Below are 112,415 nucleotides of genomic sequence, written 5' to 3' on the forward strand. Positions count from 1 at the left end.
TTTTTTATTATTATGTAATTGTAGAATATATTTTTTAATAAAATAAATCATGTACAGTAGTACATAATTAACCATTTGTGCATTATACAGTGTCCAAGTCCTGCTTTTTTTTTTTTTTAACCCTGCAGCGTCCTCTGCTGTACACAAGTTGAGTTATCATTCTCCTGTAAACGAGCTTCTCCGATAATATAATCGCTCTGATTACCTGTGTTGTTGTCACCTGTGTTGTTTATCACTGTCTGCGTGAGTAATTTAAGCCCATAAAGGCAAACAACACAACGGTAACAATGGTGACAACAACAAAAATGTTACCCGGCATTTTTAGTTCTCTAAACAGGAGCACCACATCCGGTCCGGCTGTCAAATGTGTCCGCCACTGGCGCGTCTCGTGGATTACTCTTTGAATGTTGGTCGTGCGTGTTTTTTCGTTGGCGCTTAAATTAACAAAAAATAGATATTTTCTGGTAACGAGTGAAGCAGCAAGTGTGTCACGAAAGGTATTCTCGCGGTTTAGCTGCTTTAGTTCGCCCGTGCACTTTGCTAAAGGAGAAACGCGCTACATGTCAAGTGAGCCGAAGAGACTCTGCACCGAAAACATGACCGTTACAAAGATCGGAACCCACAACGGGACCTTCCACTGCGACGAGGTTCTGGCTTGTTTCTTCCTCCGGCAGCTACCCGAGTACTCGGTGGGTGCAGCACGCTGCAGATTGATGGAAACATGTTTGGGGTTATTGCTAACTCCATGCTGTGCGTTTAATTTTTTAATGTAATCACTGTGCTCATCGTTACTAGCTAGATAGAATTTAAATCCTCCCAGGAAGCCCTCACCGTAAGGATAAAGCCACATCTGCATTTTAGGAAAAAACAATTAATCTTGTAATCTTCTGTTGATGGATCCAGTGTTATGCAAAAAAAAAAAAAAAAAAAAAAACACACCAAAAGGGGGCGCTGTGTGTAAACGGATAGCAAAAACGATTACAGCATAAGCCGTTGTATGGTGAATATGTCACACATTTCAGTGTTATGGTCTGAAACTGAAAATACAGTTTTTGTGTGTGTGTATAGCCAGCTTTGCAGAGCATTTGAGTGAATTTTTTAAATAATAGTTAATCTCAACCTAATGGCACCTTTTGTCTCTAAATGGTACAATACTTAATATGGGTGATAAAATAATATTGATCAGATACAATACTGATCAGAGATTTGCTGCACTGCCCTAATAAAATCTGTGACCAAACCCAGGTTATAACCTGTCGTAGCTGTACCGTTGTTTTGTGGCACTGTATTGTTTATATTTGTAATTTTTATAATTTATATTAGTAACATAAATACCATATTTGATTACCTCTGCACGTCTGTGATTTATGCGTAGTTTAACAGAAACATTTTGATGACATATCTGAATTGACATATACTTTATACAGTCAAAGCTTAAAGGTTGGACCTCCAAACACAGTGCTGGGCTTCTATGGTCTAATTTTTCATGTGTTTTTTTTCTTTTCCCTCTGATGAGATTGTTGTAATGGTCTTTTAACAGGTATCAATCAGAAAGCATTAAATCAACTTCAGATGGTGAAAAATGCAGCAGCCTGACTTCTTAGAAGAACCAGGAACACTGAACATATTACGCCACTCTTAATGACTCTACATTGGCAGGCCATTACTTCTAGAACTGATTTTCAGATTATAGTCATTACTTTTAAAGCCCTTAATGACCTGGGCCCAGAATATATACTAAAACTACTGTTCCCGTACCAAACACCAAGCAGCCTCAGATGCTCAGGCAGAAACGTGTTAACTGTTCCCACCTCACATTTGAAGACTAAAGGTGATCGAGGGTTTGCTCTTTGGTCTCTTTAGTTGTTGAATGACAGTATCTTCTGCTCTCTGTCTTCATTAGTGTCTTCTTTTAAATCCTTGTTTTTAAAAAATAAATTTGATATAAAATGAGATTGTGTATGTTTTTCTTTCGATATTCTTTTATCATCCTGTTCTTTTAGATTTGCTAATTTGACGTTTTTCATTACATTTCGAGTCTTATATGCCTTAATATTTATTTATTTGTAATTTCTTTTTAATTTCATGCTAGTTTGTTTTTTTTATCCTGTGTTTCTGGAAAGTAAAGTGTTATACAAGTAAACAAATAATAAAATAATTATTATTATTAATTTATTTTGACATATATTTCTTTCTGTTTGTTGCACAGGATGGAGAAATCGTTCGCACCAGGGACCCTGCACAGCTGGCGGAGTGTGACATTGTTGTGGACGTTGGGGGAGAGTTTGACCCAAAGAGGCACCGCTATGACCACCATCAGAGGTGCAGTTCTGGCAGTAAGCTGCTGAAAAGAGAGAAATTTATAGCTGTAGATTTCTAAAATATTATGTACTCTGAACTAAGACTGGGGGAGAGATTAATCTTCACTGTTCATCAACAGTAAGGGTCAGGATCATATCACAGATTAATTTTATGCCAGCTGAAAAATTGCATTTCAAGTTTAAGATTAAACTCTTGTTTAGTCCCAAGTGCTGAAAAAAACTCGGTGTTGCATTTTATTACATAAACAAATGTTGTTAGAAACATTATGGCCCAATCAGATTAGTGGTGTGACGATATCGGCCAAAATGAGCTATTCATGTTTTCTGTCTGTATCGGTAGTTTTAAGGATCAATAAAAGAAAGTTTTAAAAGGTAAAGAAGATACAGGAGAAACACCACTCAGCCATGTTATGAGTGTTGATGTTACATAGTTTTTCCAACAGAGGGAAAACTCTATTTCCCTGTCGGCCACTCTGTTTAGGTTTTATTTTTCTAAAAGTAAAAACGGCTGACATATCAGATTATTGGATTTTGAAATTGCCAAATATTGGTATCAGACTTAACAATCCTATATCGGCCAGACTCTAATATACGTATGTACCAATGGAAGGAAGCGTAATCTTTAAAGTCTCCAGTCACTTCCAAGCACTGAGGTGCACCATCTCCAGCAAGCCAAAATAATTTATTGGAATTATTACGCCTGGATTTTTCCCGCTTTAACATCGTCAACGTACAGCCTTTGGGATTTCTTTTCATTATCTGAGCTCTAATGATGAGGAACTACATTTCTGGGTGGCTTCTGCTCTGACATCTTTGAAGCACCCTGATTGCATGAATCATAAAGTAACAGGCTCTGTTTTTTGTGTAGAATTTCTTCCTGATGATTGCATTCACTCGACGTCTCATCACGTTGAGTAATCAGCCTATTCCAGGTGTCTTGTCAGCTTAATGTCCTGATGATAATCAGCCATAGCTTTTATGACCACTGCGATAAAGATATGCCAGGGCTCTCTTCCTCGCAGGCGGTTAGTGATAATTAGCGCTCCTTGAATTGAACGCCCCCCTGCTGTCGGTTCACGAGGCACAGAGGCTGCAGCAGTGCTGTCGGGGCCACAGGAGGCTGTGGCTGTCACTCACATGCCCGGATGGGGGGCAAGATGGTTGTGATGGCACAGATGAATGTAAGTGGGCTGGGTGCGACAGGAAGTTAGAGAAGGAGCTGGCGAGAACAACTGTAGTCCTCATTTCAATTTCACTTCTTTAAAAACAGTGACAGCATACAGATTGAGCTGACAGCAGTACCAATGAATCACAGACACATTCTGTCAAATAAAATAGCATCCAATTACAAGAGTGCAAGTCATTAAAGGACCTGTGGTTATTTGAGAATATAATTGATGTCCTAAATTATATACAAATATATTTACAATTATCAAATGACTACTAATCAGAAAATGTTTAAAAATACATTTTATAAATTTGAAGGCTAAAAAATACTTTAAAAAAAAAAGTTTCTTCAGTAGAGAAAAGTAATAAAGCACACCCAATTAAATTATTAAGATTGGTTGCTTATGCTCGACTCACTCACTGCTTTAACTTAACCAATAATTGTAAGTGAGTAAACATATTTTTCAGCGATGACAAACATGCTCAGCATTTTGCAGCATGTCATAAACAGCAAAAGGAAAACCTGTTTTTGCAGATTTGACTGCTGCTCTCACTAAATTTGGGTCTTTAACAATGTAGAAAAAATGATTTTTGGATACTGCAGCTTTCCTGCTCCCATGTATTTATTACATATTTTCAGTGCATTATAACAGCGGTCCCCAACCTTTTTTGCGCCAATGACCGGTTTAATGCCAAACAATATTTTCACGGACCAGCCTTTAATGTGTCGCGGATAAATACAACAAAATAAAATGAAACGACCAGGACAAAAACTGGTATTTGGTAGTTTGTAAATATAGTCATAAATGCAAATTCACAATGTAATTGTATAACTTTATTAGCACCATTCTTTGGAAATGTGCCAACAAAATTGAAAGTAACATCCTCCTCTCTGCCCTTTAACGCTCTCCGGTTGCTATGGTAACACGTAAATATATTTTACAAAATAAGACACACAACTACAACACTGGAAAAGACCCAGGGAAACCCTGAAAACCCCGGGGGTTGGAGACCACTGCATTATAATGTAACCAAATGTTGATCAGTTATTTAATATTTGGGATTGATCTACTGTAATAATGTCTGCATTTGGGTCTAAATATGAATATCAGTAATGGTGGTGGCATGGTGGTTAGCACTGTCACCTCACAGCAAGGTCTTAGTTTCAAATCCACCAGCAAGCTGAGGCTTTCTAGAATAGAATAGAAAAGCCCTTTATTGTAATTCTACAATAGATTGGCAGCCTGTTCAGGCTGTACTCTGTACGTACTAATGTATAAAAACATTGCTGTTGCTCTATGTGAGTTGGAATAAGCTGCAGTCCAACTGTGACCCTGAATTCAATAAGTGGAAGAAAATGAATGAATTTATGGACAATAATGGTACAAATGTATGGAGTCATTGGTGCTTGGCTCTCAAAAGTACAATAATTTTTAAATTAAATCACTGTTACTGCAATACACTGAGTTGACTTAACAACTCTTGCTGAACTCATTTGATTGGAAAAGTGTAATCAGCAATGCCCCATAGATCATTTAGTGTCTGAAGCTCTCTGAGACTTATAAAACTATTGAGTCTGTTCTATTATTTGTTTACAGTTGGCTATAAATGAAAATGCATTTCCTTGTTTATTATCTGCCTTTCAAAAAAGAACGTAAACATTGTTTTATTTATTTGCTGTGATGAAAAATATGACTAAACGATTTTCTTTTACTGTAAAGATTCTTCTTGTTTGTTTGAGGTTACCAACATAAAATAAGATGGTGAACAAGATGCACTACGAGGAGTCAATAGTCCTTTAAATGTTGGATGACCAAATTACCACTGAACTAAATAAGTACAAAGCAGGGTCGCTGTGTTATGTGCAGTGAATTAAACTTGAATGGCTCCAGTAGGCCTGGCCCTTTTTGTCACGCTTTTTAATAATAAAAATATCTTTTAAAGCCCACGAATGGGCAAAATTTGCTCTTAGACATTATCTCTCTTCCCAGTCCTCATTTTCCATCAGGTATTATACCGCACAGGAAAGTGGGAAATTACCAAGTAATAGTATTCTTTTTAAACAGTGTTTGAGCTGAGTCACTACATTTCTTGCTGTATTTTCATGTGTTTGTGAATTCTAGTTATGCACAGAAACAATCCCAAAAATAAGTACATCTTGGTGTTCAATGACATGGATAACTTAAAAAAGGGAGCATCCAGCAGATTTGAAAAGAAGTGGACAAATCAAACCACACCAACACCAAACAGCTCTGTAAGTCTTTCTCTCATCTGACTTTCCACAATTCAAGAGCGTCACTGCTCCTGCTGTAGCATTGGTCAGAATTCATCCTTGTACAAGCTGTAAAGTCAAGGTAATATCTGGCATTTTATGGACATTTTTCCATGTTCATAAGAATTGCTGCTCCTACAGTAATGGCATTAATTCTCATTATTTTGTACAATACAGCCAATCAGTGACAAGAAAACTCTCCACTTTCCTTGTGTACTTCACACATTACAGTAACCTGTGAATTTAGATGGAGGAGAAGCTGGATGAGCTGCTACGCACTGACGTTCTGCTTCTGTTATTATTATCAGGAATATATGGAAAATAATCGCATCAAAGTAAAATGAAAACAAATCTCTTTAATGTGTTTTCTTCCTGGAGAGGCTGGTTTAAAGTCTTTTTTTGTGAAAGCAGGGTGAGGTGCTGCTCTCTCCAGCGTGTTGCACAGATAAGGTGTGTGTGTGTCACAAAAATGAGCTGAGCAGTTAGTAAAAAAGACAACTCTAACATGAGTAAATCAAAGTCCTTTGATTTCACTCTGTAGCTGCAGATAACAATTGTCTGATTACATATTCAACATATTACATATCTGAATATGAAAGATATTTCTGTTTCTTTTGGGTTAGCGGGAGAAAGCATTCAGGCTGGAAAATGTAATGAGGCACTTTTAATCCAAGTCTCCATATATCCTGTTTGTCTGAGGAAATTTTTAATCTCATTAGGTTGTGTGTATTAAGTCCTGATTAAGCAATTTTGTTGGAAGCGAGAGAATTAGATGCACATTGTGAACTGAAAGCCTTTGTCTTTCGAGTCTGCATCAGTCTCTGACACTGCCCAAATACAAAAATACATCATTTAGATGCCCCTTCCAGTTTGAGATGATCTGAATGACCGTTTTTGTTAAAAATATCCACCACAGGAGGCAAAACTTAGAGACATTTTGAATCTTTATCAAAACATCTCCAAGTTTCTACAGTAATCAAAGTCATTACCCTAAAGAAAAAGAGAGAAATTCACTAATAAGGTCTGAGTTAAGTTAATCTAAAAGTATTTTGAGTTAATGTCCTGTAGTGAGTGTTTTGTAGACACCAATCACATTTGGGGTAAAACATGGTTGTAATAAGGCATTGAGCCTACTTTGGAGTCGGTTTGTAGTCCAGCTCCTGGAGGTATCAGTGACAAATTCATCTGCATAATTCTGAATAAGTAAATTTCCTCTAATGACAGAGAGAGAGATCAGCAACATTAAGTGGTGCAGCTGGTGCAGTATGTGAAGCACACTATATGTTAATTATGTTTAAATAAAACTTAATTTATGCCTAAATATCACCAGTGCTCAGCTGAACTGTCCCATTTTAACGCAGCGAGATGTCGCTTGATTTTGACTTCACACAAACAGTTTGATGACTTTTTCTTCATAAGTGTTTTTTCTTTTAGCCGTTCTTCATTTCAGATTGTCATTTTCTCTCTCTCTCATTCACTTCCATTTTATGATCATCAGCATAGAAATGCCTCTGCACGGCCAATTAGCCCTTTAATGGCTGTGATTACCCCCTACTTCCCTAGTATGTCACTCATTCATTTGACGGTCGGTTTTCCGCTGTGCTGCTGCCCAAGCATCCTAATTAAGCCTGAATTAAATGACCAGCAGTGACTCTGTGCTGGAGCCCACCCATCTCAGCACGTGTCTGAGAGACCTCCAGTGGTTATGTGAGCTCACACTTACAAACCAGTGCTTATGGGTGCGTTATTATTGATAATTTCAAGCACATGGCTAGATGCAGCATTTTGCTGAAGAGGAGAAAAAAATATTAATTATTTGTTATGAGCAGAAAAAAAATAGATTGAAAGTCCAGCGATTGGCCTTTAGAATGAAATATGAATATCACAATTTTTTTAAAATAAATAATCCGTTCTTCTCTTGCTACACAGTATATATGGTAAAGTGTTAAAGGGCAAACACTAATAAACACATTTTCTTCCTGTTGTTCAGGACTTTTTCAGACACCTTCAACAGCCTCTGTCCAGAGAAGCCATGGGTGACCAAGCTCAGCTCTGCCGGCCTCGTGTACCTGCACTTCGGTCGTCGAGTGCTGTCGCAGCTCACGCAGCTGAAGGAGGACGACAGGCAGCTGGAAGTGCTCTATGACAAGGTGAGAGGAAAAGATGACAGATTTATAGCAGGCAGTGGATTTCTACTGATTGTGTGTTTATTCGCAAAATAAACACTCCATTGAAAAGGTGTTTTCCACTGGCCCACTTGCACCAAAAGAAACATTTTCTCAGCTGGTGAGTGGAACCTGAACATTGTTAATTTCACGATAAAGCTGGAAGTGGGAGATTACAAAAATCTATTAAGTGGGCAAGCTTGTCAATTACAAAATTATAATAAAAAATAAGGGACACAGCATCCTAATTAGGCGTGCATTTTGCTTTTCAGAAGAATTGTGCAGATTGCATCCTTAAATCCTTCCAAACTGTCCTATTCTACAAAAACAACAGGGTTGGATGCGTTCTTCATCTTCTGTCGGTTATTTTGAAAACTAAAGACAGAAGGGAAAACGGGATGGATATGCTTGTGAATGAACCCTTTAGCCTCGAATCAAAGAGATCATCTGCTCTAAGCTAAATCTTAAGAGAATTGTGATTTAGAAAATGTTATCAAAATGTTACAAAATGTTATCATTTGACTATTTGGCCAGATCATCCATTTCTACACGTACATATGCCAGTGTTTTTAGTTTATTTTTGGACTTCCTCTAATCCACACAAGCTCAGATATATGCATAAACTGACTTAAATATTTTAATAGGTGGTGCTGAAGGTTCTACAGTGTCAAGTTAAAAGACAGTGCCAAAGGCTTTTAAATTAGTGATTGACTACAACTTCTCTATGTCAGTAAAAAGATGATTTGTTTGACAGCACTCATTGGTTTCACCAATACTCGGAATAAGGCGAAAGTTCGAGGAACTCAATGAGGCTCTAAGAAATAGAATTATAGATTTTGGGAAAGCCTCTTTGGAACCATTTCTAAACAAGATCATCAGTTCAACCACATCCAAGTTATTTGGATATGTCACCACTTTGCCAAGGTCTGGAAAAAGATCCAATCCATCAGCCTTAAATGAATGGAAATTGGTTAGGATTAGGGATGGGTACCGGTGTCCGGTGCCATGATGGCACCGGTTCTGACATAAACGGTAGTAACCAGACTGAAAAGCAGCGCACAGTGCTTTATTTCGATGCTTTTTTTTTCCTGAGCCAATTCTAGCCAATCATTTTACGTTTCCGAGGATAGTAGGCGGGGCCAGGTACGTACGTTCTTTCAGAGCAGAGCTACAGATTAAAATGTCCAAGGCGAAGCGGTCAAAAGTCTGGCTGTACTTCACAGCAAAAGATGCAAACTCAGCAGCCTGCAACAAGTGCTTTAAGCTGATACTGTGATACTGTCAAAGGAGGTAACACCTCAAATCTGATGAAACACCTGGCGACGCATAGGTTTTTTTTTAAAGCTGAGAAATTTGCCGTGTTTGATAGCTTGCTGCGAGACCTCACACCGTGCACATCTACTGCGGGTGTGGTCCCTGTTAGTAGCGGACCCGGAGTTAGCAACATCCCCCAAAAGAGTAGAGTCCTGGCCCCTAGCCCTGTCAGCGTAGCAGAAATGATGACGGATGATGATGGCAGCAGCAGCCGTTCTCCTCTGCGTGAGTAGCTTCATGTTGTTCGTGTGTAATTTACGTTGAGTACGCTAACCACGTTATTACATTAATGCATGTAAGGTGAACTAGCAAACACCGTCGTAGTTACATGCGGCTGTCTTCTTGTTTGATGGCAGATACTCCCTTCACCCTGGCCAAAAAGGCTAAAATGACCAAAGAAAAGTGGAAAACAGTTAAACATGAGAGGTTTTTGGACAAAGTTTGTGTCATTGTTTAAGCACTGCTTCCAGCCAAAGTGAGACCATATATGCCCTATAGCTGCAGAAAAGGCTAACATTGTTATCTTTTACAAAAAAACCAGCTGAACATGAGAGGTTTTTGGACAAAGTTTGTGTTCTCCATTCTTTAAGCACCGGTTTGAGCACCGTTTAAGCACCGGCACCATTTCAAAAGTACCGGTTTGGCACCGGTATCGGATAAAACCTAAACGATACCCATCCCTAGTTAGGATGTTCAGAAATAACCCAGGAATCACCAAGGCTCAAGTCTGGCATGATCTGGAAAAATTTGGAACACCAGTGTCACTGTGAAGTGCATTTTACAAGATGCTAACCAGGAAAGAAACCCTGCTCCAACACAGACCTTCAAACTCGACTGAAATTTGTAGCTTCCTACATGGGCGAGCCAGATGCCTTCTCGAGCAAAGTTTTATGGTCAGACAAGACAAAGATTGATCTATCTGGCAACAATGACAAAAGGAATGCATTGAGGTGTAAAGGTGAGGGTTGAAAAACCTGAGAACACTGTGCCATCTGTCAAGCATGGTGGTGGTAGCATCATGCTCTGGGTCGTTTGTTGCCGGAGGTTTTGGTACATTACACAATGTGGATAGAAACATGAATAAGGAATAAATTGAAATTCTTCAGCACCACCTCAACTCAACAGCCAAAAAGTTAAAACTTGGATACAGTTAAGTGCTGTGGTTTTGGAAAGGCTAAAGCAGGCTAATCTGACCTCGAGCCTATTGACAGTTGGCAGACTACGCTGGGTCCGTGCCAGGAAACCAGACAGTTTATATGAAATCTACTGATTCTGCCAAGACTGGACATTTAACCAGATATTAGTGGAAGTGTGTTCATATATTTGACCCTGTGTGTATTTGTAGTACAATCATTCCACAGTGGAAAAAGAACAGTTCACAGAAATGATCAAATTCTCCAAATTACCATTTATACCCATGAAACTTCTGACCACAACTGTAGACTTAAAAGCACAAACTAGGACACTTTTTGGGATTTGCCTTCATCCCACAGTTGGCAGTAGAGTGTGAACAGATATAAAAGGACACGACAGGACACGACAAAGTCTTTTAGCCAGATTTAAACAGAGTTCAGTTTCTTGCGTTTTAGACAGCTTGGCCAGCAGGAGTCCTTGGCATCCATTGTGTCTTAATGGTCAGGCACATTAAGCCAGCCAAATCTTGGGTCACCATAAATATTAGCACTATTAACTCATAATATCATTTTTCTTTTGATGTGTCAGTTTGTTTAAAGCCCCGAGTAATCCTTTTACTCATGGCTCGGGCTCTATGTATTTTAGGATGTTGCATGTCATGTCCTTAGCCAGTTCCGACAAACTAAACATGGAGTTTTGCCTCAGAGCTTAGCTCCACTGATAAGTCACTTGTAAAATGTCAACTCTTGCATGAATGACCTTCCAGTGAAGTTGAATTTTTATCATTAAATATGGCTGTTCCAGTTTATCTGCTCCTACAGTATTTTCAGGGATTTGTGAAGTAGCAGCTTTTTTCTACTTTCATTTAGGTTTCATATTTTCTGTAACTACACATATCCCGTGGGTTTTTAACCATGACATTGTAATTCCTTTCCATGCATTTTTCTTGAAAAAGCCCTGTCTTATTTATTTATTTTTTTACTACTCTGATTTTATGCTTGGAATAAGTGTAAACATGAAACAGCTGATTCTGATGCCATAACAGATTGACAACCTCTGCCGCCATGTGCCTCTACCATGTGCTTACAGCTGTATGAGAACTTTGTGGAGGAGGTGGATGCTGTTGACAACGGCATCTCACAGTATGACGGGGAGTCCCGGTACAGCATCTCCACCACGCTGAGCGCACGTGTCTCACACCTGAATCCACGCTGGAACAGCACAGATCAGGATACTGAGGTGAGTACATGTGAGTGCAACTGTACTGTATACCAAGACAGAAGGTGGCTTTGGCATGTGTGTGACTTCGCATCTCTTATATGGGATTAATTATAGTTATTATTATTTGTTTATCATTGCTTGGATTTCCACAGCAAAGCTCACAGTTTCTCAGCCTAATTCAGTAAAATGAGCTAATATAAGACTGTATAACGGTGGCATGCAGACAAGTCAGCATCTTTCTCTTCACTTTAATGTCCTCAGAACAGTTATCTTTTATAATACACTAGGGCTGCACGATTTTGCAAAAAATGAGAATCACGATTTTTTTGCTTAGAATTGAGATCACGATTCTCTCACGATTTTCTTTTCCAGTATAAATATTTATTGCACTTATTAACTGCACATCAACTTCGTAACAGTTGAAACTGAACATAAAAACAATAAATAAACAAAAAAAACAATAAATGCCTCACATTTTGTCGTTGCCGCAAAATGTTGTACTGCTTGAAATTCCGTCTCCACCGTTGCTCGACACTGCGTGTATAGAGCAGGTAGTGCAACAATAGAAAAATAGCTGCGGGACGGCACTGTGTAGCGTTTGTCTAGGGCAGGGGTCAGCAACCTTTAACACCCAAAGAGCCATTTGGACGCGATTTCCACACGAAAGAAAACTCTGGGAGCCGCAAATACTTTTTGACATCTAAAATGAACATAACACTGTACATATTGGGTTTTTTTTACCCTTATGTTTTGTGTGAACAACTAAGGTGTGTTGCTTAAATGCATGAAGTGCTACAGAGAAAATTACATTTTATTTATGTAATTAACACATTTTGAACTTTGCAAAATTCCGCCTAAGTATGTATTTTACCTGATTAATATGTGTGGCGCGGCGTAGACTGCAGCGCTGCTGCAGGGGAGGCGGACGCACCTTAGCGGTACCGGCAATCACGCCTCGCCGCCTTAATGTCTGTGCCACCTATGCTGTTGTGTTGGTGTGTGTTGGGCTGCGAGCTTTAACACCGGCTGTATGCGTAAAGCAACCGTGTGTGAAAAGTGGTCAATAAAAAGATGCTGAAAAGCGTGTTCATGGAAACACATAGTCGGGTCTGCCGTGATATGTTTACAATGGGACTTCGCTCCTGAACCTCTGCGCACAGCGTCTGCTGTACGATCAGGGCTGTCTGAAGTCACTTTCATCTTTACGCACGACTGTAAGCTGTCGTCTGTGAGGCGTGAAGCGTGTTTGTTTTTGGAGAACAGCTGCTGACATAATGTGGATCCGAAGATCCATAATTGGCCTACCTGGGGTTGAAAGTCTCCCACGCCATTTTGGCGGGTATATTGGCTTCCGCAAGTGTGACGCTTATTTTGATCGATCAAAAACTAATAGAATATAATTTTATATTTATATTTCAATATCACAATAATCTTCCAATTTAGAACTACAAGTTAAAAAAGAACTAACATAAATAAAATAGACTTTAGCTAATTACTTACAAAAATTATTTATTTCCCCAAACCACGCGGAGCCGTAGAAGGACTAAAGATCCGCATGCGGCTCCGGAGCCGCAGGTTGCCGACCCCTGGTCTAGGGTGTTGATCATTTTCCTAAATCCCTCGTTTTGCACAGTGTTGATGGGAGCCATATCTTTGGTCAGGTGATAAGTTATAGCCTCCGTAATTTCTTTGTGCCTGCGGGAGTTCGACGTGTATAGGGAAGCGCTGTATAAGGTTCCCGTTATTGATGTTTGGGTGGTTGATCAGGACGGATTTTCTCCTGTCACTTTCTCGTCATCCCTGACGTGTTCTCCGTTGTTTCTTTCCTGCCAATTTGAGCATCACACGGCACAGCTTCTGTATCACGTGGTATAAGGCTCCGCCCTTGTCATTTGTTGAGCAGGAAGAGTGAGCGCTTGTTTTCATGCAGGTTATGTCCCGGATCAAAATGCGGTACAATCGTCGTCGTCTTTCTTTCTTTCTTTTTTTTTTTAAATCGTTGTCATTTGGAAATGAGATCGCACGTAAGTATGAATCGAGATCGCGATTTTCTAACGATTAATCGTGCAGCCCTATAATACACAAAATGTCTCTCTGTCTGTTTCTTTGTCCTCGATCTCCTCTCAGACCATCAGGAGATGAGCGAACAAAATTAGCACGCAGGTACATCTTAGGTCCCTGAAGGTTCTTAGCTACATCAGGCATTACGATGTCATCATGTTGCCTAACAGCTACCCAGCAACGTGATAAAATTAGCCTTTTTAAAAAAAAATTCAAATAATTATTAGATTTTGCATTTTATAACAAACACAAAAATACAAAAAAATAAAATAAAATAAAAAAACTGAAAAATGGAGGTTTTAACATCTGTTGCAATAAGCTGGAACGTCCAAGTCAGGTAGACACGCAGGTGCAAAAATGGTCCCATTGTTCCACCGAAGCTTCAGTCGCATGATGTAACCTTCCCAACATCTTTTCTCAAGCAACGTTCCCAATCCTTCTTTCTTTCCACATTTTAAGCGTTGGAGTATGGGAGTCCTTCCAATATTCCAAAATGACATGGGCACATGTTACCAATGCAGCGCTTAACACTCTAAACTGATGTTTGTTTAACTGTGGCATGTCTCCTTTGTCTCCTAGTAGACATAATTTAGGTGATCTGGGCAAGTTACAAGGTATCCATGCCTGCATATAATTCAATACAGTGTTCCAAACTGGAAAAACCAGCTGGCATTCCCAGAGGGCATGTATCAAAGTACCTTTAGCTTGGTGGCATTTCGAACATGGGTCATCTCTACCACCACCTTTTTTATACAGCTTTGAAGGGTTATAATAATATCTATAAAGAATTTTGTATTCTGGTTTCCCTAATGTATAATCCATTATTCGACATTATAGAATCCCACGTATCTTCATCCAGTGTAGACCCTAAATCCCTTTCCCATATTGTTTTCATAAAATGAACCAGTTTTAGCATTTATCCACCTATAAAGCATTATTGTGGGTCCATTGTGGTTTTACAGTTTTGCCTAATGTGGAAAAGATCACTGGTTCAATCACATTCACTTGTTCGAGTTGACACAAATCCCTTTAGCACTGCTTCAGAGAGCGATTCTGGTTAAAAGAAGTTATAAAAAATACATGCTAAATCAAACACGCTGCCCACTGTAAAGAAGCATCAGAAAGTAGTTTTTATGCACCTAAAACACCTTATAATGCCTTCCTATCATTTTAATTTCACAGTCTCATTTATATCCGCAATAGCTGAATTATGCATGATGCTTTACGATGCCATCACAGTGCCCATCAGCTACCTAGAAGTTTGCTAAAATTACCTGTTTTTAACCTCTGTGCACTTAGAACATCCTACAATAACATCTGATTTATATCCACAAAAACTTCAGTTATACATCATATATTATGATGGCATCAGGTTGCCTAGCAATCACCTAGCAACGTGCTGAAATGACCTGTTTTTTTGCCTTTTTACACTGACAAGACCTTATGAAAGCATCCTATCATTTATTGACACAAAAGCTTAATTATATGTGATATATTATAATGTCATCATGTCGCCTAGCAACCACCTAGCAATGGGGGTAAAATGACCCCACTGCAAAAAGCATCACAGCCCACAATATGAACAGGCCAATGATGATGCTGCAGCATTGGCATGTACTGGCACACACCTGTTTATGACCTCAGTTGATCTGTAGAGTATTAACCTTTTAATCAATAAAATGCAAGAGGTCAAAAAACCCAAACAAAAACACGATACAGACGATTTTCATATTGGACAAACCTGAGCATGGAGTATTTTTTTTTCCATGAAAAATTGCTAATGTTTTACTATTAATCAAAAAATGGTAGTTCATTTTGTAATTGATGATTAGTTATCTCAGCCTACTGATTTGCAGCATCATCTCAGATCCACAATATTAGAAAATTTAAGCAAAGATAATTAGTACAAACTAACAAAAGAGAACTTAAAAAATGTAAATAATTATCCAAATGCAAACATACAACAATAAAATGAAACATGCATACTTTGCAACATGGATTAATTGCGATTTTAACAGACAGCTGTTCCACAGTAGTGCACCAGTATAAAAAAAAAGAATAAATTTAATCATCACACACAGTGAGCAACCTGTGGTGAAGCAAAACTACAAAATAGGCTAAGAGGGCCGTGGTAAACAGGTGCAGTGTAGTGCAATCAGTGCTCAGAGGTCAGTGTGAGAGCTGTGCAGGACCAACAGAGGCTCAGGAATGGCTTGGTGTGGATTTTCTGTCTCTCATCAGTGCAGCATGGGAATCAGCACCTGTTTCCTGCACACTCAGCCACAGCCTAGATATGCATATATGTTGACTGTGCTAACATTTTTTTTCTTAAGTAACCTGCTTGTTTCTTCTTCTTTTTTTCACATTCCACTTCACATGATTATAATTCATGTCCTCCAAACACTGCAGGCGAAGCCATATCTGTGAAATGGGAAACTGAGAAAGATTTGAACTGGAAAATGTTTGGTAGACAACTTAATGGTAGAGTGACCTGTTGAACTCTCTGCACTGGCTGCTGATGGTAATTGAAAAACCTGATGGATTTTCATCTCCTCCAGCCATGACTGTTAATACTCAGGTCCAATGCAGCCCCCTCAAACAGATGCATACAGATTGTGCATGACATACCGCGCTCTTGTGTGTGTGTGTGTGTGTGTGTGTGTGTGTGTGTGTGTGTGTGTGTGTGTGTGTGCACGCGTGTGCATGAGTTTGTGTGTGAGATATCTGTGCTGGGCTTTCTTTCACATGCTCCTCTTGGGCTTCTGCTCGTGAAACTATGCGAGAGTGAAATCAGGCTGTGGTTTGGGCTGCAGGGATCAGCAGGGAGGTAGTAAGACAAGACTTTATCACCCACATTTTGTCTGGTACACAGTCTCACGTAAAGTAGTTGATGTCAAACTGATGCTGTAGTAGTGATGAAAGAAGCTAAATGATCAAAAGAATGTTGAGTTCAGCCGAGTTCTTTCTCTGTTAAAGTGACATCAGTGTTTTAAGTCTAGCCAGCTGTCAAAAAACCAACATGTCTTTATTCTCACATATTTTAATCTCTATTTTATCCTTAGGAGGGTTTCAAGAAGGCACTGAAGATGGTTGGGGAGGAGTTCCTGGACCGTCTGGATTTCTACAAGTCCTCCTGGCTGCCAGCTCGTGAAGTCGTGGAGGAAGCTGTTAAGAAGAGGCATCAGGTGCGAAACGCTGCCCATTCTGTTTGATTCTGTTTTCTTTATTTGCACCAGCAGCAGTGGGCCTCTAACTTCTCTCATGGTTATCTGGTTCACGGGGGCAGTAGTCTTTGCAGAGATGCCCAGATGTCCCTCTCCCCTTCCACCTCCTCCTGCTCTTCCAGGGGGACACTGAGGTGTTAACAAACCATCCAAGAGATGTAATCTCTCCCTGGTCTGCCCTGGGCCCTCCTCCGGACTTTCCTGGAACACCTCACCTGGGAGAGATTCAGGAGGCATCCTTTAATGTGGAGGAGTAGCAGCTCTACTTGCCACTCTAATGACAAAAATCACCCCATCTCTAAGGCTGAGCCCACCACCATATGGAGAAAGCTCATTTCCACTGCTTATATTCACAATCTAGTCTTTTTTCAGTCACCACCCAGAGCTCGTAACCATAGGTGAGGGTGGCAATGTAGATCAGCTTCGCATTAACTGCTGACACCACACCAATCCATCTGTCGATCCCCCGCTCCTCTCTCTCCTCACTCATGAATAAGACTCCTCAACTTGGGGCAGCAGCCCATCCCTGACCTGGAATGGGCACTCCGCCCTTTTCCGACTGAGAACCGTGGCCTCGAACTTTGAGGTTCTAATTTTTATCCCAGCATTTCATACTTGGCTGAATTGGCTGTGAGTGATGATGTTTTTTTTGTTTTTGTTTAAGCCACTGGCCATTAAAACCAATGTGGTGACTCTTGTTTTCCCTGAGACACCAACTATGGTTTAAATAAACTAAATAATTATGGCTTTGAAGCTTAACAGCAAAAAAGATCTAAACACAGACCAGACAAAAAAGACAAAAGCAGATGTAGGACACCTGATCTGTTAGCCCAAGATGAGAAACTCACTGCAGAATTTCATATTTGAGTATTTTTAATAAAAATATGTGAATAAAGAAGTTTCTGTTTTGTGCTCATTACATCTAATTTAATTTCTTTAATTGCTTTTTATTAAATTCTGATTCTGAGAATTTTCTGTCTTGTTTTGAAAACTGTAAATATTATTAAAAATGATGAGAGTATCAGGACTATTATTGTTCAGTTGAAGGAGAAATTTATCTCTTATAAAAGAAGCATAAGTTACGGCAAAAATGAGTTTAAAATGCTCCTGATTTTCTTTTACAGTGAAGCTTTCCACATACACAGGCTTCTGTGTCTGTCCTTGATTTTTGCACATTAGTCACATGTGTTACATCAGTTCTATTCTTGTTTCCAGATAGATCCCAGTGGAGAGGTACTGCTTTTTTCCCAGGGTGGATGTCCTTGGAAGGAGCATTTGTTTGCCTTAGAGAAGGAGCTCCACGTGGAGACGCCCATTAAGTTTGTCCTTTACCCAGACCAGAATGGGCAGTGGAGGGTCCAGTGTGTCCCTGCTGGGCTCAACACTTTCCAGAACAGGTAAATTTAAAATTTTAAGGTTATCTTTCAGTAAAACGTTACTGAAGGCCATTTGAGGATCGTTTTTTCAGCTTTATAGTGAGTAGCATTCAGTCGATGAGTTCCTTTAGCAGAAGTCGAGCATGCATAACTCGCAGGGGTTTTGTGAAACTGAGTCACGCACAATACATTTTTCCACACTGGATGTTTTTTTTTTAACACAATGACAGCTTCAGAGTTTTCCACGTGTTGCATTGAGTTGAGCTCCGGTGACAGAGACAAACCATGGTCTATGATTTAACTTTCATGCTTATTGGACCGTGTGACAGCCGCTCACAGAGGGCTGACGTGTTATCCGGTGAGAGAGTGACTCCTACAAGGATACAAATACTTGTTTATAGAATGAAGAAGATACTTTATTTAAGCCGAAGATTTTGTTCCCGAAGCGCTCTCCCAGGAACTTAAAAAACTATAAACACAACTAAGCACACCTGCACAGCCCTCCCACTCAGGTGCTTCTTGTGTGTTTTCCTGCTCTTAATTATACCCAGTGCTTCAATACAGCAGACTGAAAGATATAAAGCACATGCCAGTTTGACTGGTAGGAGAGAGGCTTTGATTTCAAGATTTTTTTTTGAGCATGAATCAAAGTGAGATGCTCTGTTGAGCAACAAAGCCCCTTTGATTTTCTGCTTCTATGCTTTTGTAATATGAATACCATTTAGGCCACTCAACAGCTTAGAGATGTGCTCAGTCACTGTCAGTTGTGCCTGACATATATGTACATGCCTTCCCTTTTCTGTCCTTTTGCACCAGTTTTATTGGATGGGCGATGTGGTCACCAAACTTTAAGAACACGATAAGTCCAGAACGAAGTGACGTGGGATTTTCAAGTTGGTATCATAGGTGCATGATGATGCATCATAGGTGCATCTACTACGAGGCTGAGTGGTCACACTGGCAGCTGGTGGTATTTTTGCTGTTGTGATAAGCAGCATTTCAACATACTTTAGCAATAAAGATGACCCAACTCCTCAAACCTAGCACTTAAATGAGAGTGCTAGGCTTATTAAACCATGTTAGAGTTCCTGTCAGGTCACTCACTAATGACAGTGATAACAATACCACACCCCCTGTGTGAAATTTTAAAGTTGATTAGCACCTATTGTCTGTGCTTCTTATCTCTGGAGGGGAAAGTGTTTACCCAAAGAGCTTCTCGCACACCGACCTACAATGCTGTTCTAATAATGTCACTAGTGTGCCCACTGGAGTTCTGTAGTGGGTGTGTTGTGCCCTAAATGCCAGAATGTAGCACACATAATCATCAAAGTATGGCAAACACTAGGCTGATCCTGGACGTTATCCAGATATTCGTCTTTATAGCTGCTTGGTGCCGTATAGTTGCAGTGTCCGTGTTTCCCAGAGTCGTGTTAAATATGTTCATAATCACTAAAACCTGTTTCCAGGTACTAACAGAGACATTAGGGACAAAAACTCTCCTGGTGCAGAAAATCTTTCCAGCATTGATGTTCCCTCCCTGTTTCGTTTACTTGACACGAGCTGCTGGATATTGATCTGTGCTTTTAAAGTGGTAGCCCTAAGTGGTCAGCATGTGCACTTAAGAAGCAGTGACTTAGGTGGAAGAGCACTGGAAGCGATTTACGCTTTACAAAGCTGTGAAGATGAGCAGTTTTGCCTAGGGGATAGATCCTAGCATGTGGGTTTGTCTTTGATCTTGTTTCCCAGTCTGTTTGTTAAACTCGCATCTTGTTACGGCTTGTATTTGTCTGGTAACAGAGCAATATGCAAAACATGTTGGCAGAGTATTTTACAAGATTATATCAACTGTAGTTAAATAATTAAAAGTTTATTTATTCTTGATGTGCTCTCTGCAGCGGGTTTGTGTATCTGTGCATGTGTGTGACTGAAGAAGGATCACCTGTAACACTGCTGTATTCCATTAAATTAAAATTAAATTTTAAATTCAGTTTTATGAATATAAACCACAACAACAGTCACCTCAATGGGCTTTATATTGTTAGGTACCATATTAGACAGAAAACAATAATATAATCCGTTATGAGCAGGTACTTGGTGACAGTAGGAAGAAAAAACACCCTTTTAACAGGAAGAACCCTCCAGCAGGACCAGGTTCAGGGAGGGGCAGCCGTCAGCCACGACTGGTTGGGGGTGAGGAAGAGAGCCAGCCATCTCAGAAATTATATGTACACATAACTCATCCCTGTTCATCGGGACGTAGCGTTTCGTCACTCATCCAGGTGACTTCTTTGACCTCAGCTGACTGCAGGTTTCCACAACCCTAAAAAACAGTGCAGAACAGAACTTCCACCACCATGAGGTCAGTTTCACGATCATTAACACGATATTTGTCATGATCACTGACCAATGGCTACAAGTACCATTTACAGAGAGCCGGTGAATGGCTGCAGTCACACCATTGCAACTTACGTTGTAGTGATGTCATAGCAACCCTTTGCCCCCCCTCTCGATTCGACACGGTCATTCATTTTCATGTAAATGGCCTCCTTGACTTCCTGCTGTCCCTGTGACAAGGTGCGAAAAAAGTTTGTCCCACTAAAACAGAATCAATTTCCTCAGATTGACTGACCATGAACGAGCAACACACATATCACTCAGTTATTATTGTTAACAATACACATAATGCCTAAGAAATTAAAATAGGTTTTTTTTTTAACAAAAACTTTATTGTAATTGACTCTTAAACATTTTGTCAATGGAAGAACAAGTAAAAAGCCCTGTTTAAATTAAATAAAGCTTTATAAACTTAATGCGAATAAAAGTAAATACAAGGAAAAAATTATGAATAAATAAGAAACTACAAGTGTTTATGGCACAAGTGGTCGAGGGGAAAGGAAGGACAGGTGAGATTTCTCTTTACCTGTTATGAGAATTATTCATCTTAAGCTCCAAGAATCAGTCACAGAACAGAGCAGGCAGCTTGATTTGCGCACCGTGTGAGGTGTGTGAGAAATTTGCCAGTTGGACGTATAGAAGTGTATCAGCTGATATGAGTTGGCGTTATGTTCAGCTGGTCCGCCAGCATCATAGCTGAGCTTGACTTCACTGTCTGTCTGAATTAGCGCCGTGCTCAATATTTTTTTTTCTTTTTTTCATTTAACGCGTCTGATGATTTTGGGCAGCGGTTTCATCTACGTCAGATACAATTTTATCCAGAAAACAAACTCAGCAGGAAAGCTAGACCACTTCCATTACTGAAAGCATTTTGTGGTTACAGAAGTTTCACTAATCGAACACATCGTCTAATGAGTTAGGAAATTTGTGCAAAGTGAACACAATCTGCTTTTTAATCCTCTAAAATTGGTAAATCCTCTTAGACGTCAGATCGAGTTATATCAGCTACGAAATGTTTAAATTGTGTTATAAATTGAGCACTGACCTTTGTGACAACGACTAAAAGCTATGTGTGAGTTTTGAGGTGGTTGCTTGTGGAGAACGGAAGAAGAATTGGGGGTTGTTGTCTAGATTAAGACTCTTTCTTTCCTTCTAAGTGTGAGCTGCTGATAGAGTTTTTGTCTGATTCCAGTTTTCTTTCTAAATACTTTAAGTGACAAACAAAAATAAACTTTTCTTCTATGCAGAATATTAATTTATTAATTAAAGAAGTTATTAACTGTAGGAAATTACAGGATTTCGCTCCCTTAAAAAAGCACAAACTGTAGATCACTAAACACATTTTCCTCTGGAGCGATGAATCAGGATTGGCGGTTGCCAGGATTGCTTGTCTGACTGCATTGTGCCAAGTGTACAGTTGTGGTGGAGTGGGATTATGGTGTGGGGTTGTTTTTCAGGAGTTGAAGTCGCCCCCTTAATTCCAGTAAAAGAAACTCTCCATGCTTCAGCATAGCAAGACATTTTGGACAATTTCATGCTCCCAGCTTTGTGGGAACAGTGTGGGAATGACCTCTTCCTGTTCCAACATGACTGCACACAAGGTCCATAAAGACATGGCTGAACGAGTTTGGTGTGGAAGAGCTCGACTGGCCTGCACAGAGTCCTGACCTCAGCAAGCCAGATGGGAACATCATATTAAACCCTGAGAATTAAGAATAATATGTTGTTGAAATTCATGTCTGTGAAGGCAAGTGAGTGAATACATTTTCTAGTATGTTTATAACGTGTCTAGATAACAGGATATTAACCCTGCTTTTACCCACTTTGATCCTTTGCTTATACCGAGGCTCACACTGAGGCGGCTGGTTGGTTTGGAGCTTTAGCCACTTTTGCTTTGTTAGCTTCTTTAAAATGTCCGTGTTTTGCTGGGTGGAGATGATTTAAGTGTCTGACTGGTTTTGTTGGTACAAACACTTTCATGCTGGTCTCCCTGTGGTTTAGTTTGGCCAGTTTTTCAGTCGTTACTCATAGTAAAGTGTTTCCACACTAATGTTAGAGATTGGCTTTACGTGTGCTTGTGCACATGCATGAAACGCCGCAGTTCATAATCGGATGACCAGCTGTCACCAGTCTTGACTAAACACAGTGAAATCGACTGATTCTGGTCCCTGGACGATTGATCGCTGCTTCTCTAGCAGTAACTTAATATGTATCTCTGATACTGCATTTGAGAGTGAATAGTAAATTGATGCTGAGACTGATGTTATGAGATAAAATTAGAAATGTGCCTCTGACAGTGAGAGCTACATTAAAGAGGAACAACATAAATACACTAAATGGTTGTTGCTAAATAAATTGTGCTTATAAATAGTATCAAAAACAAGTTGTGAATTTAAGGGAAAAAGCAGAAATCGTACCAGTCACATGATCTTTCTGGTCCTCCACGCAGTAGCTCTCCTGGTTTTGTGACATCTGTTACATGTCTTTCTCTTTGTTGTCATGTGTGGGGTTTTTTTTTCTTGTGTGGTCTCAGGTATCTCTCACTGTGAAGCCCACCTGACCTCTGTTTCCACATGTCTTGTTACCTCCAGCAGTATGTGGCCTTGTGCGTTTATTTTTGGTTTGACGGGGCTCGTTGTTGACTGCTTGAGAATAGTAGGGGACCTTCTGAACACATCATTCCTACAGAGACAGGAAGACGCTGGAATAGCTTTTTGATTCACTCCTGGTCTGACCAGTGCCCACTCTCACCCCTTTCCTCCTCTTTTCTCTTGACTATCCCATTAGTGGGTTTTTTGTGCTTCTTGCTCTTTTTGTGCAGAGTATTTCTGTCTCAGTCCTATAATCACACTCCTCCATTTCGTCACTCCCCCCCCCCTATTTGTCTTGCTCTTTTCCCATTAATCCCTTTTCTCCCCTCCTCCACCTCCTCCTCCGCCTCCACGTCCTCTTCTATCTCTCCCTCCTCCGCCCTCTGCCCTATCTCGCTGTCTCACCTTTCACACCTTCCGCCCCTCCCTCGCCTGGTCCCTCAGTTAGACTTTTTTCCACTTTGCTCCAGAATCTCATCAGGCGGCCGCGCTTTCAAAGACTGAAAAGAAAAGACACCTGTTTGTAGTCGCGGAGCACTTCAAAGATTTAATTTAATGCAAATATGCTGGTTGGTGTGGCGCTACATGGGAACAATAGCTTGTGTGAGGGATAAAAACGTAGCTCCAGATGGCTCTTTCTATGGGTGGCCTGCTTTCTCCCAGCGGGCTTGTGCCGACTCTGCAGAAGGGGTGTTGTTATCGCCTGTGTCCCTGCTACTGCACCTGGGGGGAAAGGGTCTATTTTTATCAGCATCGTATTGCAAAGTAAATGTGAGCTGGGAGAAGGAAGAGGGGAGTGAAAGCAGCCCTTGCTTGGAAATGTGCTGTATAGGATGATACTGTAGGTTGACAGCAGAATGAGCTGAGCCAGAAACGTATACCTCTATTTCAGGAAATACACACTGGCGGCTGCCACATTTACCCGCTGTACTGTGGTATTGGAGGTGAACCTGATGGTTGTTACTTGATGTCTTTATCCTTTCTACTTCATCTGATTGTTATTTTGGTCGATAGTTTAGTCGATAAAGCGCCAGAAAATAATGACGGATGTCCTCCACAATCAGCCGTCTCCTGGTGATCTCCTTGGATTGTCTGAAAGATGAACATATGAGCAAAAGGGCAAGACAAACAAAAAAACAAAACCCAGACTGTATGACATTTTTGCTTGAAAAATAATTAAAATGAGCTAGTCATTTGTAATCATGTATATAATTCTGAGTTAAAGCAGTGATGTCAGGTATAAAATGACAGTGGATCACATGAGAAGATGCCTGTGGAGAAAAAATGGGAATAATTCCATTTAATTTGTCTTCAAGCAGAGAAATTTTGCATATTTTTTTCCTGCTCTTGTGATATCGTTTGGCTTATTTACAGTGTGGAAGGGAAAAATGTGTGTAATGTGTAAGATCTGTGGTCAGAATTTGGTGCATGTTATTTGTAAGTAAAGGTGCAGAAAAATTTAGCACTTCAGCTTCTACAGAAGTGCCTTTTGTTCTGTTCTCAGGAACCAGAAGGTTCACACTTTTGTTCATATCGCTGAAAACATGCAGTAATGAAGTCTCGAGGATGTGTCTCCGACTCTAAAGTAACATTTTTGTAATGAAACACTAATTGCCACGATCTGTCTCAGTTGAGGTCTTAGGGGGTCTTCTCTCATGAGACGCTAATTTGTTAATTGTGGATTTATTTTTAGACCGGTCATCTTGCAAGCGAAAGCTTCCTGGCCTATTGTAACAACAACAGCCGCCCCCTCCTACTCCTTCCCTCATTACCAGCCCTGTTGACCTTTCCTCGGAGCTCATTTTCCAGCCGCACTGTGCAGCTATCGATTGGTTGATTCTTTAATGGGGATTATAGGTTTGCCATGCTTGCCTCTCCAGGTAGTCCTGTGGCAGTCTTATTAGGGATAAAAGGTTTGACATAATGGAGTCGACATGCAAATCATTCTCATCATTATGGATGTTATAGAAAAATGGCAGTTAATGCTCAAAGTAAAGAGAACAAGAGAAAACACTTTGCTCGCTTCAAACTGATGCACTGTTTGACAACCGTGTCACTTTATTTCTGACAAGTTCGACCGTGCTGTTCCATAATTCATCAAGTTTGCCATAAAGAGAAAGACGAGCCAAAGGTTTGTTTGATATTTTTGATTAAATCCGAAGCTTTTAGGGAATTTCGGCATTTTAAAAAGCATTTAAAGTCTATTCCAGAAGCAGGCGGCAGGTGAAAGGTGAACAATGAAGTGCTTAATTAGGCCTAAATCGAAATGAAACATTGCTAAATATAACAGTCCTCTGAGGAGAGCAGGGGTCTGAGATAATGGAGATAATAACCCCGTCAAGGAAAGAGTGATATAAACGCACGCGCTAGATAACAGGTAAGGTGTGATTGGCGAGGCTGTAGAAAGATGTATGCTACCTGCGGTAGGTGGTAAATGAGCTGTTCTACATTTTTATGAATTTTCTCTGCGTGCTCCATCCAGACACGTTTTCGAGGTCGGCTCGTAAACCATCGCAGAGCCAATCTTTCCCCCACTTTGCGAGATTGCCTTTTGACTCCACTCCGCTACCATAGGGCTCTCCAGTCGCTGCACTGAGGTGTGATTTTCCACATTGCTGGAGGAGAATAAAGCTGATTGTTGTTTTTTTTTTATTTTATTGGTCTATTTGCGGGTGCTCATTATAGTGGTGCTATGTGCAAGAGTGGCTGCACATAGCACCACTACCCCGGGTCCCTGCAGGCATGAAAGCTGAAAGGATGAGAGTAATCCAAGTGTTTGTGCAAAAACATTCAGAAATTATGAAAGAAATGAGTGACAATCAACTAATATATATATATATATATATATATATATATATATATATATATATATATATATATATATATATATATATATATATATATATATATATATATATATATATATATATATATATATATATATATATATATATATATATATATATATATATATATATATATATATATATATATATATATATATATATATATATATATATATATATATATATATATATATATATATATATATATATATATATATATATATATATATATATATATATATATATATATATATATATATATATATATATATATATATATATATATATATATATATATATATATATATATATATATATATATATATATATATATATATATATATATATATATATATATATATATATATATATATATATATATATATATATATATATATATATATATATATATATATATATATATATATATATATATATATATATATATATATATATATATATATATATATATATATATATATATATATATATATATATATATATATATATATATATATATATATATATATATATATATATATATATATATATATATATATATATATATATATATATATATATATATATATATATATATATATATATATATATATATATATATATATATATATATATATATATATATATATATATATATATATATATATATATATATATATATTATAAATGCATTTTTCTGAGCTTTTGCTGATTAATATTCTAGTATTACTGAATATTTTTGTCTTCATGCTTTCAGTCAGTTTATATATAGGACTTTGTTAAAGCTCAAGTTCACGTTCATATTTCTTGTTTTGTGAAACTAGTTGTCCATAGCAGATTTTCACTTTAGTACCATATGAGCCACAGAGAATTTGAAAAGTTTGAGAAGTGCAAATATATTTTGTTTTTGTCTGTAAAACGACTTTGGTAATCAAGCACTCTGTTTTGATTTTTTCCCCTAAACTCCAGAGTTTGCTGTTTTTCATAATGTGCAGTACATTTTGTTTTTGCAAAACTAATGCGCAACATGAAGTGATCAGCAGACCACAGAGTGTCCATCTGTAAACCTGCCCTTCTGTGCTCCTGTCCCAGGCTGTCGCTGCCAGAAGAGTGGCGTGGTGTTCGGGATGAAGCGCTGTCAGAGCTCAGCGGGATAAAGGGCTGCATCTTTGTTCACGCCGGAGGCTTTATTGGCGGGAACAAGACCCAGGAAGGAGCCCTGGAGATGGCCCGCAGGACCCTGCAGGCCGCCGCCCAGTCCCCGGCAAACGGAAACAGCTGACTTCATTAACATGTTGTTTAGTGATATACCAACGCAGACTCTGGGCTCTGAGTCATCGTGCTGACTCGTAATATCCTTCTTCTCTCTGCTTTTTCTTATAAATGTCTGTTCTGAAGTTCTTTTGAAATAAAAGACTGATTTGACATATTTTTGGTCTTTGGTAAATAATTGAGCATTGGCTTGAATCCGACAATAAACCTGCTGTTTTCCCAGTGTCTTGGCTGTCACTCGCGCCCCATAATATGCTGCCATCTGACCGAGCAAAACCAGCATCTTCAAAGCCTGAGAATACCACGGCCTTACCTTTCAGTCGCTGATTTATAGAGACACCTGGACTATGGTTGCACCTTTCATTTCCAGCGTGCTGACATTAACTGTAGCACTACAAAGAGATACAGAGGCCACTTCCTTTGGCTCCGAGATCAAAGCGTCAGTAATAAGGCCTGATTAATTTGGATAAATTAAATTTCCAAACGCCACAAAGAGGTGCTCCGCGTGGCAGGAAGCCTCGTGACAGGGTTACCAGGACTGGGACGAGTCATGCAGTCAATTTCCCTGTAATAAAGTCTGTGGATGTGGCTTAAATTTTCTCATCATTACACCAGATTTCCTCCCCCTTTTGCTACCTGTTACTCCTTATTGCATTCTCCACGAGTCTGACCTTCTGCTGCTCTTCGTCTACATAACGCACCGCTCTGATTTTATTGCTGTGCATTTTATTTCCATCAGCGCTGGTGTCATTGTGCAAATGCCACTGCGGTGAAAAATAAAATGGACACGTTACAGCTGTAAATGTTGCTCGGCTTCATTTCTTTCTCCTCATTTGCCTTTCGTTGCATTCAGACTATTAATTCTTAAATCCAGTTCATTTTCTCCTAACACGCTCTTGCTTTGATTTTTTTTGACAAACATTAGACCTCCCCCATCTAATGTCAAGAAAACAAGCTCGCACAGACAGCATGTGCTCATAATAATAAACCTCATGGTGTATCATCTAATCTATATCTGCTCTCAACTTTCAGCTGCTGAATTATTGTTTACCATTTGGCTGAGAGTGCACTAACAATATGTAATGGCTTTGGAAATGTGCGCTTCCTCTTGCAACTTCTTTTGCACGCTACCTTTGTCTCAGAAGCACACAGATACACGTTTTAGTGTTATTACTCTGCTCTCTATTGTGCTGGTCCTGAGCCAAGGTCTCAATCCAATCCATACACATTTGTCACAGCCTTTTATAGTCACATGGTATTGTAATCCCTGCCAACTGATGCTGTATTGTTTTGGGAGATGTAGAAGATAACCCCTTTTCACAGCTTGCTTCACTCAAAGGAGCAGGACACAGCAAAGGTGCATTCATCACAGTGGCAGAATTGGAGACTCTGAGAGAAGCATCAGATTGAAAGGAGGAAAGAACTGATGTGTAGCCTAATATGCATTGATTTGAGCTTCACAGTCTCCACTTTACCCTTGCATGCACAGTTTCGGGCTTATTCATGGTCAAGTGCACTTGCCTGATTGCTGTGCACAGGAAATCACAGGGTGTTCTGTGACTATATTCTAAATGTTTAGTGTCCTCAAAAGCTCTGCCTTGCATTTTAGCCTATGCGCTGGTTTCGCTGCTACAGAACAAACGGGCTGCAAGTCTTTTGCTGTCACCCAAAGCACCTACAAAGCAACATTTTTTAATACTTTGTTTTGTCAGCAGGGATGATTTTTCATCTGTGTGGTAGTTTTTAACAACACAGCAGCAGACCAGATCTTTGTGTTAGTCCTCGGTCGTAAGCATTTTTAAGACGACTCCAGCACTACCGAGTCCCACTTGGCCACGCTGTGGAAAAATGGCTACTGAGAGCCTCAGCAGAACACCTGCCCCCAGCCTGACCTGTTGTTAGTGGATTTAATCCCGAGAGAATGACAGGCTAGTTACAAGAAATGCTCCACTGCTTTTTCTTTTCTCTCGCTCCCCCTCCTCTCCCTCTCTATACCTAATGGAGAGGTATAGCCACATGTGGGTTTTATTTTTTTGCCCTTTCTTTTCACAACACAGATAAAAGACAAAAACACGGACTGTGTGCACAGAAAGAACTAGATTTTTGTTTCTGGCTGGCAGATCTTTTCCACTGCCTCTTTGTGTTTACAAATTTGTGTGGTTCGCTCAGTTTTCCCCTCTGAGGACAACACCCAAGCAAACAGATGATGCCAAACTGTTTCACTTGACTGCAGTGATGGTTTTCCTTGGAGTTCATATTGTCAGTATTGTCATCATTGCGCTGCTCAGAGGCATGCGCATCCTTTAAAAGAGCTTCATCCGATATTGTGCAAATAGACCCTCCATAGCCTTCTCCCCATGTGGTACAGCTTTTATTTTTCTTCCTGCAAATTGAACTTCGCACCCAACATTATGCTATTCACTCCCAGTTCAGGGAGCAAAAATAGACAATGTGCAATACTTTTTTTTCTTTCTTTTTTGAGCAGGAGATTTTTCTATCTGCCACCATGTGCTTTCTCATTATGCACCCCTTTGTCCCTTGTTTTCTATCTGGAAAACCCACAAAACTCAGCCTGTCTGGCAAACATGGAAACAATCACCCATCAAGGGCAAAACATTCACAAGTATTCAGCTGGAATGTGGGGGCAAAAAAAGGCATTATACTTGCAGCGTTCTGTATTTGTCAGGAGTGGAAATGTCATAGATTTAGCAGGAGCGGGACGGGCTGTAGAGGCAGAGGAGGGATACGAGGTGCCATCATGGCTGTCAGACCCATCCTTTCCCCCCTGAGGGCTCTGCTGTACATGGGCAGATATTCTTGCTGCTTACAGTAGAAAATCAGAGACGGAGCAGGTCACTCATCCCGAGAGTGCGTCTGCTCTCCGCATACATACATACTCTCTGTTTTCTGCTGTTTTGTCTCCCGGTCTGATGGTGTTTCCATGTCATCTATATGGAAATTCAAAATGTCAAGGCTGCCATGTGTTCTGCTGCTCCTTTGTAGGTCCATGCTTATGTTTCCCTGCGTGTCCAAGTCAGTCTTCATTTTCAGCTTGATCCACTCTCTGTGTCTGCACACTGTGACAAATGAAGTCTCTTTCTACTTGACCTCCACTACTAAGCGTGGACAAAACAGGAGTGATTAGAGGAATCGCATTTTCCCCTTAATGCTGTTTTCCTTTCAGCTCTATCAGTCAGGACTCCTGTTTATCTAACTGTGAACAGCTGCAGGTACGACTCCAGCCTGACAGCTTTTGTAAATAGCCCGCACAGCTTTGCGGGCGATATAGCCTATTTATTATTTCGCATGCTATATCAAACAATGATTAGGCTCTTTTTTTTTTCTTTTTTTTTTGCTTACTTAAAATGAATAAATAAATAAATTAGTAATCTATCTGTAACTGTGCGCATGGCTGGGTTTCATCTGATTCTGCTGGAAAAATGGTTGGAAGAATCTAATTATATCTATAGGTTAATTAAGTTAACCAGCGTCTTCTCAGAAAGCTGAGATTGATTCCAGCTCTAGTAAGGGAAAGAAGAAGTGGAGGGCACACCTCCAGTGTTTGTTTTCGTCCCACGCGCGCACACGCACACACATATACAAGCACGCACGCGCGCACAAGCGGATACAGAGAGAGGGAGGGAGGGAGTTTGCCCCACATCTTTATCGCTATAACTACCCTCCACTAGTGAGACAGTCAGTGACGGAGCCTTCCGCAGGGGACAGACCGCCACGCGCTCTCAGGTGATTCTGTCTTTCTTTTTCTGCCTTTTTGGGAAATTTGTCAACTCTGAGGAAGAGGATGATGATGATGTTCATCCAGTCTGTGGGAAGAAAAACTACAAACGGAGTCTAAATAAAACACATCCTCACCCGCCGCGTGGATCCAAACTTCACCAGAAACGGTTTTACAGGTGAGTTTATTTATTTTTACTTGGAGAAACGAGCCCCAACATTCAGATCCTTCGCGAATTTGTCTTTTTTTTTTTTTTTTTTTTTTTTTTAAAGAAATGCATTAACTTTAGCTTAATAAGGCAAGCGGAGAAAAAAAAAACTGCACATAAAATCTAAGTAACTTAATTTTATCGCACAAAAGTTTCAAAATGATACAGAAAAATCACATTTAGTGTCACCAAACGGAAAGCGCTGTTTTGTGGACGCCCTTTGCTTCGGGTAGACTAGTTGACCTGTTTCACGCAGATTAATGTCATCTAAAGTCTGCATGAAATTTCACCAACATCGTTATCATGTCGGTGCAGGTTCATTTTTATCAAAAACTATGTTGAGTGCAGGGAATTCAGAGAACGTCTCTTATATTTCGGATTAAATGCCTTTTAAAATTAGGAAGGGATATTAGAAAAAAATAATAATTGGAAACTGCAGTCACCAGCTGTAACCACAGCTGTATTTGCTTTGGGAGTCTCCCCACCCCGGTCTTTCTCAATCCCATTCTTATTAATGCAGCAGATGATTATTTTTGCTAATTGGGGATTTGCATGCATCTGCATTCAGTATGTTAATAACGGACCGTTGTGTGTGCTGAGCCAAATCCTCTGCACAGTTTATAAGGCACAGAGGGCAGCTTGATGGACATCAGAGGGCTGTCACCCAGTCACCTTCAGGCATATCATCCAAATCTAGGCCGCTTGAGTCTGGGGTTGGAACCCTCAGCCCTGCTGTCAGGACAATGGAGACACATGACAGTTTTTATTCTATTATGAAAACGGGGAGAAAGCAGAGGGTGCTTGACATTTTAAGAGGATAGTCTTTTAATCAAATTCAAGGAGTGTTTTGTGATTTCTATCTGGGAACAAGAACATCATATGTCCATGCTTGTGTCAACAAAACGAGAACAGGCTGCACTCACACCACCTACAGACCCGTCTGGATTTATTTATTTGTTTTAAAGTAAGGAAAGCAGATTGGGGAAAAAACCCCAAACATATGCAGAGTCCCAGTTGGTTTTACTCATGTTGCTTTTTTTAAACTTTTGCCTCTAAACTGTGGGAGAAGCGAGCAGATGCTAACACCCAGACTGCTGCTGGGTTATTTTTTTCCAGCCCTGTCACTTATTGACACTGTGGGACTCGGGCAGGATTAATGTTCGTGCCGTTAATAGTGCAGCAGGCAATGCTTGGGCTTATCGATCCAACCCCTTTCTAACCTCCATCCTACAATACACATCCCCTCTACCTCACCCTTGGAATATGATTAAGGGGATATGGCATCATGGGGAAATAAATACAGGGATAAATGAGATGAACATGTATTGATGGGTGTAATGTAATGCTTTCCTTCTCATCTTAAACTTGTTATTCTGGAGGAGCACAACAGGAGAGGAATGGGAGGGTTTAAGATGATCTTTTATAATGATTTACGTCCCTTTAATGCAGAAGTACAAGAGAGGATTTTAACCCTATTAGATCAGTTAAACCATCATTACGGCTTGGACTGTGATTGTTAAGGGAATCGCTGCAATAAAACTTGCTGATGGCTCCGCTGAAAGTCCAGTTTCATTTCAGAGTTATTAACAAACATTTCTCTTCGATATGCATGACAAGGGGTGATTTTCTAGCATAGAAACTGTCCTCTTACATGTTTGGGTCCATTTGTATTACATGCCTCTCCATACAGGAGGGCTTTCGTTGAATAAGCCGCGTTTAAGCTCATTCACTGTCTGTCTCTTTAGCCACTGACCTTTTTTCTGCCCCTCCTCCCAAAACATCATAATCTCCCCTTGTGAGCATTTGTTGTGATTGCATGTGTTTGCAGATTAAGTAAAGAGAGAGAGAGTCTTCATTTTCAAACTGACCTCTTTTCTCTCAATCTGTCAGATTCTCCCGGCGCAACAGTGTGCGGCTAACTGGGAACTGGTGTGTGTCAGGAGGCTATGGTGAGGCCATGTGCACGGGCTGGTGTGAGGCGAGATGTAACAGCCTCAGTGGAGGAAGACGTAAAGGACTGGATCTTCACTCATGGCTGCGTGTGTCACTCCTGTTCTTGGCTCTGTGGGGCCAAGTGTTCCCACAGTGCCCGGACAGCTGCCACTGTGCCTGGGACACGGCCACGGTGTTGTGCTCGGATGCCGGGCTGCGGGAGATCCCAGAGGGGATCCCACCAGAAACTGTCTCCCTCCACCTGGAGCGCAATTACATACGGAACATCCCAGAGAGTGCCTTCAATAACCTGGTCCGCTTGCGGGACCTTTACCTGTCCCACAACCGCATCGACTCGCTTGCCTCGGGGGCCCTGCAACATCTCGGGCCCGAGCTACGCCTGCTGGACCTCTCACATAACCAGCTGAGGCACGCCAGCAAGGAGGAGTTTGGTTCCACTCGTGCAAAGACACGTCTTTACCACAATCCCTGGCACTGTGACTGCACACTCCAGGAGCTGATGGAGACTCTGAACCTGGAGCCTGAGACAGTGAATGGGATAATATGTGAGAGCTCTGTGCGGGGGGTGGGCGAGGGGAGCAGGTGGGAGGACCCGGGGTCGCTGGGCGAGCACGCAGGCCAACCACTGGTTAAACTGCTGGACTCTGGGGTGAATTTCTGCAGTCTGCAGAGGAAGACCACTGATGTAGCCATGCTGGTGACCATGTTTGTGTGGTTCTTCATGGTCATTGTGTATGTAGTGTACTATGTGAGGCAGAACCAAGCTGAGGCTCGCAGACATTTGGAGTACCTGAAGAGTTTACCCAGCCCACGCAAGACCCCTACTGAGACAGATACTCTCAGTACTGGTTTCTAAACTCCTGCTCAGCTGAAATTTAAATGAAAATGCCATTTTTACCAACCTTGACTTTGAAATTCTGTGTGGAAAACCAGCAGTGGAAGATGCACACAGAGGAAACGCAGCTCCTGAACACCCCACAAATGTCTTCATGTTTCCTTTCCCATCATATTTTTTGCTATTTGTGGATAAAACAAATACTTGTTTAGTCATCCCACCATCTCTACTGAGAGAAAATTGAAAAATCCCTAAAAATGCAAAATAAAAGTGTGACATGTAAGACATTTTCTTGCACACCCTCTTTTATCCTCCCACCATGCTTCATACTGTGTTCTTTTATCTTAAATTAAGCTTTAATTAGGAGTCGTTGACCAACTGACCCTTAATGAACTACTGAAAGGCACTAATCAGCTGGAGTGTGTTTATCAGGTCGAGGACAGTGTGCAAACGCTAATGTGTGTCGTCCTATAATTGCTTGTCTAATTTGTGTGCGTACGTGTGCACGTGTATTTTTGTGCATTGCTGTGGCCGTTTTTACGTTGATATTATTGATTTTGCACAGATATTATTTAAGCCTTTTTCAATATATCAGCACTGAGCCAGTGTTTATGTATCAGTGGAAAACCTCTGATCTAAATTTTCTCTAAGGAATCCATTAGAGCTGGAGGTGAACTATTCTGTGTCCGTTTAGTATACATACCCAGTATCGCCTGGTACACCGAGAGTCCAAATCAATTTAGAAAACGATTATTAATACACATATTTATCCAGAGAGGAGCTGGTAGAAAACCTCAAGTCCTGATTTTTTGGGGCTGCATTTCTTTTTCTTTTCCACAACCATATCCCACTCGATTTTCTTTTAAAAGGCAGTGTGAAAATAAGTAAAACACTTTGATAATAAATTGCTTTGATTAGAACACGACAGATTAATGCTATTCCTGTAGGTGTACCGCAGGTGCACTGACTCCTCAGCCTAGCTTTTTGCACGCATGCCGAACAAACCCTGCCTGGATAAACATCCGCATTTCACCCAGTATCACATGAATTAATTGAATTCAGATTTACTGTGGTAATATGTTAGCATTCTGTGAGGAGAGGGTGTGCAATGTGATTTAATAAATCTGGATTTGTCATCCTTCACTGTTGCATTAGAGACTGTAAAAGGCCCTATTTTCAGTTTGCTAGTCAACATCTTTAAAACGTGTCTCCATACTGGAGTGTGGGATCATTAATGGGGAAAAGTAAGCTTGTTATTTACGGCATAATTTTAGCTTTCACTCTCATTGTATTCAAACACACACACAAAAAAAGATTTTGGAAACAAGGGCAACAGTGCAACCCAGTCAGCAATGATTTCTTTTGAATGGTTTAATGGGAACAGCTAGTATAACATGTTTTTATAGGTATGCGAGCCAATTTTTAATAATTATGACTTAAAAAAATCTCTTTGGACCAAATACCTGTTGGTCCATTCTAAAACTAAGTTATGGTTATGGTTATGATAAACTAATACCAGTATGTTAGCACTGTCATTGTGAGGATGTTGGTAGGATTTAGCTCAGAGCACTGTGCTGAGGGGCCATACAGTGTCATAGAGCTGCTAGCATGGCTTCTTTTTTCATGTATCATCAGTATGTGATTGATTAAAGTGTACAAATGTCTATGTGGTCATTATATACAATAAAATATTACTAATCTTATCTAAAAGCTGGGCTGGTAAAGTGGGAAGAGCCGAGGCACATGCTGGAATAGGTCAACATTTAATGTGTTATATTAATAAGTGTGGTTTGTGTACTTTGGACTCACAAAGAGAGAGGCTGGTTCAAGTCTGCGTTGTTCCCACGCTGTCAGAACTAGAGTCAGTTATTGATATCGTTACGATCTGTGTGTGAAACCGGTCCTGTTGGTAAACCGCAGGCAAGAAGAAGACGAGAATAAAACGGAGGACGCTCGTTATGTGACTTAAAAAGCAAAACTGCCTGTGAATAAACTGTATGTGTAATCTTACATACTCTGAATATTTCTTGAACGTTAGCTGTTTGTCATAAATCTTACATCTAGTGTTGATGTGCCTGAGCTCAGTTTCATATCTTTATAATCAATATAATGCTCCTGGTCTCTCCAGTGATGATTGTAACAACCCCAAAAATCAAAAAGCAAGTTTTTTTCTGTAGGTTTTTATTATTATTATTATTGATGATGATGTATTTCCATCCCAGTGATTTATTTTCTTGTCTGTTTGTTCACCCAAAAATATCCAAACAAGGGTAAAGTCATATTGGAAAGTATTACATTAAATAATAAATGAGCTATGAAAAGCGATGTTGGGGGAAAAACAGAAAAAAAATATATATACAAATAAAACAAACATTGCTCTACTTTGTTTATAGAAATGCTTCTTGATTTATTTCTACTGAAGATAAAAAAAATGCAATTAGAAGAATAGAAATGAAGTACAGAAAGAGAAATCACAGTATGAGCTGATCGTAGTTGGCAGTGTTTCCCATTTCTACTTTACCGTGCATGAAAAGTGAAGGAAACGATTGGAAAACCATCACAGGTAAGTTTTTTTTCATCATCAGTCAAGGCAAAATTAAACCATATCCATCACTGCTCTTCCCTGGAAATACATCCAGATATTGGCAAAGAAAGAAAAAATGGAAGCAGGGCAGATATGTTACGTTGTGTCTTTTTAATTTATGTTTTAACTGTTTTTTTTAAGGACGAGATATTTCATCACCGGGGAGAACAAAACGGAACATAAATAAAACGCAACTTCAGCCTGTGACTTGGTTTTGTCTTTTATTTCCAATTTACATTAATTAAAACGTAACAAAAACAAGTCATGATCATAATAATATAATAATGCTATTATTATTAATAATAATATTATTATTATTAATAATATTATTATGAATAATAAAAAATATACACAACCTCACACAAATGGACCCTCTGGCTGGCTGTAGGACCGGAACAACAAAGTCAAACACGCTTTACATTGTGAGTGCGTACGCCGAAGCAGAGGGCGCGTGCTGTGAGAGGAGACTGAAGGCAGGAAGCAGAGAGGGATGAAGGTCACAGCAGGTGGGGGGCAGCAGACTGGGCTTTAATAACCAAATTTTCAAATCTTCAACATGTTGGTCAGACAGACGTAAAGATTTGGGGTGGAAAAGGCCTCAGTTTCAACTTGTCAAGATCTTTTTTTTTTAGCGTGAGGTAGCTTTAACATACCAAAACAAATGTTAGGAAAAGAAAAAGAAAACAATTTTTAAAGAAATGAACATGACTTGATTGTAAAACTTCACGAGGGGGCCATATTTGTTTATGTACGAAGGCTCGAAGCAAAGAGGGGGGCGAAGCCGGGACTTTTATCACCCTGAAATCCAAAATCCTGGGCGACATGCTCTCTCTGAGAAACTGTATATATATGTATACACACATATACATATATATACATATATACAGGTCACTAAATGTGAGTATCTGGCTGATAAAAAATACAAACTGTTTTACAACAATAGCACCATTGATTTTATTTATAATACACAGTAACTTTTGACACACTGTGGCAGTAGAAATAGGAACACCTGCACTTTCTTTGCAGCTTGATTGTTGTTGTTTTATTCTTTAGTGGATAATGTACAGGAGCGATGGGATGGTTAGAAAAGAGGAGGAAGTACGAGAGAAAGTTGGTGGAAATTATTTGTGTGTAAGCCACTTTTCAATACTTAGCAACAAACTCAGTCCTGTCACACCAGGGACCCCAACCTAGACAATAAATAAATAACACCAACACATTGTTCTCTCTCCCATTCCTACGTATGCTCCTGTACTCTCCTCATACTTCCTCCTTCTTGTTCGCGAATATGCAATAGATTAGTTGGCAGGGAAGGGGTGGAGGTGGGGAGGTAGCATTTTTGGGGAAAACGGGGAGTCCGTGGTTTGGGGTGGGCAGGGGCGAGCTGGAGGCAATGCTGGATGAATCACAAATGACAGGTGCTGGTGCCATTCAGTGCAGATATCCTATGGAGTTCAACTTGGAAAAGCACTTTCTACTAAGAAAAAAAGTCCCATTTAAAAAAAAAGTGTCTTGATTTTTCTTTTTTTCTCTTCCTCGCCTCCTTTATCTGAGGTGTGCTCCTCTTTCATGTTATTTTCTTTTTCAAATCTCCACTTCTTTTTTCTCAATAATTTGATCCCTCGTTCTTTACAAGAAGCAGACCGCCCCAACATCGACTCCAAACTCCTGGTCTGCTCCACCGATATCCATGGGTGCAATGTCTAAGATGGGCAGACGAGAGGTCTTCTGTGATCTGTATTCAATCACCGTCTTGCCCCATCTTCCTGTGTGTCTCTGTAGAGAGTGAAAACGACAGGTGCAAACAGCTGTTAAACAACCTCTAACTACTCCAGAACTTGAGAGAATGCAATTGGTTTGGTGAGTGGACACATGGCGGCAAGAGAATTTGTGTGAGCTTTATTGTTCTCTCAGCCACTTTTAACATCCCTCATTATGGTTTTACGATTCACTGACAGTGTGGGTGTAACGTATATGGATGTCAACCGTATTGCCGGTCTTACCGTGCAGCCATCTTCCAACACGGCGTAAGTGAAACGGCTGTTGCCCTCGGCTCTGATCTCCACATCATTGGAGCCCTGCAGCAGCATGGCCTTCTTCAGGTTTCCTGTCGCGCCGTCCATGTAGGCCACGCTGTTCTTACAGTGGTAGGTGATGTTTTGAGAAGCCTCAGTGGACAGCAGTCTCAGGAACGTCATCTGAATGGCGGCGGTGTTGGGCGCCAGGCTGTCATCGCCATAGTTAAACTGCATTGCATAGGAATTCAAGGAAGGGAAAGTTAGAATAACAGTTGTTGTTGTTGCAATTGTTTTTATGGTTCAGTTTATACGCATGTGTGTTTTTTTTACTGGTTGTTGAGATGATGTTTCAGATTTTTAAAACCTTACATACAGGGGCTTTAAGAGGGAGTCATTGATTTTATGTCCTCGCTCAGCCAAATGTGCTTTTGATTCTTCTGCTAAAGTTATTTATAAGGTTTCTTCTTGAGACCAAGATGCTTTTTAACTTCGCTTTAAGTAACATAGACTTAAGAGAAAACGATGGAAAAGGCACTGCTCATCGTGCAGCAGAATCCATAGACGTGTCAATCAATGATCAATATTTATGCTGAACTGCCAACCTGCCTCCACTGTTTTCATATCACTGACTTTTTAAAATAGTTTAACATGTGCATAGCAGTGAATCCGCTTCCCGTTTCACAGGCATAGAGAATTTAAAAATGTTGATGCAACTTACGTGGAATCCTCCATTCATGCTCTCTCCGAACCAGACATGTTTGGGGACCGTGCTCTTGCTGGTCCACCAGTTCTTGCGAGGGATGCTGGAAGGCTTGGGGTGGACGCAGGACTCCCCTGTCTCCATGTTGCAGAAGACCTTAATAGCATCTACAGTGCAGCCTTGATTGGGATCAATCCAGTACTCTCCTGCAGATGGAAAAAGATAGGAACATGGGAGCACATCATTCCCGGTCTTTGGTAAATTAAAAATCTGATAATACTTGGAAATTTATTTTCTAATGTTTTAGCAATTTTGTTTTTCTAATATTGAAAAAACAGGCTAAACCAGCTCAATCCAAACACTCCCCTACTAATAGCTAATACAAACCTTGACTTTACTAAATTGAGATGGCAAAAAATTCCTGTCTGCTTTCTAATCTCACCCCAATTTAACCAATTCCCCTCGGTGTCACTCACCGCTCTTCCAGTCAGGGTGGCACAGTTTCAGGTCTCTGCAGGTGCGAGCAGGGTTTTTCTTGGATCCCTCAGGGCTGCGGATGTTCTCAATCTGGTTGTTGAGAGATTTGAGAGTGGCGTCGACCTCAGCATCATGCTGTCGGAGATTTCCAGAAGCCTGGTCGGCTCTCATGTACCTGAGAGGATCGGGGCCTTTCTCAGTCTGACCCAGACCAGCGAAGGCAGACATATCGATGCCAGGGCCCGGGGGACCAGGAGGACCAGGGGGTCCGGGGTTTCCAGGAGGACCCTGAGAGAAAAGAATAAAGACGGGAGGGTTATATACTTCTTTTTGTTGTTGTTGAGTCTTGCAATCATTGCACTGCTGGATTATTTTGCCCTTTTCTGTCAAACTCGTCAAGCCTCTCTTCCAGATGGGTTCAGGAAATCCTCTACAATCTGTTCTTGTATCTCATTTCTATTAACTTGTCTGAGACTTCACTCCCACTTTCAGCATCCACGTAGTAAGCGAGTCGTTCATTTCCACTCATACTCACATTTAATTTGACCTTTGCTGAATTTTCCCTCACTGTTTTCCAGTCCATTAATTGCCACTTAATTTGTCCATTTCTTGTTGCAGTGCACCTACAATTCCTGCTTCAATATGAAATTATGAAATGCAGACACGGATAGTTTCTGCAACTCCTACACGATAAGTGTGCCGTCCTTACAGACTGACTTTATGGCTTCTACTTATATCTTTAATAACCTGGCATAATAACAAAAAACAAACATTAAAAAAACTTATTTCATTTATATCCACTTAATTTTGCCCCATTTAGACTTTATGTTTCTGCCTTTTTATAATATTTTGCTGCTACTCTGTGTTCCAATCATTAAAAATGTGTCCTTAATTTATGTAATGGTTTTGATTTAAATTTGAACCCCCCCCTAATAATAGTGGTATTTCTTTTCCGACAGGGACAGAGAGGAAGGATCATCTGACATGACTTTGTGATGTAAATCAGCAAATAATGTTCTACAAACTTGTGCAAGTGTTCAACTCACATCCCACAACAAAACACCTCAGATCTCGCACTCATGATGTCATGAGGTCGTGACAGTCTTGCACAGTTTCCAATTTTGTCACATTCTTGTTTTTTCAATTCTTGAAAACAACTTTGGCATTCTCATATATTTAACACAAATCTGTTTTTTGCAGAATGTAGCAAAAAGTTATAAAAAAACTATTATAGATATGTGATGGAACAAATTTACATTTTTTTAAAAAGAGAAACGTGAATTTAATGAGCACAAAAAAGCACTCACAGCAGGACCGGTCTCTCCACTGCGACCACGGGGTCCAGGGGGTCCAATGGGTCCAGGCAGACCATTTGTACCGTCTTTTCCAGCAGGGCCAACGGGTCCAGGTGGTCCCTGCAGAGACAGTTTGAGACGTTAAGGTCTGAAGATGAAGCATTTAAAGAAGCTATTGGTTTTTCAAAGTGACTGCCACTTTTTATTACAGTTGAGTATTTGTACTCACACGTTGTCCAGCAGGTCCAGCAGGTCCAGTAGCACCCTGGTCTCCAGGTTGACCCTAAAGTAGAAGAAATACAGTAAATACCTGAGGAATGATGACAAGAAAACTGCACTACAGCAAAGGCATGAATTAGTTGAAATGACTGAGCTGGTGTACAACAAAATTCAGGAGGCAGACGTATGTTTACAGGCAGAGAGTGATGCTTACTGGAGGTCCGGGGAGACCCTGCAGACCAGTGAAGCCTCGGTGTCCCTTCTGTCCTCTTTCACCAGCCTCTCCTGCCTCCCCTTTGTCACCACGGGGTCCTTGGGGCCCCTGAGAACAAAGTGTGGTTATATGTGTGTGAATTTCAAGACTTAATTTAAGCCTTGTGGCTAAACCAATTTTTTTTGTTTATTCAGGTCAGAAATTATTCAAGACTTGGCATGCAGCTTTGTTTCTCTTCAGAACGAAACATACAGGCATTCCTCGGGCACCAGCAGGTCCTGAAGATCCAGCAGGTCCTTGTGGACCCTGAAACACAAAAGAAACAAAAGGAATTATGGACCATACGAACACAGTGTTCACATTTTTGAAATAACGGTTATTCTAACTATTAATAATCTGCTAGTAGAAATTTCATTAATAATTACAGTAAGTTTCATTTTCAAGATTTAGCAATTTGTCTTCTCTCTGTACTTGTCATTGTATACCGGCTGTGTACCTCCTTGTTCAACAACATGCTTGTATACCAGTCAAATATGTCTGCGTTTAGGAAGCAAACTGTGATAAAACAGTCTACAATTGTTAACATAGTACACTGACTGAATGTTATGTAAATGAGAAAAGCAAGCACAGAGTTTAATTTTCCTCTTAGACCACAGGTCAGTCAGGGATAAAACACTTGAGACATACTCCTCAGCACTCGCTATCAGACAATATGCTAATTTCCAGCGGAGAAAAATCCACCTTTTATAAATCTCATAAGGCCAAACAAACTTTGCTCTTCAGCTGCAGCCTTTTTAGGAACATCCTATTTTAATTTAGCTTGTCTTGGAGGTAATACTCACAGGCTCTCCTCTGTCTCCCTGTTTGCCAGTGGGACCAACTGGGCCATTAGCACCAGGAGCGCCCGGAGCACCAGGAGCACCAGCAGGACCAGTGTTACCACGCTCACCCTGCAGTGGGAGAGCACAACAGTCAGGGATTTACATGTAATGTAACATAACTCAATTACTGCTACCTAAGCACAAGGTTTGATATAAGATGTTAGAACCAGATGGTAAAAACAAAACTTTAATGCACATATACTGTATAAATACATTTTTATAAAACTGTGCACTCAGAATAAAGCTGCTCAAAATACAGAAGTCCAAAACGTTGCGCAGATACCTCTACGATGAATCATTTGTCGCAGCAGACGAAGAAAAAACTGAGTGAATATGATTGTTTTTTAGAAAACTATTGCATGTGATTGTATATTACAGGAGGCTGAATGTATAAAAGCATCTCATCAGGCTTCCAGCTGCAGATTTGCTTTGCTTCACGCTGCTGCTGTTGTGCAGTCTTATGCCACTATCGTGCTATACTGATTTGAATGTTTCCAAAATATCAATAAGGGTATTAAAAATTGGATGATAAGACCCAGACTTGCTTCTCACCTTATTTCCAGGAGAACCATCTCTACCGGGAGGTCCATCAGATCCAGGGGTGCCCTGTCAGATAATGGAACCAAATCAAATGTTAATAGTTTCCACCAAACCAGATGTCCCCTTAACTGAATACAGATCAGCTGCATAATTAACCCTGCTCCAATGAGGTGCAATATTAATGCGGTGTAAACGCAATGCAAATGTAAACATGACACAAACGGCAGTGCATAGTGACGGACTTCACCTGTCGGTCTTCAACAAGGAAGGAAAACAGCTGAGAGCCCTAATGTTACAGATATGAATCTAAATCCACACATGCTGCATGCTAGCTATTCCCTGACCTCTCTGCCAGGCTCTCCAGCAGGTCCAGTCAGTCCAGGTGGTCCAACAGGTCCAGGGGGTCCACGGTCTCCAGGACCACCAGAAGCTCCTTGTTTTCCAGGCTCACCCTGAGGAGAAATGAGAAGACTAGTTATTACTGTTATTATTACTTATTTAGTCAGATTATTCCCCTACGCAGAATATAACATGTTTGATGCATGCTGTCATTTTATGTTAAAAGCTCAGCTTTTGCTTTTGCTGTAAAATGAGAAAAAAAGAAACAATTCTGGGGTCTTGTGGATATAGAAATAATGTCAAATTTAATTTGAATATGATTCTGGTCAGTAGTCAGTGTCCTTCTTGTTGACCAATGGCAGCTTTGTGAATGAGCAGGGAGGATTAACTGAGCTTATAAAGTTCCTCGTAGGCCATCTTAAAATCCTGTCAAGACGGTCAAACTTTAGGTTCATTATGTAGAATTGGGATAAAAGTGTACATTTTGGGGCATTTGTACATCGTATGCTTGTGCATATCCCTACAGTATATATCAACATTTATAAATCATTCATAAATATTATCCTCAGTTTAAAAAAAAAAGAGTAACTGAATCCACAGTTCGACTTCACTTCCGCTACTAAAATCATTTTCTCTGCTTGAAACATTCCTGGGTGACTTTCCTGGCATCACTACTGTTTCCTTGGCATCCCTTTCATGCGTACGGATGAATAATTGATGGTGAGGACATGCCCACTGAGATGTTGTAAGTAGGGGACAAGCTCATGTCACGTATCTAATAGTGTGAGACGCAAGAAGGGGAGGCTTCTTGTCACATGTCATCTTGTGCATCAGATAGACTCACATGGAGAGCAGCCCTAGCTCATGTGAGATTCGATTTGACTGTGACCCAATTAGGGCAGCAGAATGACAGTAGAGCCTATCTGAAGGTTTTGCACATTCACTCGTACTAAGTGACAAAACAGTAGGCACTCTGCTCTTAAGGCGTCTTCCTGAATATTTATTTTACCACCCTGTTTCTGAAAAAGTTGGGAGGCTGTGAGAAATGTTAAGCGGAATGAAGGATTTTGAAATGTTTTGCAGGCATGAATGCACTGCACAAAAACAGAATGGAAAGTACTGCATTCTGTTTTTAAGAGATTTGTAGTTACATTTGTTTACATTTTTGTTTTTAAATTGACAGATATTAAGTTGCTTCCAGCAATGATATGGGAACGTCTCAATGTGAGTAACTACAGACACACAAGTGGAAGAAATTCAAATAAGAAAAACATTTCAAATCTCTGCGCTCCAACTTTACTGGATTAGAGTTTAACCCCCCCCCAAAACTATTACATAATTACATCACCAACTATTTTCAACACTGATTTCTCTGTAAGTTGTTTTCTTGATCAATCAATTAATGTCAAAATGTCAAAATGCAAAAAAAAAATAAAAAAAAATAAAAATAAAAATCAATGGGTAAGAAAACAACCTTCGTTGTTTATCATGAAGCATAGAAAATGACTTATATTACATTATATATCACAAATACTCATATCACAAATTATTTTGCTTATGTCTCATGACCAATACATGAGCTGATATTGTAATTTTATTTCAGCTCTATTACTGTGAATTAAATGTCTACATAACATTTCTACAAAATAGATAACAAACAATTTAAATTTGTAGCGTTTGACTCTTGGGAATTATGAGGATCATATTTTAGGATTTATTCTGACATGAACAGACTAAATAATGTGTCGTTTTATTAAACTAAATAACTGACAGACAATTTGCAAGTTGAATTTTTTGGGTGGGTGAGTGGGTATATTACTTACAGAAGGTCCAGGCAGACCCGGGAAACCTCTCTCGCCACGCTGTCCAGGGAGACCAACAATACCGCGCTGACCAGCCAATCCCTGAGGACCTGAAGGACCAGGTGGGCCCTGAGAGGAGAAAAGTGGCAGAGCGGTGGTGATATTGATTTTTACTATCATTATTATTATTTTGGGTAGGTATGGATTAATTTAACAACTCTTAACAAACAATTTTGATCAAAGGTATCAACAACCAAGAAAATCAGCTGAGAATAATCAAGAGATCTTACAGTTTATAAATTGAACTTCTAGTTAAAACAAATCTGAAAAACCTAAACCTAATCGATAAAAAAAACATCACCCAAACTAAAAAGTGCACAAATACTAAAATGAGTAAATACATCGGTATAAAATTACAAACTAAACAATGTAATATAATATAAATAGGTTCAAGCACCTTCCATTCTGGTATCCCATAGACTCTAATATATCTGCATTTAGGAATAAATAATTTTGGCCACCGGGATAACAGGATGTCACATAAAGAGGTGACTGTGTCTTCAAAGTATTGTTTAACAGAAAGAAAAATACATGATTGATAGTTAGGTGAGAGGACTGATGGCGCTCTAATTTCTTTCCTTTTAATGAAGTTAGAGTGAGCAGCCTTTCTTGGAGGACAGCTAATAAAACACTCAGCCACTTTATAAGGCACGCCTGTTCCACTGATTGTTAGCGCAAATCTAATCATCCAATTATGTGGCAGCAAATCAGTGGCTTTAGGCATGCAGACATGGTAAAGAAGATCTGCTGAAGTTCAAACTGAGGGTCAGAATGGGGAAGTAAGGGGATTTAACTCTTTTCCTCTTGAATGCGTAGTAGGGGTAATATCCCTTGTATATTTCAGGCCTGCTGATGGAGAAGCAGAAGACCACGCTGGGTGCTGATCCCGTCAGCTAAGAACGGGAAACCTAAGCTGGGATTCACACAGGCTCACCTAACTGGTCAGTGGAAAGCTGGAAAGACGATGTCTAATGAGTGTCTGCTGTGACATTCAGAACTAGGTTCAGGATAAATAACATGAATGCATAAATGGTGTAAGTTGTGCATTGTTTAAATGCCACAGCCTGCCTGTGTATTGTTGCTGACCATGTCTTCATGTCCCTTTATGACCACAGTGTACAGAAGGAGGATGAAACATGTCACAAAGCTCAAACTGGTTTCTTGAACATGAGAATAAATTCACTTTTCTCTGATGGCATCCATAGTCATCAGATTTTAATCCAATAGAGCAGCTTTGATTTGGGCTTTTTGTAGACAAAAGGGGGGTCTAACCCAGCAGCAGCAAGTTGTACCTAATTAAGTGGCAGGTGAGTGTGCACAGTTCATTTAACACATACAGACATGCAACAAAAAGCCAGGAGGTTATGCAGGGCACTATTTCTTGCAGGTTTTGTGATGTGTGATGAATTTTTGAGGCATCACTTTTGTTTGCTGACAAACACTCAATACGGTTCAATACAATGCAAAGCAAAGATGTGTTTGTGTCCTATGATTTATCTCTTCTGTCATTTCCTACACATGGGATTTTATTCCCAGCAGTGTTGCACTTTTCAGTGTCAGTCTCTCCATCACCTCTCCTCATCGCCACAGCTTACTCTTTCACATGTCCTCTCCCTGAAAACATGTCCACTATAAACAACTCACTCCAAGTGACAACTGAGCGCCCAGTTCAGCTGACAAAGACTTTGATGTACTGATTCATGGTTCAAGGCTGAAAATCTGTAATCTATAGGTTGGACGGAGTCTCGGCACAGCATCTATCTTGATGTTTAACTAAGCTATCGTCTGTGATATGTATAGTATGGTATGTCATTGTTTTGACAGGACTTGTCACGTGTTTGTAACGGGCGCGTGCATGCAGCTCTGGGGGTAGGCAAAGTAAAAGCCTGGGCTCCTGTCATCAGTCTGTCACTGGCCTGTGCTGCCCTGTGCTGTCAGATGTCTCGGTCTGCTATTACAGCCAGTGATGGACACTGACAGCTCTGTGCAGTAATGGAGAGTGTTTCCATTACTGATAAAATTGGCTCTTTGGGCTGACAGAGCCACACAAACGCCGACAGACGTGCAGAAAACAAACACATCTGATCATTTTCTACTCCCCAGAGTAGCTCTAACGACCGCCTAAATATGGTCCACTGAAGAGGTTTCAAGTATTACAAAGTAAAAAGGAGTTGCAGGTGATGCCAGGTAGTGTCTTGAGTGTTTTATGATGGAATCTGATTGTAGAATGAGAAACTCACAGGTGGACCATCCTCTCCAGCATCTCCCTTCTCTCCGGAAGCTCCAGCGGGACCACGAAGCCCAGCATCACCCTGTCTGCCTGGAGGTCCACCATCTCCCCTCACGCCTTTGGGTCCATCTTTACCGGGAGGACCAGCAGGACCAGGAGGTCCAGGATTACCCTGAGAAGTGTGGAGAGGAGGACACATAAATATAAATCATTACTGAAACATATGGGGTTTTTTTGTATTTTAACTCTCCAGTGATGATATGTACAGCTCTACATGACTTCAAATAATGCATAGACTGTATATTAGTACCCTTATAGGGTTAGCCTGTTTTCTCACAATATGTTTCTTTGCAGCATGTCTGCAGAAAATCTAAGCAAACACCTACAGACACACTGTGGTGAAGTGTGGAGGTGTTGAAACAGCAAAGGTAAGCACTTTATAGGTGCAAATTACAAGGTTTCCTATGACACAAAGAAGTCAGGCGGCATTAGAAAACACATCCCTGTATCTGTTTCACAACAGTTTCTCTTGCTTATAAAACACAAATTAAACCAACTGTTCTTTTTTCCCACACCTGTGATAGATGTAGTTTTATTTTTATCTTATCTTATCTTATATATAAATTATATCAACTACAGTTATACACCAGCAAATATAATCAAGATTTATGTTTTCTGGCTCGGTTTGGGAACCCAGTAAACCATGGATGCCCCATCACAGGTCAATAGATGGTTGATGAGCATGAAAATATAGCTTTTGCAGACTTTATTCAAAGCCATGTAAACATCAACAGGAGTTTCTGGAACTATGGGGTAATTCACCACCATATTTAAAATGCTAAATAGGGAATATATTCAGCAGAAGTACACGATAATCGTCAACTTACAGAAAACACTTTATGTTTGGTTTTCCTTTAATTTTTCATTTGCTTTTATCATAATTTTAGTTTTGGTAACACCACTACATGTGTAAAGCTGCACATGGAGTCAGTTTGATGGAGGGTTTAGTTATCAGGACGCTGAACTTACATTGGGGCCAGGGGGTCCAACTCGGCCGGCAGCTCCAGGGAAACCAGTGGCACCCTAACAGAGACAGACGTATTTAGACAGGGTCACAAATAAAATCAAAAAAATAATGCTTCCTGCACATGTTACTATGAGACAAGAGTAAAATAATTTAAAAGTGAGACTCTTTAGTACAGATAAAAGTCACTTACAGGAGGTCCCTGAGCACCACGAGCACCTTTAGGTCCAGAAACACCTGTGGGACCCTGAAATGAACATATTCTGTGTTACACTGACATTTGTTGTGTTTTATAGTAGGTTGTTTCTGTCAGCTAGTTTCTTATTCTGCCTTATGTAGCACAATCACCACCAACGGTTGCTGTCACTTGTATTTGATGTAAACTCCACCATGCATGTTTAACAGAGAGAGAGGTATAAATGAATGTTTTGCTGATTTGTGCATACATAACAGTTTCTCTTCTTATAGGAAAAACTGTCACTCAGTGCCTGTCGTACTGTTATATAAAGCTTTTGATTAATAAGAAAAACCGGGATACAAACATCCAGGGTTTTTGTGCAAGCCCTCATTATTTTGGGTTTAGAAAACATATTTATAGTGAAATAATACATGTAGTGACACTTACAGCGGGTCCAGGGGCTCCAGATGGTCCTTGGGGTCCAGGAGCACCAGCATCTCCCTTCTGTCCAGGTTCTCCCTGCTCTCCCTTGGTTCCAGGCTGACCGTCAGCACCCTGAAAGCAAAAGACAGAAACAGCTGTTGATATACATCAAAGGAAAAAAAGTGAAAGGCCTATATCTTAGTAATCAAAGATTTTTTTAATGGTCTTACACAATTACCTAAAATTAATTTTTTAAAGGCTCATTCCACCAATTTTACACATCGAGTTCTGTTTACCTGCTAACACTGCATCACATTGTCTGTGGTTATAACAGATTTTGTAACATGTAACCTGTGTGGAGCTATTAGCATACATTAAATGATTTGTTAAATTGGGGGTTAAAAGATCTACCGTTTAGCTTGAGTTCAACTAAAAAATATAAGATGACATATCTTTTCCTCTGCTACTTCAGTTGTCTTTTGTGCAGCTGCAATACCAAACTGCTCGAGCACCCCATTTATGATGGAGAAGTACATCAAATTATGCACAAATCTCTGTTTTTAAATCCCAATCAAGTCAGGCCATTGAGTTTATGACTCTCTTCTACAAGTGCTACTGGTGCAGCATTAAGCCTCATTGTGCCCACAGCGTCTGTGTTACATACACTTTAAAGTGGACCTATTATATTTCTTTTTTACAGCTCTCAGTATAAAACATGACCAAAGGTTCAAATGATGCAGTCAGTGAATAGTAATGCCCAAAAGCTCAGGCCTTAATCTGCTCTAAATACTCAATTTCATGCAGTTTTTTCTCTTTTGAAGATGTGGGTCATGTAGGCATGTAGCTCTGGGTGGGACCACATAAGCCCCACCTGCATTTCAAATCTTCTGTCTTACTGGGACAGCCAATTAGAAGACAGCTAGCTTAAAGGAAGGAGAGCTGTGGTGTTAGACCAGCGGTCCCCAACCTTTTTTGCGCCATGGACTGGTTTATGTCTGACAATATTTTCACGGACCGGCCTTTAAGGTGTTACGGATAAATACAACAAAATAAAACCAGTACCGGTACCAAAAAAAAAGAAGATTCATTCATAAAACACGGGAAAAGACCCAGAGAAACCGAGTTAACGATAAAAACGATACAAAAAATAACGCTTAAAACCGATAAAAACCCTGAAAACTATAAATTTCACACCCGAGCCTCAACTCTCGCGGCTCGGTACCAAACGACTCATGGACCAGTGCCGGTCCGTGGCCCGGGGGTTGGGGACCGCTGTTTTAGACAGAAGATCAACTGAACTTGAGCTGCATTGAGAAAGGATAAAATAACAGCTGCTCTAGGAGAGTCCAAGAATAAAAATACTGGGGTAGGATATGAGATATAATTACACGCCAACTTCAAAACTTTTAATTGCAGCTCCTAATGTACAGTGATAACATGTTACAGTCTGTGTGCTCTGAAACAAATAGTATTTAGATACCTTGTAATGTTATTCATCCTGACGGAAAATCAATAATTAATCATTGTGTAAGGTAGAGAAAAAACAACCTGTTTAGAGATAAATTGTGCTGCCACAAATATATTGATGAAATCCATTTGGAGGGATGCAGCTTATTAAAAGACATCTATTTTATGTCCATTGTGAGTCTTTGGCAATAACTAAATGGATGTTTGACAAAAAGACACTAATTTCCCTCCACAGATAATACACTGAAGAAACAAGACATGTGTCAAGATAAAGAAAATAATAATTCACTGAGGCCTAAAACTGACGTAAAGGCAGTTAGACGTCCAAGTGTTTCTAGATATGAGCGGTAGAAAAGCCCCGCCATGTAGATGCAGTTATTTTTTACTTGCAGTTAAATAAACAAGTTGAATCACTTTAATCACTCTGGAAAATGCGTTAAGTAAAATTATACTTCTATTACTTTGCTAGCAAGTCGAAACATAAATCACTCAGGAGTCTGCAGTAAGATTAGTTCATAGTGATGGCTTTCTACTTACTGGGGGTCCAGCAAAGCCAGCCGGTCCAGGAGGTCCAGTCTCACCCCTGTCACCCTGAAAGATGAAGACACAGAGGCATCAAAAACTCAGGGGTTAGGCCAACTGAGAGAAATGGCTGATCTGTTGAGACCAATGTTTTAAAAATAGTTGCTCCAATACTTCAAAATGCCTGGCTCTAAAGGAAAACCGAAAAGCTTAAGTAGAAATATAAGTATAAAGAAAGATGATGATAGTTCAGGCTGAGGTGCTGAACTGTGACACCATAAACCAGGTGAACGAGATCTATAAGAACATGCACGCTGCCTAAAAGCCTTGATATGATATGGTAATATATGATGATTTGATCTAATCACTGTGGATGCACCAAATTCCTAATCTGATATGTTTTCTTTACTAAAACAATCAACTGTGACACTCACAGGAGCACCGCGGACACCAGGAGCTCCAGAAGGACCAGCAGGACCAGATTCACCCTGCGAGAAAATACAGGAAGAACATCAGCAACACATCATACAGCAGGTTAACTTTAAATTATAGAAACCTATTTATACTTTTCTAAAATGAAGACTTGAGCTGAACAAGACATTACAGCAGTTAGATTAAATAAAATAAAAGTAAAAACGCCTCACCTTCTCACCATTGGGACCAGAAGGACCAGGGGGACCAATGGGACCAGTGAGACCCTGTAACATGAAACAAAAAAGTATAGTTAGTATAAAGACTTGGAGAGGTTTGAAATGTGAGAACAGAGAATTCACACTTTGCTTTAAAACGAGTAGCAGGAATAACAAAACACTTTTATTTTAAAGAACAAAGGAATTAACATTTTAGATTTTAGATTGCATTTAATGTATAATATACTGCAAATAAGACATTCATATGTGTAGGTAGATATGTATACAGTGTATGATTCTAACATTTTATTTCCAGGAAATAAATGAAAGTAGTTCTATCTGTATTCAGCAGAAGCTACTATCATTCACGAAAACCCAAATGAATGACAGTCACTCACTCTGGCACCATCTTTGCCTGGAGCACCTTCAGGTCCTTTCTCTCCGACGTCTCCCTGTGGGGATAAAGAACTGAATAAAAGTCTGTCATGTGACAAGAAAATAAGCATAAAACTTGTACTCAAGTAGGGAAAATTCCACAAATTGAGTGTTTATGCATTTAGTTTGTTAACACTTGTTTCCCATCATGGCTTACTCTGTCTCCTTTGGGTCCGGGAATACCAGCACCTCCTCTCTCTCCAGGCATACCCTGCAGGCCAGGGGGTCCCTGAGCTCCTGCAGTGCCAGCAGGTCCAATCGCTCCCTATTATTAATCAAAAATAAAATGAGACGACAGGTTTGGGTTCAAAGACACAAAGACAGAAGACATTTCAACTGTTTACTTTCTCTAAGCACCTGCTACACATGCACAAAGATGTTTTATACCTCCTGATGCAGTCAAGGTCTTTAAAAAAGATTTGCATAAAGGCTTGTGAGGATGTTCTGTCACATTTCAGACACATTCTGCTCGGGCTTCGTTTAATAACCCACAATATGAGTCAGAAACACAAACATGGTGCCGTCTCAGAGTGAGAGAACATCTGCTCATTCAACAAAAGAGGCCGATGCTCGTCTTTATCCCTCCCTGTTGTCTTCAAGGTTAACAGATGACTGAGAGAATAAAAGAGAAAATAATCCTGCCAACTTCTTTTTCTTCTGGCTACAGAAGAATGTTAAAAAAAAGCCTAACTCGCTAATAAGTCGGTCACTTTTAATTTAAACATAAAGACATCTTAATTTCCATGTGTTTTGCTGTGATGGTGGGTTTACCTTTAATTTTGTTATTAAAAGGACAAAGGGAGTTTTATCATAAAGGCACGAATCTCTATTTCACACATCAAAGCTGAAAAAATTCAAGGAAATGCAGACTTTGATTTTTTTTAAAAAGTACTCCTATAGGCTGACTCTGAGTCAAAACTTCAGCTGTGCTGCGGTGCTTTATCGTGCAGCCTATAAATCAGACACACACAGCATTTCTTCTGCCCATCATTAAGCCATAACCACAGGGCTAACACAAGCACAACGCTGGCTGTGAATACTATAAAATAATACTCTAACTCAAACAGGCCGACAAACGATCCCTCTCATAAAACAAACCGTTGTGCATCGTTTTCAGAAACTTGCTTTTCTACAGACTGTTGGTTCATCCCTCCTTCATCGTCACCACCATCACACTCACAGTCTATAATCCTCATCCTCTAACCACTTCTGTCTGGGGATGAAAACCTATGAACTGGGATTGAAACCAGATAACAATCCCAAAGTGGGAACTGCAGCCTCTCTGAGCTCTTCCTCTGCTCACAGTGCCATTGTGACAAATCACTGCAGTGGCTGGAATTTGCTGACAGATGGCAAGTGAGTGTATAGCCTGACTGGAGACACACTGAGCCATCAGCTGCAGTGAATGTAGGAAATATTTTATTTTGTTTTAAAGTATTATACATTTATGAAATAATATGAATGCAGAAAACAGAATGAAAAATTGAGAAGAGAGGAACGGAGACAGAAATAAAACAAACGTCCAGACCTGAACTGCTGACTGACTCTCAATTCTAGTTACTGATGGCTCTCTAACCACTAATCCTCAACTTTTCTGGCTTATGACAAAACCGTGTTTGCTTGTGACTCATATCTATAAAGCAATTATTTACGAGAACCCAAAGGAAGAAAGTTTAAAAGTAAAGCACAGCTTATCAAAAATATGTTTTCTTCTGTTTTCCACTTTTTGAATTACATCAGAGATCTACTATTTTAGTCAATTAAAAAAAACCTAAGGATGCTGAACTTAAATTGTCTCAGGAATTAGAATTTTTTAGCCTCTAGGGGAAAATAGGCTTTTACTCAGTCTAGGAAAGACTGAAAGTTTAGCTTTGGAAGCAAAAAAAAAGCTTATCAAGGTTAGAGAATGGTGTTCAAATGTAACTCTGTTGATTTAGCAATAGCTCAACAGTACAACCTGCACAGGAGCAACCTTACACCAACATTTATCAGGCACGTGTGTTATTAAAAAGACAAATGCAAACATTAGATCATGAAGGAAAAAGCTGTTCTGTCTCAACCAAAGAAAGAAAAATGCTCTGCTTCAGTCCAGCCACACCGTAGACACCTCAGTTACAGTCAGTGTGAGGTTCAGTCGATATCCTGAAGCACACACGTGAGCAAACGTTGGTGTTTAATAACTTCTGCAGAATAACATTGTTAAATATTTAATTGAGGATGGATTACTTATTTTTAACCCTCATCTATTATTTTGCAACAAACCCACTCCATCAGATTTTTGAGTTTTTTGATTTTCCCCTGCAGACACTGTAAGCGTGTCCCTCGTGGTTACAGTGCCCGCAGACATGACTTTGTCATTGAACTCTGAATGTCCAAACACAGGGATTAAAAAATGTTTAGATATTGTGCTATATATCTTTGGAATGGATTTTGTTTCTCTGTGAGAAAAAATATGAATCTGAAGGAACTGTACATAATTTAAGTTTAACAAAATGAACTGCATTGCATCTCAGTCTTTACCATACTATATTTATCTAAAGCAGCTGACAGCCTGCACAGGGAGCGCAGGCAGGATGGAGTGGATGGAGACGAGTGTCAGGGGTGATTTGTGACAGCAGGATAGTAAAGAGAGAGTGAAAGGGAAGGTTTAAAAGATGGTAGTGAGACTGGTATGATGTGTGGTTTGGAGATGGTGGTGCTGACAAAAAGACAGGAGGCTGAGCTGAAGATGTTAAATTTTCATCAGGAGTGACCAGGATGGACAAGATTAGAGATGAGTGCATCAGAGGGACAGCTCAGGATGAGTGTCTGGAGACAAAGTTAGAGAAACGAGGCTGAGATGGTATCTATGTGCAGTGGATAGCAGGGTGAATATACTGGACTGGAGTGAATGTTTGAATACAGAGCTGCCTCAAGGGAGCAGCCCAAAGAAGCAAGAGTCTCAGTTTTTACAATGTGTATTTCAACTTTGGTTTATTGATTTTAGGTGATGGTTAGATAGCATGTACATTTTTACCTAGCATGGTTCCTGTCATGCAATACTTCCAAATGTTCTATCAGGGAAAGGAATTAGTGTTTGTGCTTTCTTTTTAATCCTCCTTATACTTAATTGTAATTTTGCTGTACATTCTTGTACAATGACAACAAAGTATCTTATATTTACTGGAATAAAATAAAAACTATAAATGAACCAGTTTAGATTATGACCTGTAGTCTGGGACCTGATAGGCACTTGAGTTGATTCATTTTTTTAAAGAAAATGCGATGTGATTCATTTTCAAAAAAAATGTGAGCAGAGGTTTTATTGTTATATACTGTCATATACTAACTAGACTGCTCAGTGCAGCTGAGTGAGGAATGATGTTGCCCACTTTCTCTAATTTTAGGCTGAAAACACCACATATACGCTAAAATGCTGAGTACACACAGCTTAACTCGCAAACACTTGAGCTAATTAATATTCAATTATACGCTCAGACTGCTGTGTTTCTGCTGCCTGTGATAAGAATATTGAAAAATCTCACCATGTTTCGCAGTGGGTTGGGTGAACCTCAGGGAACAACATTTAATCAGTTAAAAAAACATGCTTGTTATTGGCTGCTGGACTCACCTTGGGTCCGTCAGTTCCAGGAGTTCCAGGCAGACCTCTGGGTCCCTGCAGACCCTGAGAGCCAGCGGCTCCTCTCTCGCCAGGGAAACCACGTTCTCCCTGAATAGTAGCACAGTGACAATCAGCGGCATGTATGTTAATCAGCAGCTCACAGTATAATGAAATCTTATGTTAAGATCGTGAACTTACTCTAGGTCCAGTGGCACCAGCAGGTCCAGCCTCTCCAGGAACACCCTTGAATGGTGAAAAGAAAGAGAAGCTAAAAGACCTCCAAAAGTATCACTGTTGAGCTACTTAGTTATGCTTTATACTCATAGCACTAACCAAACTAACAATTAAAGCCAAAAAGCAGATATGTAATTATATATTTTTAAGAGTTTAGAAATCTGCTAGACGACATCTTAAGTCTTAAGACTTTTGCAGTCGCTGATAAAGTTGGAAAAAAGCAGCAGCGCTTAAATTGTTTAATTACCTGTGTAATTAATCTGAATCATGACCTTGGAGTAAGTACATAAATTCATATCTTATACTCTATTTATACTCTATCTTTGTATACTTTTTATCTTTGTCTTATTCATCTTATTTTATCATGAAAGTGCACAAACCTGATCTCCAGGCTTTCCTCCCTCACCAGGTGGACCAGGAGGGCCAGGAAGACCCTGTGTGCAGGAGAGAAGAAGCATTAAAACTGAAGATTCAAGTCTGCACCCCTCTGCGCTTCGTGCAGCACTCAGAGGGTGTTATTGTTGCATGTATATGTCTTCAGGCCTGCAGTGCTGACAGGAGTTACATATCACTTCCTGTGGACTGAATTATGGTTGTCACGTATGACTCCATCTTCTTGTCAGTATGTGTCTCTGTCACAGGAAACTTGGCAAAGATCAGGTGATTTGTGGTCGAATAACAACATCTTCTTTTTTTCATGTTGAAACATTTTAATTTACTGCATTGCCATGGGAACACAGTTCAGGGAAAACTCATAAGCTAATTGTGGAAATTGTTAATATGCTAGGAAAAGATCTCTGCTGCTAAAAGGTGACGCTATGACTGGAACTCAGTAATGACATGTACAAGTGAAAGAGCCGCAGCTTGGTCCTGTGAGGGGATACAACTTCCTCTGGGGTTGCATCACAAAGGTCATCTGGTAAAGAAACATATCTGCCAACCTGTTAAATATGCAGTGCCACCTGCTGCGGCCATCCTTTCTGAATAAGGGAGCATATGGAGGAATGTGTGAGACCACGCCTCTTAATCTGTGAATTCAGGTGTTTTCAGTCCCGTTGCCACAGGTGTATAAATTCAAGCACCTAGCCAGCAGACTGCTTTTACAAGAACGAATGGGTTGCTCTACAGAGCTCATCGTATTCCAGTGTGGTACTCGAACAGGATGCCACTCGCAACAAGTCAGTTTGTGAAATTTCTCCCACATGTAAAGTCACAGAGCGGGTTTGGGAAGAGTCAGCAGAGCATCGTGTGTGAAAGTCACCAGCTCTGCTGACTCACTGACAGCAGAGATCTAAGACTCCTCTGGCATTAACATCAGAACATGAACTGTGTGCCGGGAGCTTCGTGGTATCGATTTCCAAAACAACAGTTTCCTGTAGCTGTAATGTGCAGGTGGCCCAGTAGCAAACACTGAAAAGGAACATTTGAGCTGGCAGAACAAACGTTTCCTGTATCGTCACCAATAACTATAATTTGTTGCACTGCTGCAGCAGGACCTAATGTAAAGTCACAGTTTTGAAAACTTTGGATTATAAATGTCTTTAGATTTTGCAAGATTAAGTAAAACTGCTGCACAGGATACATGTGCCCAGCAAGTCTGGCACATCTAAGTGAAACCATACGTGTGAGCCGTTCTGCAACACTCATACCCAACATATGACTCTGTGACAGAGGTGCCCAGTTTCAGCTTTTGAGCCCCTTTAGCTGCAGTTTTCTAACTAAACAGTAGACATAACTTAAATCTTACCGGGCACACGTTTCCTGTATGCTCACAACACTTAATTCATGTAATTAACATGCATGTTAAATATGTGTCATTCCATTAAAATATACTTTTATGGAATGATACATATATTTCATAGAAAAAATAGGTGGTTCCCAATTCTGGCACTGCTCAGCAGAAGAAAAGCAATAAACGGAAGTTTCTATGTATAACTGCACAATATAAAAGTAGCGATACAACTGCTCATATATGCTCAAAGCTGTTATAGCAAAGCTTTAAGTATACAGACTCACCTGGAAGCCAGAGGGACCAGGCTGTCCTTGCTCTCCTCTTTCTCCAGCAGGACCCTAAAAGTCATAATTACAGTCACTTTATATAATTCATTAAAATTGTGCAATTTCATGTCTGGCTGACAGTTAAAATGGTGGGAAAATTCTGCAAAACCTTCCACTTCTTGGTAAACATTATAAGAATAAAATATTTATCATATACAAAATGTTCTCTAGTTCAAAAAGGTTTGTTTAGTTTGCTGAAACATAATCTTCAAAAGAAGTTGAAAGTCTGTAAGTCAGTGATGGTGTGATGTACAGACAATTTGGTCAAGGACTTTTTTTTTCCAGACAGAGCTCTCATAGAAGCAGTCTGGGAAATGGAGATAACAGAGACTGCGTCTAAGTGCAGACGTAGAAAAGGGATAAGATAATATCAGTGTTGAAGGTATATAAAGTGGCATGGGCGCGATAGAGATACGTACAGCAGGGCCAGGGGGTCCAGCTGAGCCAGTTTCTCCATCTTTGCCGGGCAGACCCTGGGGAGAGGAAGAAAGAGAGAGCCAGAGGAGGATGGGGTGGGGAGGTGGAGGAGGAGGTGTGACAGATATCAGCACTAAAGCCAAAGGTGATGCTCTTAACTTGGCAGACATCTGACAGATATATAACTGAGGCTTCTCATGTTGAAGCTGGACTCTGTGAAACTGTATTTCAACAAAAACTCTAAAAATGAACCTGATCAAAAGTTTATAGTTTCTGATAATCACAAATATTTGGCTCTAAAAACAGACTTTACTTTAGCGTAACATGTTTTTGTTATTATGCACGTGATTAATTAATGCTTCACAAAAACACAGCAGTCAATCTGAGGAGCGTTAGTTTTAAAACATAAAATGGAAACACGATGAACGTACTCTCAGACCAGGAGCTCCAGCCAGTCCTTTCTCACCAGACTTGCCAGGTTCACCCTTACAAAGCAGAAATAAAATCCAGTGGTTAGTGAAAATGCTACTGCTGATCCCTTTGCACCTATTTTGAGAGGAGAGGTGGATACAGGTGATGATGCACATTAAATTATATAAAATTACTCAGCAGCACTCCACATGTTGCTGAACAGGTATACTGTGCTGTGCAGTTTTGAATCATGCATTTATGTTTTAGGAAGGACAAATAAAACACATGGCAACACACTGTGAAATATTACTCCCATATAGAAGGTACTTTTTTTTTTTTTTTACTTACAGTTGCTCCCTTCGGTCCAGGGAATCCCATGACTCCAGGCTGTCCTCGGGCTCCCTGTGGACCAGGAGGTCCTGGACGACCATCCTCACCAGGTGCTCCCTGAGTAAAGTCAAGCCAAACGGAAAATAACTGCCATATGTTTCTCTAACAAAATGAAAAATGTGACTACAAAATCTAATTAATATACAGCAAAATTCATGACACACTGTGTATAATCCCTCAGTAATGTTACATCCATTTATATACCAATCATTTAGTAAGCCAACCAAAAAATCTAGCTGTTTGTTGCACATTTAGACAAATATCATAATATTAAAAATCTGAAATCATTATGCAGAAATGTATGTTTTATCAAATAAATGTGAGTTGCACTATTTCAAATCTATTTCTTTTTTAGGTGTTTAAATTAAATAGTAAAGCTTCAGTGAATGGTTCTGGTCTTAGTGCAGCTTACAGAGTTTACAGCTCCACCGTCACTATTAACAAAGTGTATAAACATAAGGATTGAATATCATCCTTAAAACCAGGAGACTGTGTGGCAAACGGAGCCTAAAGTGAAAGTGAAAAAAAGCCAGCCCCCTGAATTCAGCGTGAATGTGGAAGTAAGCTACAGTATAAGGCTGGCGGATAATGGGCGGATAAATTTCCTGCAATTCAATTTGATGAAACCACTCATGAGTCATTATGTGATGAGAGCACATTCGGTAAAATTACAAGTCTCTCCCTGGTTGTTTCACATGTGATATTAAAAATAACACACAGCTTTTAATACAGCAAGCGGATGCACAGCGTGTAGTTATTTCTAATAATTTACAAGTAAACAACAGCGACTAATTAATGTCTGTTACAACAAGAAACGTGTACATGAACGTACAGAAGGTCCAACTTTGCCTTGAGGCCCAGCATCACCGGGGCGTCCAGTCAGACCCTGTCAGAGAAAGGAAGGAGAATTACTGGCTAAATCTGGATGAGTCATCGGGCATCTCTTTGCAGACATATGCTAAAGAAAGGTGGGATTACAGAACATATGGCACCATGTGAGACTGATTTTACACCTCTGACTAGCCCCCTGTGCAGGAAGCAGCACCTGCTGATGGAAATGACTAAGAACGGAAACATGAATGAGAGCAGATTGCTCACAGGCTTCATTAACTCTGCTTTCTAATTTCATTTTGGTGACTGCACACAAACAATCTACTGCTGCAGCTGAAATTAAATATTTGCAAGAGGAAATACAACTTATCTATCTATCTATCTATCTATCTATCTATCTATCTATCTATCTATCTATCTATCTATCTATCTATCTATCTATCTATCTATCTATCTATCTATCTATCTATCTATCTATCTATCTATCTATCTATCTATGCATACAACACAGCTTGATCCATTTGAATGAACACAATGGAACTCCTTCATGAAAGAGAAACTAATCTAAAAAACATCCCAAATATAGAAACTTTGTTCTTCTGAACACTTTTGAGATTTGTGGAAATTTAAAGCACATTTCTGCAGATCACCAGCATCTAGGCGTGATAATGCACTGTAGAGGAGGACTTACTCTGGCACCGGGCAGACCAGGCTCTCCAGGGCGGCCGGGGTCACCGCTGGCACCTTTGGGACCGCTGGCTCCTGAGGGTCCACGCTCACCGGGGGCTCCCTGTATTATGAGGAAGAGTGTAAATCACAAGTCAAACACAGAGAACGGCAAATATCTCAGAGTTCAGAGGAAATTAGTTTCTCTTTTAGTAGGATGAACAAATTTCATTGACCTGCAGGAGATGAGAAGATTAAATTCAGACAGATTATTTGTGATATAAATGAAACTGTCCGCGGAAAGATAATATTTAACGAGATGTTGTCTTTGGTGATTTGGGACATGTAGGTCAGTGTGCGTGATGGGTTTGTGAGCTATGCTGCCATCTTGTGGGAGGCTGCGTGCATCACTGCTGCCTCCTAAAGAGTGCCAGATGAAGCCAAAGGGGAATAAGTGTGCTGACAAATGGCACTTTTTTTACTCTTCAAGGAAAATAACATTTTTATTATGACCTTCATTAATTTGTGAATTCAGAGTGAACTCCAAAGACATGCCTCATTAACCGCATCGTTTTAAAATCTGCCAGCTGATTTGTGCAATTTAACTTGATTTAAAAAATGTTATGAGTTAATGAGGGGAAAAATGATTTCTCAGAGAAGTCATCATAGAGACCAGAGTCAATTTACGCTCAGTGAAATGCTTTGTGGAAATCAGGTCAGCTGCTTTTTTCATATACATCGTGTTTTACCTTTTACAGTGAAGTCAAATATGTGCAGATTATTTATCTTTTTAAAATTTCAACTTTTCTGACAAAAATATATTTTGGAACTTTAAAGGATTTATACATTTATGAAAAAACAAACAGCTAAACTGAGAAATAATCCTATTCTTTAGAACTTTTCCAACAGTTTCTGTAGTTTTAGCTTTCACAGTGAAAACTATCAACCAAGAAAGTAAAATATAGACGTGAGTATCTCAGTTACACACGTTTTCAAGGTTTTCTGATGGCTTCTAGTCTACGTTTGAAGTACTATTATTTCAAAGTATGCTGAACTATTTTTGCTTAATTGGTCTTCTAAGGCGTAAGTTCACCAATTATTAACAAGCTTATATCATCACCATCAGACTGGAAATGCTTTTATCACTCAGTGAAGTAAATGTTACTATTAAACCTCTACACTAACCTACACTAATACATGATAATAATAATAATAATAATAATAATGATATAATAATAACATCATGGCACAAACATTTTTTTTGTCCTATGGAAATGTTTAAATTAAATGTCTGTTAGAGTGTATCACATATAACTGAATGTATTCACACACATTTATTCACATATACAGTTTTACACCAGATGCCTAAAACATGCTCTACACAGCTCATTTTGGCTGTTTGGAGCACTTCACTTCCTTTTCACAAACAAAAACTCTGGACTCTCAGTGAAAGCGTCATGAAGCTTACCTTTGGACCAGCCAGACCATCTTGACCAGGGAAACCACGATTACCGGGAGCTCCCTAAATTGAAAACACAAAATTAGATTTAAGCTTTATTAAAATAGCAATATCCCACTCTCACAGTGGGCCTTAAATGGGTTGCAAAGTTTTACCCAACGAATACACACCCATCCATCACAGAGTAAGCAATAACAGTAAGTTTTTTTGTAGGAAAACCCTGACGCTGTGATATTTTATGATATATTTAATATTACTTTCCCAAGAGCTCCCGAGCAGCATGTTTTAAAGAACTGGAAAAAGAAAACATGCTGGGCACTTACTCTCTCTCCAGGGGGTCCCCGTGGTCCAGCAGAACCAGGCTCACCTCTGGGTCCTCTCTTGCCTTCTTCTCCTTGTGGGCCATTTGGTCCCTGAAGACCAGGTGGTCCCTGGAATCAGATGAATAACAGACAAGGTTAGTACAAAACGAGAAAAATATGTTGTATTTTTACATATTAAATTAATAGGTTTTGTTAGGTTTGCGTTCCTAAACTATGTGGAAATGTGTACTAGGTCTGCCAGACGACATAGTCTGAAGTGTTTGTCCGCTTTTTCCACAAAGTACTGTATCAATGAATTTAGTTTTGCTGATGAACTGATCAGGGAATACAGACACAAGTCGAAGGAAACAAAACTCACAATTTCTCCCTTGGGTCCAGCCTCTCCCTTGAACCCTGGAATACCCGGGTCTCCCTAAACAGAGAAACAGAGAGAGAAACAATGCATGAGTTATTATGTTTTGAAGACCTGCTTTAATTATTTGGGATATGAAATGGACAACAAACATCAAGTGGTCAATTAAACTGCGAATACATTCAGATATATAAATAGATTAAAAGTAATATAACTCCAATAAAGGGGGCATCCTGTGTTTTATGAATGATTCATGCAGTACATACAGATGTTCCCTTTGGACCAAGAGGTCCAGTGGCTCCCTGAGGCCCGGGAGGCCCACGAGGTCCAGGGAAACCAGGAGCACCAGCGATGCCAGGAGCACCCTATAAAAAAGAGACAGAGAGAGATGTGAAGTCAGTCAGCTGACTGATCACTGAATCAGAAGTATTTCATCTCAGCTTTTAAAGCTGGAATAGAAAGCTCAACATCATTCTCTGCTTAATTGGTCAGATTCAATAAGAGATCACTGTAAATGTTCTGTATAGGATGCAAATATTATTAGATACGGTAGAGTAACTCTGAAGTTGCAAGAAAAAACTTACCTGCATGTCTAAATATGAAAATGTTAAGTGAGCAGGTGGCACTTTGAAATACAAAAAAGGTAAAAATGCTAAACTTACAGCAGATCCTTTCGCTCCAGGAATGCCATCAGTACCGGGGTTACCCTGCAAAAAAAATAGTCTTTAATCAAATCCTATTAATTTGAAAATGTCAGGTGATGTTGATAGAAGGATTCAGGGGCTCAGGACGGTGCGGGTGGGTCTACCAACAGTCTGTCCAAACAATGTTAAACTATAGCAAACAGCTGCTTTTCCACAGCACAGTTCTCTCTGCTCACTAAAGACAGGTCTGACAAGTTTCTGAGAAAAACATGTAATAAAGAAACTGAGCTGCACTTTTCACATAAAAAAAGAAAGTGTCATGAACTGACAGATTTAGATAAAGAGTTCTAGCATCACTTACAGAAGCGCCAGATGGTCCAGGAGATCCAGGAGTACCAGACTCTCCACGAGGTCCCTGAGCACCCTCAGGTCCACGAGCACCAGTAGGTCCGGCTTCTCCCTGATCCACAACACAGAGGAAAGATGAGTAATGTGTAAGCAGAGTACACAGAGTAACTGAAAAAGACTTCCAGATGGGCTTTTAATAAACAAATGTAGATAGTATTGAAAAGAAGAATGAAAACTTTTTTAAAAAACTTTTTTAAAAACTAGTTTAATTTAATTGATTTATGTAATAACGTAATATATGACTTTTAATGTGTATTATGATCTTTCTCATCACCAGCAGGGAGCGACATCTGTAGTTACAGAAACAACAAGTCTGATTGTGTGGACATTTATTTTAAAACAGCCCAGAGGATCACTTCTCCTGCTGTATCCTCTCAGTAATCATTTCCCTGAAGACTTTAAGGGCTCAAATATTTATTCCAACTCTTACTGAAAACAGCACTGTGTTTATTTTGAAAATTATGGTTCCATTTAAAGCAAAATAGATAAAACAGCAGGGCATCAACTTGGTTAGAGGCACAGTGTAATTGTTATACACCTAGATGGTGACAGTTAAAATGCTGAGCTTGAGCCCTAAAGACAGAACCTGTGTGAAGTCTTGGTGGCTAATGCCATCGTTTATATACAGTTTGTGAACGACACTTATTATTGCCTGTGGGTCGTGGGAGGAGTTTGCCTTCAGAGCGTTCTGGCAGAAGGCTTTCTTCTCATTTATCTTAACTTTTCTCCTGTTGCCATCTTACTTCCCTTGGTATGTCTGTTTTTTTTTCTTTGTTTAATATATCTCTAATATTCATATTGTTTATTGCTTTTGGAAGCTTTTAATATCTGGCTAGTAGGAGTCTTTATCCAGCAGCATACAGGGCCTCGAGGTGACAGTTGTTGTGATTTGGAGCTACAGCGTTTAAATAAAATTGAACTGAATTGAATCACAGCTTGGGTTAATGATCCCTCTATGAACAATTTTATGTATGTGAGAAATTCAGCTTGAAGCTCTGAAGCCATTTTTTCTGTTTGTTGTGCCTTATCGAGGAGTAAGGATTAGAAGTAGGAGGAGAAGATTTTTCAAGGTTTTGTGCTTCAGTATTAAAAAGCCCAACTCAATATTCTGAGCTCCCACCTCCTGTGGACACAAGCCAGAGATTATACCACAGTGGCAGTGTGCAACTTCATGCTGATGCATGAAATGTCTTTATCATTGTTGCTGCTTTGCAGGCTTTCCACATGCAGTAGTAACTATAACCTCACATAGGTCAAAGGTATGTGCAAAAAATATTGATGTTACAGCCTTTTGTAAATGTCAATAATTTACTGGCTCTAAAGATGAAGACAAAAGGAGACCTCTGCCAAATTTGTAGTTTTTAAATTTACTTTTAGTGGGGGAAAGAAAATCTCAGCATACTGGAGCCAGTAACTCAGTCGCTGTTAGATAATAGAATTGAGCTGCAGCAGGAGCTGAAGAAAAACTGTCCATCTCACATTTTTTAAGTTCACAACGATGGTTTCATTAGTTTATTCAGTGAAGGCTCGTATCTGTATGTTGCTTCTGTCTTGTTAGCTTTTTTTGTGCCAGCACTGAAGGGACTGAAATGAGGAAAAATCTCATGAACACATTTAGGAAGTTTAGGAAGCATCGAAGGCATGAAACATAAACGTACATAAAGCCATTCAGACTTTTCTGCAGATAAACATAAAACTATACTGTGCGTGTTTTTGAATATAACATGATGAAATTTCCAAACACACACCTTTCCTCATTTTGAGCCTAGCTTGCCTTCGCTATTTCAAAGAAAAACTCCTGGATTTTCTAAAGAGACACTCCATTTGCAATTCCTGTAAGATTTCTTAAACAATCAAGGGGCTTGAAGAAGAAAGCAAACCACCAGCACAGGCCCCTTGAGCACAGATCTGAGCCTGTCTGCCATGGAGGAGAAATAAATCAGATGCAAACCAGAGACACAAAAGAAGAAAAAAGACAGTAAGGGGAGTGAGAGAGGGAAAATAACACTTTAAACCCCCCCTCCTCCCCAATTTTCCACACAGATGGAGGTTTAAAGCACTTTTCAGTGCAGCGCAGGCATCTCCAATTTCACTGAAGCATTTCATCTTGTCCCCACAAAATCCTCCCTGAGCTGGGTACAGACATTTTCTGAGATAATAACTTTTTTCCTCATATAAAGAAAATCTTCCTAAAACTATATTCACTTTAACTTTATTTTGGTGCAGAAAAATCCTAAAGAAGTGACTCAAGTTTTAGTTTTTCTGGCAGTGTTCTGATGGAAAGAAAGAAGGCAAACAGTGCAACACAGAATAACCAACACAAAGGTGAATATGAAGAGGTGCTGAGAGCTTCATTTAGATAAACATGTGACTTACTTTTGCACCGGGCGAGCCAGGGAAGCCTGGAGCTCCGGAAGGTCCAACAGGGCCCTACAGAGAGAAAATAGCCTGTCAGCTTGGATATTAATCACTGACACATCCAGGTGTGAAAGATCAGATATTATCATACTGTGGAGATGTGCATGTAGAGAAACACAGCTCTGACTTCATGTATACTATTTCCTACCAGATCTGAATGCAAATATGGACAAAATAAAAGGAAACTACATGACATCTAAGAGGACACTTACAGGTGGACCAGCAGGACCGGGCAGACCATCATTTCCACGAGCTCCCTGAATAAAGTGAACAGTGCATTATGAGGACAGGTCAGGAAATAACACAGCTGGATAAATGATTTCATATAATCAACAAATAACGCAACGCAGTGTTTAAAGGTTAATGGAATTATTGCCATAACTGCCTAAAAGAAGCACCTGATAAATGCTCTAAATTTACTTCTTTACTGCTAAACAAAGAGAAGGGGTGACAATCCAAACCATCTGTTACAAATTCTATTAAGTTTATTTCCAACACCACAGTTTAGAGAGAAACATGGCACCTACAGCAGCTCCACTGGCTCCAGGACGTCCTCTCTCACCAGGCAAACCACGAGGTCCCTGTGAGGGATAAGAAGAGGAGAAGTTCTCACCATTACCATCATTTACCGAATGTGTGTGTGTGTACCTGTTTTGACATCTTTGTGGGGACCAAAAATTGGAATGTTACTATACTTGTGGGGACCAACAGGTTATGGTTAATTTTAGGCTGAGGGTTAGGGTTAGGCATTCATTTTTGATGGTTAGGGTAAACGGCTAGGGAAAGCATTATGTCAATTAAATGTCCTCACTAAGATATAAAAACAAGTACGTGCATGTGTGTGTGTGTGTGTGTGTGTGTGTGTGTGTGTGTGTGTGTAATGCCCACAACTCATACCATTGGTCCGGGAGCGCCGCTCTCTCCAGGAGAACCAGATTCACCCTGAACAGAGGATTTAACTGTCATTATCGTACAGCAATCTTAAGCTACAGTATAATAGAGCTACATATTATATATTCAATTACCTCAGCAACAATTACTGTACAATAAACTTGGGGGATTAAACAAGTGTCATCTTCAGCAGAGGAAGGCATATGAGCACAAGCTGTGGGTCTGAGTCAGAAAAATCACTCCATCTCACCTTAGCACCAACAGCTCCAGTCTCTCCCTTTGCACCGTCACGCCCTGGATAACCCTAAAAGACAGAGACGCCAGGTTACGTGACATATAAATACTCGCCTGGTTTTGCTGGAATTTCTAGGACAACAAACAGACTCACTCTGTGCCCCTTGATGCCAGGCAGACCAGGAGTTCCCGGGAATCCACGAGCTCCCTGTGGCATGAAAGGAACAGATGTAGACCAACACAAACAGAGGGAATCAACATGAAGCTAAGAGTTTAAAGGAAATTACTTTCTCTACAAATACAAAGAGTCCAGTTTAGCAAACAAAGAGAACGAGAAATATTATTTTTTTTTCTTAATTTACAGATTTAAATAAGTTTGCATTTAAATGCATTAATAGTTCATCATCTAACTGGAATCAACATCAGCTGACTGGAGTATCTCACCTGAGGTCCCGAAGGTCCACGCTCACCTGATTTACCAGGTTTGCCAGCTTCACCCTAAAACAAAGACAAAGACAGAAACAGTGAAGAAAAAACAAAGTAAAACTGCATTTAAAGTTCTTATTTTGTGCAATTTTTCCTTACATATAAAAATGTCTGTGTATTTTTCATCTACTTGTATGTAGTTAAAAAGAATAAAGAGCACCCTAGTGGACACAGCGTGTAATGTCACATTTGCTGCCATCATGTGGCTAAAAGCAGGAATTACTTTTTAATGTTTGTGGTCCAAATGCTGTTTGAAGATTCTTCTGCAGATTGAATTCACAGCGTACAGCCGCATCCACTTTGAGAAAGATTTGCTGAACACTTCAGTCAGCTGCAGAGCTGTTACAGCTAAAGGAGTAACAACTAGTAACACCGCAAAAAACTAATCGAGTCCAAACTTCTATACAGAACAAGGATTTGCTCATATAAAACAGTATCACAGACAATATTCATCTGTTTATGTGGACGATGCATCAGGACACGGACTGGAAAGTCCTGCTGCTGCAATCACGAGAGTGTCCCGACAAGGTTAAAAATGAAAACTTAATTCCATCTTTTTGTTCCTGCTAATGCAGCAGCTCTGACAACACGCTGATAGAGGACACTTTTACATCACCCCGAAAACTACAAAACTGACTTCATATAACCTTGCAAAGAAGGGGCATTTCATTTTAGTTGCAACGGTCACACTTACATCATCTCCAGGTTTTCCAGGAGGTCCAGGGGGGCCGCGGGGTCCCATGGGTCCCTGTTAGAAACAGAAAAAATGAGCACAGGTGAGAAACTGTTACCATTCCTAATCAACAGAGGGCAACATTACACAGTTTACGTTTGAATCCATAGGAACTGGCATTCATAGCTGGTGTCTGTTTCCTCTGACAATCAGCTCTGATTGTCACAGATGGGCTTAAAGACCCGATTAGTGACCCTGATTATTGTTTTCACAGTTTAAGTGTTACACTCACTGATGCAAGCCGCCAATATTCTTTACTTATGCAAAAAAAGATAATGAACACCTTAATTTAGAAAAGACACCATACTGTGTTAATCTGAAATGGGAATTGTTTTCTAATTGTACAAGTTATGCAATAATATTAATAATTATAAATAAAACTATCAAAGTATTCTGTGTCTCAGTAGGAAGGGTTTGCAGGTTTTTACAGGCTTTCTTTCTCTCCTCCCTGGGTTGTCTCATGACTAAGCAGCTGCACAAAAAGTACAGTTTTGGTGAATGACACAGAACAGAAGTGCTGATTATTATTCTATCGATGCACTGGCCTCCTCTTTGATCTGCGATTTTCCATGATTTAGCCAGTTAAAGGTAGCGAACACTGGACTTTACGCTTGGCCAACATTTTCACCCCTCTACAACTGTCAAGCTGTTTTCTGGAAGGAAGTTTGATTTTAATCACTCCTAACGATGCACTGGCACATTTTTAAAAGCGAAAGGCATCTCAGAGACGTTCTGTCTGCATATCTAGACTCCACATGAGCAGATTAACACAGCAGTGGGGAGACCTTGCACTGTCTACCTGCTGAGTGAATAGTACTGGGTACAGGGAAGGGGTTGGTGGTGTGGTGTCAGGGAACTTTGGGGGAATGAGGAGAAAAAATTAAAAAACTTAGAGAAGCAAATGTAGGAATAGAAAATAAAAATTGATTGGAAGAGATGCAATCTCCTCTCCAAGATGACTTTATGAGGATAATTGTAAAAACAAATATGTGATGAAAGGAATGATTGCAAGAATAATGGAAGAATTCGATTTGACCTTTTTTATTCAAAATATGAGACAGATATTAATGTGAATATCTCAAGGTCTATATATTTCATAATTTCAATATTGCCATAGTTGACAAAACTAACAGACTGTGACATGCAACACAGGTATGTACAGTAAGCCACAGCCAAACTACCTAAAATAAAAAAAAATGTGTTTAAACACACTCCGGACAATTGGACCTCTCTGGGTTTTTATTTTTTTTATTCTTGGGTTGTTCTTGTGCCCATTTTCATACATGTTGTACCAAAATTATTATTTAAAAAAAAATTTTTGGGGGGGATTTTATGTTATCATTTGAAGAATTTCAAGCATTTTTATGGTTGAAAACCCCCCTTAAAAACAAGCAGTCACAAGAAAGCAGCTCAAGTCAAGCAGCCATGAGAAATTAAAAAAAGAAAAAGAAAAAAGAAATAAGAACAGAGGCTTAGGGGTTTAGAGGGGACATGCAAAACCTCAGGAGGGTGGGATACTTACTGATTGTCCAGGCTCTCCAGCTTCTCCAGGATTACCTTGGAAACCTTGTGGACCCTGGGATGTGAAAAGAAGAGAGAGTCAAACTGTGAAACATTTTTTAGACACTGACAAAGAAGATTAATAAATGTCTGCTAATCTAACTACATCTTCAAAGAGGTACTGATTAAATGGAATCTATTGCGCCAGTTTCTAGCTTTTCTTTCTTGGACTCTGCAAGCTTTGTGCCATTGTCAAGCTTTGGTTTGGTCAAGGAGATAGGCCACCTTCTGTCTAAAACAGGCCATTTAAGTCCCTCTCCTTTCAAGCCCACCCTCCCTTTAAGCCAGATTTCTTCTGATAAATTGCCCCTTGGACACAAAAGAACAGCAATGACATTTCAGACTGAAGTGGCCATTTTTAACTGCCTATCACAGGGAGCTGGAGCCTATAGCCTCTTTTATTGACATCACACAGAGCCAAGGGTGGAGAAACTTGCTGGGATATAGAGAAGTTTGAAGTCAGGCTGAATTTTACGCTCATATAGAATACTTGCACATATGCCGACTTCAATATTTGAAATAAGAGTATCCTCCGTTGTAACGACGTATATCGATAGAAGATAATCCACATTTGATCCCTTATGGCATCCGTGTGTCTGTTTTTCTAAATTAAAAGCTTCTAAGATTCAAAATTATACCATGACTTTAGAAAAGGAAGTCCTATCTAAAAGCAGACCAAGGTTGTTTAAGGTGGAATTGCATTTCTGCAAATGGGGGCTTTGGGTGATAAAATGATCAAGTTGAGGCAAGTCAGGTGGCATTGCCTTCAGCTCAGCAGCTTCTGGATTCTTTGAGTAAGGGCTGCAGGTAGAGCTGGGTTACAGGCAGGGGTAGAACAAGGCTGGGCATTTGCGTGTGGTGGGGGGTGTAAGGTAAATTGTCAGGTGTTCTATGGTATGTCTGGGTTGTGGCACAGGAAAAAGCCCCGGAGCCTTCAGCTGGGAGACGAAAGTGTCCTTTACTTGCCATCTTCCTCCAGAGGAGAGCCGGAGCAGACGCTCGTGGTTAAAGCAGGGCTCAGTATAAACAGTTATTACTTACAGCCTGTTGTATGCACTTATTACTGAGGTTTGCACGAGCAGTGGCCATTTTAAGGTCAATATTGTTATTAAATACATTAAAGGTGTAGACAATGTAGCATATGCACATTACACATCACATTACAATTATGAGATTTTGCCATGTGTATCCTGTCTGTGACCAACCACAGGATCCTGTCTACAGGTGTGCCCTGATGGCGTGCTGTTTTTGGGAGTACAGGAGGTACTTACAGGTGCTCCAGTTGGCCCAGGTGGTCCTCTAGGTCCCATAGGGCCCTGAGAAGAAGACAAGACAACACACAAGCAACATGAAGATAATGGCAGATAAATCTACCCGTCACTGTTACACACATTTGAAAATACATAAACACGCAAATTACACAACAGCACAGTTAACTTTTTGCAGTTTGCATTGCTGGTAAAATTTGTTAAGTGGTCATTTTATCCACGTGATTTCACTGAGAAGCTATAAAAACATATCACCTGCTTTGCCTCAAAGCTACATAATACTCAGCAGCTCTCCTGTCAAAACCATTAATCATTTGAAATTCCTCCCGGGCTCAGATTTTCTCTTCACTTCTTTCATCCTTTTGCTTTCCTCAGCTAATTTTTCCACTCACTGTGTGTTTCTGTAGTTCAAAGGTCATAAGCTGAAGTGTTGTATTTTTAAGAGAGGAGGCTGAACTCTGCATGGCTTCTTGCATGACACTGTTGGTTATAATGAAAATCTTCATTTTAGATAAGTGAGATTTCAGGCACCGGCTCAGCGGAAGAGTCTTAAACTAAATTGAACTAAATTATCTCTGACTGCTCTGCAACAACGTCTGGTTGGAGTTGCCAAACTAATTCTGTAACAGTTTTGAGACAAATCCTTGTGCTTTTTTTTCAATTCAAGGGAGTGAGCTGAGAGCTTTCAAGACCCCGAGTTCTTCTTCTTCTTCCTCTTAAAAAAAAAGTTTGATTCCGATAACTTTTGACAGCTGTTTGCTTGGATAGAAACATATTCCTTTCAGTAGTGTAGCTCTTATGAAGCCTCATACAAAAATCAGGGCTTGCAGCCAAAGAAAATGTCACCGCCGGGCACAGTGGTCCTCAGAATCAAATGAAAGTCACCTTTCAGTGGGTGTGGGAAGCCCTCACCACACTGGGGAGAAACGTATCAATGGGGCTTTATATCTGCAGAATGTTTGAAAGTGTGTTTGAGGGGCACACATATGTTTGTGTGTGTGCGTGCATTTCAGTAGCAGCGTTGTTTAAATAGCTATGTAGGGCCAGGATATGAGCTGGAGTATTTACAGGTATATAAGGGGGCTTTAAGCTTTACTTGTGATTTAAAATCATCCAGTTTGCTCTTCCACTGCTCTCTCCACCAGCAAGCTGGCATAAGCCAAAGTAAACGTGGACTTCCTTCAATAAGGCTCAGTGTTGTGGTGAGCTCTCAGACAGTCAACGGTAGGACAGTCAGTAGGAGTTAAGCCACACACACAAACACCCTCTGACGCTAGCTGAGGGGATGTGATCGCCTTCGGTCCCCCTACCCTCAGAGCGTCTCAAACCACTGCTGGGCTGAGAAACAGCCAAGCTTCTCTGTGGCTCTTTTAACCAAAATAGCTCCCAGTATGCTCTTCACTCCATCACGGGCATGCTGCCATGCCAGCAAGAGCGGTTTTTCATGAGCTTGAAATATAATGAAGATCAATGGCTGCTTCCTTGGTTTATAAAATTGCCCCTCTGTACTCCATGTGAGGTGTTTATTTTCCATTGTGACCCAGAACTTTGCAGCTTCTTTCCTCCAGCAGCAGGAAAAACGGCGGCTTTTATCTCTTGATTTCATCCAAAAACCAACAACAAAGAAGGAGAAGACAAAAAGGGAACACTGTGTGAATCAGTAGTCTTCATTGTTTCTTCCCATCCCAGACTTTAAATCCTGCTTTGGCATCTACTCTCCTGATGGAGAATGATGATGTTTCCATCTCACAGTTTTCACGTTTGATGACCAGGTGATGCTTCTCTAGTTCATGGAAAGAAGTTGTTTATGTCCCCCCAGAGCAGTTAAAGAGCAGGATGGGGATGCAGAGCAGATGCGGGCTGATGCAGATCTCTAACCCAGGTCTTCATGTGGATAGACTCAAAGCGCTTTGTTTTCGAAAACTCCATAACTTTAGCCCCATTGCAGATCAAATCAGGCGGTGATAAAAACAACACAGGAGTGGCAGCAGCTCTCGTCGTCACTTGCTCACCATTGGTCCTTGCATTACACCCATTTGTGCGCCGCCGGCCTTCTCGTCAAAACCACCAGCCATCTGAGCAGCAAAGTTCTGGAGGAGGCAAAAAAAAGGACAATTTCAGGATTTTTATAATAAACAAAAATGGTTTGTGGTTTATTATGTTTGTGACATCTCAGGGAAATAAAAGTATAAATCTGGGTAAAGTATTTGACTGATGACTTAATTTCAACACTTGCAAATCGTGTTCATGTGTCATGCATCACTACATGATGCTGCATCGTTTTGGCCGGAGAGAGAATCAGCTTTTGACCTTTTATTTGTCAGTAGTAGAGCTTAGTATGTGAATTCTGATGCAGACAGAGGAGAGACAGAGGGCATGTGAACCGTTCTCACAAAGACTCTCTTTCTTTTTAACTCCACCCCCCAAAAAGCACTTCTTCCCTTCCCCTTCTTACGTCTATCATACTACCTCCACCACCCTCAGTCACCCTCCTTTCTTTTCTGCTACAAAGAATGAGAGGCATTCGATCTATTCTTTCCCTCTGCATCCCCTCAATGTTGTCTTTCTGCCTCCTCCCAACACCAGCAGTTTCCCACATCTTTTGTACTCTTGGATTCTTTCTTTGCTCCATTTCACCCCTCTCTCCAGTTATTCCAAGCAGCCAAAGTGAACCCATTCTTGGCCTTGAATCAGTATTCAACCTGTCAGCTCCTATGTCTGGAGTGAATGCTAGCCCATCACCCTTACTAGACATGTGATACTCACTCCACCAAGGCCAGGGGGTCCATTAGGTCCTGGAGGTCCAGGGGGGCCAGGGTTTCCAGGGGTGCCAGGCTCGCCATCTCTGCCACGGGGGCCAGGACTTCCCTTAAATGAATAAATATAAAATTCAGATGAATTGAAAATCTCCTGTTTCACAAAATGCCCCACATATCGTTTTGTCAAATCCTACAAAAATCAAATTGAGGAGCATTTGCAACAGATCAGCTCATAAATTCACTCACTAACTGCTTTCTCTCTATTCAAATATTATATGTTTCTATATCTGCAGCTGTGTTTACTGCACTGAGAACATACAATTTAAGTAACAAATAGGAATAGCATCTTATTAAGTAATAATCTTCCTATTTTGTTGCAACTGTAAGAAAGAAAAAACGTGTATAAGAACATGAAAGTGTTACATAACACATATTTTAATTTAGCATTTATTAATTCCAACCTGTGGCCAACATTTGAGCTCGTGTGCACTCTGGATAAATGATTACACATTTAGTCAGGTGATGATTTTCCTGGCCAAATTGGACTACCTGCATTCCTCTGTGCATGCAGTCTTCTGACTGGTTAGCCAAAACTCGATCCGTCCTGCGCTTAAATCTGCATAAACAAGACGACTACATGGCATAAACTCCTCGCCTGCGGCCATTAGCACATCCAAGTGATGTTACATTATTGAGATGATCAAAGCCTTGCAAATGTGGTGGTGCTGATTTCCCACACTGACTGACTATGGGCCCTCTGAGAGCAGCAGAGGTTTACATTATGAGTCTCCGACAGCCTCACATCTGTTAAACACCCCAAACCTCAGCAGACCACACAGCCTAATGGAAATGACACATGACTAGTTAGGCTGAGTTGCTCAGTGAAAGGCTACCATTCTGCAAACCTGCAACCTATAACAGATCCTCCAGCCCACTCCCCGAGACCTAAAGCTCTGATTCAATGACACATACTGTACTTCTCAGCTGGGCAGGGTTTTGGTTTCCTTTTTTTAAGTAGAAAATCAAGGGTCATTGATTTTTTTTCCTATTTTTTACATGTTACACTGACCTTCTCTCCTTTCTCTCCTCTTGATCCTCGGGGTCCTTGCTCTCCTGGCGGGCCCTGGGTGAACAGGAGATGGTGAAGTAACTTCAGGCGTAATCTCAGTACTTGTGTGTTGAATAACAGCTGAAACCTTTTAACTGTACTACTGTTATATCAGATCAGTTTCCATTTCCAGTCACTGCTCTGCCAATTAAATGTAATACCTATATAACTACTCTAAACACGTTCAGATAGTACACAGTGTCTGTAAAAGTGCTCAAAGGGGAATAATTATGAGAAAATGAGGAAATAGGTTCATACCGTTGGGCCAGGTGGTCCTCTTGGTCCTATAACCTGGATAAGACAAGGACAGAAAAAACAAACTGATAAGAATCAGCTGGTCTTGAATAAAACATCATTTTTAATCTCTGGGCCTAAAACAAAACTTGACATTTTCCAGATATAGTTGCACAAGAGAGGTTTGGGGAAAAATGTTCTGTCTCCAATCAGAGGAGACTTGTTAACTGCTAATCTCTTCGGGCAAAGCGTTAGAAGAAACATACAATAAACAATGCCTTTGTATTTCCTGCCATGAGCTTGTATCGCCTCAGTGGGGTAAAGCATTTCCAGGTGCAGCACCACAGCAGCAGCAGCAGCAGCAGGGAGCTCACTTTCTGTCCCTCCTGCTCTCTGACGGCCTGTGAGGATCTTTATGGGGGAATGTATGGAGCCATTATTGTGCTTGGCTGTCTTCTTGATGAGCGGCTTGGCAGAACCTCTTCCCTTCTCTCTAACACTCTCAGTCTTATGTAAACTGGTGGTGTTGGTTGTGTTTTGAGTTCATGCACGAAAACATTTGATAGTTTCAGCTTAATGTGACATTATGATTTTATAAACAGAGCAAATTAAAACATTTTAAAATAGATGAATTTACTTACACATTAATACACCAGTTATACTAATAATGGATAAAACAGTGGGGATTTATGGCCTTCTGCTTGTGTGTGTGATGTATTTCTTTATTGCAGTACTGCTGGTTTTACTAGTAGTTCAGTTAACAGTAAAGTACCTGAAGACTTCTCAACTGCAGGTTGCCGGGGAGTTTTGAGCGTGTCTTGTGAGTTTGAAAGAAATCTCTTCACTTCAGGATTTATGGTTCTAACATAGTTAACAAACAAGCTTTTCCAAATGATAACACAGATATGTTGCATGTTATGAGTGTGTGGCATCAACTTACATCCGTAATGTCTCCGGGTTCGCCTTTCTGGCCCTGAGATAAGAAAAAGGCAAGAACACAACAGCAATTAAGATCGGCTCTATTAGGAATTGAGAGTTTGATTATTTTCAAACATCTCTCAGTTCCTGTTTTTTTCTCAACCACACTCTGAAAAACAGCTCATAAGAGCCCATCTGATGAAAGCCTTTGATGGAATTTGCAGTTTTATCGGGAAATTAGTCACAGCAAAATGTTCAAAGTGAGTATCCCCCGCAGCGCCAGTGCACGTGTAAATATTGCACACAGTGTGAACAGGAAATAGCTATTAAACATCTGCCAAAGCTCATTCATATCAAAGCCTCATCTCAATCCTTAAACTACAGGGCCCTCATGCAGCCCTGATATAAGTCTGGGACAGATATGGCTATTATTGCTGGGGGAGGTTGATATTAAACACACACACAGCATAAAGATTGCATACACAGACAAATACACCTGCAGCATTTAAATATACTACAGTGTCTCACCTTAACACCAGGTATTCCTGTTATGTGTTGAGGAGGAGAGAGGGAGAAAACAGATCACAGTTAGTGAACAGTCTATGTTGGCCTTGCAGTACGTCCTGGAAGGAGAAAGGCTACTAATGCCGGGAACCAAATGTATGTTCTTGAATTAAACTGCTCCAAAGACCACCACCAAATCATATTTTCATCACACAAAGAGCCCATTAGGACTGTAAACAAGTGTTGGTTGCCTCGCCATCTCACATTAAGAGCTCAAAGCAAAAGCAAACCAGCTGCAGTGTGAGGGTAAGAGTAGAGAGCAAAGGAGCTGGAGTAGCTTTTCTACTGAAATGTTAAACTTTCTGTGCCGTTGGCAAAGGCAGGAACTCTGTTGATTTCACAGCATTTTAAGCTCATTGTTACTTTTTTTGCAACTCAAAAAAGTTAAACTATGATGACCAGTAACGCTAAAGCAGCAGGTTTGGTTAAAAATTTAAAATGTAAATAAGTATTGTTTTAAATACTTTGACACAAGAGTGCAGAGGATTCTTAAATATTAATAAAAGCATCAAAATTACATTTTTTTCAAGTTGTAACAGTTTTTTCTGCAAAACTCTTGTTGAAGATGAGATTTATCTTTAGAATTTTGATATGCATACACTAATATGTTAATATATACATATACATGTACGTATATCAGGAACTATCAGCTCAAATAAAAGTCAGTACAGATCTGACAGATGAATAATGCTGTTTGACAAAGTCAGAAAGTGGGTAGTCTGAATATATTTGAGTTTTTATTAGCTCTGTTTTTATGTGGTTAAAATCTTAAATTGAAAATTCAGCAGTTTTGCCTCAAAATAAGAATAAGTATATTATAAAGCATATTAATCCAGAAGCATGCATTGAAAACAGTGACACTTCTGACTTCACTCAAGCTCCTCGTCCGACCTTATTTATATTTCCAAATGTGACCCATACAGTTTGTATATCTGCAGCAATGGCATTTTCAAATGTGGTGAATAGATCCTTCTAATAGTCTGAACTCTCAGTACGCAGTCACTGTGTTTTCTTGCCATCAGATCTGCAGAAATCCACCGAGAGGATATAGAGTAGAAATGTGAAGCTGTGTCTGCTTGACTGAGGTATTTCCTTAATGACTCCCACATGTTTTCATGATACTGAGAGAAGGAGAGAGTATTCAAACAAGATGGGGCCAAGGTGAGCCAGCTATGGAAAAATTACGGCGAGTTAGCGTTTCAGTGAAATCCTGTCAGATGTGTCACTGTTGTTGTTTATTTCTCATCATTTGTTTGCTTTGGGGTTCGAAAACTGTATTTAAATCAAAGGCTGTCACACAGAACACGTCCGATTAGAACATTAGAGTGATCATCATGTTAAACAGCAGCTACCTGACCTTTGATTAATACCAAATTTAGGCGATGTGGCGTTTTCTCCCCAAAATAAACAATATGATCCTGAGCAGTAATTTATTTATGTGAGGTGTGAGATAAATAAATTACAACCAGAGGTTGAAGGCTGGTCAGCAGCACAGATGGGGCAACACTCTCCAAATGGGATTTCAGGTTTGGGGCAGTCTTTTAGCTCCTCGCAGACAATTTCATCACACAGGACGGTTCCAGTGTCACACACACAGATGCGACAAGGCTCTGGTTTCCACACATCCTTGTCATTATAACGCTGTCCATCTTGTACACAGCTAAACGCGTCCTCTTCTGTGTGTGAGACCATGGAAAGGGACACACAGAAGAGGTAGGTAGGTAGCAGTGGAAGGAAAAAACGAGAGATTATATATCAGATGCGAATAGCAGTCACTGTTGTGTGTTTCATGACAGACACGTCAGTAAAACAATGTCATATTCAGCTGTGAAACATATACACTGTGATATAATGCATGCAAAATAACACCATAAACAGCCTTTCAGTGAATGTTTTTCTACACAAGTGCAGAAAGTTAAATTAAAGTAGGGAGTGTGTAGATTATTCAACACACCATATCAGCACAGTACTCTTAAATAAAAACATATAATTGTCAGTGACAGTTAACCTGGCAGTCCAAACCCAGACCAGATTAAGTTCATAATAATGTAAAAGGGAACCATTAATTCCTCAAAGAAAGGCGTTAAAAACAAAAAAAATGCATTGTTCCCTGATTTATTATCATAATTATCTTTGCTAATTTTTCTCTTGTTGACTTATTAATGCCCTGAGGAACCATCTACAAAAACCACAACTTCTCTGCTTCAAGGTGAGCTTTTCTTCACTTGACCGAGAAATGCAACCTCTCAAGTAGCCAGAAGGTGGCAGTTTAGCATCGCAGAATTACAGACAAGCAATGCAAGACCTGCAGGAAAGCCCCAGTAGCTTTACAGGAGCTGGAGGCCATGTGTAGGAATTCCTCAACAAGTTAAATACAGGACAATTAGAGCTGGAGACACCCTACTGTACTGCAAAAGAGTCAAAGTTTGCACTGAGTTAATGAAAACGTTTGGATTATTTTCTCAGGCCACATTCTGGTGAAGGGCGCAAGAGAACGTGCTGGAGGCGGTTCACTTCTGAATACAGCTGCTGTATGTGGTGTAAATGATGCCACTGGCATCGCAATTTTACAGTAGATCCGTGTAATCAGAAACGTGTTCATTTTCCAGCCTGGCAGCCAAACACCTGCTCGAAAATACAAAATGGAGTCACAGAACCTGCGGCCAGATGATGAAAAGAAAGGCCCCAAAGTGCGCACTGCTGAGAGGTGAGAGGACAAGGAGCAAATACAGTAGCTATATTTACCTTTGAGAGCTGCTTAAGTCTAAGTATCCAAACGGACCTCAGCAGCCATGAATGAGGCCTTTTTGGAAAGAGACAGAGTGGGCAATTCACAAAGTATTGCCTTGTATAAACACGGGGCACATTTCAATCCCCATCTGGAAACCATAGCTGCGTCAGATGCCAGTTCAAACACACCGGAGAAAAGAAAATGGCCAGCTTTCATGCACATACCTTGCGGTTTTGACATGAACTTCTACAGGCCTGGATGCACCATGAAAGGGCTGCACCTGTCCTTTCACTGGCTGTAATATGAAAGATTCTCCTGATATGGGGTATTGTAGGACAAGGGGTCCTCTATCTACTGGAGAACTGACAGACAGCTGGCTTTTCATTATGGGGATAATTTGTGAGTCTCCTCTCCCATATGTTGGCAACCATACTGTTTTCCAGGAGAGTAAAACAATGAAAATTGTAAAGTGAATCCAGGTGTACCTTGAGGACATTAGAGTCAAGTGCGTTCTTATTTATTTAGTAACTGTTTAGGTCTCAGCGTTAGTTCTACCTATGTCTGATTAACTTTAAGAACGGTCAGCTGGTGGCCTCAAGGTTTAGAGCTTTAGTCCTCTTGCTGTGCTAGGGTCACAATAACACCTCTAAACCCTGTCTCCCTAAAAAAAAAGGGCTCGCATTATAACCAGGAATCCAGGAACTGACATCTCAGAGAGGGTAACCTGAGACTTCCAATTGCTTTGGCATGACTATTCCCCTCTATTCTATTCTGGGAAAAAAGGCATTTTGTCTCTCCAGCTTTCTTGAACTCAACTTGTATATTATTAAGAACACTGCACTTTCTTCACATCAGAATAATAAAGTCCCTGCTTTATATTTTTCCAGTTACCCCTCTTGCACCCTGGCTCTGTCTCTTTCTGGGCTGACTGTCACAGCTTATGGGTAATCTTTTAAGCAGATGGAAAGCCTGAAATCATATGGAACATTATTTCTGGCCCCAAATCTGCTGGCATACCTTTACTCTCAGATCTCTCTTGTGGATACTAAAATCAATAATAATGATTAAGAATCCTACTCCAGTTTTATTAAAAAAACAGCAGGTATGAAGGACCATTTGTTCTCAACAGCGTGAGTATAGTGTCAGTAAACTAGTTATTTTGAAATATTTGATGGGGCTTTCAGTTATTAGTTCAGCTTTCTGCCCCAACAAGCCATGATTTGCCTGGATGCCCTCAGAAAGCAAAGGAATGTGAATACTTTTCACCAAAGGCCCTTGAGCCTGACCACCTTTCACTTTTTGCTCGTCCCCTCCCCCTCCCCCACTATATTAAGTGAATCTGCAGCTAAAAGGAGAGTCTGCGAAGGCCCTTAAAACACCCACAGGTGTCATGCAGCTCGACTTTGAGAAAGAAGGGGGAAGGTAGCTTTTAAAGCACTGAGCTGAGTTCAAAGTAGGAATCAGAATCACATGATCTTCGGTTTTAACTTAAACTAAGACGAATGAATGCAAAAGTAAATAAGAAATAAAAAAGAAAAGCACACTCTGAGAGTTTTTTTCCGTTAACTTCCACCACATCTTCATCAATTCCATTCTCACGCGCGCCCGCAACTGTGACATGCACTTTCATCCTAGATCTCATAGAAATTAAAACATAAACAGACGGCAGACCGAAGATCCACAGAAATCATCTTTCTGTCATCACATAAATAACCTTTCATGCACAGAAAACATCAAAGATATCAGTGACTTTTCTGTGCGTAAAAGTTCCAAAACTTCCACGGGTCACGTACTGTGCTGAAACATTTACAATATGATTATGCGAGTAACTTTTAATATCTGTATACTCTTTATACAAGTTGAGTTTTTTTCTCATCAAAAAAAAATCAAACTGTCACTTACGGTCGTCTTCCACCTGACATCTCACAACGGCTAATAGACAAACTTGGCTCGCTACAAGTAGCAGTACAGTCCTGGAATCCATAAAGCTGAACATGTCTAAATATTAGACATGCAGGGCCCTTGAGGGAGAAAAAATGGTGCGAAAGGAGCGGAGGCTTCTCTCGTTATTTGGTGTTTGTGTCCCCAGTTACAAAAGCCAGACCATTCGACCTTCACCCTTCCCAAAAAACCGATGGGGGAATCCAGCGGCAGGACCTGGACCTGCAGCACAAACTCAGCACCGACCGCTTCAGGCCAGACGCTGTAGTTTTATGTCCCTGTTACCTTCAATGAATCTTCGTATATTCCCAAATATCAGGCCGGCCCCTTACCCCCTGTCAGGCTGTAATCCGAGCCCAGTTTCCCTCCCATCTGTCTCTTTGGTCCCATTATTGCGCTCCCAGGCCACTCCTTTCCCCACGTGCTGAACTGAACCCAAAAAAGCCTGAAACTTTTTCTCTCTTATTTTGGTGCCGTCCCCGCTTTCTCACCCTCCGTGTTCATAGAAAGCATAGTAAGGATGTCACAACCTGTCAAACTGACAGCGTTTCTATTTATTTCATCATGTAGGTTCAGTGACATGTGTGCAGTAAACGGACGATTAGATAAATATTATATTCTGTATATTCTAATAAGCGTGAAAAACACCTACCTGTATACTACTAATGTTTGGCAAAAGTGCTTCGCAGTTTGTGATCACGTATAAAAGATGCATAAAAGCCACAATTAGAATAGATTTGACCACTAAGAACACCCCAAGGGCACATTAAAATCATCCAAAAATCACAATCACGCAACCATACACTAATATTTAAATATTTATGAGGCAAGACTAAAACAAATAATAATAATAAAGGTAAAAAAACTATATTGATGCATATTTTTATAATTTATTAGCTACTTCCGTTTAATGGTCTGTCTCTTTATTTAAGTTATTTACTCTTCCCGTGGTCTTAGTAAAGCTGGTAAACAATGCTTGGTACACCTGTTAACAGCCTTTTAATTAGCAAGCGCTTTATTTATGACTTCATACTTCAGCAGTTTTAAGCTACAAGTCAGTGCTGACAGTCATCCAACATCGTGGAGACTGGAGCTGAAATGTTTTAATCAATTTTGTTTAGCTCCAGAATCTTAAATTTGAGACCTCACTGCTTTGATGGCACACAGGTATACTTACAGGAAATGCTGCCTGTGTGATAATTAGGTGCTGTAATGACTCTTATTTCCTTGCCAATCTTCTTGATCCAGCTGTGTGATCTTTCAGATCCAAAGTTTCTCAGACTATCTGCACTCTGCTCAGACAGTTTTCTAACTGCAATGTTTCATCTGCTCTGTAATTTCTGTCTCACTGGTTTATTTTGAGAATGAAATAACTGGTTCATTAAACCAGTGTGAAAATATGGGCTATTTAATATCAGCTGATTAAGGGAGATGTGTCATTATAGTAGAATATCTACCATCTTTCACTGGTATTTGACTTCCTGTTGGTCACACAGAAAGCATTTCTATCCCTTAATCTGGGCAAGCAAACATCAAAAGACATGCTGTTTATACTGTTTTTTTCCCCGGTGTGTTACATTCTGAACAAAAACACAGTGACCACCAGCATTGCGAGAAAACAGCTTTGTTAAATTGCCAGTTTCAAACTCAGACTTGAAAAGACTCCAACTGCAAACCAGTGTTTTACAGTGCATAGCTGAGCATTGTAACACATAAATACTTGAACTCACATAATGCACAGTTGTGCTACGACCAAGCCTAACCAACATTTCACATACAACTCAGGATCAGCTGATTCTGTTCTGACTAAAAAGAGGAACTTTTGTATTAAATTACAAGATATTTTAGAATTAGACACCTTTTGTTCTTATTAAAAATAGACAATGACTGCTTCTTCTAACAGAAGGAAGGTTTTAAAACCAGATTCATCCATTCATCCTCTCAGACTTGTGAAGTTTAGTTTGAGCAGTAATGACCCACTTGTTCCCACTCCAGCCACGTTACATGTAGCTGAGGTTACAAGTAAATGCTTGTGGAGATGCATGAAGAGCATCTCGTGCTCTCCAGATACAGCTCTAGCTATAAATAATTGGCAAGGGATAGTTTGGTGGCATCATTTATGCTGGGTCCTCACCCCGCTGCAGGTTGTGACCTGCCAGCTTTGACCTTTGAGACACAGGAGCAGCTGATGTGTCCCGAGCGTGCAGCATTCAGGCTATTCTTGCAAGTCGGCTGTCTCAAAAGAGGCGCGGTTGTCCAGTGGGTCAGAAAATTGCACCACAGTTTAGTTTATTTAGTTGTTGTGTATTTAAAACTAGGTTCAGGTGGACTATATCACTGATCTTTGATTGTGGAAATGTGTGTTGTAAACACATGCAAACATACTAATGACCAAAACTTCCAAGCAGTCGTCTAAATCGTTAAAAACAACACATATATGGTCAAATGTGAATCCACGTCATATTTAATTTGTGTTTTCCCTTCAGTTTATTCATTTTACTTCCTTGCGCTGAGGGTTGTGTTTTTGCACTTTGTACTGAACAAAAAATCAGTCTGTGACTATCTATAGTTGTGTTCCTAGTAATTTATAATTGTTTTCCTTTTGTGATCTTGTGGCTGAGACATCAACCCTGTTAAACCCAGGCATCAAAGACTGCGGATCACTAAACTACCAATTATCTATTCATAGGCTGGAGACCTAAACTCAGGACTAGTTTGTTATTTAGTCATCGCTCGTAGTAACTGGGTGGCTAGAGAAAAGTTGTACAGTTATAAAACAATGAAAATATTTTGTAGTACAAGACTGCACACACTGCTGCATGCTTTCAAGTCAGGGTGTTTGAGATATTTTGCTTGTGTTGAAGAGGAGGTGCTTTGTGTTCAGTCAGCACTTCGCACACGTCTTTGAAGATGAGCCCACTCAGAAATCACAGAGAAGTTTGGATGCTTATCATCTCACTTTCTGTTAGTGTGCATGGATAGTTTAAGGATTGGACAGGTTTTTAAAGCTTTTCTCTGCTGAACTGACAGCTGTGTTGCCCTCGGAGAATGTTAGGAGTTTATCGATAATGAGAAAATAAAAGAGATGAGGAACAATCCTGCCTAATGTGTGGTTGGGGAAATAACTGTTTTACATTTGTGGTGGCTTGCTTTTAAAACCAAATGCTTTTAAAGTTAAGGAATTTTAATATGATAACACATAATTAATAACAACAATTATAATCACTCCCTTAATAAATACAAATTGTTTGGAAGATGATCGATAAATAGATGGATGGATGGCTTAACAACAATGTGACAGTTCTAGTTTCACTGTGATGTTCAGTCTGCTGTGCCTCTAAAGCTGCTCAAGTTTATGGGACTAGGTGAGTATAGGTCTGCTGTTTTGGCAATGAAGTCAGTCTGTTAAGATAATCAGAGTATAGAGAAAGGCAGGTACAGAAATGGGGATGGGGTAGACAGAAAGGGGCAGTGCTGAAAATAGAAAATGAGCAAAAGTGAGAGGTAAGGTCAAAAAAGTGAAAGAGAGGAGAGCTTGGGAAGCCTGAGTGGAAAGGAGGCTGATGATGGAGAGAAAGAGAGGAAGAAAGGGAGAGAAGGGGCCACACAGCAGGGAGAAGCCATGTGAGACTGCTGAAACAACAGCCATGACATCACCACCAGCTTGGTTGGCACTGTCACATTGACCTGTAGGCATAATAAGATTATTTCTAGTAGCCTAGTTTCTGCTACAGAGCCAAATGAGGAATCCTATTGAGGAATTGTTTTGTTCTTGTAGAAATTCCATAGATGTTCCCAATTCTAGTTTTCTGTTTATTAAATAAAAAAAAAATCAAAGTATGTAGCTGGCAAAAAATATCCATCCATCTTCTTTCACTTATCCAGTTTAGGGGTGTAATAACTCAATGACAGGCAGACTATACCACAGCAAGTCATCAATTAACCTAACACCATTAAGTGTTAGGTTAATTGCGAGACAGGGAGAATACAGAAGCTCCACACTAAGGCCTCAGCCTGGATTCAAACTCAGAACCGTTTTGCTGTGAAGTCACAGAGCAACCAACCGTACGGTCTGATATCCCCGTGTTGGTGTTGGATCATCATAATTAATGTTGGTCCAAGCTCAACATTGCAAACGACCAACCAGATTGTTGCGATGTCACAGTTTTGCGACACAGATACATTATCACACACTAATCCTAACCCTGAACATTTAACCCATGAACTTTACATCATCATCTAAGACGTATTTCTAAAGATGCATTGTCCATTTATTTTCTCTGTATTTACTTTTCTTAGATTTTTTTTTTTTAAAGGCTCCTTAAAGTCCTAAAACTACTGTGAACTCTGGTTGTTAGCAAAAAGTAATCCAACAGGAGTAGAAAGTATCTGCATTCATCATAATGATGAACAAGTCAGCAGTCCAACAGTGAAAGCCATTAATTTGATCAAAACTGGTTTTAGTAAGAAGGCTTGTGGTTTGAGGTTTATGGCACAGATAAATATTATATTATATCAGGGCCTGGTTACACAGATGTGCTGGTGGGATCAGCACATTGTTGGTTTGGATCTTTATATGTGATGTGTTGACAGTGAAAATAACAGACTTCTCATTTCAATAATTTTAGACTCAAAATGACATCTGAAGCCCCCCCACCCCATGATTTAATCAGCTAACAGCCCTTAATTTAAAGCAATAAAATCTGGACGCTTGCCATGTGAACTTGGGTGTTTATTGGTTCTTTATTAATGGGGCTTGAAAAGAGGCTGGGAACTACAAGTCTTATGTGCTTCCAGCTTGGCTAAATAAACTAAATAAACCAAACAAAGTGTAGTCTATTGATTTCCAACATTGCTGTGAGAGTTATGACTAAAGCCTATTTGGAGGCAGCAGTGTTTCAGTATGTGCACACAGTGCTTTGCTGTTTTCCACAGGATGTTAAAATCTTGACTTTGATAGGGACATTAGCAAGTAGCCGAAATGCATTTTCCACCAAGTCAAGAGAAGAAAAGATTTCATGTCTCCCAGCTACAACAAAGGTATCAATTTTCGTTCATTGTAGGAATCAAAACAATATTTTATCACTGTAACGGTGGACTGATCAAACTGCACATTGAAATACTCACCATCATAATTTCTAATTATGAAGGAATGAAGTGCAATGGCATCATGTTTGATTACTGTGTGTATGCTGTAGTGTTAATGCAGTCTACTGTGCGTCTGCATGGCCACCTTTGAATACCCGATGATTAAAACTCAGAAACACCCTCCTGTCTGCTTTGAAGTACATCAGTCCACAACTCTACACAGTTATGTTGACATAAGTCAGTGACCGTCCCACACAAAGACCTCACTGTTTGATTTAGCAGCAGCTGACACCAAAGTGTCAGCCCAAGTTAAAAAAAAAAAACAAAGATCAGGAGGTGTCCAGATTTATTGTAATCAAAGTCAGGGTATAAGGTTTGGATATAAATAAAGTGAGAATAAATATATCACAAATGAATAAACATATTTCAGATATCGAGAACTTTAACAGTTGGTAAGAGTTAAAAATGAGAGGAAAATAAAGGAAAGGAATAGAATGTGGCAGCATCTGTGGAAATCTCTTAAAGGAGTCCGGGGTGGAGAGCGCTCTGAAATAGTCCAAATCTGTGGAAGAGCTTGGTTTCACTGGTCTGAGCGTGTGTTTGTGAGACTCCTCCACTCTGAGAGAGAGAGAGGAGAGATGATGATGATGAGGGAGAGCGGTGGGGGTAAGAAGTGGAAACTTCACGAGCATGTGTGAATGCTGACGTACACATTACTGAACTGCTTCACATATTTTTCAAAAGAAAGCGACTTTTAAAGTATTTAAGAGCAGGAAATCCTGGTTACTATTACTGATTAGCTTTTTGACACAAACAAAAACTCAGGTATGTATGTCTGTATATGTTGCGGACTGCAAACGTTTACAGACATTACAAAAATTTCAGGTAACTGACCAAAAATAGTTTAAGCAGAAGACAAACATTAAGATTTTACATGTCATTTCCCCCCTGAGTGTATCTTTGTTCGCTTCTTTCTTTGTTTCCCAGTTTTCTTCCCCTTTTCTCTGAATGTATCTGGTTTGTCTATCAGTGTGATCAGTGTTCCCACCGCTATAACAGCCCAAGCTTTGGGATTTTGGATTTTTGCTCTGCAGGGCTGTGAGGCTTTCTGCCCTGAATACCTCAAACAAATCCAAAATGTCTGTTTTGTCTGCAAAGCTCTGAATTCATTACCAGGGGCCAAAGAAAACTGTCATGCTAAAAAAAAAGTCTTATTCATTTGAGAATTTGTTGACTGATCTTGGATGATCTTCACTGGTTTATTTAAGGTGTTGCTCTTGGCTACTGAAAATAATAACGGTACAGTAATTTATGTGTATCTGTGTCCTGAAGCTGACCAATTTTTCTTAAATTTAAAAGGTTTGAGTGGCTTTTTGAAATAAAAACCTCAAAAAGGTGAAGTGAATCATGTTAGCATAACTTCCTGAAACACCAGTTTAGACAGTTTAAGTGTCCATGAAGTCTCACACCAGCAGCAAACCTTCACATCTGCTCTCTGTGGCCTCTTGAGCTTTACAACTGAAACCGTCTGAAGAGCTGGCATTTAGCTGAACTGTAAACTTCTCGCTGACCACAGTTTCTCTTTCTGGTTGTTTCTCATTCTGAAGGCAACTGAACTAAACAGCTGACTAAAACATCAAACTTAAAATTACAGTTGCAAATAACTGAAAAGGCATTCATCCATCCATCCGTCCCACCGTCCAACCACCCACCCGCCTGTCCGTCCATCCATCTTTGCTTCCATCTTTTTGTTCATCCATCCACCCGAGTGTCTGTCCAACCCTCCCGTCCCTCTGTCCATCCATCTTTCCTTCCATCTGTTTAGTCGTCCATCTATCCATCTATCCATCCATCCATCCATCCATCCATCCATCCATCCATCCATCCATCCATCCATCCATCCGTCCCTCCGTGCAACCACCCACCCATCCATCTTTGCTTCCATCTTTTTGGTTGTCTATCCATCTGACCATCCATCCATCCACCTGCCCGTCTGTCCGTCCACCCGTCTTTCCTTCCATCTGTTTGTTCATGCTTCCACCCAACCATCTGTCCATTCGTCTGTTGATCCATCGCTCACACACACGTCCGCCTGTCTGTCCGTCCATCCATGCATCCACCCACCCAACCACCTACCCGCCCGCCTGTCCATCCGGCCATCTGTCGTTTCCTTCCATCTGTTTGTTTGTCCACTCACCCATCCATCCATCTGTCTGTCCGTCCGTCCGTCCGTCCATCCATCCACCCACCCATCCGTCCATCCCATATGTATCCAAGGCTTACAGTGTGTCTGCAGCTTACACCAAGTATCATAGGGTGACAGATTGGGCACATGATAGTTAGGTTGCCAGTCTATGACAGGGCTAACACAGAGAGGCAGACACCCATTCATGCCCACATTTATGCCTGCAGCCAATTTAGGAAGACCTATTAGCCTAACATGCATGTCTTTGGTCTGTGGGAGGAAGTACCTCGATAGAGCCAGACACAGGGAGAACATGCAAACTCCCCTCAGAGGAGAAGGTCCGGACTCAAGCCAAGAACCATCCCATCTTAACAAAGGCCTTTGTAGAAATTTAGGACAGACAATCTAGACTGAAATGGAAAGAAAGGTTTATCACAAAAAAACCCCAAATGCACCTAACACATTAAATCATGACATATATTGAGCATATGTATTTTGGCAAATGTGCTGTGTGGACTCATCGATTTATTTAATGTAATAAACAGAAATGTCAAATTTAATTTTTGGAGTTTTCCCCAGTGCTCTTTTAATTGCATAATTTTCTACGACCTCTTCTTTTGCACCAGTTTAGACAATCTTGATATCAATAAGGGACCGCTGTGGGTGTCCTGTGGTGTCAGGCACTGGAACATTTATCATCTAAGTTCTTGTAGAAGGCAGACTCCATGGACTGCCTTGTTCTGACGATGCATCCTGATGATTAGTCAGACTGGGATGTGGGGACTTTGGACTTTTTGTTGAATTCCTTGAGGAGCTTTTGCTGCTAGGCGTCTCAGTGTGGGAGGCAGGTGCCATGAAGTACCTACCTCCCACACTGAGAGGTGTGCTTTGTCAGCAACAATTTTTAAGTGGAGTCTGTGTCAAAGAAGGATCCACATCAGTTCCAGGATTTCCAGGCTTTCCCAGCAGAACATTGGATTGCCAGTATTTTTAATGTTATGGCTTATCTGTGTAGGTTTAGAGGCTAATCAAGGACAGCTGCACTAAAATGTGTAATTCCCATTTTAACTGGCCAAACAAACAATCATAACAAAGACAGCAAAGAAGAACGAGCTGACAAACTGCCTCGCTGTGATGTATATGGATCCATCTGGGAGTGATTCTCTTGCTCTGAATTGAAGAGATGCTGGCAATGAACTTATTCTGCTCTTTGCTGTTTTTTTCAGGGAGAACAAACACTTTCAAAAACTCGGTCACTACCATTTCACACCATCATTGAGTCTTCACAGGATTTTCAAGTGAAAGGTTTCCAAGTATGAAATGAGTCAAGCAGAAGCAAAGTGTAATGTTAGTTTTGGTACTGTGTGCTCACATCAATCAAGCATGTTCATTAATTTTGTTTCCACTGTAAGTGTCCAGTTGAATAAATGGATTTAATATGCGTTGTTTTAAAATATGCATGGAAGTAAAATACTAAAAGAAAAAGTAGATCCAACCTTTCTCCTCCATTCAGATTATGTTTCCCTGACAAGAAACTGTTCAACACATCAAAAGGATGTTGATATGCATCTCATAATTGATGGCTATGACACAGTCAAAACACTGGGGGCCATGTTTGTGAGGGAGGTACTGTATTGTGGAGTCTCAGCACTCAGGACGTATGGAGCTCATTTCCTGCAGGAGATCCGTCTCAGTCATGCTTGTGAATAGAACCTTTTATGAAGGCTGTGGATTAAACCAGGTGGTGAAATCTTGAAGGGGATGAAAAGAGAGATTTAACTTGGAATCATTTTAGTTTTTTTGTGTCCATTGTAAATTTATCAAGAAGGTTACCAAGTATTTTACAAAGAAAAATAAAAGACAAGAAGCTACAAACCATTTGTGACGACAGCTTACACCGCACAGGCACATGAACAAAACTAAAGACGGGGAATTTGGGGTGCATTGCAAATGAAAAAGAAAAAAATATAGGACAGGCGAGTAAAGTGGTGGGGGCAGTGGGCTTTCCACCCCGACATCATGTGGGCTGTACTTATGTTTCAGACTATATACTCAAACACACTAATTTCATGATGGCATCATGTTAACCGAATTTGTCCACAGACGGAGAGACAGGCAGACAGACAGAGGAAACACCCATGAAGTGCTTAACTGCCCCTGAGGCAGTTCCCACCACATTAGGCATCATCAGGACCTCAATTTTGCCAAGATAACACACAGATGCACACACGCACCAAAACAGACTCACAAGGTGAAAACAATACCAGCCACTTTAATGGCTTCGACAAAAATACAAGAGAAAAGTGCAAAAGATCATCCAAAACCTTAGACTTTCAGCTGTGTTATTAAAATTTATTTTAATTCATCTTTATGTTTTTTATTGTTTACAAAAACTATGAAAAAATCAACTGGATGAGATGCTTTCAGCTGTTTGACCAACAGCTTAAAATCTATTTTATGAGTCTCTCATTTCTGCAACTAACTGGCAACTTGATTCATTAACTAATTGCATCAGTTTTATAAGGTTGCAAATGAGGAATGAGTGAGTAACATTTGCTTTTGTGTAGTGCTGCTGAATAAAGTTTATTGTAGTGTAAGAAAAAGAAAAGACAGTATCTGAGTCTCCTGAGAAACCCAGCCTCCTTGGTACAGATTTAGAAACGGGCCATAGCAAGCTGGTCTCCTATAACTCATCGTATACTCACACACCTGTGACACACCTTTGACAGACTGCATTAGAATGAAAGATGAAGAATCAAGGGTCTCCATGACATATCTCTTTTTTTGTTAAGTGTCCTTCTGCATCATATTTTAGCCTCACACACTCTACACAGAGCTCAGCACTGCGCAGCTTTCTGAATGTATCAATTATGCTGATGAAAAGGACAAATATCAAAGTGCGACCACCTCCTCTCAAATAGTTAAGCCACCCATCAAATGACAGGAAGTCACAGCAACTCAGGCTCTAACTTACCACACCTACATTTGGTAACAATTATAAGGCCATCAGTCAGATTAATTGGTGCCATGTTGTAGGGAACGAACAGTATACAATTCACACAGACACCTCCCTCCTCCCATCCTCTTTATTCATTTATCTCCCTCGGTCTCATACACTCAGTCACATACACTGTATATGGCTGCTTTTTATCTCTTGTCCAAGTTTACTTGAACTTAATTTGAAGAGAGGGACACATAAAAACCCAGACAGACACCAGTCTGAATGAGCCATGTCTTTTTGTATATTGATAATAGGGTAATGTGGCAGAACCTACAGTAGGTCTTATAATCTACCAATTAAAGTCGCTTTCTTGATAGAGTAATAGCTGGGTTACAGCGTGCCGGAGCTTCAGATGACAGGCATTCATATAAAAACATGCCATTAACTCAAAGAGGGGCCGTTTTCTTTCTTCTTTTTAATATTTCATCGGCTTTGCATTCAGTCAATGTCAGTCATTCAGTACCTTGTTAAACCTGACAGCTATGTCTCTATTTAAGAGATTTTATGAAAATACATTTAATATGTTAGATAGAGTTTGAAGAACTCCGATATTTCAGAGCATTATGTGAGTATCAATCAATTTCAAGCTTGCTAAGCAGAGGTGAGAATGAGTCTACTGAGGTCCTTTCTTCATATCGGGAGAATATTTTAGTCCTTGGATCTACTTCTTCATGAGGCATTTTTCAGTCTTCACACATTTCCTCTAGAGCCACAGAAGACTTTACCAAACCATTTAACCCAAAGGGGGTGTCTCCCCACAACACCTGTAAACAAGACTTTGATGTTTAAGACTAGTGAAGAGCCCCAAATTCATTTGTTCCTCTCTCGCCTGTGTTTTTTGGCCACTATAGAGTTTCATAATATCGGGACAAATAGTGCCTGCTGCTGGAAATGGAATGTTCCACATACAAATGCAAGGTCAGAGCTCTTGGCCAAAAACCATGAATCATCCGAATGTGGAGGAAAGAGGAGAGAAAATTTCAATAAGTGGGACCTGACATAGATAAACTCTCAAATACATCAAGGTGGATGTGGTAGAGAGACTGTCCAAAAACAGGGAAAGGAGGACAATTCTCCACTGCAAAGCAAAAAGTCACTGAGCTGTGTGCCTTCGTGCTGGAAAGATGAACCAGTTCCCATTGCCTCAAGTTGGACTGTGTTAGAGGGATCAAAGAAGGTAACCTCGAGTCTTAATGAAAAACAGAAAAGTTGTACTTGTGTCCTTTTGCCGGACAACTTTATCCAATGGACTGTTTGAAAAGTTTCTTATCAATCATCAGTCTCTGGCTTATTCCTCAGTGTTTTCCTCTATCCTTCCATAGTAGTTATTTTCATACCTACACATACTCTCTCAAACTGAACTGTCATTCCCCTTGAAAAACTCTTGAGGCTCTTCCCACCTCAGCTCATCTGGTCTTCACTCTTTAAAAAAGTCCATTAATAGCGCTCCACAGTGTGCTGCTGTGAACACAGCTGCTGTGTCTCTGCAGGTCTGAAGAAAAAAAAAAGCTAAAAAACAAACAAACAAATAAAAAATGTGTCAATAAGAGAATGAAAAAGAAGCAAAATGCTTTTATATCAATAAAATATAGTATAGTAGCCATCAGCAACCAAATAATGTTAACATACAGACATAGCGCAATCCCTGTTTTTATTCAATTTCTATGTTTTAGGTAATTTTTCACTTCTATATGCTTAAAGTGACTCTTCATGTGTCTTTGCGTGCTTTGCTTTATGATTCATGTGAAACTTTTATTCTTTTCACCAAGCAGGAAAACCCTTCTTGCTTTTGAAAATAAAACACAACCTTATCCGTAAAGGCTGAAGTAGCAGTCAGGTGCTGCTAATCAAGTGCACTTGATTAACTGACCATCAGCAAGTGTGGCCATTTCTTTAAAGGTTTGCTGGTCTGGAGGATTCATGTGTGTGTTAGGTGGTAGAGCAGATCAGCTACTGATTGGAAGGTTGGTGGTTCGATCCTTGGCTTCCCCAGTCTGCATGCCAAAAATCCTTGGGCAAGATACTAACCCCAAGTTGCCCTCCGATGCGTCCATCGGAGTGTGAATGTAGGTTAGTTTGCACTTGTGTTTAGAAGTGCTTGTATGAATGGGTGAATGAGGCATGTTGTATGAAGTGCTTTGAGTACTCTGGGAGAGTAGAAAAGCACTATATAAGAATCAGTCCATTTATCAGTTACAATGACACAATATTATGAAATCTAGAGAGAATGAAAAATGGAAGTAAAATTTCCTTTGGAAGTAAATTTGAAATGGAAAAAAAGGTTTATCACTAAAAAAACAAACACGCCTAACACATTAAATCATGACATATATTGAGCATATGTATTTCCGTCTGGATTACCCAGCTCACACTTGAGCACGATACTGATGAAATTTAAGAGACCCTCGCACCAATGGCCAGTTTGCCCACAGACGGTGTTTGCGCAGGATGGAGTCCCGCCGTAAATTTGGTGGTGGAAATCCTTTGGACGCTGTCTGTTGCAGTTCTGACATTTGCAGCTCTTTCACTCCAGCTGAATCAATAAAAGCCAACACTGTCACAATGGTGCACTCCTGACCCCCACCCACAAACACACATACACAAAGACAAATAGATGCTTAGTCATGCAGGCAGACAGTGCCACACAGACACAGACACACTCACAGACTCTTCCCAAATGCGTACATTCCTCACACACGAATGAGATTCTCGACTCCTTCCTCGGCTCTGTGCCCTCTTAAACAGCAGTCGTGTTACACAGTTTTGTTATCCGAGTGCAGCCGTGCACTTCACTGATACGACACTCAGTTTCTGCAGAGAGGTGCTGACATCATGTTCAGCCATACAGATAAATGTAAGCCTTTACGACCCTCCAAGTTATACTGGCTTAAGGCAAAAAATGAATTTCTAACTTTGACTTTTTAGATTCTTTTAATGCTTCTACATTTATTGACTTAGGGGCAAAAAAAGTATATTTTTTAGAATGAGATCAAATAAGAAGTGAAACTACTGAGCGTTACGATGTACAGCTGCTGTGATCTTGTCACAACACTTTTTCTTTATATTATTTTTTTCTTTTTTAACCTGTCCCGTTTGGTTCTTTTGCCATCAGAATTATTGTCTAAAGGCGAAGAAAGATGCCCAACGGATTTACTTTACCAAATTGACCATCCCAGCCTTGCCGTAATGGTCCATTTGATTCACCTTTATTGTTTATTTTATTTTCACTTGCTGAATACGGGACAGACTTGACTGGTGGAAGGAAAGGGGAGAAAGAAAGAGGAAAGAAAAACAGCGGGAAGAGGGACGGGAAAAGGGCAAAAACCAAAACCAACAGAATAAGCAGACAAAAAAATACATATATCGATCACCTGGATCACCTGTTGAGAAAGAAAGAAGAAAGCAAGCAGAAGAAAACGAGAGTAATAAACATCATCACAATGATCTATGGGAATATGACAGTAAATACTAAATATTAAACATTATTGTGCAGCACGTAAGATCGACAGCGCACAGTGTGCTTTGAGGTAGGAGCCAAAAAGGGTGTAGTTTGTGTGTGTGATCACCTGTGTGTACACCTGTGAGCATGGGACGCTTGTTTTTTTTTTTTTAAAAGGTTCCTTCATGTAATGATCTGCTAGAGGGTGTGGGGGCCACTGCCCCGTCCTCCAGGGCATGACGCAGGTATGGAGGAGATCAAAACTCCAGACATCCAGAGGCCCCAGAACACAAGAGACCAAGGAAGACCAACAGAGGGCAGCGCGCCACTATCCCAGAAAGAGCTGAGGAGAGTCCCAGATGAGGGGTCACTCAGCAGCCGCGGAGCAGAAGCCAGGGAGGGTTGCAGTGACGTGCCCGTGACCTCCGCCGGCAGCCAGCTGTGCCTGAGTGACCGAGCCCCGGGCCGAGAGGCCGAGGGCACCCCGCCTCCGAAGTGGCCCGAGCGAGCCCCAGGCTCCAGGCCCCGATAAGCAGCCGCCAAGGAGTGAGCCGGTGTGTACCTGGGCGCCCACCCCGACACACAGAACCACCAACGCACCGATGTCTGAGGCGCCCGCCACCGGCAGGGGAAGTGGTGGGGGAGATAGGCCTCCAAACCTTGGAGGGCCTGAGATGTCCCCAGAGAGGTGGCGTCTGATACCCAACCTGACATATAGACACAGACATACAGGCACACACAGATACAAACATCTATTCCCACCCTCATGCTCTCATATACAATTACTCAACACTCAACCAACGTGGAGACAGACATAAAGAGACGCTGTACACACAATCACACTCCCCAAGCGTACTCTAAGAACCGGGTCTGGGTACCCTTGCCCTGGAGGGGAAACTGCGCCAGACCCAGGTGGTGTTACCTTTTCCCTGCGGTGGGAGAAGCAGACCGCCCGACTCCGCAGCAGCAGGGGAGGCCCCACATTCCAGACCCCAGTCGGACGGCCAACTCCTCCTCCCAGCCCCCCCCGCTCCAGCAGGCCGCAGAGAACGGGGGTGTGAGAAGACTCCAAACCTCCCTCCACCCGCTCATATGTAGTGTTGATGCATGTGTGTTCTAAGGTGCATTTAAAACCCAGGAGGGCATGGAGCTACCTGCCAGAGAAGCAGGTAAGCGCATAGCCCCTCCTGCTAGCCCTCAATGTCTACGTGTATTTAAAATTGAGAGGTGGGCAATGACGTCAGGGGTGAGGTGTACACCCTGATGGTAATTTGGATTCTGTGTGGCGTGCCCACCCCAAGATCCTATATGTATGTGTAATGAGAGTGTGAGTAATGTGAATGTCTAAGTTGTGGGATAAAATTGAGGCAGAGGCAGCCAGAAGGGGACAGAGGGGGATGCCTCCCTGCACCCTGGTGACACACCCCTACCCCAAGGCCCTGCATGTGTGGGTGATTGTGGTGGAGCGGGAAGAGGAGGCAACTGGAGATGGGGAGGGAAGGAAGGGAGGGCAAGTAACCCCTCCTGGGGCCAGCTCCCCGCTGACCCCAGTAGGCACCCCCATACTCTGCAACCCGCCAGGGGAAAGGGGGCCCAGGCCCATCCGGACGGGGCCCAGCGGCTGCAGCGCTGCCCGGCCCCACAGAGCCCGGGACAGTCCACCCGACCCCACCACACAGAAAACTGCACCCACCCCATCATCCACTCATCTTCCAAACTACACAAGACAATAGACGCCCAGGCTGAGATCTTCCTCCACCTCTCCTGTATCTCCCCCTCCTGCAGAGAGAGTTCCTGAAGAGAGGAAAGCTCCTGCAAGATGTGACAACCTCCCCCACCAGTTGAAGAGCCCCCCAGGTGGCTCGATGCACCGGGCGGCACCCTGCGCCCAGGCCGGGCCCCCATACACCCACCCGCCCACAACCCCGGCAACACACCAACCAGGACACAGCCCCTGAGGCCCGGCCAGGGCCCCAGCCCAGAGACGGAGCGCCCCCAGAACCTCACGCCCGTCCCGGACCCACCCAGGGGCAGCCAGGCTATCAGGTCAGTAACCCACGTCCGTCAGCACAGACCCTCCCCTAGCCCTGCTGCACGCAGCCACGAGGAAACCGTCACCCAAGAGCCAACAGAGCCCCTAATTGGCCATGACTGCTACCCCGGGTTGAGCCCCCCAAGGAAGATGCTCCTGGGGAACCCCCCGATGCCCTAAGCCCGTCCCTGCCCCCACACCCATCACAACAGTGAAGGCGGGACCACTTTTTTTTTTTATAGATGCTAGAACAGTAATAATCCACTAGTGGAAATCAGTAGAGTTAGGTTCCTAATCTTACCAACAGAGTAGGAATAAAAACATGCAAGGAAAAGACCCAATACAAAGAAAAACCTGGGACACAATAAAAATACCTTCCGATTATAAAATCTTTATAAGTTTTACTTTGTGTCACTTTTTAGTGAAATTGCTTCTTTTCTTATGGCAACAGTGTTTCTTGTTTTTTCTATAAAGCTGCAATAGTTACAGTTACAAAAACAACAACAAAAAAGAAAATATATGTCATAAATGGTGCCTGCAACATTTGACATATATCAAATTCAAAGGAAATAAAGAACATAGGTAACATGTTCTCTAGAATGTCATTGATTTAAAAGGATAAATTAATGCAGAGTTGACTTTCCAAGCACTTTGGAGAAAAAGGATGATGATGCTATTGATGTTATTAAGTCCAAGTAGCAGCTGAGACAGTTAAGTGGAAGCCTGTTAATCTGGAGCTCCTGTCTTTTGCATGCGCATCTTCTATTTTTACCTCTTTTAAAATACTTGGTTTGGAGATTTAGAAAATGTTTTTTGTGCAGTTTATTCATTTTACCCAAGGTGTCTTTTTACCAAATTATATTTCTAGTAAAGTGGCAAAGTTTAAAGGAACAAAGGACATTTCAGACTGAAGCATGGTCTGAATCTCAGACGTTTGGTGGACTACAGCTAAAAATCATTTTGGGGTAAAGATTCATGGGGAGACTTTGATGAGCTCATCTAACACATCTAACCTTCAGTCAGTCAGTCAAGCACGGTATAGAACCGATGTGAAAAACATACTGTAACAGCTCACACTAATCTACCTGTTTTGTAAAACGACGTGAGTATATTTCTCTATCTGCCCTTTTCCTGCCTGTCCCCAGGTCACGATAAGTGACTGACTCTGTAATCTGTGTGAAAGCAGGCCACATGGCTCTCCATCTCATGAGGAGATCCCTCTGTGTGGCTGCTCATTCTTTTCAGCAGAGATCTAAGCCTCTCAGGAATGCTGAACTCTCAGACTGTGCATGAGTCCAGTTAGACAATGTGTGTCAGCTTGTGTGTGCCAGTTTTTTTTTTTACCTGTATGATATTCTTTAACCATTCATTAGATAGAGCATTAGATAGTAGTGTATTTACTGTGAAGCAAACTAAGGTGTGAAATACAGCCCTGACTGTATTTCAACAAATAGAAACAAATCGCTCAGGGTATATGAGGCATAAAGCTTTTCTTAACAAGAAAACAACATTGTTATTCAGACTGCTGGCCCTCCTGGACTTTCAGAGTCTTACAGAATTATGTTTCTGAGTCACACGTGGTGATCTCTCAAATGGGTCCAGTTGAACTCATTAACCTTGAGGCTGGTGAAATGGGTCAATTTGTGCACTACAAAACATTTGCACAGAGTTTCGCTTGTACTGAAGTATCAGTAATAAGTGAATGTGAGTATGACTTATATCTATAAACCAAATGACAAAACTGATTGTGCATCATTTGAAACTCCACATTTCACTGGAATTCCCCTTTTAGATTTATTAACGCCTTTCTTCTTCTTCCTCTTCTTCTTCTTCTTCTTCACTCACACAGTTTTATGGAAATGTAAGACTTTAGAAATATTTCATCTGAACCAATTGCAACATACAATAAAACATCTCTAATATCTTTCTTTCTTTCTTATTATTAACAATAACTGTCCAGTAATATCACATACTCTGCATAAAAGTATTCTGGATATTAACTAATTCTACTACTATGAGTATTTTTATTTTGTAAGTATACTTGATTCTAAGACCTATACTTGTAACATCCAGCATAGTAGTATAGTAGTACTACATAAACCTAAACTTTGCTAATTAGCAACAGGCCAGACTGCTGGAGTTCTCCTCAGGCTTTAAGCAGTTCATTCCCCCTCTTGTCTATTTTTTACCCACCAACCCAGACTGAGCGGATGGGGTGGAGGTCTTACTCTGGCACCTCAGGTATGTTATACAGCACTGCACACCCCCTCAAATTATACCTTCCCTCATTCCTCTTGCCATTACTCCTTCTCCAGGTCTGCTGCCGCTCTTGCTTTGAAACCTCGGTCTCCTCAATAGCCTTTTTGAGCAGGACTGTTTATCTATGAACACACTTTTTTCAATTAAAACAGGGTGAAATGTTGATGGTGGGCAATTTCCAAAAGCAGTGGAAGTGTGATCGGAAGAAAGGGGAACAGAGGGTGGAATGAAAACATGGGTGATGGAGGAGAGTGATATGAGGGAGAAAACAGGGAGACAGAAAGGAGGAAAGGTGTGTGTTTGTGGGTGTGTGTGTGTGTGTGTAGAGGCTGTGCAGCGCTTTGTGGTCCCCTAAGGTGGTTTCAGTGGCAGCACATGGTGAGAGGTTGGACTGCGTGCTCCCTCCCTAACACACTAACACAATGGGGCTCTGTGTGGTGAACTTGAGGAATGCTGAGAGATGGCAGGACTGTGGAGAAAGAAGGGAAGAGGGGGTTTTGTGGGAGGGAGGGAGTTAGGGAAGGGCTAGATGCTGGTAGCTGATAGGGAATAAAGACTACGAGATGACAATAAAGAAGAATACTTGGCAATATTGCAGTAATGTGCTTCTCAAGTGTTAAACTGCAGCTGGCTCAGGACTGACTGCTGCCATTAACTGTAGTGGTTTTAGACTTTGTTTCCTTTTACACTATTATTTTTAGATTTCTAGAGTTTATTCTTAGATAGTTTCAGGAGCGTGAATGCTTTTTGCATGCCTCAAAATCTCCTCTAAGGAATAATTTGATCTGAACTGAAGAAAGAAAAAAATGAGATAGATGACCCTCTTTTCTCATTAATACTGCTATAGTGTCTTTTCGAAAGACCTGTAATTCCTAATATTCACTGGCATCTGCACAGTGGCCTGTTCATTCCTAAATGCAGGATACTGTATGTGACTCCCACTGACTCGACCTGAGCTAGTCTCCCATGTCTGCATTTGGACAGCAAACAGACTTTAGGAAGTCTATTTGGGAAGCCGACAGGTTAAAGATCATCTAATGTCCAATCCGACTGTTGACTCTTTTCAACATTTTGTGAAAAAGAAAAAAATGCTGCTGATTTAATATATATCTGCTATGAGAGCCACCAGTGGATGACCGATCTCATAAAAAAGTTTTTAAAAAAGTTGAAGAAATGGAGAAATAAAGGTGCTTCTGCTGAAACAGAACGTCTGCAGTGTAATTTAGGAAGGATCATTTCAGCTGTGTGTGAAGGTAAGGAAGAAAAGGCAGGGTGCAAGTCTCAGAAATGAACAAACTGAGCGTGTTTATTAAGATGAAGTGAGGCCAGGTAAGTCATGGTGGAGAGAAAGAAAAATATAGAGAAGGAAAAAAGGCAGGAGAGGTGATGGCCAGTTTGTTTACAGGCTCCCCTACACTGAGAAGGCTCCAAGGGTCTTACAGGAGAGTAGGACTCCTGATCCACACAGGCTGGTTTAAATGTGTTTTTAAATTGCTCACATAGGAGATAATAACTGACACCTGGAAATGTAAGACAAAATCTGAAATCAGTCAAAGACAATATTAATTAACAGGAAACATTTGAGAGGATTTTTTTAAATTTTATATTCTGAATCATACTGGGCATATCCGAGTAAGTGGTCATATAAGCTTTGCTCAAACAGCTTCCATACATTTAAAAACTGTCTGATCGGTCAGGTCGTCACTCACAGTTAAAATGTTATCATCTTTTCTTTCTGTTTTATTGGGATCTGTCTCAAAATCACATAATTTTGCCAAGATGCAAAAGAAGATGATCTCATCGACCAGTCTAACAGTTCAATATAATTAAATATTGCTTCAGTAGTGTTTTCATTATTTCCATGTTTTTATTTAGGGTGCCCGGCCTTATCTTTACTGTGTAACTGAATTTATAGTCACGCTGACAATTGACAACAGTTGACATGAGAGAATCCAGTGAGCTGTAGTTTCACCATGTGCTCACCAGACTACATTTGCTACGGTTCTGCTGCACAGATCTTTAGTTTGCATGTAATACACATGTAAACGCAATAAAGCTTTCATTTCTTTATCAGATATACAGTAATTGGAGGAAAGCAAAACTCAGCTCTTTCTCTCCATTTCAAAAGATAGACATCTGGAAAATCCCAAACTTGCTCTTGTGTGCTAGAGGTGGAGGAGGAGCGAATTAAAGAGGCTTGCATTCATCATATTACAGACACATCATCCTTGATATGATTCTTGGTAGAGATGTACTAATTGTATTACTCATTCTTCCTCCAGCAAACCTAATGAAGAAATTCTTATTGGCCTTTTAAGAGATGGATAAAAAACAAAACATGGTTTCCTGCAAACCCTGATTGTTCAGTCAGTCAGTCACTTCATTTCAGCATATAGATTTCTGTGAGGACAGTGTGAAATTTCAAGTCTGTGTTGCAAACATTCATGTTTATGTCTGCAGGCAGAGTTCCTTTTTTGTTGTTCTTTGGCACTATGAGGCAAATCTCACTTACCAACTAGTGAAATATGGATGTCTGTAAAACGCCCCTGGCGTCATTTTGAATGTATGTAAGCATGAATCTGTGCCTGAACATAACCTTTGATGGCTTTTGTCCATAAGCTGCTGGTCAAGTTCTTTCCATTGCACAGAAATTTCCCCAGCCTCTTTCTATATAGTGATTTTGTTCAATTTTGCTAACGTGGTGCCACCAAAAAGAACTAAAAGCCACTTTGTAAATGAGCTCTGAAGATTTCTGTAATCCAGTCCAGCTCCAGCTGAGGAGAGAAATATAAGATCAGGGCTACTTAGAAAACCAGGAAACGGGTCACTGGGCCAACTAAGAGGGCTACCTGCATAGGTGGACAAAGAAACAGTGTTCTGGAATATTCTGCCCATGTGGTGGTGATAACTCTAAAATAGATAAAAAGAAAACCAAACATATCATGGAATATTTGCCTTGTGGCTGGAGTTACTCACAATGTGTGTCCGTGAATATGAATCTTTTACACAGAGAGGCATGTGTGAGGGGTGGAAATAGTAAAACACAGTGTTTAATTTTAGTTAGACTGGAATGATTGGGCTGTGTGACTCTGTGCGAGTGCAACTCATAGCCACATGAAGAGAGACTATGTGCATCATGGTGAATGCTTTGTGTGTATGTGACTGTATCTGTATGTATGAACAGGCAACATGCATTTATAACCGCCACCAAAAATTAGTGTAGGGCACAAATTAGTTGAAAATGGCAGACATTCAGATTAAAAGGCCCCCTTGTGGGAGAAATGCATGCCAGCCCAGCAAAGGAGCAGCAGCACTTTAAGCTGATTATAGTGCACCATTAAACAACATGAATCAGGACTTGAACATTCTTGCCAAACAACTGTGGAGTGTCTAAAATGGCAGTGCTGGCATTATCATCTGTTTTTAATGAGCTTATTCCAGAATAATGGACTTACTCTCACACAGAAGGCTGTATTAGAGAGTTACTGTAGGTAATGGAGGAGAGATCTGCTGCTTATTAGCTCCTAGTTTTCTGTTTGATGAAGTGAGGTTATGGTACGGTACATTTCTGCGTCCACATCTCCATTCTTCTCCTGTGGGACCACTGAGCCATTCATACTCTTATACAGTATATGTCTGTTCTGTGACCACCACTCCCTTCCTAACATTGCATTTGTAGCAAGCTATCCATATGTTTTAGCACCACATTGTGCAGGTATAGTATTTTTCAGCGTTTTTGGACTGAGCATGCTTCACTGGCATGTGGCAGAGGTCCAGTGAATACCTTTGGAAATCAGGTGAATAGCTGCTCTGTTCACCTGTGGTAAGGCACACCGGGCCTTCTCCAGTAACTCGCATGCAACAGAGAGATGAGATGACAGAAAAGCGCACAGAGTGCAGAAAGGAGTGTCAATGAGCTACATTTCTTTAAAACATTATAGCCTAATAAATAACATAAATGACACTTAATGGGCTGATTATTTTTAAACTGACTGTTGCACAGACTACCAACAGGACAATTCAGCATCTGGATGTCTGGGAGGATGGTTGACTTTTGGACTAAAAAATAAAAAGTTACAGATATGATTAGGCAAGATAGCTAGTGCTGTTATGTCTACCTTACGTGTTAGTACTTAAGTTTTTACAGTATGTAGAGGCTTTGCTGTGCATACAGTTATTGTCTCAGGAAACAGCACGCCTGGTCTGCTGAGCCCACTTTTGTTTTCAGTTTGGCCTTGTGTCTTCAGAGGGAGGAAGGGCTTAGATGTGAAACAGTCGAGTGGAGGGATGACATACATATCCTCCAATGTTTTGGTTCCAAACAGTGAGGGAGAGTAAAAGAGCTGATGAAGTCTGTTAGGGTGCCAGTTGTGATGACTTTACCCCCCACTTGGAAAAATTCATCCAGCTGCTGGTTTAGTGTGGGAGTAGGGGGTCAAATTCCCTCTCCAGCAGATTTATTTTGAATAAATGAGCTAGGATTTTTAACCACAGGTAAATGTCTGTTCTGGAGCAGAAGCTTTTTGTGACATTGCACAAACCCTTGCATGAGATGAAGCTTGGGGGAGCAAACGAGGCTCTGTTTGCTCCCCCAAACAGATGTGTGCAGTACAGCAAATGTTTGACGAGAGCCTTACTTACACTTAGGAAAATAAAGCATCTTTTGTGCAGCTGTAAGACTGCTTCCTCTGTCATAAATGTACCCATTTTTATGGGATTTACTCCATTTGCAAGATGAATATACTCATACTGTTATTTTAAACATTTAGTAAAATTATAAAATAATTTTGAAATAGCATTCTTCTGTGCAAATGCAATGATATTTCATGATATTATTTAAAGGATTAGTCATAGAATCTGGCATGTAATAGTTAGACTAAAATGTATCTGTGTTTATTCTACCCACAATATCATATTCGATGAAAATCACTGCTTTGGGAACGCATTCAACTCAACTTCAAATTGTCTCTACACCTTTTTTTTTTTATTTCTTCCAAGCGTACTTTTGTTTTGTTTCGCTGTCTGCTCCGCTTTTACTGACCCAGTGTGGTGTTCATACTTCTGACTTCACAGTGAGTGACTTTCTCTTTTCACATTTTTGGAGGTATGGTTAAACAGTCTGCACAGGAATTTCAAACACAACACATAAACAGTTGTGTTTAACCACTGTGTAACACTCGTGTCACAAGTAATATGCAGCTTCACGAGTTTTACATTTTAATTATATTTAGGTTCACTATAATTACTGAATCACTTAGTTATGCGGCCTGTTCAGAATGAAAACAGCATTACTTTTGTGACCGAGTCTCCGACTGTCACTGGGTTATTTCAGTAATTAAAAACTGTCTCTTTGTGTCCCACTGAACTCTTTGTGTCTGGACAATTACTGCCTGCTGTCTAGATTGTGAGGTTTCATAACAATAAATGGAGCACAAACTGAAAGTAAAAGGTCTGTGAATAGAAGCATTGAACAAAAGCTGGGGTCGCGAGTGCTACAGTTAGTTATCACTAGTTATCATTAGTTAAAACAAACTGTGGACAATGAAGTATCACCAGTAAAACAATGACTTACATTACTGTGCAAAAGACTTGAACCATGCCTCATTTTTTTCATATCTTGGGGACACAGGAATAGCAATCTATTGAAACGTGCACACATAGAAAGAAATACAGTATATAAGGCAAAAACAGAGTTTGTACAATTCCAAAAAACTTGAAAGCCAGTATTTGATATAACCACCTTTATTCTACAACATAAAAAGTACACAGTCTGCTCCTTTTCTGTGTTTATAACTCCATCGATTCTGACAAGCTCTCCAGCACCACTGGCTGAAATGAAGCCTCAAATTGTGACAGAGCCTCTACTGTGTTTTACAGATGGCTGTAGATTCCAAATTTGGATTCATCACTCCCAGTGACTGCCACTGATTTTCAGTCCAGTTCTTATTTAATCTGGTATACCTCAACCTTTTCCCTTCCTTATAAATTGCTTAAAAACAGCCAGCCTTCCAATCTGTTTCTGATAATGTGTCAGGGAAGAGTAGATGGAGAAAAGCCAGAAGCATCTCTTGTCTCTTGTCAGCTCTTTGTTTTGTAAGAGCATCGCTTTCAGATACCCTTCATCTGCTGTATTTTCTTTAAGGACATACTGCGCTCAGAGTCTTTGGCTTTTGGGAATCCCCTTGTTGGTACAAAAACACAGTTTTATTCCTGTTAAATTATTTTTCCATATTCACCTAAAAAACAGGGACAAATTATGTGGTTTTGTAGCAGGCTGCTAACAACAAAGTACCTAAAAATATAATTGGTTCTTTGCTAATTTATCTACTTGAAATCACAATCATTACCCACCCCGGCTACCATCTTTTTAACCTACTGCCCTCTGGCAGGTGCTTCAGATCCATACAGGCCAGAACAAACAGACTTGGGGATAGCTTCTTCTACAAAGCTATCACTCAATTCAAACTTGCACAAAAGTAATTTGCACTGAAATATCTTTACTGACCACTGCACCACTAGACACAAATTACCCCGACCATTCGTGCTCATTCTGATGATGCTTGGACTCCAGCATGAACTTATGTCTGTGCTTAAAATTGTCGGTGCTCAAATTGTCCGTGTCATCATTCTCTGGCTGTCTGTCTGTGTCACCCAGTGCTGTGTATTTATATTATGTGTATAGTTATATTATTGTATAGTTTTTTATAATGTGGTAAGCACATGTGCACTTTTATGGAGTGTTTTAAATCTCGTTATACTGTGTATAATGACAATAAAGGCGTTCAATTCAATTCAACACTGGTGCATCCCTTGAGTTTGGTGGCTTTTTGCGCTTGAATGATTCATAGGCCAGTATAAAGTCACTTAACACACACACACACACACACACACACACACACACACACAAAATTCTCTGAAAATAGTCAGGTACAAGGACCGGACTGAAAATGTTTGAAAAAATATAAAGAACCAAGTGCCAAAAAGACATTTGCACAGTCTTTTCTGTTATTTTTTAACATTCACAGTTTAATATTTGCATAAACTTATATTTTGTCTTAGCCTAGTGAGTTTGTTTTTTTCAATGTCATTTGTGCGTCTTTCATCATGAAAAAAAGACTTTTCATCCTCACACACATTACTCGCGTTCTCTACAGAGAGCTTTCTATACATGAATCCTTTTGGTCATCGATGTGGAACTACGCCGTCCTCAGGTAGCTAAAAGTCTGTATTGTGAAGTGTTCACTCCGTACACACACAGGGCATGCTTTCAAGCTACAGAAAACAGGGCTGTGTCAATACTGGCAAGACAAGGTCCTGATTTATCCAGGGGTCTGACGCACTAGAAATAGCTGCATTACCATTTTCCAGGCCTATCTGAAATGTCTGCTTCTCCCGAAAAATGACTTACAGTTACATTAATGGAGAAGCCACTTACTGCACAAAATTTCCATAGGTGTATTATGTGAATGGGAATGGCAAAGGAGAGAGGCTTACAGCTCAGGACACAGGTACAATGAATAGTAAGGGTTTATGTTGCTCATGGGAATGCCTTTATGAAAACTGCTACATTAATCAACTTAACGTATGTGATGCTGTGACTCTGCATTTTTATTTTCCTGCACTGAAGAGAGAAGCTTTGAAAATCTTCTGAAGAAACTCAAAAGCAGACATCACTGCCTGTAATGTACTGAGCGAGTTCTCTTGCTGCCAAAGTATAACAATATAACATTCATCCACAAATCTCTCCTCACATTTCATAAAACAATCCAACATATTTGCTGAATTCCAAACTTTGTTTTCTTCTTTTGTTTTTCCCAGAATTCCTGGCTCTTCAGTTTAATTACAAGCTTGGCAAACATGAACCCTAGTTTGGCTGTACTTTGAAGCAAAGAAAGATTTATGAAAAATTCAGTGACAAGTAGATGCCAGAAATCGCTCATTCTCATCCGTCAATGTATCCTTTCAAATTAGTCTATAGTCACATATGCTGCCAAGGTTTTGCTGATTGGGACATCTGCACGTTGTTTGTGAGTTGTATGGGTAAGATCAAGTTTCCTGGCAGCCAGAGAGTTTTCATCCCATGTGCAAACTCAGACAGTCCAACTCAGTAGCAACTGGGCTTTTTTCTCGAGTATTACAGGTGCTGCATGTTTCATAGTAAATACTAGCAAAAATGTTTTGTTGTTAGTGACATTTGCTTACAAAGACATGACGAGCTCAGGTTGATGGACATGATGAAGTTACACTGTCTGTTTGCTTTCTATACCTGTGCTCATGCCTTTGCTCTCTCGGTTGGCTGGCTCAAGCCTTTCATTGGAGTCTGCATGCTTTCTCTTCCCTCTGGGTGTTCCACTTTCCTCCCACAGTCCAGAAGCATGCATTCTAGGTTAAATTACTCAAAATTGGCCATAGGTGTGGATGCGAGTTATATAAAGTGCATAAAAAAAGGATTTCAATGAATAGGCTTCTAAAAGGGTAAATTTGGCTCATACTGTAAACCTTTAGGGGTTGATGAGATTAGAAACCATAGAAATGCCAGTTTACTGTTGAAAATTCAGATACACAGAATGTTTCTGAATACTGCAGATTGTCTTTCACATAGTGTACCATAGGGAACTGAAAACTGAAACTATGCCAATTTTCAATCAATGAAAATACAAACCCAAAGTAGCCTTTTGCATGGATCCTGTTTTTAGGAGCCAAAGAGTAAATAAAGCTTTTCCACACCATCTGAAGTTGTGATCAGGAGACAGAAATGCTTACAACACTGATATGTATACAGACAATTGAAAGGGAACAACAGCTTCACATGGAAAGCAGCTCTGAAATGTAGTTCACTTGACAAAACATTTGTGTACTGCACATACGGTACAATTTGTCACCTTGTGTTGTCAATGTTCAGTTTCATTTTTTGCCCTCTGTGTGCTACCATTGGCCGGTGGACATGCCTCATCCATATTAAAACCAAACCATCCATACGAGCAATGTCCTTTTGTGCCTCCTATTTGTGTACTGTGTCTGATTGTGAAGCAGACTGCTAATGATCAAAGTCTTACATAGGTTTTATCGGGACAAAACAGTCAGCCATTCCAGTTCAACACCTACAGCAACTTGGATTACTTCCAGGAATTAATCAAGTGTCTTTTGAGAGGAATACTGCCGTGCTCTGCAGCACATCTAAAGCTCTGACAAAACAAAACACTTTTGTTTCTCTTTGGAAAAAAAGGGAAAAAAAGGAAATGCAAGACATGAAACTTGAGAAAGGAAACAAATTCTCTTTTATCTATTGTCTCTCTACATAAACTGAGCATGATCTCTGTGTTTATTCTGGACGAAGCTCTAACACACTAAAATATCCCACAACAACTCTAACATATAGAGAAAAAAAATTATTCCTTTCTGCAAGAAAGACATTAATCATTCAGCATATTCTGAATTCATATTTAGGTCAGCTTCTATTTTATTTTATGTTTTACAGAGTTGTCTTTATAACTATTAGCCACGTTTAAAGTCTGGCGTTATGGTTTAGAGAATTAGTTGAATTTTTGTCATATTTTACAATACTGTTGAGGAAAAGCTCTCCGGGCTCTATGAAGGTATTTCAATAAGAAAAGATAATTTGGAAGAACTGAACATGAATTACTGAGATAGAGAAATTAATGTATTTGGCAATTAGACTCCAATGATCCATCATGGCAAAACAAAATCCCAGCGGTGATCCGACTTAGAACAGGACCCCCCAGAGTCTAGAGACACTGGTGGTGGTGAACATGAAGACTGAAGCCTGGATGGAGCTCTGACTAAAAAACTACAGTTGGTGAACAGTATCTGAAAGTCATGTCCTTTAATAGAAAAAAAACTTCAGCAAAGACCTGACACGGCACCTGAAGGATGCACCTGCCCCATCAGAAATGCTCTCAGTGGAAGGTTGAAAAAGGAGTCATTCTTTTGGAAGGGAAACAGAAGGGAAAGGAAAAGGCTGAGGCTAAAAATCAGATCTTGAGTGATTAATGTCAATCATCATCAATATGTATGGAGTAGGTCAGGAGAGAGGTACAGGAGTGAATATCAACTCCTGTGTTCTATAAAACACAGTGGAGACTCTATCATGTTTTGGGGATGCCATCGGGGATCTTGTCAAAAGTGATGGAATAATAAACATGGAAAATTACAGTCAGATTTTGATCCACACCTACAATACCATCTGGAAATCTTATCTCATTTGTCAGCACGACAATGTTCTCAAACACACAGTCAATGCAGTAGATGCATAACTGGATAGTAAAAACACAAAGTGGAACAATATCAGTCATGGATTGGCCTCCCCAGAGCAGATTGTGACAGAGAGTGGAACAAAAAGGCAGAAAGATCCAAAGAAGAGCTTTGAATGTTCTTCAGGTTTGGGCTATATTGAATGATAAAGGCAGCCTTACCAAATATTGACTCCTTAGAACTGTAAAAAATGTTTTTGACTTCATGTGTTTCCATATTCTCATTCATGCTTGCACATGTTTTAAGAAATTGCCGCACCTATTTCCTATTTTTCTGTTAAAAAAAACATAAATGAGGGATGGCTCAGTACCTTTGAGTACCTTTGTACTGTAGTGAATATTACATTTTTATAGTACTTCTAATCTTACTGAAATTATTGGCAAAATATTTCATATGTGTACACGATATGCATCCATCAGACCTTTTGCCTAGTCATCAACTTCTAGTCTTATCACAGAGCTTTTAAAACCTAGCGGATCATATGCTTCGTAAGTGACTGGAATAACAGCTTCATGCTGTAAAAGAAGACATCATCCAAAGAAAACCTAAACTCAAAGTGTTGAACAAGGTCAGCAAGTCAAGAGGCTTTCACTTTATGCTACATCAACAAATCTCTTACGCTGAGAAAATCCAAAGAGTAGCTCAGTGAAATCCAGTGAACTCAATAGGGTAAAAATTTCTTTTGCCTCTTTTTGAAGTGCTTGGGAAAATTAAGCATAATAAACAGGAGCCCCCCCCCCCTTATAGGTCCACAACAAACACAAATATTCTCAGCCTGGCTGTTGCTTTATTGACGGTCAGCTGGTTCCCATTAGAAAGGTTTTGTGAACTGCTATCTCTTCTCAAGAATCCCAAACAAACTGGCCCTCAACTATTTGTCTCCCTCTAACCCCTCTCAGCATCCATCATGCTTCTCCAAGCAATATCCATGGATACCACCAGCCCTTCGTGAAAAGGGGTTTGGTGTTCGTGACCTCTTTGACCACTGGTGTTGTGACAAAGCTACCTAGGTGTATATGGTGTTGAATGATTGCGGGACATAAATTTCCCGTTGTTTCTTGTTGACTAAAGACACGTTTCCTCCAACATCTTTTCTTAAAGGAGTTGATGGGCATTTCGGTAAATTAGCTGATTTGATTTATTTCTGTTGAGAACACCGCTTCCACTCTTTTCTGTTCAGTAAGAGTCAGAGTTGTGCAGTACACCTCAGACTCTCACTGATTCTTCTATTTTCTAACTTCTGTTATGTTTATTTAATAGTGTTCATTGCAGCCTTTGGTACTGTGTTTAAAAAAAGAGAAATTATTAAAAAGTTTTTTTTGCTGGACTACTTTCTTTGGGAGCATTAACTTGAGACTTGATAGCACTCCACTGGTACTTTGGTAACAATAATAAAGACTGGCTCATTTTGACTTCCAGGCTGTGTTGACTGAAGATAAATGTTTGTTCAAGACTTCTCGCAGTTATTTATAAAGTCACCTTTATAAGTGCTATTTTCCCTTAACCTAACCAAGCAGATTTGGTGCCTAACTAAAAGGTACTTTGGTCTTCTCCCTTATTTCCAAAGGGGCTGCCATAGTGGAAGGATCCACATGTTTGATTTGGCACAGATTTTAATGTAATCCTCTCTTTTATCCAGGTTTGCGATGGACATTCACTGTACACTAACTTGTAACAACCTGAGGTTGGTGCTTAAACACAAAGTTAAAAAAGCTACTACTACACTGCAACAACACCTAAAAGCAATACATTATCTGAAGAAAGTGCATTAAAGTCCATGTTTGATTCCTGGAATAAGTAGAGATCAAAAAAGCAGTTTCTAAGTAAAAATGGTGACAAGTGAGAGATGAAAAGATGGACTTTTTCCTTTTCTTCACCAAATAAATTTGGTCAGACCTGCAGGACTGAGAATCCTTTGTTGAGCCCTGGCTCTTGGGACTTACTCATGCTCTCAGATGGCCTCATTTGGATCAAAGGTTCACCAGTGCTGCCCTGTCCTTCTTACTTCCTGTGATCAAAAAGGCTCAGACAAGGACAGATAGAAAAAGAGATGCATACAAACTTTGATAGATTATTTTTTAGAGAGCAAAGGTTTAAAAGAAAGGTAAGTGAAGGCAACTATGCCAGGTGTGAGATTTGGGGTGGGTGCAGTGGTGGTGATCATGAGGGACTCAAAGACCTGACCAACTAAACATGAACACCCACCAACAAAGCTACCATTCATCCTCCTTCCCCTAATGGAAAACGTTTCCCTCCTGACGCTGAAAACAGAGCAAGGGGCAAGTCTGCAAAGACAACAGACAGGGAGAGGTCTCCGCCACTGCGGATTAAGATCTACTCGCTGTGAGCCACATTCAGATACTCACAGAGTCA

General features: G+C 40.3%; 3 protein-coding genes across 3 annotated transcripts; 2 read left to right on the forward strand and 1 right to left on the reverse strand.

Moving 5' to 3' along the window:
• Positions 1 to 338: 338 nt before the first annotated feature.
• myg1 (myg1 exonuclease) lies at positions 339 to 27,516 on the forward strand. The gene is made up of 7 exons (XM_031740415.2): positions 339 to 689; positions 2,210 to 2,322; positions 7,751 to 7,910; positions 11,463 to 11,612; positions 16,718 to 16,840; positions 18,095 to 18,276; positions 27,179 to 27,516. Exons 1-7 carry the CDS (start codon positions 405 to 407, stop codon positions 27,366 to 27,368), a joined length of 1,203 nt encoding a protein of 400 aa, XP_031596275.1. The 5' UTR covers positions 339 to 404; the 3' UTR covers positions 27,369 to 27,516.
• Positions 27,517 to 31,056: 3,540 nt separating this feature from the next.
• LOC116320709 (leucine-rich repeat-containing protein 3-like) lies at positions 31,057 to 36,549 on the forward strand. The gene is made up of 2 exons (XM_031740378.2): positions 31,057 to 31,272; positions 33,193 to 36,549. The coding sequence occupies exon 2, from the start codon at positions 33,260 to 33,262 to the stop codon at positions 34,109 to 34,111; it is 852 nt and encodes a 283-aa protein (XP_031596238.1). The 5' UTR covers positions 31,057 to 31,272; positions 33,193 to 33,259; the 3' UTR covers positions 34,112 to 36,549.
• col2a1b (collagen, type II, alpha 1b) lies at positions 36,473 to 82,059 on the reverse strand. The gene is made up of 54 exons (XM_031740407.2): positions 81,728 to 82,059; positions 78,561 to 78,770; positions 77,059 to 77,075; positions 76,553 to 76,585; positions 75,637 to 75,669; positions 75,340 to 75,393; positions 74,278 to 74,379; positions 73,524 to 73,601; positions 71,515 to 71,559; positions 70,206 to 70,259; positions 68,645 to 68,698; positions 67,909 to 67,962; positions 67,619 to 67,672; positions 67,481 to 67,534; positions 67,237 to 67,281; positions 66,867 to 66,920; positions 66,552 to 66,596; positions 66,298 to 66,351; positions 63,875 to 63,973; positions 63,532 to 63,576; positions 63,136 to 63,234; positions 62,876 to 62,929; positions 62,518 to 62,625; positions 62,204 to 62,257; positions 60,761 to 60,859; positions 60,071 to 60,124; positions 59,197 to 59,295; positions 58,869 to 58,922; positions 58,440 to 58,493; positions 57,979 to 58,032; positions 56,343 to 56,396; positions 55,927 to 55,971; positions 55,738 to 55,836; positions 52,285 to 52,392; positions 52,091 to 52,144; positions 51,708 to 51,761; positions 51,498 to 51,551; positions 51,079 to 51,132; positions 49,099 to 49,206; positions 48,667 to 48,720; positions 48,479 to 48,532; positions 47,460 to 47,621; positions 45,181 to 45,288; positions 43,363 to 43,470; positions 43,031 to 43,084; positions 42,440 to 42,547; positions 41,850 to 41,903; positions 41,598 to 41,705; positions 41,394 to 41,447; positions 41,177 to 41,284; positions 39,869 to 40,157; positions 39,411 to 39,598; positions 38,678 to 38,920; positions 36,473 to 38,450 (listed from the first exon to the last, which is right to left on the reverse strand). Exons 1-54 carry the CDS (start codon positions 81,819 to 81,821, stop codon positions 38,304 to 38,306), a joined length of 4,476 nt encoding a protein of 1,491 aa, XP_031596267.1. The 5' UTR covers positions 81,822 to 82,059; the 3' UTR covers positions 36,473 to 38,303.
• Between the last annotated feature and the right edge of the window lie 30,356 nt (positions 82,060 to 112,415).

The sequence above is a fragment of the Oreochromis aureus genome, linkage group 5 (assembly GCF_013358895.1).
Source record: "Oreochromis aureus strain Israel breed Guangdong linkage group 5, ZZ_aureus, whole genome shotgun sequence".
NCBI classification, from domain to species: Eukaryota; Metazoa; Chordata; class Actinopteri; order Cichliformes; family Cichlidae; genus Oreochromis; species Oreochromis aureus.

Coding starts and splice junctions, on each gene's coding strand:
- LOC116320709 (XM_031740378.2), top strand. CDS start 33,260: ATGTGCACGGGCTGGTGTGAGGCGAGATGTAACAGCCTCAGTGGAGGA.
- col2a1b (XM_031740407.2), bottom strand. CDS start 81,821: ATGTTCAGCTTTATGGATTCCAGGACTGTACTGCTACTTGTAGCGAGC. Junction 48,721..49,098: donor CTGGAGCCCCTGGACCCGCT/GTAAGTGTCACT, acceptor TGTTCATTTCAG/GGTCCCACAGGTGTTTCTGG. Junction 41,448..41,597: donor AGGGTCTCCCCGGACCTCCA/GTAAGCATCACT, acceptor CTTCTACTTTAG/GGTCAACCTGGAGACCAGGG.
- myg1 (XM_031740415.2), top strand. CDS start 405: ATGTTGGTCGTGCGTGTTTTTTCGTTGGCGCTTAAATTAACAAAAAAT. Junction 16,841..18,094: donor CTGTTAAGAAGAGGCATCAG/GTGCGAAACGCT, acceptor TCTTGTTTCCAG/ATAGATCCCAGTGGAGAGGT. Junction 18,277..27,178: donor CTCAACACTTTCCAGAACAG/GTAAATTTAAAA, acceptor CTCCTGTCCCAG/GCTGTCGCTGCCAGAAGAGT.